The sequence below is a fragment of the Danio rerio genome, chromosome 1 (assembly GCF_049306965.1).
Source record: "Danio rerio strain Tuebingen ecotype United States chromosome 1, GRCz12tu, whole genome shotgun sequence".
NCBI classification, from domain to species: Eukaryota; Metazoa; Chordata; class Actinopteri; order Cypriniformes; family Danionidae; genus Danio; species Danio rerio.
This window is the reverse complement of record NC_133176.1, coordinates 26,826,191-26,936,727: the sequence shown is the minus strand read 5'-3', so window position 1 is coordinate 26,936,727 and position 110,537 is coordinate 26,826,191. Positions and strand designations below refer to the sequence as shown.

General features: G+C 34.2%; 2 protein-coding genes and 1 long non-coding RNA gene across 7 annotated transcripts in view; 1 reads left to right on the top strand and 2 right to left on the bottom strand.

Annotated features, from left to right (window-relative positions):
• Positions 1-1,046: 1,046 nt before the first annotated feature.
• tmem131l (transmembrane 131 like) lies at positions 1,047-103,648 on the bottom strand. 4 transcript variants are annotated; one of them, XM_688724.10, is made up of 34 exons: positions 103,501-103,648; positions 102,732-102,802; positions 87,413-87,450; positions 59,702-59,773; positions 49,186-49,309; positions 47,614-47,730; positions 46,337-46,441; positions 42,536-42,613; positions 40,556-40,709; positions 33,886-33,944; positions 33,669-33,774; positions 33,475-33,577; positions 31,774-31,918; positions 31,051-31,224; positions 30,056-30,125; positions 28,485-28,605; positions 28,310-28,379; positions 27,015-27,124; positions 26,447-26,516; positions 26,206-26,321; positions 23,106-23,248; positions 22,716-22,902; positions 20,255-20,440; positions 20,017-20,163; positions 11,404-11,947; positions 10,630-10,760; positions 10,042-10,175; positions 8,364-8,540; positions 8,087-8,165; positions 6,237-6,346; positions 4,040-4,169; positions 3,859-3,935; positions 3,637-3,773; positions 1,047-1,558 (listed from the first exon to the last, which is right to left on the bottom strand). In XM_688724.10, exons 1-34 carry the CDS (start codon positions 103,607-103,609, stop codon positions 1,244-1,246), a joined length of 4,509 nt encoding a protein of 1,502 aa, XP_693816.9. In that variant the 5' UTR covers positions 103,610-103,648; the 3' UTR covers positions 1,047-1,243. The 4 variants fall into 4 exon arrangements, with proteins under 4 accessions (XP_693816.9, XP_005171010.5, XP_009289593.4 ...); XM_005170953.6 differs by having other exon boundaries at positions 30,056-30,122; XM_009291318.5 differs by having other exon boundaries at positions 33,886-33,941.
• LOC141385639 (uncharacterized) lies at positions 95,545-98,254 on the top strand. Its single transcript, XR_012406432.1, has 6 exons — positions 95,545-95,604; positions 95,923-96,035; positions 96,995-97,121; positions 97,296-97,381; positions 97,692-97,734; positions 97,832-98,254. It is a non-coding gene; the product is annotated as an uncharacterized lncRNA (long non-coding RNA).
• Positions 103,649-105,315: 1,667 nt separating the features above from the next.
• Positions 105,316-110,537, bottom strand: part of mnd1 (meiotic nuclear divisions 1 homolog (S. cerevisiae)) — a 35,867-nt gene continuing 30,645 nt past the window's right edge. Inside the window, exon 8 of one of the 2 annotated variants that reach the window (XM_005170917.6) lies at positions 105,316-106,125. In XM_005170917.6, the coding sequence (XP_005170974.1) occupies positions 106,019-106,125 (107 nt within the window). In that variant the 3' untranslated portion in view covers positions 105,316-106,018. 2 annotated transcript variants of the gene reach the window in all.

Here is a 110,537-nt window from a genome sequence, read left to right as displayed (position 1 = left end):
CACGCCAAACATTGAAGCGGATGTGCTACAGGAGCAGAAGACCACACCAGATGCCACTCCTGTTGGCTAAGAATGGGAAACTGAGGCTACAATTATTCACAAAGGTTCACCAAAACGATTGGAAAAGCGCTGCCTGGTCTGATGAGTCTCGATTTCTGCTATGACATTGGGATGGTATGTCGGATCCCTTTATTTCCACAGTCTACCCATCTTCTGAGTGCTACTTCCAGCAGGATACACCCCATGTCATAAAGCGCAAATCATCACCTGGTTTATTGAACATGACAATAAGTTCATTGTACTCAAATGGCCTTCACAGTCACCAGACTCGATACAATAGTGTGAATTAGCACATTGCTAGTATGTTTATAGTATGAAATAGCATGTTGCTAGTATGTTTATAGTAGCATGGTTTTAGCATGATTGTAGTATGACTTAGCATGTTGCTAATATGTTTACAGTATGAATTAGCATGTTGCTAGTATGTTTATAGTATGAATTAGCATGTTGCTATTATGTTTATAGTATAAACTAGCATGTTTTAGCATGATTTTAGTATGACTTGGCATGTTGCTAGTATATTTATAGTATAAATTATCATGTTGCTAGTATGTTTATAGTATGAATCAGCATGTTGCTAGTGTTTATAGTATGAATTAGCATGTTGCTAGTGTGTTTATAGTATGAATTAGCATGTTGCTAATATGATTAGTATATTTGTTAGTATGTTTTTAGTATAAATTAATATGTTGATATATGAGTCTGGTCCAATGTTAAGTCGATAGGACTTTTCCAAATAGTCCATGTCAGTTTTTGGAAAATCGTAAGACATATCAGTTGGAAAAGGTCTAGCAACTTAATTCAGTATAGTTTGGAGGTTTGGAGTTAGTTTGGTGTTTGTAGCTTGAACAGTCTAGGAGGAGATTAGTCTCAGAAGAAGAATAAGTCTATGTAGTATAACAGTATATTGGCTTCCTCCAGCCACCATACTAATTTAACTCACTGATGATTAAACCTTGCAGTAATTCACAACACAAGATCAAGTACAAAACTTTTTTTTTTTTAATTTTCAATGGTCAAACTTGCAAAACATCTAGAAAAATATACAACAAAATGCTGAACCTTACCACAACAACAAACATAAAAGAAAGAAGAATATTCACATTTTCCCCATTAGAGATAAAAGCACATTCTTTTTTGTTTTTTCTTCTTCTTCTCCTCGTTATGGAACAGCACCGTTAGCTCACATGTCACCGCAGTAGCCTGAATCATTGGAGAGCTGAGAGTTGGAGCTCCGGTTTGAAGAGGAGTTCCATATGTCCAAATTCATGTGTGGTCCGAAGGGGTTGAAGCTGGAGAAGTGCTTCCCGGGACAGGCGCCGCCGGGTTCACGGCTGAAGGGGGCGACCGGTGAGATGGGTGTATGGGGGGTGTGAGGTGAGACTGGTGCTGAACGCTCTGGGTGGAAGTGACTCTGGTAAGGCTCGCTTTGGGGTGTCCAGATTGAACCAAATAGACTGGACATGGGGGACAGACTTCTGGTTCCTGAAAAGTATGGCTGGAAAACAAAGACGAGAGGAAAATTGAAGTCATACAAGCACACTAATGAACTCCCATAAACAAGTTTACCGAAACAACCCATCGACCAAATTTACATGAAAACCAATGCAAGTAAACCATATTTACAAAACTACTTTATTTAGTGGTAGTGACATCAAAATGCAATCATTTGTTCATTTAACTTTGAATATTTATGTCGATTATCATTTTAAAGCAATAATAACTGAACGGCGCATGTATTGTTCTCTCAAGACGCCGAATTCTGACAGTAGCTCGTATTTCTGTGACACAAGATTTTCTTTATTACTGTTTGGATCAAGGTGGAGTCTGTGGCATATTTCCTTCTCATATTTTTTTACCAGATAGCACACACATTTGAAAGATATATTTTCAAGGTTGTTTAGTCTGTAAAAACAGCTGTGAATGTCAACCATTTGCCAAGTTTTAAATATCCAAGTGCACAATAAATTAATTAAATAAAATAGCTATTGCCTCAAAGAAAGAACAGACTAAGCAAAGATTGTTTAATGAAGATATTTTGTAAATGTCCTACTCAAAATATAGAAAAACTACATTTCTGATTAGTAATGTGCATTGCTAAGCACTTCATCAAGACAACTTTAAAAAGCCCCAATTATGCATTATAAAAGGTAGTTTTTTGGTTTTGGGGGTCTCCAACAACAGGTTGATATGCATGCAAGGTCAAAATACCCTTTCATTGTTTTATAACAGGGGTCTCAAACTGTCAGCCTGTGGGCTTTATGGGCTTTATTGGCCACCCTCCTCCTCACCCCGGCCTGCAACTGATGTCAAAAATATAACGAGAATCGGCCCAACAAAACATACTTTTGAACCACTGTCATTGCTGTACAGTCGCATCTAGACATTTGTGGGTTTGACCCACCACCTAGTCAACATTTAAAGTATTGCATTCAGATTAGTTTAACTTTCATTTTCCCTCAGTGTGCAGGCGAGAGTAACGCACATGTGTTTAATTTCTGTGGCTGACTTAAACGTTAAAATATATGTTCATATGAGCTCTGTTATGAGCTCCTCCTTAGCACAATGCTAATCTGCACTGATTGGTCCGATGTCCCAGTCTGTTGTGATTGATCGACTGCATTCAGTGCAAGACAGAGAGAAATGTCCACTAGATCCTTTCAGAGATGCATCCAGCTCTGTGAGCTCATAAACTCCTCCAGAAACTTAACCTGGATGGAGGCTTTCAAGCTCCTGATTAATTAACGCGGCGAAAAATGTCAGTTCAGATTTTTGAACTCGAGCGATTCGAGCGTATCGTGCCATTTGTGTCATTTGCGCTGGACCATTTGTGCGTATTGCGCCACAGGATGTCTATTCGCGAGTTTGCATTGACTTAACATGGAAATTACTCACGCTTGACTCACGCAAGAAATGAAGGAAAAACTAGTGGAAATTTAGCAGGAGCCCCCATGTCTGTTGAACATGTCATGTAAACAATATCACAACCGGGTTGAAAAAAAAAAGGTGGAGGAGAAATTGCTAAAGTCAAACCCAGGTGAGCAAATATGTACATTTTCTACCCCAATAAAGGCTTCTTTCTCATTGCATTGTTAATAACAATACATATATTACATGTTTTTGGTTGTGAGACACAGTTTGGACAAAGTGTTCATCGATTCTTCCTATTTTAAAGTCATGCAGTGCGAAACTCCCTGTCGCCGATCCATAATAGGGGCTCTTTAAATGCGATTTTCTCAGTTGTATTTATTATGTTCAATGCTCATATTTCAGGTTTTCAAATTGTTGTGTCACCAAGTATTAACCTAGTTAAACAAAGTATACATAAATGGAAATCAAATTTATTCAGGCATCAAGTGACATATAATCTCAATTTAGAAAGGCATACAATTATGCCAATTATGTAATTAATCACCTTTAGCACTGGAAAAATCGATGTTACATTTTTACCCAGTGTTTTGCTTCAAATATTCTTTTCAAGATATTGCAGAATTTGTCAAATTGTCTCAATAAATATAACTCGCAAATATTACTTTAAAAGAGTTATACGAATAGAAACACAGATATACAGCTCACCTTGCTGCCCACACAGCTGCCAGTGTCCCATGTAGAGTTGATATCATGGGCTCCATTCTCACCCCACACCGGCTGATGGCTGTGGCTTATGGTTTGGCTTTCAGGGCATGAGAATGCATTTTGGTAATTGCCGTTACCTTCATGGACAAAACAAATAAAAATCTGTCATTCTTCACATTCTGAAAGAGGGCAAACTTGAGCTGCTTTCAGCAAACTCCTGACCTGTTGGCATGTAGTTGCTGCGGTCACTGTAGGGATACTGACTGCTACACTGACTGCTCATGTTGTTCCAAGGGAAGCTGCACAATAATAACACCTAATCATTGGAATCTGATAGTGGATGGGCATCAATTATGTGAAGAAAAAAAAATGCTAGATAAGTAGAAAGAAGCTGGAGACGTACCCATCATATCTGGATGAGGGATTCTGAGGGACAAACGGGAGAGATTCACTCATGTTGTACCTGAATTCATTGGTCAGAGGAACAGAGTTGACTGACCACGTCTCTTCCATCATGCTGGAGCCAATTACGTCTGGGGAAAGCAAATTGCACATTAAAACAGTCATATAAATCTGACATATTTAAGGCTGAATTTACTGGATGAAAAATATAGTAAAAAAACAGCAATACTGTGAAATACTATCACAATTCAAAGGAACTGCTGCCTATTAAAAACATTTCAATATGCGAATGAGATTATTTATTGCTGTGATTTTCTCATTGAAACACTGAAGTTTACGCATCTTTATTGTCATAGGTTTCTTTAGAAATGATTTTGATTATGTTTATTTGCAGGGGCAAGACAATTTGATCACCATTGAAAAAAAAACTGAAAAAAAAAATGTCTAGCTTCATATTTTTTGTGGAAATCATAATACATTTAAATAATTGATATTAAATAGAAGCTTTTTAGAGGCCACAATATAAATCTGCTTGCTGTTACTTTTTGTGACTAGTTTGATGGACACTTGTGTCGTCGTTCTGCCACCAGGACTCTTACATTTACTGCACTTTTTTTGCAATTAAAACCTAATCTAATCATGACAAACTATATTAGTGTATATAGGGTATCTTTGCATACAGTTTAAGAACTCATCGCCACATTAGATTTCAACAGGGAACATTGGTGGCATTTTAACTTACATTATATTTACTAAAGTTTGATTGAAGGAAACATTATTCATACAGTATAATAAATAAAACTGCTAATCCAGCAGGTGGCACGTATAGACACTTTAGAATACACATCACTTGTATAATACAGTTTTGAATTGGGAAAAGTGTACCATCAAGATGGCGAATGAAGCCCCACCTTCTAGTACCGGAGCCAATCATTGATCGCTTTTAGAATAATGATTTTAATAATGATGACTAATAATTTAATGATGGCTCGGACTAGAAGAGAGTTGTGTGATTTAAGTGTTTAGACATGAAACTAAAGAGACAGTTGATGTTTAAATTTAATCGTGATTCTTAATATGAAATTTAATCATAAGCTTTTGGAGAATTTGATATTTTCCCATCAAACAAAATGCTTGAGCATACTGCCCAAGGCGTTTCAAAGATGGCCGCGTAAAGTGACTTGCCTTAAAGAGACTTTAGAATAGCAAGAACAACGCTGTTGTCTTACTTACTAGAGTAAACAAAGCAATGTGATGTTAAATCTAGCAGGATTTTATTGATTTCATCCACACAACATCCCAGAATTGACAGATTAAAGGCAAAATTTATCATACAACTAGACATTGTATAATCCAAAATTTAAGACTATGTAAATCAGCTTTTAAGACTTTTTAAGAGCCTAAAATTTCTCTGAAATGGTTTATCAATTTTAAATACTTTTTAGGACCCTGTGGACACCCTGTATATATTGCTGGAAAGGTTTAAAACTTCTGAATACATATTTTACCACAGTTTTTTGTAAATAGGAGGAGTAATATATCAAAACACATTCACTGTCACGCTATAACCTATATTATTTAAACCATAATACTGTAGTTTAAATAAAACAATCAGGCCAATTTTGGACTTTTATGTCTAGTTTATAAATATTGTCAAACGCATAAAAAACAAGACTTATATCCCTCAACACATAGGGGATGCCCTCATATGGTCACCAATGTAAACTGGATGGGGCAAGCTGATGTAAGCTACACCTTTCATTTACAGGGTATACGGTGGAATAATTTTCACAGCATTATGCTCACTCACTACTCTGGAGTACATTTAGAAAAACTACTTTCTCATACTTTAGGTAGCATATAGAAAATATATATTTACTCTACTTGCACTAAATTTTTTGCAAGTATTGCTACTTTTACTTGCGTGTAACTTTTTCAGCACTCTTCTCATCATTGCTGTGCTTCAAATCATACCCAACTCATGAAATATGCTTAAAAATGTCTCTTTTACATCTGTTTGGCTATTTTTTAACAGAACTAAGCAGTAACCTTAAAGATTAATTGCAGGTTGTTCTCCAATTTAAAAATAAATAGTATGTGGGAAGCTTATAATAGGCGTGATATTGCACATCCAACTGACTGACATCATATAACTTGATGCTGCTGTCTGTGATAATAATGCATTAAAATGCCCTTACCGATGTTTTTGTCCACACCTGCAGCTACATCAGCGAAGGTGTGATGAAGTGCTGGGACAGGACCCATTTCTGAGCTTTGGTATGGTTCTCTGTCATAAAGATTGTTCATGCTGTGGATAAATTCATAATCATACAATCAATTTCCAATTTCTATTTTAGAATATATCTGTATTTTCTGTATTTTGTGATTCATGTTTTTTCTTCTTCACTTATTTAGGCTTTTGAATTGCATTATGGGATCTTGATCTTTCTTCTAACAACTTTTAACCTTGAAAATGTGACTTTTATGAACATTTTTAATAGTTTGAAGTGATAGATTGTCTGGATTAGTGTTGTACATTACAGTGGTTCCCAAATGGCAGCGGGGTCACTTGGTGATTTCCAAAAATCAAATACATTTTATTCAACTATTAGAATGACCATATTTCAGCCATAACCAACAGAAGATAAAAATAGTCGTTTTTAATAGTAAAAAACAAAAACATTTACAAATGAAACAAATGAAGAGCCATCAGCCTTTAAATGACTTTTTTCATATGATTGGTGTGTTTATATTAGATTAACAACACAGCAATAGCTTCAGCTGTAGCAGATTGACTTTATAGCACAATCAAGTACATTAAAATAAATACAGTCCACAACTGCACAATGAGGATGATCTGTGAGTGGCTGTCTACAAAATAAACCAAGAATAGACTTCCGCCAGTCTCATAAGTTGTGGTAAATAGTAAATTAAACAAATTAATAAATGACTGTAAAATATTATGTTTGTTAGACTGTTGCTTTTTTGTGTTGTCAATAAGCTCATGTTTATATAGGCCTACTGTTGTGTGTGCAACGTTTGTATATTTATAACCGCCAATGAGAAATTTGGGAGTCGTGAGTAACTGGCACTGTTATTTTAGGGGTTGCGGGCTGAAAAGTTTGGTTACCCCTGGTATATTATCCTACAAAATCCTGGTAATAAGCTGCCAGTACATTTTCATTTATTTTAAAAACTCAGTTCTCTTTATATTATTTCTTAAACAACATCTTGTCTCAAACTACTAAAATGATAATAAAAGTCAAGTTACTTTGTTAAACTGCTGAGCTGAATTTTCAACATCAAAAGTTGACAAAAAATCAACATCCCATAATGCAATACGCAACCATAGATAAAGAGAAAACAATTAGGTATAAAAGAAAAATTACATAAAAGAATATATATATATATATATATATATATATATATATATATATATATATATGTAATATGTAATATATATACATACACACACAGTTGAATATTAGCCCCCCAGAATTAATAGTACACCGGTTTACTTTATCCCCATTTTCTGTTTAATGGAGAGCACTTTTTTTTCCAACACATTTCTAAACATAATAGTTTTAATAACTCATCTCTAACAACTGATTTATTTTATCTTTAACATGATGACAGTAAATAATATTTTACTAGATATGTTTCAAGACACTTCTGTACAGCTTAAAGTGACATTTAAAGGCTTAAATAGGTTAATTAGGTTATCTAGGCAGGTAAGGGTAATCAGGCAAGTTATTGTATAATGGTGGTTTGTTCTGTAGACTATCGGGAAAAATATAGCTTAAAGGGGCTAAAAATTTTGTCCTTAAAATGGCTTTTAAAAAATTAAAAACTGCTTTTATTCTAGCCGAAATAAAACAACTAGGACTGCCTCCAGAAGAAAAAATATTATCAGACATACGTTGTAAATTTACTTGCTCTGCTAAACATCATTTGGGAAACATTTTAAAAATAAAAATAAAATTCAAAGGGGGCTAATAATTCTGTATATTCACAAAATAAAACAGAAATTAAAATGTTGTGCTTTTACCTTGGATTTTTGCAGGTATAGTTCATGTTCAGGTAACATTCCTGGTCTTTTAAATATGGATTGTATTGAATGTTGTCTCCTAAAAAAAATGCAACAAAAATTATCAATTAAAATGTTACTGATACTGCTTGAAACTTTAGTGGATAAAGTTTTCCCTTCATTTTAGAATGTATTTGATCGATATTAAGTCCAACCATTTCAAAACTAAATTATTAAGAGAAAGATAAATAAAATCAACAACAAACGTGTGTTTTAAGCATGCATAGGGATGTCTTACTCCTGCAGGGGTGTCTGTTTGGATCTCTTTCCCCCTCTATGCTGCTGGCACTGCTCCAGCTGCCCCAGGACCCTCGGCTGGCTCGCACACTGCCTGATGAACTGCTGGAGTCAGAGCCAGATTCCCACTGCAGACGCCGCTCTGGACACTTACGCCTAGGTCTGCCCAAACACGTGCCTGAGTGTGTGCAAAAACAAATATTTAAAAAGGCCCTGGGCATTTAACTGAAACATTAGTTATATTTAAGACTATTCACAGACGGAAAATACCATAAACAAAAAATTCAGCCAAACAGGTTTCTGTTTACGAAGGGTGTGTTTGATAAAAAAAAAAAATCAGTAATGTTGTGAAACATTATTACAATTCAAAATACCCTATTTTTAAATTATTTATTAAATTGAAGTTTTTGCAGTCATTACTCCAGTTCTTATTGTCACAAAAAAGATTTAATTCTTATCAATACAAAAAAAAACTGTGATGTCATTTAAAAACATGGGGTACATTTATAATATCTATATTATTATGATTAAATAATTCTTTAACAAAGTTAACAAAATAACTATATTCTAATCAAGATTTCTATATCAAATAAAGTACTTTTTTATTCAAAGAAACCTCCAAAAATGTAATCATAGTTTCCAGCAAACAATTATGCAGCAGCATGATTCTTTTCAATTGTAAGAAATGTTTCTTGAGCAACATCAACAACTAGAGAATGAAGGATGCTATGATTGGAGCTTGAGACTCTACTTTGGTGTATCAGCTGTTATGATTTATGTTTTTTTTTTCTGTTTTTTTTTTCACCCTCCTCTCCGTTTGCTCAACCCTAGGTTTCTTATTGGTTTATTATTCTGTCCATCATCATTATGACGCTCTCCGGTTCCACCAATCCCAGGACGAGCCGCAAGTATTTAAAGCCCTGTCAGTCCAGTGTGTGGTGTGGTGTGCGCCCTGCCTCGGCGTACCCTTTGTGCTCCACGCAATTTGTTTGTGCAAATGCTTCGTCTATTTTGTGATCTCTCAGTTACTGTGATAATTCGAGTTGCTTGTTGAACTTTGTTGGCTTTAAGTAACATATGATGATGGTTGTGTGATTCTAAACTAAGATTTAACGGACTTATCCGGTTTGTTTTGTTTTAGTTTAGATTGATGTTTTGTTAGAATAGTTTGAGTGTTTTGCCACCCGTGTATTTTTGAGTTTTGTAGTTTGATTAGTTTAGTTCGGGTGTCGTACACACTGAAGATCTCGGTTTTTATTTGTGTTTCTTTTTGACGCCTAGTTTAGACATTAGATTTAAGGATTGTTTTGTTTTGTTAATTTCTTTGATTTGGCTTACACTCGTTGTTCTTGTTTAAAGATAATAATTATAAATGTTAGTTTGTTTTTTTTCTCCCCCATTTATTATTGTTTCATGTTTCAATTCAATTATTGAGTAAAAGCTTTAAATGAGAGTAACTGAACCTTGCCTCATTATTGATCTGTCGCACACATTACACCTGTCTCACTTAAATGTTACAGCATCCCACTTTAACATCATAAAACACGTAACACAGCTAATTTAATTCTCTCAAAAGCTGTTCCTATTGTAACTAAAATAAAGTGGTGTGAACATGACAAAAAGGGATGCTTCGCTGAGAAACTTCCCTGAATAGAAGAGGTAATGCTGTACGTCCTCACCGCTGTGTTTGAGAGGACTATCTGTGTTTGCTCCTGTTTTAGGAAGTTCGGGTTTGGCGTTTCGTGTTCGAGCAGCAGCACGTGATGGTTCTCTCTCACTCTCTGTCACCATAACAACACTGTTTTCAGGAAGCCTGTTGGAATACAAACAAAACAAAATTAAAAATATGAAGAAAAAACAGCAGTTTTGTTTCCATTCAGCATGATTTTTTTGCATATTTGTCACACTTTGATGTTTTAGAGCAAACAAATATATTTGAATTAATTAGTAAATGCATCATGCAGTTTTTAAATGAAGATTTTTATAATTAAAGCACACCAAAAACATTTTTAATCATTGCATCAGAAATCAGATTTTGTTTCTGGAAATGTGTGTACAAAAAAATTAATGATATCTAAACAAATTTTAAGAGCAGGAAATGTAAATGAGGCAATTTTAGTAAAAGTTCATAATTGGGAGGCTTGAAAGTTTTATTGAAGATCTGTTATGTACATTTAAAGAAGAGTGACGGGTAAAATTTACACCACTGTGTTTATAGAGAAAAAAACTAAATTATTCATTTTTATGCCTTGATGACTGATACTCACCCAGGGATGAGCTCTGGTGCCTTCTTGCGACTCCTGCCTGCGTTTTTCTTCGTTTTGTTGATAGGAGCAGAAACCCCAAGTTCTGCATCTTTCTCTGCTCTTTTCTTTTGACTGCTGCCTCTTTCTGTTTTCTGAGACACAAATAATTCAAATGTCAAAGTGAGGTAAAACTCTTTTATAAAACATAAGCAGATTGTATTCGTGTTACAGGTGCAGTGCGTAGGATTGACTAATGGTTGAATTAGGTATTGCAGTCCAAATTCAAAATATAAGTTTTTTCCTCTCTAAAACATGCAGTTTGCCAGATTGGCAAATGTGCCTGACGATTGAGCCTTACAACGCTACAAGCTGCTCAGCTAATGTTTAACTTTGTAATATTTATATATTTGCTAATTAAAAACCACCTTATGTGGATTTTTATAACTGTGAACCTGCCTCTCATTTTAAAGGCTGCTAACATCCTGCAGAGGTCATATTTTAATCGGTTTTCTACCAATGCAACCCAAGGTGTGAAATATAATTAGGTAAACTGTAGTTACACAAACCAAAGGCAAAAGACACATTCTGATGTGAAAATGTACATTTTCAAAGGAGAATAACTGACTTGAGCATTAGATTTTCAGATAAACAATTATGTTCACGTAATATGTTTGCAGATTCTGCAAACAAATCTGTATTTTTTTTTGAAATCATCATATTTTTATGCTTTAGTAAAGTCCAAAACGTCCACACAGCACCTTTAAATAAAATATTCTCTTGCTTTATGGATCTTACCTGTTCATCAAGATGATCCCTTTTATCTGCATTGGTTTTTCTTTTACATTCTTCATTTTCCATCACTTCGCCTGCAGGCTGAGGGACTCTGTTTGCTGTGATGTTTTCAGGTAATCCAAGAAGTGTTTCCATGGGAAACATAACAGCTGGCAAGACCTTCTCTTCCTTGGATTCTCTAAAGTGCTCTTTCTTCTCGACAGGGAGAAGGGCTTCGTCTAATATATCATTATTGTTGTTGTTGTTATTACAAATTTCTGGGTCTAATTCAAAGGTGTGATCTTTATCTTCATTGGTGGGCGAACCACAGAAGTCAGTGGTAGCAGAAACACTAGCAGCCAGAGTCGCAGGGCTGTTTTTGTATCTGCTGTATAGTAATGAAACCTTAGTTTGCTTCTTTGGAGGCTGAGAAGAACCTCCAGAGCTCTTCTTGGATGAAGGCTGCAACCGAACTGATCCATTGGCTACAGCTGGAGATCCTCTGCCTTTGCCTTTATCAGACGGGTGGCTTGTGTCAGTGTAGTTCTTACAACTGCCTTTTCCTCGACTGAAAAATAAATTACAGAAAAAAACTTTCCAATTAAGACCCAATTAAAAACTGAAAAAAATAAGAAAATGAACAAATAAACAATAAATACAATGTTGTCATCTATTTTTATCTGAATACTGATGTATTCAATGTGACCTAGATTTCATGGTTTAACAATAATCATAGAAATAAAATATCTAACATCTTACATATTAACATATTCATAAGTACAGTAATAATATTATTTTTTATGACGGATTATAATCTAATTTATTGAATTGTATACCTTTGCTTTACAGCACTAATAGTACTAGGAGTAGTAGCATTAGTAGTAGTAGTAGTAGTGATCAGAGGTGGGACCAAGTCATTGTTTGGCAAGTCACAAGTAAGTCTCAATTCATTGCCCTCAAGTCCCGAGTCAAGACAGGCAAGTCCCGAGTCAAGTCCCGAGTCAAAGGCAACAAGTCTCAAGTCAAGTCCAAAGTCCTGCAGTTTGATTTTAGAGTCTTTTCGAATCTTTTTAACAGAAAAATAAAATATATACAGATTAGGTATGGTTGTAAGATCTGTATTAATTAAACAAACCTTTTTTATGAAAGAACATTGCTCAGATATATAAAAATACAAATGCAATTTTCTGAAAAAGTACTGAACAGTGCTGCGTCTCGTCTCCACAGCATAATGCACAAGAACGAGTTCCACCAAAAAAAGACTCCATTTTGCCTCACATCACACAGAAATTGCAGGTCTACTGCTGTCTAATTCATTAAGTTTAGTTGTGCTATGTTATGTCTTCGGTGATCAACTTGTGATTAATCAAAATTACATAACCTCAATGTGGTAGCAGTAGACCAACTCCTGTATATGCTGCAAAGTTAAATTGAGTGAAATTGGAATATTGCCAATTGAATCTCGTGTGTGCTAAAGAGATGGAGTTGCAAATCCGTCTAGCAGCAATGTAAAATGGTAGCACATATTGTTAATGAAGTAGGCTACTTACTTTATACAAACAATAACGTTGTTTTCTTCACATAGCGTTGAAGAGCTTTGCTCTCTACCTTGTGTGATGCTCGTGCATGGATTTCCTCTGTTTGTGGACAAAACTGATTGCGACTTCTCAAAATATACGCTGCTCACGCGCAAATTTTCTCTCGCTCTCAAATATGCACTGCTCACACACAAATTTTCTTGAGCGCTCTCAGAGATTATATGCAGACTCACAATTTGTGTCGTGTTCCCTCTTCCTTTCATGCTTTTTGATATGATTCATATTGCTGCACTGTTTAATAACAATACCCAAAATACTAAAATAGACTTACATATTAAATGTTTAATCTAATAAGCCAAAACATTTTTGGTTGTTTTATATGATGAGATATTTTCAGTTTCAAACACTTAAAGACAGAGAATAGACCAGTGATGCCCCCCTGAAAATTTGCTTAAGGGGGGCCAGAAGAGGCCAGCTACATCAGTGGCACCAATCAATCCACAATAATTTAGTGGCTGCTATTTATTTATTGAAATATTGCATTGTATTGCATTTATGTAAGTAGATTTAAATAAATAATGTCAACAGCAAAATCATATCGGGGTGGCCACAGGGGTGGCTAGAGTTTACACAGGGGTAACACCCCTTGTAAAGGGGTTTACACCACTATAAGGCACCTCTGGAATAGATGTTGGATGTAAAGAATACATTTTATTTTAAAAGCATTTAAACAAAAACTAATGCAAGCGGAAATGTAACTGTGATAAAAATAAGGAAACACTTGATAAGGTATTATAGCCTACTGTACTATTCACTCTTCAAATAAATCTCACTATCAATCTCATTTTATCATGGCAGCTAAAATAAAGTAAACTAGTGTCTGCTGGCTTCCACTTTACCGATGAGATTGTGGAGGACATTTTCCATGTCATCCTCTTCATTTTGAGGAAAGCTGTTCCACAGGGCCCCTAAACACGTATATTGGCATGTACTGTGTTTTGAACAGTAGCCTACTACAGTAAAGAACTTCAATTGATCAGTTGTGGTAATACTATAGTTGCTATGGTAACACAAGTGTAATATAAACAAATTACCCAGTGCTGTATTATTTTACAATATAGGGTATTTTATACTACAAATCACTACACTTTACTGTAGTAAAACTACACTTTGTATTTTATCTGTTCACTATTGTTAATACTACTATAATAAGTATAATACAAGTATACAACAAGTATAATACTCAAAAACACTAGAATTTATTAAAGAATTTACCTTAACCTTTTAGTTTTTTGTGTATTGTAAATAAATAGTAAAGCAAGAAAGAAACCATATCAACATTCTTGGAATAACCCTTCGCTAAGCCTCGCCCTCCTTAGTTACTGTTGCTACGCCTGTCAAGCTTTCATGCCTGGCACATCTATTACAGTGTGTATGCGCTGGTGTCAGACATTCCCAAGGATTTATTAGTCATTTTTGACAAACAGGTGAGATATCTGAGAAAGCCAGACAAAAGAGGACTGCAGTATACATTACAGGGGTATATTCACAACATAATAGCAACTGATTAGAGAATAATTTGATCAAAATTGAAGCAAGGTTAGCCTAGCAACCTCATACGCTGAACATTCAACAGCATAGTTCATGCACAGCAGGAGAGGTGAAATTATAAAATAATCTAATAACCTAAGAAACTGATAGATTTGTGCCGAATATTAGCATCATTGACCCATAACAGTGTACAGTACCTATTACTGTCAGCATGTTTGTGTGCTCTTTATCCAGTTTTTATTCAAATTTGCAGTTAAGTGGAAGAAAAAAAATTGAAATGCAAATCAAAGTATAAATAACAGAAGTGAACAAATAGATATTTCCTACCAGCAAATATTAGTGTATGTATTTATATGCGTTACAATAGCGAGGATTTAAACTAAGCAGTGCTCATAATATCGAGTGGAAAAAAAGAAAAAGACCGCTGGGAAACATAACCTGCTTTTTTTTTTTTTTTATAAGAACACAGTTTAGATCTGTTTAGGATAAGAGGAGTGTGAGTTATTGCCACCTATCACTGAATGTGAATATCGAAAACAAAATCAACTTAGCTGTTAACTCCTTTACCGCCCCTCACACAGCTTGATCCACGCTGGCATTTCGTCTTGGGCTTTAGGTTTTGAAAAGGGAAAAATCCCACCACCCAGTCCAAACTTTTAGGATAGCGGGTGTCAGATTTGCACAATCCAATAATTGCGCAACGATTTGGCTTGTTTCCCTCGCTCGAAAGCTTGACAGAGCCCCTGTCCGTAGCCACGATTGGTAAGCCGCGATTGGTGGGTGGCGGTTTTTGGGCGTGGCTTAGCGAAGGGTCAGTTTAAAAGGAGGATCCCGTGAGAGCAAAAGCACTAAAGGTATGAGACGCCATCGTAAACAAAAGTCAAGCGAACGCAAAGAGACTGAATGCACGAGCGAGAGAGAGAGAGAGAGAGAGAGAGAGGTGTATGTTGTATGTGAGAGAGAGAGAGACAGAGTATTGGCACGCGAGTATTGGCTCGATCTCAAATTCAAATTCTCTCTGCGTTCGCTTGACTTTTGTCCACTCCGGCGCCTCATAGTAGTCACGTTGGATACTGTCGAATCAAAACAATCTACCGTGCTTTGATTGGATGTCATGCCGAAAGCGCGCATGCTGTCACACACACACACACACGCGCGCGCATGCTGTCACACACACAAGCACACATAAACGGGGAGAGAGAGAGAGCGGTCCATGTCAACATACTTTTTTATCTTTGGGCTTTTCATGGGAAGCAGCAAGTCTTTACAAGTCAATAGGGGCAAGTCCTAGTCAAAGTCCGAGTCATTTATGTTCAAGTCCAAGTCGAGTTGCAAGTCTTTTTATATTTTGTCAAGTCGAGTCTAAAGTCATCAAATTCATGACTCGAGTCTGACTCGAGTCCAAGTCACATGACTCGAGTCCACACCTCTGGTAGTGATAATAGCAGAACTTATTTTTAAACTTTTAAAAATAATAATAAAAACTTGTTTTTGTAAATGTATTCATTATTTGCTTTAATATTAAATATTTGCTTGAATGTACTCATAATAAAAATTTGTGGCAGTAATTATACTGATAATTACTAAATAAGCACTTTTTTTAAAACAATAATATTAATATTTGCTTTTGCATATAACAGATTTTGTATTAAATAACAGCTTTACATTACAAACTAGTGGTGGAAATATAATATAATTTAATATCATGTAATATAGGGGCGACGCGGTGGCACAGTGGGGAGTACGTTTGCCTCACAGCAAGGTCGCTGGTTCGAGCCTCGGCTTGGTCAGTTGGCATTTCTGTGTGGAGTTTGCATGTTCTCCCCGTGTTCGCGTGAGTTTCCTCTGGGTGCTCTGGTTTTATGTGGTACACAGTGAATTGGGTATGCTAAAAAAAATTTACCATAGTGTATGAGTGTGTACAAATGAGTGTGTATGGATGTTCCCCAGTGATGGGTTGCGGCTGTAAAGGCATGCGTAAATGCGTAATGCGTAAAAAACATGCTGGAAAAGTTGGCGGTGCATTCCGCTGTGGTGACCCCAGATTAATAAAGGGACTAAGCCAAAAGAAAATGAATGAATGAATGAATGAATAATATAATATAATATAATCAGGCATGTGTCAGCTGAAAACAATAAAAGGAAGACGAGATCCCCCCACACACCCCCCCTTCAAAATATAATAATAAAACATAAATAAATAAATAATAAATAATATATGTGCGATTGTGTGAGAGAGAGAGAGAGAGTGTGTGAGTGTGTCTATGGGTTTGTTTAAATTTTAAAAACAATACTTCGAAAGATAACAAAAAATAATATTCTTAAAATAAATACTTGATATTGGCAACACAATATGTTTATTTTTTTTGTTTCATCAGTTTAAATGTTTGGCTGTTTAATAGTCACCCAAGTAATATTTAATAGTTTATACCAGTGGTCACCAAACTTGGCTGGTGTCCTGCTGATTTTAGCTCCAACCCTAATCAAACACACCTGAACAAGCTAATCAAGGTCTTACTAGGTATACTTGAAACATCCAGGCAGGTGTGTTGAGGCAAGTTGGAGCTAAACCCTGCAGGGACACCGACCCTACAGGACCGAGATTGGTGACTCCTGGTTTATATAATACTTTGTACTTCAATGTCAGGACAGAGCCACACACCTCCACAAGATGGTGCAACTAGCTCACTTTAGTGCTCTTGTGTTCAAGGAATATAAATTTACCTGTAATTTACTGACTCTTTTCCACGTTATAAATAAACTACTAGTCAGTCAACAATTTGAACTGTTAAGTCATTAAATCGTTTAAAGACCCAAAAAGATTAAGTCCAGTTGAATTTAGTAGCTTAAAATACTTTAATATTTCACCCTTAAAACAATATCATACATCGCTAAAAAGAGTTTATCACTTTCCTTTTTCTTAAGCGTAGTTAATAGTTTAAATTAATTATAAAATATTTTTTTTATAAATTAGTACTACCCTATCATGGCGAAGCAGTGGCGCAGTACGTAGTGCTGTCGCCTCACAGCAAGAAGGTCGCTGGTTCGAGCCTCGGCTCAGTTGGCGTTTCTGTGTGGAGTTTGCATGTTCTCCCTGCATTCACGTTTCCTCCGGGTGCTCCGGTTTCCCCCACAGTCCTAAGACATGCGGTACAGATGAATTGGGTAGGCTAAATTGTGCGTAGTGTATGAGTGTCTGTGTGAATGTGTGTGTGGATGTTTCTCAGAGATGGGTTGTAGCTGGAAGGGCATCCGCTGCATAAAATCTTGCTGGAAAAGTTGGCGGTTCATTTTGCTGTGGCGACCCCAGATTAATAAAGGGACTAAGCCGACAAGAAAATGAATGAATGAATAGCCTATCATCGAAACTTTCAGGTATTAAATTTGAGGTGCCTGATTGTGGCACTAAATAAATGACACAAGAACAGAATATTTGCAGAGGATAATAACAAACATGCGCCCTGGCTTTATTTATAATGTACATAGAGTGCACGTTGTCATGACATGCAATTGTGAGAGCGGAAAAAGTGCACAGCCACGCACAAATTTAAAATTATTTAATGATCAGCGGCTTCCTCATACGCGCAGGACTACACAAAATCATTATACACAATAGCCTAGATAGGTCCACAATTACATCCCTGAAAGATGTTCGGAATGAAGCGTTTACTGCTCCTCCTAGTGCACAATGTTGAACACTGAAGGGCCAAATCTGCTTTGATGACGATGAACCTCACGATGACCCCACTCCTGTATAATATAATATAATATAATATAATATAATATAATATAATATAATATAATATAATATAATATAATATATAATATAATAGTGCTGTCAATATTAGTGTGTTAACGAATGCGATTAATTTGAAATATTTAACATGTTAAAAAAAATTTGCGCAGTTGCAGTTTTTTTATTTCCTCTTGTGGCCGACGTGTGTTCAACATGCAAGGAAATATGGATTAGACCAAGGAAGCACTTTCTGAAGGCAAGTTTCAGGATAAAAACAATTAATTTCGCATCACCAGGCTCTCTAGCGTTTTCTCCAGTTTCATGTAATTTCGGGTGTTTCATTTTTAACTTTCGACTTTTGTTTTAATGAAATTTAATACTGCATGGCGAATGGAAAGAAAAACCTCAGCATTTCGTGGCTCGGTGGTCCTTAAAGGTAATCAAAAAATAAAAAAATAAAATAAATAAAATAAAAATAAAAATCGCTGCTTACATGGTAGACTCTTAATAAGAGTATTATATTAGTCATATAAAAATTGGAGTATTGGTGTCCATGTAAATATATCAGTGAAAGTGCCGTATGAAGTAGTGAGCTGTCAGACAGCGCATTTCTCTGCCTTTCAGCATGCGCCCTCCATTGTTTCATTAAGTTTGCCGTGTTTCCCCCTTAAACGCAACTTTTGTATAGCGTCCGCTTCAAGTTGTTGAGTCAGAATCCTTACGTCAGAAATAGTCAAACATTAGTTTAAGCAAATTTGATGAACGCTATCATGCGTGTTTAATCTGAAGAAAGTCGCTCCAGCTGCCCTGTTCTGTGCGCGTTGTGTGTGTGTCTGTGTGTGTGTCTGTGTGTGTGTTTCCTAGGAACAAACCTGCCTAAACGTCGTTTTCAGTATCCCTCAAAGTTGTTTAAATGTTTAGAGATGGTGTTACCAAAGTCCCTGTAAGAATTAGGCTTTGGTGTGACACAACGTGTGCATGCCTTGATGTACCGCTTGATGCTTCTTACGCAGCACCAGTGGCAACAAAATTAGGCATCAAAATGCATATGCTGATTCAGTTGTCCTGATTGTGATCCTACCTGTTCTCACTCTCAGCTCACATCATTCAAAAGAAAAGGTACACATTGTCCCCCTATAATGTCAAAAGACTGGACTGTTTTAGCAACTGGAAAAATGTTCTCAACTATCAGCAATACAACTTTACAATGAGTGCTATTGTTTGTATTCAATACTTTAAACATTTTTTTTGCAGTCCACTTAGAATGTAACATGGAAATATTTTTTACTTTATTGGCATCGATTGTTTTGAAATTCAAATGGCATTAATATGCCTGTGTTTTTATTTTTGTAATATATATGGCTGTCAAGCCAGGATCTTCATGGTTTATTGTGGGTATGTTGACATGAAGAAATCTGTGCTACAAGTTAAAAATTCTAATAAACAATTATATTTTGAATTTAAATAGTTTTGTCTTGCGTTTACATTAATTTTACATTTGAATAGCCAAAATTACAAGTTTCAGTCTTTTAAATGTGATTAATTGCGATTAATTGTAAAAAAAAAAGTGTGATTAATTAGTAAAATAATTTATTGATTGACAGCAATAATAATATAATATAATATAATATAATATAATATAATATAATATAATATAATATAATATAATATGAACAGCATTTACAGTAAAAAAAAAATCAAATAAAAAAATATTGAAAACTTTTAGTGTCTAAAATTTGGATCATTTGTACTATATTACTATTGTTATTATTACTTTAGCAGTCATAATACTAAAGAGTGATGCAGTCTCACCTGACACCATTAGAAGAGCTGTGGTTAACACTGCTATTTTCTCGAGGTACCGAGTTGTGATTGCTACGTGGATTTGGCATGGAGAACTCACTCAGAATGTGTTGAGCTTGATGAAAAGCCATCAGACACACAACAGCCAGAGAGAAGCTGCAGGGAGAGCAGAATTTCAATTAAATGCACAGGTTGCACGTGTGGTAAAGCTGTTGATGCGGTAACAGTCAGAATACTGTGTGCTAACCAGGTAAAGGCCAGTGTGATGATCCAGAAAGACTCCTCCCAGCTGGGTCCCGGGACCACCTGAGCACACAGCGGCAGCATGTGATGAGGAAGAGTCACATTAAGGGTGAAATGGAAAAAGGAGCCTCGCTCTGTCACCAGCGTCAGGTCTCTAATAACCCATGAGGAAGTGAAGTCTGGAGTAAATCTAGAGAGATAAAGAGTGAAAGGTTGAGACAGAGCCAAAAATAACTACACAAAAAATCCTCCACAAATCTCTCTTTTAAATTAATAAATTGTATAGGATTCTTTGCAATATTATATTTTTGCATACACATTAGACTAATCTACTTAGTTTATTCAGTACTTAAGCCAAATCTGAATCTAATCTAACAAAATGACTTACAATAATGGCCCAAAAACTAGTACACCCAAGTTTATGTTATAGAAAAATATTAAATAATTTTTAAAAATAGCAAAAACCAAGAGAAACTAAAAAATATATATACAATTTAGTTGACATTTTGTAGTGTTTTTTTTTTTATTTAACCAAAGTAAAACAAAAACCCAACAGACTTGGAATGCCAAGATGATGAGTAAATAATGCCAACATTATTTAGGGTCTACTATCACTGAAAAATCTAACAAAAAAACAATATCAATTAGGGATGTCCCGATCAGGTTTTTTTGCTCTTGAGTCCAAGTCAGAGTCATTTGATTTTAAGTACCTACTAATATCAAAACCTCACCCAATACTTCTATAATACTTAAAAAATAAATGAATACAGAAAAGAGCGAAGAGCAAAGAAACAGATGCAGGATTTTCATATTTTATTTATTGTTTTTGAGGTGCCTTATCAGGTTTGTTGTGTAAATGTAACCTTTTCCTTTCCATCTCTTGCAATACCAAGTTTACAATTTGCTATGGCAATGTTGTTATCAACTTTATTATAGCTCCAGACAGTGTTTCTGCAACAAAGTGATGTCACATCGCACAGGTTGCGATTTCTGTATGAAGTCAAAAAAGAGGTCTAACCTCTGCATCACCGCATAACTATAGATGTGTTAAAAAATGAAAAGATACAGATGAAGTCAGAATTATTAGCCACCATTTTTTTTTCTTTTTTAAATATTACCCAAATGATGTTTAACAGAGCAAGGAAATTTCACAGTGTCTGATAATATTTTTTTCTTCAGGAGAAAGTCCTAATTGTTTTATTTCGGCTAGAATAAAAGCAGTTTTTATTTTTTTAAAAGCCATTTTAAGGTCAGAATTATTAGCCCCTTTAAGCTATATTTTTTCAGTATTCTACAGAGCAAACCATCATTATACAATAACTTGCCTAATTACCCTTTCCTGCCTAGTTAACCTAATTAACCTAGTTAAGCCTTTAAATGTCACTTTAAGCTGTATAGAAGTGTCTTGAAAAATATCTAGTAAAATATTATTTACTGTCATCATGACAAAGATCAAATAAATCAGTTACTAGAAATGAGTTATTAAAACTATTATGTTTAGAAATGTGTTGAAAAAAAAACTTTGCTCTTTTAAACAGAAACTGGGGAAAAAATAAATGGGGGCTAATAATTCTGAATTCAACTATATATATATATATATATATATATATATATATATATATATATATATATATATATATATATATACATATACATATACATATATTTATATATATATTTTATTATTATTTTTTTTTCCTTCCACGTACTGATCTGGAGGTAACGTCTGATTCTGATCCAATTTGAAACCGTGTGATCGGGTCTGATTTCAGATCACGTGATCGGATCTGGACATCCCTAATATAAATATAATAATTTAGTTTTAAAAAATAAGCAAGGAGATTTCACATAACATAATAATAAACAACAGCTAAATTCTGAGTGTATCTAAGGAGGAATCTACACTGACACAACTGACATAGTGAATCATAAAAGTTGTAAAATATATATCCATCATTAGAACCAGATGATGTAGATGTGTTAGCATGGGCTAAATTAAGCATGTCTCAAGACTGGAAAAGAGAGGCCAAAACCTTTCCATTGTAGCCCTCTTGTGGCTGGATGCAGTAAAAGCCATAAAATCCCACCTTTTTCATGTAAACCAATGGGACACGAGTCAATCTAAAAAATTGGGAATGGTCATAATTGTGTGCCACAACAAATTGTGTGGGATTTTGTTTGAAGAAAACAATTTGCTATTCACTTTGGTGACATATTTGCCACAAACACCTGTTAATTTTCTACCCTGAGCTACAAACTGTCATGTTACACCATCCTTAATCTGAAGTTACAGGTAAAACTGACTTTATATCATCTCAAATCCCCTTTACATTTAATAAAGCGACAGTACAAGAGTTGCACTCTGCTTTACCCACTGCTAATACACAATATTTAAAGTCAGCATGCACACACACACACACACACACACACACACACACACACACAGCAGCACTTTTAAAACTTACGCAATAGTGATTTCTGAGGAGGAGTTGTAGTCCACTCTGAAGGATCCACAGTGCTGCACTTCAAAACCATAACCCTGACATTTATATCCATTAATGTTCATGGACACTACAGTCAGCGGCAACTCGCCTGCATTCTCCACTTTAAAGCTTTTCTGGATGGCAAATAAGGGCTTACTTGATCGTAAGCCTGTGGAAAACAATAGAATTCAAACGATACTGTCAATGAACAATGAACAAAACATTGTTTCCTCTTTCAATATTAGTTATATTCTTTTAGCACAAATGAACTATTTTCTACATTGTGAATATTTCATTGCTGTATGTTTACAGAATGCCTAGGAGAAAATGTTTGTTCTCTAATTAACAGTGATGTATCAACATGTCTCTCACCATCTCTGCACTCCATGAGGGTGGACTGAGGCACATTGAAGCGCAGAGAGGCTGCAGGTCCAGGAAGCTTCCCTCCCACCCTCAACATCTCCTTTGCTCCTAATCCTTTAACCAGAACCATGTCAAACACGGTCAGGTTGTTCCTGTTAAAGAACAGATTACAGACAACATTACTGTGTGCTATCAACTAGCAAAAACACTAAAAGAAAATAAAAAGCATTAAAAGACATTGTCAAACAAACAAAGGCTCATTATCAACATTCCGGGGGTCAATGCAGGGAGTTTGTTCATAACATCTAAACCTGAATCAAATGTTTTACCTGTACACACAATTCTAGATGTGTATTCTAATTAAAATAATCAGATTTTGCCAGCATAATTTTACAGAATAACGTTAATCGCATTTTGAAGAAAAGCAGACTTTTATTTTGTTTAACGTTGGTTCACTTTAACAGCACATTATATTCTTCGTCCCAGTTTGCACAATTAATGCGTACAATTGCACTCAATCAGCTCCGGCCATTATATTGTTGTTTGCACATAAGCCAATTGCACTAGGCACTTTTTGCATAATAAGCACAATTTTAAACAACTACTATACATTGTTTACATCTGTTTGCATTACTCCACAGTCAGTATTATATATTGTTTACATTCATGGATATTTATATATACACATTTCATAGTTCATATTGACACTTCTGCGTATATATGTATACATACGTGTATGACATGTATATTATGTGTATGACTGTGGATTGCAAAGGAAGAATTTTATTGTACAGGGAAACTTGTTTCCTTACTGATGTGTATTCTAATTAAATCTAATTGACAATAAACAAATTTAATTAAACTGAATTAACCCTTTAACTGCCCAACCAAGAAAACAAAATTTGGATTGCATTTCTTAACTCCTAATGTCACTAGTTAACAAACTCAATGCACTTTTTTTCCACCACATCCCATAATTTCTAAAATATCAGCCTCTACTAAATGGTAGATTTGTAGGTTTATGATAAAAGTACTGGAATTAATACATATACTATGAAAAAAATCGGAAAATATGAAGTGTAAGACCAATTTATTTAAAAACAATCAAAATAAAAAAAAATTGAATCCGAATTCATCTTTATTTTTCAAAGTATGCCATAAAATAATTCAGATTCTTTTTTAACATGATTTTGGTTTTATTGTAAAACAAACAAGAAAGCAAGTGTAGTGCAACAGATTATGTTTGTTTGATTTTTTTTTTTTTTGTAAACCAGCAATGCTGTGTGTGTGCACCATTATTTAAAACAGTCATCCTTAAAATTATTTTAACAGTCAATAATTAAAACAGTCAAAATACGGTCAAACATTTGGTAGAACAGGCATTTAGGTCAAAAATTTTCATTGACTTTTCCTGTGACTTACATTAGTATGATTAGACACCTAAACAAAATACCAATACATTTTATTTATTTTTTTTTAAAATATAATCGCTGCATTTAGTTTAAAAATATTTAACTAATAAGAAAATTATTACAGAACGAGTCAGCATTTTTGAACAAATCTCTTTAATAAAGGATTCAGAAACATGCTTATTTTAAGTAATAAAAAAACAATACTTTTTGCCACGGACTGGTCGATCAATGAGACTGATACAGTACAATCTTCATTTGAAGTCACTGGGATTTAGTTTATGCTGATCACTATCATTGAGACCACTGCTTATATCCAAATTATGAAATGTCTCTTTAAGGACTATTGTGATTACTAAACTGGGGGTAATGCATTGCATACATGAGGGGTAATGTGTTACTGTACATAATAATATTTCTTTTCTAAGTAATGAGTAAAGTAACAAAACGTCACTTTAAAAAATTAAGTAATAATATTTGATTTACATTTTTTTTTTAAATGTAACTCGAGTTACTATTTAGAATCATTTTTACGCTTTAAAAAAGCAATCTCTTTTAAGGACACTTAATGTAAAAATAAGCTCCTCACGGGAACAGACAAACACCAAGATGGCAGAGCCCTACATTTCTGTGATGGAATTATTTTGAACACATGGAAGAAAATGGGAGAGTCAATGGACAGTGATTTTACTGAACTAATATGACAAAAATGTAAAAGTAGCAAACACATTGCTTTCAACTTTCATCAATCTGTATATACCGCATGTATGGCATCAGGAAGTTTTTTTAGGTTAATGAGGGTGTAGGTTGTACGTGTGTTGTTAAAAGCAGAGCTCCTCTATTTAAAAAAAAGAAAAACTCTGCAAGTTATGAAAGAGATCAAGCCTCAGGCAGGTATGAAAAAGTAATTCAAAAGTAACTACTAACGCAACTACTTAATTTTTTGGCTAGTAACTCAAAATTGTAATGCATTACTTTCAGCATAACTTTCCCCAACAATGACTAATGATGCTACGTTAATAAAAATACTAAAGCTGATTCAAAACTATATATGGCAACTGCCCTCTGCAGGTCAGCAGCATCATAAACACGAATCGCAATGTTTGCTGTGATTATACTTGCAAACTTTTAAAGTCCACATAAACCAGAAGTTGCTTTTATTTCAGAACGATGACATATTCCCAACAGAAATGGAAAATTGAGTAGGGGTGGGATTTTATTTTTGCACTCTACCTCAGCTTTTAGTAGCAGCAAATTAAGTGGAAGGGGTGTGGCTAAGCATATTCCCCTCCTAAGCTGTCAAACTGAAAAGAACTATCATCAGAAGATATCATCAGAAAAGAACTGTTATTTCAGTGGCAGCAAATGGTCAGATTATGATAAAAGATTACCAAAACATTTTTTTTCATTGGGTTAACAGCTCACTTTAAGACTAAGAATATGAGCTAACAAAATAAACCTTTGAATTATTTAATTGATTACAAGCAAACTTTATATAATATATATTAATAATATATTAATAATATATATTAATAATATATTAATAATATAATAATTATATATATATATATATATATATATATATAGCTTAAATATTGTAATTTAGTAAAAAAAAAATCTAATCGTTTTAAAGATTAGTTGCAAATGCTAAAACCAAAAGCAAATATGAGAGCTAATTGAATTTTAGTGTTGTGCAGTACCTGATCAAGAGCAGTGAGGTAACAGGCTTGTGTTCTGTGGGTTGATACGCCACAGACACAGTCCTCGACTCCCACGGCTGAAGGAGGAATCTCAGCACACTACCTCTCTTGTTTTCCTGATGGTAAAAATGAGCAAACTATAACCAAAATGGTCACAAGAAACAATTACAGTACAATGGCTACTTAATAGTAGTGATTAGTACTTAAATTTAGTGATGCTATTAAATGGTCATGAACTCACCTTATGGTTAGCAGCCAACAGCAGAAACTCTGTTGTAGTGATATTCACAGAGAGGGGGCTAATATTAAACCTAGAACAAACATATATATTATATCATTTCAGGTTTCATAAAAAGTCAAATAAAGCAGACACACTCTCTTTTAGTATGTGCAGGATCCAAACAAGACATACAGGACACAAAACATCCACACACTGCTTTAACTATTACCTCTATTTAGAAAACAAAACAACATTTCACATGTGCATTCAATAAAGATCTTTGTTTATCAGAATGTTGTAGTTTCATTTAGTACATACTGGGGATAAGGAAATAAAACTAAATCAAATGCATATATGTTGAAAAAAAAATGTGACAGGAAACAATAGTGAAGTTTTAACTAAAATAAAATATTAAATTTAATACAATGAAGATTTTGTTATTGTTTAAAACAATATACAAATTATTAGTCCATAACAACAAAAAAGTCATTTTATACAGTATTTTCAGATCTAAAATTTTCTACAAAATGTTGTAATTTTTGGCAAACAGAATTGAAGGCATATGAGTGCATGTGTTTACAGTATGTACCATTTGGTAAGCATGTCGAGTGCTTCAAGTGGAACTGGGTATGAGGAGAGGGTTCGTATCTCCACAGAAATCACTGAACCCGTCGGGTTCTTCAGAGTGAAATTTTTTACCTGGAGGAAAAAAACAACTATATGATTTACATAATAGTCTTACAAGAGGGGAGTCAACATCAGTTCCTGGAGGGCCGCAGACCTGCACAGTTTATTTCCAACTGTTTCAATACACTTACCTGAAGGTTTAAAACAAGCCTGAACGACTCGATTAGTTTGATCAGATGTGTTTAATTAATATTAAAACTAAACTGTGCAGAGTTGCGGTCCTCCAGGATTTGAGTTTGACACCTGTGTCTTACACAAATTTAATGCAGAAATGTACAAATTTTTAATTGACGAGTAATCTATGTGAAGCATCAAAAGGTGACATTTGACAGCCATTTGAAGATTCTTACAGTACTTAAGAGCAAGTGTTTTTTGTGCTGTAGAAATGAGAGTGATACTCTAAAAGCGCTCAACTGTGAGCGCTTCTCCAACTGTCAAAGCTTTTTTAAAACATGCTGAGTGCTCAGAGCACAAACACACGTTTAGTGCCTAGCTACGCAGCAGGGGTATTAAAACACACTTCCATTGATAACAGCAGAAAGAAAAAAACAACTCTCATTTCGCATTTCTGCAGTGCAAAAAAATGCTTGACACATGCCATAAAATGAGTTCATCCAAAAATTTTAATTACCCCATAGTAATAATAGTACATATGACTTTCTACTGTCAGATGAAAACAGTCAGTATAGTTTTAAATTTATCCTGTCTCTTCCTTGCTTTATAACGGCTTTGGTTTTTTAAAGCTTTCAAAAGCAAAAATCCATTGTAAAAAAACAACCCATATGCTACCAGGGGCTTAATGCATGTCATATGTAGTGGATTGATTTGTTTTTGTAAAATAAACAAATATTTTTTTTTAAATTATAAATTAAATCACTTATTACATATGTGCAGAATGCAACTTGTTTTACGTTTCTGGAGGCTTCAAATATGGACTTACAAATAGCACACTTATTTTATATTAAATATATTATATTAAATTAAAACAAATAGCACACATTTCTGATTGACAGAGAAAAGTCATACACACTGTTGATGGCTAGAGGGTAAATAATTTATGGGGTCATTTTTATTGTTGGGTGAACTGTTCCATTAAAAACATTCCTTTTTAAAAAAAATTCTAAAGCTTTACACAGAAGTTTAAAAATGTAATCGTGTGAAGCTCAGTTCAAAGAAGGTCTTTTTTTATTTGCATACCTTACTATCATTGACAGGTGTGGCACCAAAGTCTAGGGGTGTGGAGTGATCTTCAGGAAGTCTGGGCCACCTGAGGGCAGAGAAACATTAATGTAAAGAAACTGTATTTACATGCACAGTGTATGCGAATATGTTTGAATAGCACACAAAATGGCAAGCCTATAGAGTTGTTCACCTGCAGGAGAGCTCTTTGCTACAGTGCCAACGACTGCACAGGGCAGAGGCCAGACTGCTGTCTACTCTCCATAGTGAAGAGGATGATTCTGGGAGAAGCGATTGCTGCCACTCCACACGTCCTGCACACAAGAACATTAAATATTTATTCATTTATTATTTTTATTAAGAGAACATCTAAATAGTTATTCAGGTTCTAGAGGGCCACTATTCTGCAGAGTTTAGCTCCATTTTGCCCCAACACACCTGTCTAGAAGTTTCAAGTATGCCTAGAGAAGAAGTTAAAACATGAAAGACCATATTTCTCCAGGACCATCCTGACTTTATATGACAAGGTTACTACTATGACAAGGTTACTAAGTGACTACAGTCTGTAGAACAACAGTTCACTACCAATGGTTTCTTACACACCCATGTAAGTTTGTGCAGGAAGTGATGAGATTAGAAGATGAGAATCCCTAATGATTTGTTTCAGGAAGGTCAAAACTGTTTTTTGTTTTACAATTACTTCATTATTTGAAACTTTTCATCTTAAAATTGTGATTTCTATATCTGTAAAATGTCAATTCATAAAATCTTAACACATTAAGATCTCAAATATTTTATCGTGAAGGAACTGTGAGCAAAAACAATATTTTTAAAGCCCTTATTCTTAATAATCACCCAATAAATGATGATTGACTAGTCAGGCTTTACACAGTCATGGGATATTTTAGAATATTATGGAATTTTATATTTGTTTTGTCCAAGTCATGAACAATCAGGGACTTTTTGTTTGTCATTTTAAATTTTTACTTTCCATTAATTAAATTGTATGTTTTTCTGTATCATGCTGTTTCCTGTTGTTATGGTTAGGTTATTTTTTCACTGACATTTTATTCCACTAGGCAGCCAGCAATCAAATGCAATACTTGGTAAAATACTGTCTAAAATACTGTTTAAATTCATGGTGAGTTTTCTAAAATTTTGTGGCAATATTTAAAACCTTTCTTGTGTACTTTAGCTGTGAAAATATACACAAAATTACACATCATAGTTTTTAATTTATATATTATTTTACCCTCAAGAACCACTGGTTTCTCTATGACAACACAACATATCATTCACCAATTAAGCATTTTTTATTTGCAGTTCAAAAGCATAAACAATTAAGGAAAAATATGAATCAAAAAATACAAAAAAAAAAAGTTTATGGATATTTAAGTGTGGTCAAAATTAGCAAGAAATCTGCATGAATAAAATTAAATTCCAAGCTCCTTTAAATGTTTAAACAAATCATTAAAAGACATTGAGATTCAGCATTTTAGTCAGTGAAAGTCAGGAAAAATCATGGAACTTCTCAGTTGGCTTAGAGTGAGATCCCCGCTAGTGCTAGTCTTGTTATTCACTGAAAACAATGGTATAGAGACCTTAAAAGAAGTTCAAAATTCTCAACATTTTTTTTTAAATGTTGAAAACAAAACTAGGTCTGAGTCAATAAACAAGTCAAACTGAATGGTAAGCATATTGGGGAGTCAAAAACGTTGCAAATCTAGAAAAATTCTGAAATACGTCATGCTGTGTTTGTCTCACCTGCCCTGGACATACGGAGTGGACAGAGCCGTTCACACTCCTCAGAAGACTCAACAATAACAACTCCCTGCTGAGGAAAAAAACATTCATTCAGGAAAAAAGGGTAGCAAAGTTTAGCAGATTAAATAAATCAACTGAAGTGAGACCATGCAGTAAAAAAACATTATTCTCTATGTATTCTCTTTTTAAAGCATTCTGCCTGAAGCCCTATTCAGACGGTAATTGTTTCTTAAAGGGACGTAAGGGATTTTCACCACTTATAAGGCTAGTTGGTGTTTTATAGCTGTCTGAATCCAAATTGTCTGTTTTTCTCTCAAGAACACGAAAATCCCTACACGAATTACCTACGGTTTTTTGACAAACATAAAGGTTGTGCGGTGATTTAATTGCTGGCCTAAACCACATCTCTGAGATCAGTTCAAATGATTTATAAATGCTTTTTTGGCCCCTGAAATCCAATGTACAGCTGCAATTTGCAGTAATTTGCATCAAAGTAGTGGCATCTCATATATACAGACAATTTATCATTGACTAGCTGTCAAAAGTCATCCAATGTCTGCTGCGATCTGTTGTTATAATGGTCACACATGACTTTGACACACTGTGTGAATTTAGCCTGAGAAGTACGATCAGGGATTCTCTCTCTACTCTGCAGAAAAATGGATGTCACCGGCCAGATTTGATGATATTTATATTCTCATCTGACTAAACAAATGAATGATCATGTGAGACAGTTACGGGTTCAAAGAATTACAAACACAAAAGTCCACTACAAATTTATTTTTAACCTGAAATCATGCATTTAATCACTGAAAATCTATGGATATTTTTTTATTCACAGACGTCCCCATGAGAAACAACTGGCCTCTGAATATAGCTTTAAAGTGAATACATTTAAACATCACCAGAAAGTAGGAGTGAATCTCATCTCTCTGTTTGGATGCATGATTAGTCTTATTGAAGTTTGTGTTTATGTTGACATAGTCGAGCTTTACCTTTGAAGAAGAAGAAGAATATGTTTGCAGGTGAAGCTCTAGTGGGAGCCCAACACTGGTTGCCAGGATAATTGTGGTTCTGTGGTTGATGGGTAAAGATTTACTGAGTAGCTGAAGAGAGAGAAGCTTCCAGCACCCCGAGCTCACTACCACAGATGTTGTAAAATTTACACTCTGAAAGATGGAAAAATGTTCATAAAAGAAAGAATATAAGGTAAACTTTGTAGTCAATTTTTGAACTTTTACCCAAAAAAGCCAAAACACCAGCAAATAAACTCAACACAGTGGTACATAGAAACCCCACTGCCTATAATAATTTCGGAAGTGTTGCAGTGCAACACACAAAGAAAGCAGAAGTATAAATACTCACAACTGCATTGGCTACGTGCCATATATGTGCAGGGGTGTAAGTGATCATTCAGTGTAGAAGTATAAATCAGACTTTTTATGTTGGCTGCACTGTAACTTAAAGTGTAACTGTACATTTAAGTATTGAGTAATAATGTACAACATGTACTTACTATAAAGCTAGGGATAGTGTTGGGATTAGGGTTACTGCATGTAATGTAAAACTATTTACTATTCTTACTGAAACTTAGAATGGAGGACACTGTATAAAGTGTTACGATTTTTAAAAATCTGCTAAATGTTCTCAGGGTTTCTACAATTCCCTCATTTGTGTCATTGGGTCTCTGCACATTCAGGGACTGCGTTGATCATTACCTTAAAGAGTTTCTGCTGGGACAGGGAGATGTTAGTGATTCTGAAGGAGAAGGGGAAAGGGTTTGTTAGCCAGAGCTCCACATGCTCTGAGCCCCTCTGCTTCTGTCTGATCTGAATTAAAGGACTCAGCTCAGAGTCTGACCATCTGAAACACACACAGAGAAAAACATTACTGTACAAAGAACACTAAAAACTCAAAGGAACCGTGCAATTACTTTCTCACACCACTTCCTAAACAGACCCGATTCAATGACAGTTTCTCTTTTTCAAGTTTAATCAATTTTGCTGCTTACAAAGCAGCTGATTTTTTTATTAATTTGTCTTGTGATTTGAAGTTGTGTGAAGTTACAGACATGTTACTTGTTGTAAAGTATTTTTGCATTGTACAGTAAATGGTTAACAGACAGTGCTACTTATTCAGATAGTGCTGAATACATAAGGCAAGCCATTTTGACATTTAATTTAAAGGCCGTACTAGTATCTATTTTCATGTTACCACTTATTTTATTACCACTTATTATATTTTATTTGCTTATTTTTAGATACTAGCATCTTTTCCATTAAGTACTAGAATTTATTTATTAGATACTAGTACTTATTTTAATAGTGATTAGTAACTGTTCTGTTGTTGCTAGTAACAAAATATTTTTTTCCATTGATTTCTTTGGGATCTGTCATTGAGATATCACCTACTCAGTTTTGACTAGTATGTATTCCAGCTGGGACTAGTACATATTTTTATGTACTAGTAAATAATCATTAAGTACTAGTACTTTTTAATTAGATACTAGTTCCTACATAATAGATACTAGTACTTATGTATTAGATACTAGTCCTTATTCATTAGGTACTACTACTTATTCATTAGATACTAGTATTTATTTAATAGATACTAGTACTTATTAAATAAATATTAGTACTTATTAAATAGATATTTATAACTTTTTTTAAAGGATACTAGTACACATTTATTAAAGAATAGTACTTGTTTGAAATGTCACTAGTAAAACATTTTATTTTACTAGTAAAATGTTTAATTGAACTACTCTTCAATTTGGACTAGTCATAACAAAACGAGTTGAAAAGCAGAACTGACATAAGGCGAGTAAAAAAGCAGAACTGACTAGTAAAATAAGCATTTTTACTAGTAGTAGTTATAAAATATACTAGTGTCTAATAAATAAATACTACTAATAATGAATAACTGCTAGTATCTATTTAATAGTTACTAGTATCCAGGGGCGTAGTGGAGATTTTAAAGGTGGGGGGAACAGCTGTATGAAATCCAAAGGTTTACTTTCTTAATCACCTGTTTCTAAATGGTCTGTCTCTAAAAGTGAAGGGGACATATCCCCCCGGTTGCTACACCCCAGCTAGGATCTAATGAATTGGTACCAGTATCTATTTAAAAAACTAGTCACTATTAAAGTAAGTATCTAATAAATAAGACCTAGTTTCTAATGAATGAGTACTAGTATCCAATATATCAGTACTAGTATCCAATATATCAGTACTAGTAAAGAATTTGAAAGAAAACAGCAATTAATGTTGGAACAATTTAATTCTTTGGCATAAAGTATGTATACTTGCCGCATGGCAGATATATTTCAATACAGATAATACTAACACTGAACACACAGTTAATTTACAATAAATTCAATACATCAATTTACTCATATACGTTAACACAGAATTCCTTACCTGTGTGTTCTTTGCAGCAGTGGATATAAATTCACTGTTCTGTTTGCTAAAATGTGTAGGCCGAACTGACTTGAACACCTTTTACTTTTAGCCGTCAAAGAATCTGAAACCAAAAACAAAGGCAATTAAATAAACATGGCTAACATTGTAGCATGTACAATGTCAAAATTAAATGTGGAGAGTAAAATACTGACGTCTACAGAAGAGTGAAGCCACTTGAGTGAAGTTAGTAGCAGAAGGCTTGAGCAAGACTTCAGTGAGTTCAACATTGCTGTCTGTTCTCGACAAAAGCTGGATCTCCTTTAACACACAAGACGAGTCGTGCATTGTGACCCACTATATTAAATGTCATCTAATTATATACATACATAATTAAAAACGTTAAAACAATGTCAATGTACGTGCACATACCTTAACAAAGAGCTTTTTAACACCTGAGTTCAACATGAACACTCCTATTTTGGGATCTGCTGTGAATTAGAAACAAATTTACATTACAAAACATATTTTATAAAATTATCTTTTTAACATGTGGCTGTACTTCATTTGGAGAAGAAACTATAAAGGCCACTAAATCCACAAGGTGGTGCTGTGTTATCAGAGGAAGTTGCGTATAGGGCGTTGGTGGCTATGCTGTCAACAAAAAGTTAGAAATACAGGTAGGTGTAACCCATGTACAGTACTAGGAAGTTATGGTTCACTTTTGTTATATATATTTGCATGGATTACCTTTCAATTCCGTTTACAGATGTATTTTACTTGAAAAATGTATATGCTTATGTCAAATCATTCAAAAATGATTCCGTAACTGGCTATAAATTATATTTATTTATTCTGAAAAAAATTCAATTCAACAATTATGTATCAAATCTAAGGATTATCCTAATATAGCATAAAAGATAGGTGAAAAGAGGGTTATGCTCATGTTGAAAACATTTCTTAAGATATTTAAGTCAGTGTGAAACAAAAATTTCGTATTCCTAAGTTGACCATTGACAAGATCAATTTAAGGTAAGAGTTTACTAGTTTAGTTGATACTGTTACTTTGAACCCTTTTTACTTCCCTCCTTGTGAACATTTAAAGACACAAGTTGTATGTGTTTCTTTTCTTAGTGTTGCTAGAAGTTCACAGAGGTGTTGCTTGCATTTTTAAGGAGTATTTTTACTAGAAAGCTTTGAGAATTTAGTAAGTCAGGTTAGGCGATTGACTACTTAAAAAAAAAAGATGCTTTCCTCCTTGATGTCCCCCAGTGTAAGTAGGTTTACTGATCACTGGTCGAGTAAACAAGGGTTTCTGTCATTGGTACATTTAATTAGCCAAGTTATAGGCTAACAGGCTATACTGTAAACTTGCCTCAGGACATGTTATTGAATAGTCCCTTCGTGTTTGAATTTGCAAATTGCGTGTATATATTCTCTACTGTGATGTCCCTGCTATGCATCTGTGTCAGAATAACACATAAATGTATTTGCATTTATTTTGATGAACACTCTGTATTGTCATGCTAGCTGTGCTACTGTACATGTGAAATAATTCATGGGTATGTGAATAATTCATATGAAATAGTTTAATGCATGTGAAATACCAACTCAACCACAGATTTTTCTGTAAACAACATAAAATACTCTGTCATGGTTGTAAAAACAGGACAAAGACATCATCAAAACCAGGGGTGCACAATTTTTTTTCATATGAAGGGCCAAAACCCAAGCTTGATTGAGAACTATGGGCCGAAAGTAAAGCAAACTGTGTTACACTGAAGTTGCAATAGGTAATTTCTTAATTTATTTCATAAAATGTATATACACTGAAAAAGTTACTTCAGCCGTATTTACTAACGCATTCAAATTTGTAAAAAATGTACATCATTTTAACAAACTTACTACAATAAAACCCTAAAAAAAACTTTTTTTTTAAAATCCAAACAATAAAGTTCAATGCCAAATACACTAGTCATGCTGAACCAGCTTTGCCTCAATCTGCACGCTGATATCTTTTGCTTTGTCCCCTATTTGTTAAGTGACATTATGTACAGTAAAAAAAAATCTGATTAATTTACAACATTTAATTTAAACATTTAATTTCAATTAGCTTTTTTGTAGCTCAACAAACAAACAAACAAAAGGTTACATTGAAATAGAAATAAGAATCTCTGTTAAAGGCATTCTCCAACCCATCCCAACCATTTTCCCTCTGGCGGGCCAAATAAAAGGATAGAAAGGGTCAACTTTGACTTTAAACTTTCCTGAACTAAGTGCATGAAAAAATGAGCACATTTATGATTATGTTCATTATTTAAGGAAGTTGACCTCCAGTGTATATAGTCAGATACTAAAAAGTTAATAAAATGTACTAAAAATCCATTTACTAGGAATATTATAGCAGTTTTGTTTGACGCTCTTACTTATTCAGGTGAATTTACACAACTCTCATGTTTCTCACCAGTTTTTGGGAATATTTCACCCTGGCAGAGCCAAACCAGGTTTTGAATTTTGGTCAATTTTAAGGTATTAGCATGGTGTCTGACCTCTATGATAAAGAAAAATTTGTTAAGAAAAAAATGTTTTTAAAAATTCTGAATTCTAAAAGAACACTTTTCAAATTATTTGCAATCGCATACTTTTATTCTGTTAAAACAAGGTCACATTTGGCTGAACCCCCCTTTCTATTTTGGAAAATATTACACTTAACGGTCTAAAAGGTAGAGGCTAGGTATGTTTTATATAAACAGTTGACGGACAAATCAAAAGACTTTAGAGCTTGGCGGTTTGACCTGCAGGCTGATATAACTGAAGAAGAGTGGCAAGAAGCTTGTCTAAAAGCCCAAACTCAGGCAACAAACACTTATTTTAGATTGCTTTAATAAAAATGACTAAGTAGACAGTATTAAACTTCAGTTAAGTTGCACCTTTTTAACCCAAATATATCCCTGATACATGTTATAAATGTAAACAAGAGAAAGGAACTTAAAAACTAGAAAAACTAGGAGAAAGTCAGTTGTTTTTGGATTAAAATACTGAATATTGTAAGTCAAATCATTGGTAAAGTAATTCCTCTTGATCCCAGCTTGTGTCTATTGCATATTTGTCCATTGAACTTTAATGTGACCATCACATAAAAGATTGCTGTTAATTTTATGTTTGCTAAAGGTTAAACGTGTCATTTCGTATTCTTGCGGAAAAAAAAGAAGACAGTCCTTGTGTATCTCAGTGTATAAAGGCTATGTCCTCTTGCCCTGTCTTAGAAGAGATAACCTATTTTTTTAATAAACAAATCCATATATTTTGGTCTATTTGGAAAATAGGGTGGTGACTCTTTTCTTGAACTGATGGACATTGAAAGAATATAGATAACAAATACGTTATTGCCATATTATTTAATCTCATTATTATTGCCATATTATTTAATCTTACTATTGTTGGGTTTTTTCAAATTGTATGAAGTTATTTTGAATTTATACTATTTTTGTTGCACTTTTGTTTCTGCATTTGTTTTTTCACTTAACTGAAAAATGAAACCTGTCAATTTGTATGGCAAGGTTTAAAATAAAAAAATAAAAATTTAAATTTGAAGTTTTCATTTGCTGTTGTTTTTTTTATAAGAAAAATACCTTCTACTGCTATTGTTCCTATTCCCGTTTATACTGTATGTCATGAGACTTTTATGACCTCATCTAAAATCCCAAAAGCCTAAAGGTGCAATCCAGAGGTCCAGCATAAAAATAAAAAAAAGAGTGTAAAAATATTACTAATGGTGACAACCACACATGAAGAGCATGAAAACGGTGGCCAAACCATAATATGTCCAGTCACACCATAAATGTATTCAAACTGAGACCAATAATTTCCATTTTAATGTGTGGTATGAGAATCATAGCAAAACACAAACAACTGCTGATGACCATTTAAAAAGTCAAAGACCACTGGGATAAATAATAAAGCAGAAAAACACATTAAGCCAGTAAAACACATTAAAAAATGACTGCCCAACAAGGAATGCCTCCAATATTCAGACAGCGCTTTCAGTGTTGTACTTTTGATTGGTTGGTTATCGACCTGATGAGACCGATCCAAATCTGATATTGCATTTACTACAGTGTGATATTGTTAAGCACCACAAAAGCCATAAAGGCAGAATGGGGCTCAATTCTGTTTTCATCACCTAGACCACTGAAGTGTTCTGAAGCCATCCAATATTTTAATGTGTGAAGTACATATGAATATGTAGGCAGTTAAATACAAGTCCATGCCAGCGCTTCGCTTCTTTGTGCCTCTCAATCATTCTCCATTCACTGTTTAAACTGCATTCGCTTACGATGGGCAACAATCAAACTCTCTCCAAGACTTAATGTTCCTGTTATTATATTTGATCAGTAGATAAATGCCCGTGGATTTGCATAAAAGGACTTCTTATCTTGCTACAGTTAATTGCTAGTTCTAAATAATGTCGCATTCTCTCAGGTGTTTGCTAGTCTCCTACACACTAGTGCTGACTAAAAATTAGAAAGAAAAGGCTCAATAAGCTGTTTTACAGATACACAATGCACTGATATCTTCATTTTGTGCTATGAAGTTTTGAAAGTACTGGAGAACGGCATGCTGTGTTGCTTTAAGCACATCATTTATGCACTCGATGCACTTTGGCCGCATTCACACTGCATGGTTCAATTGACTCAATTACAATTTTTTTTTCCCCATGCGGCACCGATCGGATATGCCCCATGTACGTGTAAGCAGAAAAAAAAAAATAAAATAAAAAAATCACATGGATTCCGATTTACTTAAATCAGATTCAGGCCTTGTTTATATGTGGAAATTTACCTGGTATGAATCAGATCTGTGCCCTCGTGTCTGTAGTGTAAGCAGGAAGATCGGACTTTCACCTGTCAATGCGTGTTGTGTCATTAAAAACCATAGCGAATGACGTCATGTCTGACGCTTTCATTTCAGAACAGACTTCAGCAGAATCTCAAACCCGAGGACTGATCTGATTTTATAATGCTGTATAGCACACGTATTTAAGCATGTTAACGAGAGAGAGAGAGAGAGAGAGAGAGAGAGAGAGAGAAAGAGAGAGAGAAAGTGTGAGAGAGAGAGAGAGAGAAAGAGAGAGAGAGAGAGAGAGAGAGAGAGAGAGAGAGTAACATCTGCCATGTAACCAATAAACTAATATAAAACTGTGACATACATCACATCCATTAATCACGCCATGGACATTACATTAAGATGCTTACTGGTTTGATGGTCATAGATTAAAAGAAAACGGCCAAATTAGAACGTTTCTGTCTTAAACTATAGATAAATGATAAAACAACTTGTCAAAAAGAATTTTAATAAGTTAAAGCCAGTGAAAAAATTAAATACAGGAACGATAAAAGAGCGCTTTTATTATCTGATGTTAGTCAGCGCCTGCTTTTTTTCATGGTCATCGCGCCTTTGCTGTGTGCTGTGTAAATGAAGACAATCGTATAACGAGTCATTTTTAAAAGATGATGCAAGCAGCTCAGCAAAAAAAAATCTGATACAATCACAAAATGGGAATTGACCATCAAGATCTGCAGTGTAATTGCAGCCTTAGTATCACATTGTGTTTAACATTATAATAGCATTTGTGCAATGAAACTATTAATCTACCTTTTCTGTTCTGTTCTATCCATCCTAAGCCCTTTCCAGAGATGAATACTGGTAAACACCTGTCAAATTACCAAAACGATTTACTGGTAATACAAAAATGCGATCCATAGGGACGGGATTCTTTAGGGTCTTCACAATCTGATTAAATTACGATTTACGAATCTGTATCAATTCCAAAATGAGTCTTAAACAACATTTTTGGCTCTATTTCTTTGACTGTGCAAATACTGTATATATTTCAACTTTACATTTAAAGTCCCCAAGAAATCAAAACTAACCATATGATTTTGATAGCTCACATTCTTATCTTCTAATCTTTAACTGAAATCTGAAAATGCACTTCCTGTTTGTTTTTTAGTTTACCTATCAGATTACATGATTTTGAGGTAATGGGCATGGTATACATACTATACCATGCTGGTTCAACTGTCAGTTTTAACAACAAACAGAAATGGTGAGCAGGAGGTGTCTGTTAGGTTGTAATAACTCTTCTAATACCCATTTCCCAATCTTTCTGAATGAAATGCCTACTTTACTACATCCATTCAGCCCGCGGAAGAAAAAACAAGTTACGCCCACTGTTTGCTCATTAAAAATTCAGTTTCTCTAGGAACTGCTTCACATAAAAAATTATGATTGGAGATCTTGTTCATGGAGACTTTAAGCAGATTTGACATTCCCATGCTTTTGTTTATGATTAGAATCTATGGAAGACAGTATTGCCATCTTAAATATTATTTATTTTATTAACCAAGTTAAATTCAGCATGAAAAAGCTCTGAACGGAACATTGAAATGTCATATCACAAAGAGCAAATGCAAAAAACAAACAGTTCTTATTCTAAAAATAGAGCATTACATTGTAATGTTGCAATATGTATTTGAATGATGGTTGGTTCCTTTACTTGAAAGCTCAGATTTGATTATGATCACTTGTTTTGTTTACAGAGTTTGAGGTTTACTGTATCATTATTATTGATACTTTACAGATGTTGATCTACCTTAAAGTTTGCTTTTATTGTTTGTTTTTTACACTTTACCAATGCACACACTTTATAACATTTTATTTATCAAGTAAAAGAGTCTCTTTAACACTTATGTTTAATTTAATATATTTTTGTTTTGACTAATAAAACAGTTTGGCTTAAAAGTGTTGGTAAATTAAAATAAAGTGGTAAAAAAAATCCTAATAATCCTAAATGTGTTGTTAAAAATATTCAATAATTATTAATATTGAATAATATGAAACATGATATCGTGATACTATACGCCCAGCCCTAGTTGCAATGTTTTTGACAGAAAAATGTGAGACGCTCCCTATTTGCGCATGCAAGCCATGTTGAAAAAAAAAAAAAATTGACTGGACCCCTAAAACCGGCCCCCTGAACTGTCCCTAAAATTATAAATTCAAGGACACATATGGAGAACAAAAGTACAAAATGACATACAGACAGCATCTTCTGGTGGTGGGAGGACCAGCAGCACCACAATATTCTCCAGCACGTATGGCTTGAGTTTGTCCAGGTGGGTCGGCCTTTCCCCTCTTTCAGAAAGACTGATCTGAAGAGCAATTCTGCCCTCCTCTGATACTAAACACCAACCCTGAGAGAAAACAGAATAAAATGTAAAGGCTGCAGGCACATACTTTATAAACATGCTACACACCCATCAACATAAATCACAGGAATGCAAAGCACTCCAACTAAACAAGACCTACCCTGTCTCAGCATTTAGACACCAGATAACTTGTAAACTAATGCAACCAAAGCTGTCGACTTACTTAATGATTATAGGTGTAAGCTTCCAATAAAAAGAATTAGATGTCAGCGTGCATGATCGCTGGGTAGAGAGTTGTTAACAGATCCATCAACTCCCTACTGAGTTATTAGCTTGCATTCTGACATCTAATTCCAGGACTATCCAACAGGACTACACACTTAAAGGGATAGTTCACCTCAAAATTCAAATGTACTCACTATTTACTCACCCTTAAGTGGTTCCAAACCTTTATGAGATTCTTTTATCTGTTGAAGCCATGAGAAGCTATTTTGAAGAAAGCTTAAAAGCTGTAAACATTGATTTGCATAGTAGGCAAAACAACTACCATGAAAGTCAATGGTTACAGCTTTCCAACTTTCTTCAAAATATTTTCTTTTGTGTTTAACAGAAGAAAAAACCCTCAAAGTTTTGAAACAAGTAAAGGGTGAATGATGTCATATTTTCAACTTCGTATCTTTGAATTAAATATACTTTAAATCAACTATAAATATAATTAAAGTTAAACATTTAATAGTGTCCCATTTATGTTATTTTAAAGGTTTCTTAGAAGTAAAATAAAATGTTTCTTGAATGCAGGCCCAGGCCTCTCTAAAGTCCTCCTTTTGGTCAAATGGCCTGGTTGTGCTGCATTTGCCTCTTTTAACATAATAAAAAGCAAACACCCATTACTGATGACTAATTTTGGAGAGTTGAAAATCAATTATTTGATGGGAGTTACCAATACATGTCATTTACTGTGTGTTCTCTGACTTGGATTTGATTTTCTTTGATATGCAACTAGCATTAAAGGAGGACCTTCAAATAGATTTTTTCCTTCTTGCATTTACACATACAATTGTAAACTCTAAAGCGCAATTTTTTTTCTTATAAAGAGTCAAAAGCCAAACTTGATTGAGGGCTGTGAGCCGAAAGTAAATTTACTAAACATATTACATTAAATTTGCCTAATTTATTTTCTTATATTCAAAAATAACTAGTAAACATTGCTTTAAATCATATTAACTAATGCAGTATCATTTTTAACATTTTATAATGAACTTATTAAAATAAAAACATAAACAATGCCATTTATAACACCATGGAGTTCAATGCTGAATACACTAGTCGAGCTGCTTCTGCCTTTGCTTGCCGAGGTCTTGTGCATGGTCCTCTATCTGTCAAGTGGTAGTATTTACATTTTAGAAGTCTGATTAATTAACAAATTTAATTTAATTGCTTAGTTGGCTTTTTAGCTCAGCAATAAAACAAAGAAACAAAACATTACGTTAGATTTAAAATGAAAATTTCTGTCAAAGGCATTCAAAAAAACCACCTCCCCGTTATTCTCCCTCTTATTTAGATTGGATGGTGGGCCGAATCAAAGGTTGTCACGAGCCAACTTTGGGCATCTTTGCTTTAGAGCAATCTAGGTTATGTAATGAACCATGTAGAAATAAAGTTTATTTTTTTATATGCAATTGACAAGCTGCAGAACCTTATATAATTTCACAGCCATAAAAAGAACACCCAAATAAAAATTATATAAAAAAAAATAATCAGCAAAGCTTCTCAAGAAAGAGGGAGACAGAGGACTTGATGACAAAGTAAGACTTACATCTAAATTCAACTTATACATAATTCCAAGGGTTAATAAAATGTAATATTCATACCTGGGGCTGATTGTAGAAGATTTTTGGTAAACTGCAGTCAAGCAGCAGACCTAAAATTGTTATATTAGAAGCATCTTCCTGCAGATGGAATGAAAAAAACAAAACAAAATCAGTGCTTTTAAAATGAAACATTCACAAAATGTTTATATTTGTATATTATTTAGCAGACACTTCAAATTACAGCAATGTTTGATACACAATAATATATCTACTGTTGCCCGAAATACATAATTGTGTGCTAATTTTTAACACATAGGACAAAGAGTCTTAAATATGAGATTATTTTAAGTAATTGAATCTTCAGGCACCCAGTAGGCTTTTTGTTCAATCTTTACTGTATATGATCTTCATAAAACAGGTTAACTTTTCTTCTCTTCAGGCAACATGAATAATTTAGTACATTCCCTCTGAAAAACAGGTAGTCACCTGCACCTAAACAAGTGCCAGAGAATGTACATTTAAAGCTAGCAGCATACTATTTGTATTGTTTGTATATAAATTCGATTGTTATTTTAATTTACCTTTAAAAATAAAAGTAGGTGTATGTGATCATAACTATTAATAATAACAAAACCATCACAGTTACAAAAATGTTTCATTAGTTCATCATTTATTCACAGTCATGTAATTCCAAACCAGTATGACATTCACAAAAGAAGCTGCAGAATGTTAAATACACTTTTTTTGCCCATATTATGAAAGCAGATGGTGATTGGGCTAGTGAAGCTCCACATAGAGCAACAAAGCACTAATAAACCAATATAGTGGATATTCATATTGCCGTGCTATAATCCTGGGTTTATGAAGAACGAAATTTATGCTCATATTAAATTTAAATGTCATCTGTGCATCTGCATATTCCAATATGCTGTGCTGGTTACAGGAGAATGACACCGTGTCTAGCACAAACAATTCTTCATTACCACATTTTCCAGAGAACAAGAAAGATATAAATATAAAACAAACAGTTATTATAATATCAAAGCCTATAAAAAATTATTTAAATTTAAGATTAAACTACTTGTGTGTAAAACACATTTCTCAGCTAAGGATAAGAGTAAATTATATATAAAGATTCTTTTGTCTTTTTTATTTTTTTCCCCAAATGTAGCCACTGGTCTCCATTCTCTTTATGGAAATGAGCACCTTGAAGATTCTGTTAAAATTCTACTTTTGCATTACATGGAAGAAAGAAATGTATGTGTGTTTGGAATAGGGATGCAAACATTTACTCAATAATCGATTAAATGTTGATAAACCTTTTCAACTTTAAAGTCAATTTAGCACAAACATCATGTGAAAGAGGAAAAGAGGTGGAAAAAACGATTGGCCAGTTAAATAAAAAAAGGATGACATGACATGGAACCAATTTAACTGTGTTAATCTACTTTTAATGTACTTCCTCACATTTTGCGAGTGTGTAGATTTGAGACATTTGAGATGGCACAACTGTACAATAGTCATTACATTTAATCAATAAATTATAATATTATTAAAGTTATACCTAAATTATATTATATTATATTATATTATATTATATTACATTATATTATATTATTCACTTTTTATGGATAAACTTTTGCAAATAATCCACAAATTACATCTGTTGTGAACTATGATGAATGGTCAACCATAATCCCAACTCGACATTAAACATCCTGTCATGTACTACTGCGAATGCGCACATTGCAATTTTGATACTTATAGGATAAATTGTGCAGCCCTACAGCAAATTGCTGCAAAATGCAAGAGTAACTGAGTTAATTGAGCATAAGATCAAGATTTCAGCAACTATTGTTAGCAAGCTGTTTTGAGGTGGTATGTTTCACATACACTAGAGAATTCTAACACATCAGCCGCACAACACTTGTTCAACTTACAGCAAGTAAACAGTTGGGTTTCATCGTCATTCCTAAGGGATCTGGTCAATAATATTATTGCAATCGCATTTATCTAATTAGGTAGAACCAATGGTTTAGTCACAGTACAGATAATCACCCCAAGCACCAAATTAGGCTGAAATTTGTGAAGAGAAGCAGCTTGAATACACTTTTATTGTCTATGTATCAAGGTAAGGATGGGTCATCTAGTCCAAATAAAAGGAATAGATTATATTGTTCTGTCATGCAGTGTCTAACTCAGAACTCATTTTGAATGTGGCCACTATAGCAGAAGCGTGTCTAAATTTAAACTTGTTTATGAGAGACAAACACCAGCCGAACAGAGATACGAGATAAAACAGACTGCATCATCTACCTCTGTCAAACCATTACCATTGAGAAGAAACAGAAGGTGATCTTATTATGCTGGCTTGAGGGTGCTTTTGTGAAAGTCCATCAGTAATTATGGCAATATTTCTAAAATAATACACATATATTTTTTTCAATGATTTGACATGATATTTTAGAAAGAGTTGCAGCATAGGGCAGTTTTATGATTTAATTCATAATGTAAAAGAAGCTTTTTTCTTGACACATTACTCTTTTCTTGTCACAATATCTTTTGTATAATTATTGTTAGTTTTGCTAGTCTTTTTTGTTGTTGTTCCTACTTTCACATATTTTATGTTATTGTTTTAGTTTAACATTTTATCATATTTGTAAATGTAATTTATCTGTGCATCATTTGAGGACATTATTGTTTTTATTTATTATTACAATCAACCATTTGTAGTAACTTTACATGACATCAAAATGACGGATGGATCTGTCAGGTTTGTTTTTTTTTTTTTTCTATCTTGCTAATTGTTAAAATAAAAGTCATGATACTCTTTGTATTCCTACATTTTACATAATGTTATGTATATTGTCAATAAACATACTTATACAAAAGTGTAAAAGAAAAATGAATACCACATTGTCTTTTATAACAAGTGGTTGATGGAAGACAAAGATTTAACAATTTAATTCATTTTAAATGATGACAATACTTTTTTGTCTTGTGTGATGATAAAAATGCAACACATTACATCAACAACACTTATATATGTTCACTTAAGTCCCTGATATTGTTATGCAGTTTCAAAATGCTAAATTGTATTGATTTAAATTTAACTAAGACGGGGCAGGAAATTCAGTAGCTTTTGCTAGTAGTCAATCTTCTCCTTTTAAAAAATAGCCAATAGTAATTTGTTACTATCACAGCTCTACTAACGGCAGTGGTTGAGATTTGAAAGAGGCAGGACATATCAGAAACTATAGAGCATAAAATAAAATCCTTATTTTTTGAAGTATGCCATAAAATGTTTCAGATTCACATTTAACATGGTTTCTTGTTTGTTTTACAACAGAAGCAAAATAGTAATAGAGCAACAGGATTATGTTTGTTTGATTTTATTTTTTTTTTGTAAACCAACAAAGCTGTGTGTGTAAACCATTATGTAAAACAGTCATTCTTTAAAATAGTCAAAACATGGTCAGCCATTTGGTAGAGCAGGCAGGTAAAGGGTTAAGACTAACATACTGATACTAACATGTAAATTGTACTTTAATTTCATCTTAAAAATGTGAAATTAAGTTGTGATTATTCATGAGTTTATATAGAAAAATATGATCAACTCTCACTTGAGTTTGTATTGACTACAGAGAGAGAGTGAGAGAGTGTGTGTGTGTGTGTGTGTGTGTGTGTGTGTGTGTGTGTGTGTGTGCGTTTTATTGGCTATGACAGTAATAGAAGACAGAAGCACCAGCTGTCACTGGACCTCATATGTCATCCAGTAAAAATAATAGTAAACATAAAAGAACATCTGCGTGTGTTAGTGCACAACTAAGCAAATATCAAAACCGCATGCATGAATCTCACCTGAGATTGTGTTAGATTAATGCTCTGTATGTGGGGGAATATCAGAACGCTATCTTTTCTGTGGGCGTCCTTAACTGATTCCCCATGGACGCCGACCCCAAAAACCTGTGACAGAGAGAAACAGAGAGAGATTTAAATAATTTAAAAACTATATAATATACAAATAAATATACTGTAGCTACAACAGTGTAGATTTGTGTTATTTAATAAAATGTTTTTTGAACTGTTTAAATTAACTTTTAATTTGGCCATTGTAATTAAAGCTTATGTTAATAGATTGCATTTTATTTTAATAAACCATATAAAAAAACGAGTCATTAATTGCTAGGAAAAACCTTTCTGACCTGTGTTTTATTAGACTATATGCTCATTTAAAAAAATTTATTCAAAAATTCATGTCGTCCTTTTGAATTTAGTTTTAATTAAGAAATGCAGAAATAAAACCATTTTAAAAGGTTAAATTAATAAAAATGTTAAATTAATAAATGTTTGAGTACCAAATTAACATACATTATAGATGAATATAAAAGTGTTATACTAAATTAGCTTTAGTATAGTTAGTCTGTTTGGACTTAAATAATTTAATCAAATCTGTCATTTTAGAGGGGCACTAGTGAGCATTTTATATTATATTTAAGGCATTATCATTAACAATAGTTCATAGCTCAACATCACACAAGATGGCTTGTTCCTTTTTTATTCCTAGTGGTGAGCAACCTACATAAATATAAGCACTAGGAAAACTGCTAACACACCTAGCATGATGTCAGAGACGTCATCTATCAAAATAGAAAAATGTTTTTTTGTTTTGTTTTGTTTTGAACATGTTAAACTTGAACTAAATCATTATGAAATAATGTAAAATTCACTTATATTGATAATAAATTACTAATTCAAAATAAAGTTCTATTGTGCCACCATTGCCCTGTGCATGGGGATCAAGAACTAAGATGGGTTTCACTTCAAGGTTCATTGTTTATTGAACAGAATCATGAAATGAGTGTACCATCACATCCACTTACTCGCATCAGGTCATTTTACTTTAACAGCAAAGCCTAAAACTTTCTTGAACGTACACTTATTGTGGATACATAACTCACCCATGCCATTTTATGCCACCGGATGCATTTGCTTCTGTACCACTGCCAAACTAAATACACTTTTTCTTTTTTTTTCCTTTTTTTTTAAATATGCCCCCGAGTAAAACTAGGCTACATATGTGAAAGCTCTTAAATGGGAAAAGTGACTGCATAATAGTATAGTTCCTTAAAACTTGCCTGGTATGATAACAACCCATGGGTTGATGTATTAATAAATAAAGAGATTTCTTCATTGCCCTCCACTGTGGGGAGGAAAATGATTTTAAAAGATGTTCTCCCTCTGGGTGGAATCACCTGTAATGTAAAGGGAAAAAATACTGTAATGAAGTTGAACGACAGGAAACATTGTATGTGCATTATGGAATATAGCATTAAAAGCACTGGGTGGAAATGAAAAGATCTGCACAAAATCTTCCAATTTGGATAAAAAGACACATGTACTCGTTTAAGGTGCACATTTTAAGATAAACATTTACCAAATGTTAATACCATGCAAAAAATGGCTAAAGCTTTTTTTCTATCAGTGAATACAAGCAATCAAACAAATCTTGTGCTTAAATTATTTGAGATCTTTCTTATTTCATCTTTCATTTCTTTTCATCTTCATTTTTTTCAAGAATTCATGCAAAATGACAGTTACAATCATAATCCATGTAATTTAGCACAACTCAATGAAGAATGAATAACTTATTTTGGTAAACTTTTTACGTCTATAGAGAGGATTTTGTAACAATTTGACCACATGACAAATAGTACAAGTGCGTTCACACCAGATGCGGATAAAGCATCAAGCGCAAGTGATTTACATGTTAGGTCAATGTAAAGACTTGAATAGACATGCTGCAGCACGATATGCGCAAATGATTCAATTCGAGCAAATTTATGTGGTGCAAGTTGAGCGTTTTAAGCGCTTAACAGGTAAATTGCTCGAGTTGGAAACCTTGAACTTTAGCGGATATTTGCGCTGTGTTAACCAATCAGGAGCTTGCTCTTGTTGGGGCATGATAATGACATGGAGCCTGTTGTTAGTGTCCCTAAGAGAAAACCGCTTGCTGGCACTGGACAATAGTTCATCAAACTGGGCTCAGCTTAGTCTGAAGCACTGCTGAAAGCCTTCATCATCAAGGTAGAGTTTCTGGAGGAGTGCGTCCACCAGATCCTACAGCCTCTGAAAGAATCTAAAGAACTCAGACATGACCCCCAACGAGTCTATTCCTAAAGCACATAAAGGACAGCTACTGTCTTAATAAAATTCATGCTATCCATTTAGCAATGAAGCTAGAGTCACCGGGCAGACAGAAGCTCTGCCCATGACACAAATCCATGTCTACTGTGAAGTGAATTTGACGGGCGAATGAAGCAAGTAATTGCAAAATGTTCACGTGTCTATTTATCCGCGAATATCCCGATTTATTCGAGCATGCTGCATCTGGTGTGAACACAGCATAAAGGGGAGATCTGACTCAACAGAAAACAAGTAAAAACTGAAACAACTAGCAGATCTTTTTTAGGACCACCAAATTGTCATCAAAATGGCTAATCTGCCCCTCAAGATAGTATACAGTAACTTTTCTTTTCTTGAAAACATGGGATGAATAATTCTCAAATTACTGATGCTATATTTAACTTTTTATTTTTCAATTTTGATTTTAAACATGCAACTTGAATGGAAACAGCTTCAGAGAGAGACTTCTATGACGCAGAGGAAGCGAGAGAGCAGGCTAAATGTGAAATGGGGTGCATATTTACCCTTCTGTGGAAGGAAGGCATGTGAAAATGTCTGCTGGATGTAAACACAGAAAGCAGAGAGACTGGGAGCTCTGGGCTGGGATTGTGGATATATACGGTTTCAGCTCTTGGCAGCCCCACCGGCCTGCAGAATGACAGATCAGTATGTTAGACTGAAATACAGCATAAAACAATTAAAAAAAAGACATCCATCAAAATATTCCTATTAATGCATTTCACTATGAACAAAAACACTGTAAAATGAGAAAAAAATAAAAAAATAAAAAAAGTGACTGATATGCCAGGGAATGATATGCTTATATGTACTTTCTTGTCTTGCTTCATAATAGTGTGCAAGAGAGATCATTTATTTATGTCTCCAGACTGATTCTACCAACGCACACTTCTTCAAAGCACCACAATGAGAATGGTTCAGTGTTACAACACTTTCTGCAAAGATGAAAGTAAATGTCACTCAAAGCCACATATGTCTATTAAAAGACTTGAGTTGACCTTTCAAAGCCGATTCTAACCACAGAAAGCTTAGCAGCTCAGCTCTTTATGTAGTGATGTTCCTGTGGTCAAAGGCCAGCGGCATTAATATCAGCATGTGAAATTGTGCATTATTTAAAAAAACATTAATAATGAAAATCTCCAGATGCTTAGCATTAGCACTAGAAGATACTGAATATTAAATGATTGTATGTGTCTGACACAAAAATGCAACTTTAAACCTCCAAATTTATGTATTTTTTCAATTTTTTGCTTATGATTAAAAAAAAAACTCAAAAGCACCTTTTCAGCAATAAATCTGATCCCACAAAGCTCACAGACAACTATGGAATCTCAAGAACAAAATAAACAACAAAAAGCAGCACTGATAAAAGAAAAAAAAAAAAACAGTGGTTAAAAGTATTAGTTTTCACAAAAAAAAAGTTACTATTAATTTTTCACTAGTCAGATTTAAATCCCCTGAGACTTTTGTTCATGTTCGGAACACAAATTAAGATGTTTTATGTGAAATCCGAGAGCTCTCTTATCCTCCAAAGAAAGCAATGATTTCAAGATGTTTAAAGCCCAAAAATATATACAGTTGAAGTCGGAATTATTAGCCCATATTTAAATCTTTTTTTTTTCTTTTTTAAATATTTCCCAAATTATGTTTAACGGAGCAAAGAAATTGTTCCAGTATGTCCGATAATATTTTTTTCTTCTGGAGAAAGTCTTATTTGTTTTATTTTTGGCTAGAATTATAAAATTTTTAAAAACATTAAGGCCAAAATTATTAGCCCCTTTAAGCTATACATTTTTTCGATAGTCTACAGAACAAACCATCATTATACAATAACTTGCCTAATTACCCTAACCTGCCCGGTTAACCTAATTAACCTAGTTAAGCCTTTAAATGTCACTTTAAGCTGTATAGAAGTGTCTTGAAAAATATCTAGTAAAATATTATTTACTGTGATCATGACAAAGATAAAAGAAATCAGCTTTTAGAAATGAGTTTTTAAATCTATTATGTTTAGAAATGTGATGAAAAAAAAATCTCTTACGATAAACAGAAATTGGGGAAAAAATAAACAGGGGGCTAATAATTCAGGGGGCCTAATAATTCTGACTTCAACAGTATATATTGTGAAATCATTTTATGTCACTTGAGTGCTTCACCTTTAACTAAACAAGTCTCCAAGCGGTTCACCTTTTGTGGCCTTGCAGTTTTATAGATTTCTTTTAGTGCAATTTGCCATGCTTTCTTTTTACAACATCGCGTTGTGTTTTGCATCCTGATCAGCTGAGACCAGTCAATCAATCTTCCCCTTATCTCCTGTACAGTACAGCATGCGTTCAGCTTGCCAAATTATCATAAATCTTCACTAGCAATGTGAGTTCCAACAAGGATGCAAAAAGGGTTGTAACTGTTCGCAACAAGACCACCGTAAAGCGGGGTCGCACAAGGGATGCACTGCACCACAACACGTCATGCATTTTAGAATAGTAAACAGGGTATACACACCAGCGCCGCAAGTCGGCAGCTGCCTATGCTGCCCAAGTACGACTCAGGATGGTTCGTATTTCTGCCACATTTTCATTTTAAATAACATGCAAATGTGCGTGTCTGGTTTGTGTGTTACTTCCAACAGTCATATGTGCAGTGCATCAGGTGTGCAACCCCCTTAAGGATGGAGTCGGCTTTAGTTTTGTGGATCAGTAACTGCAGGAAAGAGAACATTACATTGGATTCATTCCATAATACTGGACTTATTTTTCCACAAAAGTTTGAACTTAGAGAGTGTTTCTGTTTAAACAAGTGAAAAAAGTGTGAAAACTTTAATGCCTGTCTGAGAAAAAGGTATAAAGTTTGTGAGAGGTTTTACAGCCTTAAAAAATAAAATAATTGTAAAGAATAAAGCTGACTACTTTGCGGATTTCACCTATTGCAGGTTATTTTTAGAATGTAACTCCCACGAATAACAAGGGAACACTGTACAATAAAAATATTGTAAATATGACTGTTCACCTATATATATTCTCTCCCGTGTCAGGGGTCTCATTTATAAACTTGGCGTACTGAGAAAACAGGGATGGAAACATGCCACGTATGCCACTTCCCATGCAAAGTTGTAATTTATGGGATGCTATTTGATGATATTTGTATGCATGTCTAACTTAAATATTGACCTAATAAAAGCACTTTAAATATTTATAAGCCAAAATTCGTAAAACATTAATTAAAATGTATTCTGCCATACGTTCACTTTAAGGAAGATTTCTATGCAAAGTTTTTATAAATGAGACAGCAGGTCAGAAAGCACATTAGAAGCACACTAGAGGAAGCAGCATAACACGCAATTGCTGTAGTGCCTGTAGTAAATGCGCACCCTGATCTGATGAGGAAGACATAGGCGAACATATTTGTATGATTACAGTTGAACCACTGAGGTCAGGTGAAATGTTTTGACAATGATCTATTCTTGGTTCCTTTTCTGAACGTATCAGAACAGATGATCTATATGGAGGAATGGATGAATGATCTCTTGGGTTTCATCTAAAACATCTTAACTTGTGTACTGAAGATAAACTAAGGTCCCCCGCTATTGGAAGAAATGACATAAGAAATAATGTCAACGTAACAGAATGTGACCTAATACTTTAAGAAAGCATCTAATTATAGTAATGTGGAAATGATACATCTGCACTTCATTCAAGCCACATAAAAATGTCTTTATATTTACCTTTACATGATTTTATATTATATATATTATATTATAAAATTGTGTATTCATTTTATTTGCAACTTCAATTTCAACCAAGAAAAAAAAACAGTTCTCCAGAGTGTTCATGTTATTACTTGCATCTGACCTGAACGGATTAAAAAAATGTTTTCCATGTCAAGGAAGGCAGAGACCCAGAGACACACACACTTTACACATAATCACAAATGGGAGTTCAAAGGCATTTAGTGACAAGAATGTAAATTTCCAGAAAAACTTGATTTGGTAAGCTGTTTCAGAATTTAAATGAAATGAAAGAATGGTCTAGTTCTGGAGTCTGAAGAGGCATTAGTGATAAAAACTTAATACTGCTAAAGTGGATTATTTTCAGTTGTTATTATCATTAAAAAAAAAAAACAGTTTTACTATTCTGTACATCCTTAATTTCAAATATAAATAAATCAAGTCAATGAAGAAATACATAGCAATTAGAATGATGTGACAAAATGACATTTGCATTCACAGTTATGTAAAATGGCAGTAAAGATTAACACTGAAAAAGTAAATAACAATTAAAAAAGTAAATTACTTCATTTTAAGGTCTGCATCTAAGGATCCTGCCATCATTACTTCAGTATTGTAATATAATTCCTAAAGAAATTGAGTATTTAATAGTGGGGGTGAGGATTTTATTGTAGTGCTCCTTATATTTATGATTTCATACAGACTTTTAAATCGCATTTTTCAGCTAGGAGAAACTTTAACTTCAGTTATCTTCTATACAATGTTAGGGGTAATGCATTGCAAACAACGCGAGTTACAAAATAATATTACTTTTAAATACAACAAGTACAGTAATTAGGTTTATTTTTGTAATAAAGTAATAATATTTAAGTAACTTTTTTCCAAATGTAATGAGACTTAATTAATTTTTTTATTTGCTTACTATAAATAAATTGCTGAATTAAAATGAACAATGAACAATCAAAAAGAGAATGCAATTATTATTTTAAATACTTGGAGGAACGGAAAAGAGTGTTGTTTCAATGGACAGTGATTTTTACGTAACCAATAAGACAAAAAGAAGTAGTAAACTCATTGATTAAAACTTTTAATAATTTGTTTGTAAAGCTCTGGGGCCAGGATATTCTCAGAAAATAACAATATCCTAAATTATAATTGTTTGTTTAAAGGTTAATGAAGATGTAGGTTATACATATAATTACAGAGCTCCTCCGTTTAAAAAAAATAGGGGGAAAAAACCCTGCAAGTTTTGAGTAACTCAAAAGTAGGAAGTAACTCAACGTTGTAATGCATTACTTTCAAAAGTAACTTTCCTCAACACAACTTGTATATTATAAAAAAATCCTTTCAGTGCATTGCTAGAGAAAGAATTTCAGTTCACCTTGCAATAGCATTACACAGTTAATGCTATTAATATAACAACAAATATAACACTATCTAGTGTAATTGTAAAAAGGTTGTCATGTTACTACAAATTCAATCAGAAATATTAATGAAAATTGAAAGAAAATGGATGTGTATGCATGGGTCTTAATAAAAGGCAGAAATATGCAAATGTCTAGTTTTTATAAGAGGCCCAAAATGGCAAATATATATTAATAACTTACAATTATGTACAACTATCTAAGTAATGCCATTCCATGTCCAAGCATTTTTCAACCTCTTTGTGTCCTAATGGAAGTAATAGTGAGGGTGTGTATGAGTGTGTCCAGGGCAGATAACAGCATGTGGATGGTGGCACTGATGAAATTACTGTAGCAGCAAGACAAGAGTCTGTTTGTTTCTCTCTCTCCAGCAGAAATGTTAAGCACCAGTTAATCTATCGGGAAAAAAAAGGTGCAGATAATCCCTTACCTGTGTATACACCAGCAAAGAGACTTTATTATGCAATACACTGTGTAGCAGCGGGTGTCAAAATATAACTAGGTTTGGTAATGGGAAATTTGTGTATTAATATACTAAATGATGCTATAGAACTTCTAAATTACAATTTACAAATTATATCTAATATTTTACATTTTATAATGCATGGAAGAAAAAAACAATATTATAAATCTTTACTTTTTGATACAGAAAACACAAAGTCATCTTGTTTACATTATTTTCCAAGGTTACTAATCAAATATTAAAAATACATATATTTCCCATCTCATGTCACTCCATTTTACAATGTTTGCTTTGCACTTGAAAACCAAAGAATGATACGTCAAATGGACTGACTGTCAACAAAGATTTACAGCCTAACTAAACACACAGCACTGACAAGTTTTAAAGCCCTTTCAAAAACAATGAAGACACTATCCACCTTATGTTTTTTTACACAGATGCATGCTGTTGCTATATATTAGCTGCTATTAGGAAATAACACTGAAGACTAAAATGCAGTAAATGGTAAAACAGTTTGCTCTTCAAACCAATGTGTTAACAATAAAGACAGTACATAAAAATAGAATAGGAAATAACAGTTTGCAGTTTGTTCTGTACAGCAAAAAAAACTAGAAGCTTTAAAAGCCCTAATATCAACTATTTTCATTGTACTTTGCCCCCTGGTTTTTAATAATTGATTAATTTGTATATTACTAGTGATAATAATTATATTCACTACAAATTTTTTTTAATATTTTTCTTACTCAGATTTGTTTTGTCTTTTTTTTCTAGTCCAAAATATCTAAAATTCAAAAATTAGGAAGCATTTTATAGCAAAAACAAACAAAAAAATATAACTGTTGTAACGAAAAAAGTAAGAAATAATGATTCAAAATTAAGGGAGTTTTTTCTTAAAATAATCTGTCAATGGAGTAAGCAAAATAATTTCCTTTTGACATAATATAATTTTGCTGACCCCATTGGAAGATTATTTAGCTTGTTTTATTTAAAAAAAACTAACTTATATTAGGGTATATTTTCCCAAACCAAGACAGTATGTTTTGCTTGTCTACAAAATGCTCTGAAATGTAAGAATTAGTAGATATCTGGATTAGAAACAAGACAAAACAATTACATAAGAAAAGCATTTTTTGCAGTGCAAATAAATAACATTAAAATAAAACAATATATATTATTTATACCTTGGAAGGCTCTGAAATGAAAACAAGCTAAATGTTGTGAATCATCTCTTACATCAGCAATATGCAGACGCAGACTCACACTTTTGTATTGTGAGATCTCAATATAATGTATTGTTATGCACATGCTCCAAGTATTTCAGGTTTAACAACAGTACTAATATTTAAATTCTTTTTGGGGAGAGTCATTTTAAAATGTAACCATAAAACTGACATTATTTATATTTTGGCAAAGATCACATGTACAGTTTTTTTTTTGTATTCGAAGAAAAATTTTTTAAAAACCTGCATTTGAAAAGTGTGTTTACATACAAGTACATTTATTTGCTAATGAAATGCCTCAAGTACATTGTTTTTGTCAGTACGCTTGTAATAATGTGATTACACCTTGTGACCATTCAAAAACAATGTTCCTTTCCTCCAAATGGTCAGTTTGGCAGATTATTTTGAGCTTCGCAGACAAATTTATTTACTAATAATGCTAAAAAAAATTAGAGTATAAAACCATAAAAGCTGTAATGGGAGTCTAAAGTGCAGGTGACTCCAAAGACAATGTGCCAATTTAAAATGTAGCAACTCATTAACCAACACAACTGACCAGCAGCAGTGCAATGTGTATTGCATTTGGTTAAAGACATCTCTATCTCCTAGCATTATAATGGCACAAATACCAGTAAAGGAATTTCAATCCTTATCAAAGTCAAACTGTAGTATTAATTTAAAGCCTCTCATAAATTTAGTGTCTGAAAACGCAAAAGATGCAGAAGATGCAAAACTAATATTTAATTCCCAAAAGTGTGTTTGGTAAATCTAAACTGAATTCTTTTTAAAGCAAAATAGGGTTTTGGTGCAATCCTGGTCATAAACATTTATATAATAAATCTCTATTGTGCCCTGTATTATAAAAAGGCACTTTCATTAATAATACCCATCCATTCTAGCAGTTGCTGCAGGCTTAAAGGTCCCAGGAAGTGGTTTGAAATGTCCATTGTTATTCAATATATGGTGGAATCTTAACAAAAAAAATAAAAATGAAGAGAGGGTGGTATAGAGTAGCTCCTCCCCATTTAAAAAAGCAGCCAATAGTTTTTTCATTTTTATCACAGTTCTGCCAGTGAGAGTGGTTTCGATCAAACACATCAACCTAAAAGCAAATGAAAAGCATCTTAATCAGATACTAGAAAGGATCAAGATTTAATGAGAAACTGAAGTATGAGGTGACATTTTTTAAAAAAGTTGATCGATTTAGGCAGGAGTCAAGCTTAGCAAGTTTATATCAGTTTTATATGTTCTAAACGCAAATTCTGTCACTGTGTTGGAGAACACTAGCATATAGATGTACTTAAAACTTACAAGGCTCGTACTGACATTAAAAAAAAAAAAAAAGAAAAAATTGCAAAGAAAACAGAGATCTGGCTCTGCTCTAATGCTTCCTTCACTAATACTTCCTCCAAGCTGGGACTATTAGCGCTGGAACAGACATGTACAACATTCCAGCTCAAATCATTTCTTAAGGTCAACATGAAATCAACACAGTAGACTCCAAACTCTGCAACTGTTCTTACAACAGTAGAAAAGAGAACCCTGCCATATTTGGTCATGCTGTCTGCAGAGGAAGCCAACTTCTTTAAAACAGAGGAGACCTTAAAATACCAGGTACTCTTGATAGACAACATCTGTCACCCATGATGACATGTTGTTGCATGTTGTTGCTTAAATAAAATTATTTCAAACCTTATTTCTATACTAAAAATAGCATTATTAACAATGCACTTACAATGTTGCTCTAGCAGGCAAGTGCAACAGCAACTTGTGTGGCTATAACCACATTTCAAAATTGTTATTGCTATATATAAAAATACTTCAACACATTATACACTTCCTATTTTGTTATTTTGTGTTTTAAACCTTAAGAATAACAATGTAAGCTAGCAAAATACTAGAAAGTATTACAGTAGTAGTGATGTTAATATAGTTATACCCTTTACAGTTCTTAATTGTACAGTTGTAACCAGCTCTTGGAGGGCAGCGATAATGCAAAAGTGTCCTTCAGTAAAAATGAATTTGACACCACTGCATTATGCTAATGGAAAGTCTTACTAAACCACCAACACAAACAAGTGTGTATGAGTGTCACATATTATTAAAAGGACAAGCTGTCAATTGGAGTGGGTCAGATCCACCATGGCCCTTATGGAGGATGCCACTGCCAAACACCAATATTGAAGGGGACAAAAGCACTCTACATCGGAAAATAAACAGCAAAACAAAGAGTAAAAACAGCTAATTTTCAAGATACATGAAACTTTTCTTTGTTTGAGACACACTTTCATTATTCATACATTTAAACTGTTTCTATTTCATCATGTAACTACTTTTAAATTCTTTTAAAACTAATTTTGACATATCATATACAGACCCCTACATAACATAATGGCAGTTGTTTGCATGTGCCAATACAATGAAAAAATGGTTCATTGGACTGACTACATTTTTTAAGGTAAGTGAATGAAAACAATTTACATACAGTGGGGGGAAAAAGTATTCAACACGTCATGTTTTTTTTTTTTCTTTTTTCTGGCAATAATATTTCCAAAGCAGCTGTTGACATGGAATTGAACCAGGTTTTGGTAAAAACCCAAACAATACAAACATAAAAAAAATAAATAAAATAAAAAAAAAATAAAAATCAGAAAAGATTTGTGAATAACAACAAAATGACACAAGGAGAAAGTACTGAACTATTAAAATTTAAGTGTAATAAAGTGTACGTAAAACTATGTAAAAGTTCTTTTGGTGATGGCAGAATGAAGTCACATGCATTGCTCAGCTGTGAGTTTTTCGCAGAGTTCAACAGTGTAAAAATCTTGATGGCTCTGTGGGTCTATCAAATCTGATCTTTATGTTATATTTTCTATTGGACTTAGGTCAGGCGATTGGCTGGGCCATTCTACAGCTTGATTTTGTTTCTCTGAGTTTCCTTGACTGTGTTTTGGATCATTAGCCCCTTTCACACATACAGACCTTTCTGGAAAGTGACCGGCAATTTTCCAGAAAGGGATCATGTGTGAACGAGCACTTTTTTAAATTAGCAATAAACTCGTTCCAGCAATTTTTCGGAAAGAGAGGTTGTGACATTACCAGTAATTTGCAGGAATGCTGCTCTGTGTGTAGGCAGAAGGAAGATTGCCGGAAAGAGTGTGTTCATGTTTAAAACGTGCTGACGTGAGTCGACTACTCCAGCCAATCAGAACACTCAGACACATTCACATTGTTTATGAAAATAAAAGCCTTTGAATTTTTTTTTACAGACACTTAAGCTGCTAGATGTTAGTCAGAAACGTTTTTATGTTCCTTCTTAATGTCAACTGTGTAAAGAATTATCAATAAAATGATTATGATAAGCCGCTGTTTGCTTACCGTCAAGCTCTGCTTCATTTGCTTGACGCACATGCATGTGAAGGACTGCTCCGGTAAGCTTAGCTGCTTTAAGCTTTAAAAAAAAGTGAAACCATCAACAAAAGCCTGACCCCTTCTATGTTTACAAATACAAGCGCAGCCATTTAAAGGTAATTTCTGGGTAATGATGTCAGAATTTACCGTTATTTTGAAATGGATATGTGAATGGTCTTTCCTGGGAAAATTCTGGAACGTCCTTGGCTGTGTGAACAGCACTTTTTGTTCCGGAAATTCTCTGGACATTTACTAGTATAACTGTGTGAAAAGAGCTATCGTCCTGCTGAAATGTCCACCCTGGTTTCATCTACATCATTCTGACAATGTAGACCTTGGACTAAAGCAGCTGATACTAATTTACAATGATGTAGGGCAGACGCTTGCTAAATAACTTCTGAGAGATTTCAGCTTCCTCTCAACACCTCTTTTTCTTAATGTGTTCAATATTTTTTTCCTGTCTCATTTCATTTTATGACACATAACTTCATTTGTAAACTAATTAATATTGTTTTCTTCACATATATGGATTTCTTTGGTTGTTGTCAATATCTGGTAAAAATTTTAAGTCTAAAAATATGTTTTCTGAGAAAAATTTTGGCGTGTTAAATACTAATTTCTCCCACCATACATGAGCTGAATTCAAACAAAGTTGAACATTACTACATTGAATTTGTTTGTTTGAATTTAACACATAACTTGCTTGCAATTCCAATGAATCGTTTTTTTACGGTAGTTGAGGATATAAATGTATAAAAATGTAAAAAAAAAAACTCTTACTGTGGTCCAAAATCCAGTGTGGGCGGCTGAAACAGGAGCTGTCTCCCACTCTCCTGCACATAAAACGAGGAGCTGAGGAGAAAACGCATAAAGATATGTCAACGTCAGGCAGATTGATGCTTTTTACATGAAAAAGTGGTTTGAAAAAAATATACTGAACAAGACCACCAGAAAAGGCTTAAGTGCTCTTCTCTGGGGAACGAGGGAAAGTTTTTTTTGTGCTATACTGAATAGTGGATACATATGAAGAAATCAAAACAATATGCCTGCGCAGCCCATGCAGCATTACATAGTAGTATGCAACCAAGCACTTTAGACTCCATTAGAGTTAACTGCAGGCCTCACCATGAACGTTAGGAAATATTTCTGTTGCTTTTTTTGTCTGGACTTTGCTCTGTGACAAACATCTCAAAGGTTTAAAACCGGAATCAAATGTATCATACAATGCCATCGCTTCCAATGCATGAATGCTAATAAACCACAAACAGAGCTAGGTTTGTTGGCATTCTGAAAGAATGACTTCATTCCTCTCGAGAGAATGAACATACGAGAAAGATGTAGAAAACAAAATGAACTGCAGCAGTTAGATAAAGATAAAACAGAAACTTAATAAAACTACAAAATAAGTGTGCTTAGATGACAGGAAACTACAAAAACAGGAAGCTAAAGTGGGCAGTAGGGCAAAGCAGACCAAATCATCAACACTTCTCTTTATAAACTTTTCATCTCTAAAATTTTTAGTCTAATACTAGCCAAGCTTGAGTTCTGGAAAAGTGTGACAATTCATTTTGAGACTAAATGTGATGTAAATTCTTAAAATGCTATTTATAAACTAAAAAAACTATATATTATTAACTTTGCTGCTTATTATTATACAATAAAGTATGCAAGAAATCTAAATTAGTTTATTTTGCTAACGCTGTAATTGCACATTGTTATTCTTAAGGTGAACAATTCATCTGTGCAAGTTACTCCACTGAATAACATCAGCCTGTTTGTTTTGGTAACCTTTAATCAGAATCTGACCATTTGCTTCCGCTCTGAAATGACAGTTCTTTTCTGATGATGCCAGTAGACGGCTTTGGATAAATACGCTTAGCCACGCCCCTCCAACTGTGAGTTTGAAGCGAGTGAAAGATGACAGGAGAAGCACAAAATTAAAAGACTGCAGCAATTTCTCCATTGTGTGGACTTTAAACTTAAGACATTTCCTGCAGACTAACAGCAGATGTCATTGAATCCCTGTTCCAATAAAATAGCATTTAATATTACAATTTTCTCTAAATGCCAAAGGTTTGCCAACTGCTTTTAATATATTGTGCAAAAGACAAAAAAAAAATTGTAAAATGCTGACTTTAAATATCTTATTATTAGTTGTCCAAGAGGACTGCACGCAATAATATCAGTGAACTGCGATTCATAAAGAAATGACTCATGAGTGAAATCTGACTCTAGAAAATACTTTTTTGATGAATCCTTCAGATGAAACATTGATGACACATCACTATGAATCAAAGCAAATAAGGGTAATAAACTAACATACAGTATCATATATTTTTGGGGTGTTGCCTATAATGTAATGTATGGAGTGTAAATTGTAGCTGTTTGTAGATGTAAGGTTGCTATGCAGGATAAAGAGTTATTGCCTTCCTACAGAACAGACTGTGAGCTGAGTGAAATTGGTATTAGTAATCATTAGGGATGTAACGGTATCAGAATTTCACGGTACGGTAATACCTCGGTATGAATGTCACGGTACGGTATTTATTGAATCATTTACAGGAAAAACAAAACTTTTGAAAATACTCCAAAAAAGTGCCAAAAGTGTCAATGACATACAAATTAGCCATCTATCTGTAAGCTTTGAAACAGGAACTTCAATTTTAATAACAAAAAATTATTAAACCATGTAAAAAAATTAAGTTTCAATTTAGTATTGTTGAAAACTCATCACATTCAACATTTAATCACTCACTCACTTACTTAGATAGAGATGGGTTTAAAGGAAAATTATCATATAACTATAATCTGGTAAAAGCTGGTATCTCTGGGTATTTACAATGTCCCCTGCAACAGAAAAAACCCTCTCATTTGGGACTGAGGATTCTGGGACAGAGATATGACTTGGCCCATGTTAACAGCAGTGGGTAACGTTGTGCCAGGCCCGGCGCTACGGGGGGGCAAAGGGTGGCATTGCCCCCTCAGACAGAGTTTGTGCCCCCCCAGTTTTTATAAAGGATTGTTCACTCAAACTGAAAATTCTTTCTGTCATTAATTATTAACACTCCCGTCCTTCCAACCTTCAGAACACACATTTAAATATTTTAAAATATATGACATAGCAATTAAATTATGAAAATGGTGAGGTTAAAGCTAGTCCTATAGTCCAGAGATCCGGTCCCCGCGTCAGGTCTGGTGCGCCCGTAAATAGCCTTTAAAACGCGCACACGGCGATGGAGGCGCACTCAACTCACAAGGGAGAAAATGGGTGACATGATAGGAGCAGCTTAATTCATTACATGTTTTGGTTAACTAATTATTTAAACACAACTCTCTTGAGCTCTAAAAGGAAAAAACACATAAGAAATTTGCTGTTAAATTAATTTTAGCAGAGACGCAACTGCCAGTCATTTATTAGTTATTCGGGAAGATGTAGCCTAATAAAAATGTTATAATAAAAATAAATAGTTTACTGCACAGTCCCACAGTAGGCTACACTATAAATAATATTTTAATTTATTTATTAATATTATTATTAATATTATTACAATTAAGCTAAAATTGACAAAACGCAGAACCCTTTGAATGTTTGCTTTCATTTTGCTGAAAAGTGCACTTTTATAGTTGCGTAGAGAAACATCCCATTATGCAACTGCAGTCAAGGTATACACATAATAAATGCATTTTGCGTTTAAAGATGATCGGCCTGCGAAGTCAAGTTTGCAGTGTTATAAATGGAATAGGTATAGTGCTTAAGTGGATTTACCGCGGATCAACCGAGAAATCTCGTGCGCTGCAGGTAGGCAGAATGATAATCTTTTAAAAGTATGTAACTTAGGCTATACTGCTATTTGCTCATGCAAAATTAAACAACATAAAATATATTGTAGATCTGTTTTAAGAGCTAAAATACAACATATCGAGTTTGTTTTGACTTAGATCATGGCCCTAAAATGAAAATAACCTGAAAACAAGCTATTAAAAAAGGCCTAATAAATAAAATAATTAATAAATAAAATGACGGGTAGGCCTAGAAACTATGGTACATATGGTTTATGATGGTTTACAATATCACGAAAAAAGCACATTTATAATAGCCTTAGACAAATCTTTGTTTTTACATTTAAAATGATGAAAAAAAAGTTATATAGCATATAAAAATTTAACCAATTTTCACGGTAATAACTGTGAATTTTTGTATCTTTTTTAGGTATTTTCCTGGCTACACTAATGCCTTAAAATGTAACTAAGTAATTGTTTTGAATGACATTAGATTGTCACATTTAGCTTTTTCCCAACACTGATGTTGGTTGTGAAGCGTGATGACTCGGTTAAGCTGATTTCACTATATTTATTTACCGGTTAAATGAATTGTCTGATCGTGGGTCAGCTTGCATGTGTGGGCATAATTTGACGTCTTTACCTAAAACTTTAAACATTCATAGGGCTGTTATTTGAAATAAAACGGAAATAAGGAGAATAACATATGATTTAAAGCACTCGTTTGGCACTGAAGCCATCATCCGTCTGCATTAATAAGCGGTATGCATTACCATCGTTAATAAAATTCGTAATAGCGAAACTGCGTATTGTTATTACTATTAAAACGTAGCCTATATTACTGCCTTAGGTCAGTAACTTAGGCAGTAATGCAAAGTAATAATAAATGCGAATAAATAGCCTAAATGAAAGAAACAAGAGACCAAAATCAGTCACCAGGTCTAGTGCCCCCCTATGGATTTAAAGTGCCCCCTCAGTTTTGACTTCCTGGCGCCGGGCCTGCGTTGTGCATTGTCTTTCCCCCACTTGAGAAGACAAACCATGAGTGAGATAGAGGTCTCTTTGCGGTACAAGTCAATGTCTGCATCAATCTAAACAGTGTGCTGTGTTTCTGCAGTCCCCATGACTGTTATTAGTCGTATTCCCCAACTTGCAGGCACGTGCACACATAGGGCTCAACCTGTGCAGTGCACATGCCCTTTTTAGTCTTGGATAGAAAATGCCTTTCCAAATCGATCAAAAGTGCCCCCGCGACGCGACACAACCTCCGTACAGCCCTTCAGTAGACAACACCGCTCTTGAATATGCGCGCTCAACCCCCCCTCGGCGCGAGACAACACGCGCGAGACAACACAGCTGATCAGAACGCGCGCGACAACACTGCTATTCAGTAAGCGCGCGGCGACAACACCCGCTTTAGGTTCGATCATTTCCATCTTTTTTTCATCTCCGCTACTAGCAGCACACTCCATTTCCGCATTACTGGATCTGTAGCGACAACAGACCGCAAAGGATTATGGCCACGCCGGGGCTTATGGGAAATGTAGTTTAAGCTATCTCCCGTTCGCTTCATTCGCCTGAGCAAATTTTCTCAGAAGACCTATAGTTTTACCGAGTCATGCGACTTCGGTAATATCGAAAAAAATTAATATTGCGGTATGACGGTATTTACAATACCGTTACATCCCTAGTAATCATAGTTTTGCATTTAGCATGAACCAGAATGGGTTAGGTTTATAACGATAAATAAATAATATATAATACAACCCCATATTGTCTTCAATGGCTGCACAAAAACAATGACCATGAGAAGTGTTTGTCTTTGTTTTGGTCCCTTTAACCCACCATTTTAAATTTCAGGACCCCGGGTAACAATACAATTTATTTCGTCGTAAAGACTCTTAAAGTATGCGCCTGCAACCGAAAATGAAACCTCCAGTGGACTGTTGCAGCGTCCGAAATTGGATGCAGATTCAGAGTTTTACATGAGGTGGTTTTTGATTGTCAACTTATATTAATATTACAAATGTAAACATTAGGTGAGCAGGTTATATTGTAACACTGTGTACTGACAACAACAACAATATGCAAAGTGACAAGATTTTCCATGATAAGCAATTTGGCTGTTGACACAAAAACAATGTTTAAATACAGCCCTTCATAAGCACAAAATAGTGCACACACTGCACTTCAAATAATTAGTAAGGTTACAATCTAATTAATACAGGTTAAACATTATTAAATGTATATACTGAATGACTGATAGTTGTTGGCTTGCATTGAGTTACAGTTCTAATGATAACTTTCAAACCATGTTTATCTTATTTTAAAAATCTGAGGTAAACTTTCTGCTGCTGCTTTCATTATGGCAATAGATGTCACTCAAACTCGCATTATTAGTATTTAACACCGAATGATGCACATGAGATGTACCGGTGATGGTTATGGTTATAAGGTATCCTATTGTTCAGCTGCGAGAAATAGAAGCCGTTTCTAAAATAGTACTTTCAGGTGAAGTTTAGGACAAAAACTGCTTTTAACATGGAAAATATTCCTTCTGTTATGTGTCGTTAATGTTAGCTAGGACATGGTCTAGGCTCGATGGTCAGGCACGCTCCTGTTCTTGTCGTCAACCTGCACCTCAGACAGCGGAAGGGTCGAAAAAGTGTTTTGAACTAGGAGTGCAACATCTAGTTCAACCACTGGGTGTCATTCTTACATACTGTACCTTTACGCCACATTCACACGGGGCGTCAGAGCTTGCAATTCACATTGAATGGGTGGCATCAAGCGTTGCCGAACTGAATAGTGGATTCTGCTCGCTGCAGAAGTTTGGGATTTCTCACCTTTTCAAGCGTCAATGGAAGCATCAGCCAATAAGATCGCTTCATGCAAATACCCCAGGTCAGACAATAGCTCATTGTGGACTATTTTCATTGGCTGACGCTGCTTTGACAATCACGTCAGCCACAACTTCAGACACACCCTCAGTCAAGTGTTGACACTAAAGCCCCGTGTGAATGCCCGGTTAAGGTACCAATGTGGACTTTTAACGAAGTGTACCTTGGACAAAAAAGGTACTACCATAGATAATGGTTTTCTATCTTTCACAGACAAAATAATAAAATGTTGTTTTTTACTTTGGATGAATATCAACCCTAATGCATGGGGACATCAAAACAACATTAAAAACCTTTGAAAATAGAATAAAACAGTGTAAAACAGAAACTCTTCAAGCAAACACCTTGAAATGCTGTGAAATTATCTACAATAAACAGCTAAAATTGATAAGACTGCACACTTCATCATCATGAACATAATTTTTAACATTTTAAGTTTTGTAAGCAATTATTGTTTTCAATGGTCAAAAAACAGCTTCTCTATGGGGTTTTAAGTCATGGGGAATCCTTCCTCTCCACACTGTCAAGTAGCTTGTCCTGGCTTTCAACAGCTGGGATGACACGCATATCAGTGGCCTTCACAACCGAGGAGAGCTTGAGGTATGAAACCGTCTTCTTCCAAAATAGAACATATGGAACCAGCAACACTTTTATGTAGCATCTGCCATAAAAGATAACATGTTTATATCTTTCAACGGCTTTCAAAGTTCCCTAAAAGGAAAATGAACAAAGTAAACAGATCCTTGAGAAGTATGAAATATGGACTGACTTCAAATAAAAAAAATGCGAGTTGTTTCTGGGCCTCGTATCATCCTCAGTCTGGTCATTATCACATCAGTAAAACTAAGCATTTACATTGTTAACCTTCACGACACTCATCTAAATCTGAACACTAGACTGCAGAGATTTAAAGTCCCTTGGCCAACTATCGCTGAGTGAGTGTATAAAAAGACACGGGGTAGATTTGATACGGAGTCTAAAGTTCAACAGCAGGCTGTGTTATCAAATGGCAGCTGGCGGGTGGTGAAAGCAGCTATAGAACTCGTCAAGACGTACTACAATCCTGTCCAGAAACGTCAAAAAAGCCAAAAAGTGCCTCTGACTTGCTGTAAGAAATAGGGCTGGCAGAACATCTTGTACAGTATGCCTGAAGATAATGTATAAAGAAAAAATGATACAAATTGTATACCTTGGAAGACAGCATTTAATCTAAATTGCTTTATCAACTTTGATTAATTTTAAGACCCTACGGACATAGTTTAATCAGAAACACTTTGTAATAGCTCCAAGAGTGAGTTAATAACCGAAAAATCACAGCACAGCAATAATACATTTGCAAAATCCTGTATCAAGTTTAAAAAAAAAAAATGTTTTATCCTGTCAATTTTGAAACAGGAACTAAGTGTTAGAGTTTTGGTGAGTTTATTTCTGGATAAACTAATGGCACTTTGCTATTTGAAATGTTGTCACTTTATAACTTATAAAAAACACATCAATTTCCTTAATCCTATATTTATTTTTTTTAACTGTTCTCATACAATCCTAGTGAGAATGTGTATGTGTACTGACTGATTGATCATACAACATCATGAAGTTAAAGATGCTACCCCATTAAAGTTTAAGGCTGCACGATTAATCGAAAAAAGATCACGATTTCGATTTGACCCTCCACACAATCTTAATTCAGCTTTTCTACAATTCAGCCAATTATATTTTCAAGGTCAGGGGAGAAGCATAAAGACAGTCGCACAAGTCTTCACATCGTTTTATATACGTGGCTCAGCAACATGGACACCTCCAAATGGTGTTAAAAGTGTCACATACTGTATTTGCATATAATACTATATAATAATAATAATATAATTTACCCCAAAAATGTCATTTCTGTCTTAATCTAATGATGTATTTGCTATGTTTACTAACCAAAGGACACATGTGAGCCCATCAATAATGTCTACTTTAGTGAACAGAACCTTCATATGCTGTGGATAACAGTTAATAAAATTGTAAATAAAGTTCAATTTGTTGCACAGAGCAATTGTCTGGGAGCCGTGCGTTAAGCATTATTTTCATTAATGTTATTTTCTCAAAGTGATGGCAGCCATGACATAAACCAGGCAGTGAATCCGGCAGTGAAAGTAAAACTGAAATCGCATACATCATTTAAATTTCTTTCATAACTAACACAGAGTTGTGCATGAAAATAAATGTGTACTGGGTCAGTATAACTACTCTAGCCCATTTAATGTTGAATATAATGCAAGAGGGAATCTCATGATAACAAATGTTTTGTTTTACCAGTGAAATAAAATGGAATATCATGTTGACAAATGACAAGCATACGTCTCAAACATAATTCAACTTCAGAATTATGAATAGTTGTATTCTGATGTCATCACTTTACTGTTAATCAACAACCAGGACAAATTTAAAGTCTGTTCAAGTCCTCCATTCCAAGCCTATACAAAATCTAGCATTTTAACCAATAGTACAACTACACATAGGCCTAATATTATTATTGTTGTTTTACCATATGTTTGAGAAACAACAATAATAACAGCCTACTCATAAAAAAATAAATAAATCATGGATCTCATTTTAGCCAAAATCATGCAGCCCTTCTACAGTTAGGGATCCACAATATTTTCTAAATCTTTTTTAAATATCTTATGCTCAACAAAGGCTGCATTTATGTGATCAAATATATGGCATATATATTTATAGTATATATATACACAGGACTAAATTAAAGTTTTAATGTAAAAAAAGTACAGTGATGACAAAGCTAAATTTTCAGCATCAATACAACAGTCCTTTACTGTCACATAAATCTTTTTAAATCATTCTACTATGCTAACATGATGCTTAAAAAACATTTTACTAAAAAAACATAAATAAATAAATAAAACAGTGCACATTTTTTATGATTTCCTCAATAAAAAAAAAGCTTGAAATTAAACATCTTTTTTAAAATGTCTTTATTTATTTTTTCAATTAAATATGCCACTGCCAAATAAATAAATGTTAAATGTAGTTTTGTCACAACTATTATTAAAAACAATACACGAGTTTTAGGATTTTGGTTCTGGTATTGAACTTACACATTAAACTAAAAACTGACATTTCATCAAAGACTACTTGCTGGCAGCAGCATCACTTCCCATCACAGAAAAAGAAAAAAAATGTTGATGTTTGAAATAGTGTACTGCTCATTTCCTGTGTGCTGAAACAGGAAGTTGTAGTTCATTTCAATAATGCAGTGGGTAGAAGAGTAGACAAGAGACTTCAGTAGATGATTTGAGATCAGAAACGTTGAAACGCAAAGCTGATGTTTGTACGGTAGGTTAGGGTACATAATGTGCTCTTCTTGAGCAGTCTGATGAAGTATGAAAAGGGAAGTGTCAAAACCATCCCCACATCTAAAGACTACGAAACGCTACATCAAACGAGTAAATTATTCAAACACAAACGGGAAGCAGTGTCATTGTTATTTAATTCATTAAAAGACTTAATGAAGATTTACAACTTTTCCATTGTTTTACGATAAATGAAATCTCATTATAATGCCTTGTAAAAAACTAAACAAACAAACAACATTTCCATTTATACTTTGAACAAACATAAAAGACTATAGTAGTAAACATTTGAAGTTGAACAAAACCTTTTATCAAAGTTGACCTTAAACTATTAAACAACTAGGCATAGGCAGTTATAAGATTCTGATGGTATGATAACCTTGGATAAAAATATCCCGGTTTCATGGTACCACAGTATTGTGATTACCAAAATAAGTTCTTTTTTAATGTTTGGGTAAAAACAACTTTTCCCCCCATTGAACACACTATATTTTAAATTAAGAAAACATTTAAAATATTTTTGACCAGTACCTATTGATGTCGACGTCCCTTTTCTGCTGGAGATACTGTTGCCCTTAAACCTAACTATAATAGTTGTGAAAAACATGTTAAAAAAAAATAAATTCAACATACAAATGGCTAGGGATGCACTGATACTGTTTTGTTTAATACATAGTACAGCATTCTGTAGCATAATACAGTTACTATAGCACTAGTGCAAAACTCAAATAATATATCTTATTTAGTAAAAATAACAGTCTTATAGGCCTATACATGACAGACAGCGCAATCTAACTTTAAACATGATGCATTAGAGACACATCGCGCAGCCCTCCGCTATCTGCAGTCACTTCCAAAACAGCTGCTCAAAGGGAAGAAATCAGTGCATTGAGGATCTGTCCAATGTATTATTAAGCCTTTTCTAATTAAATATTTCGGGTAGGCTTACTTTGTTAGACCTACTTTATTGCTTATGTTCTATACAAATTATTTAAATTAACAGGAACAAATAGCCTTGGAAAAATTTTTTACGTGTTGTCATGAATGCCATATGCAGTTTGAATTGTGAATGAATGGAGAATGACTGACAGGCGCAGCGGCGGGAAGCGCTGAAGTGAACATGAATTTAAGCACGTGAATTTTCTTCTGTACTTCACAATAAAATGTAGGATGGCTTCAGAACATTAAGGATTTAGTAGGCCGACATGACAACTTTCTAGTGCTTTACAATAGGCTACCTTCATATCTTAGTTGGCTTATAACACAGAATATAGCACACGCGCAAGATCGGGTTTGGATTGGTACCAGCTGGCCGATAAAATCCAGCAAAAATATGCAGTATAGAACCGATATCCGATCCAAGTGTCGGTATCTGTGGATCCCTACATATACCTAAGGAACGGTATAACAGAAAACTTTGCCGGTTTTAAAACCTTGACTTTATTCCAACCATGGTAAATTTTGAAACCAGTTATCTTTCCATTACTCTAAACAACATCTATTCCCATCTCAGAACAATTTAAAAAACCTTTTATTTATTAACTTCTAATGTTGACTACTGTGTATATACCATTTTGTAGCAAGAATAACAAGATTATGTCGCTGGTGACTATCTAGCCATTCCAAACTGGAGTTTGTTTTGGATGTTTTGCAAGTAAAATCCATGTGCAATTGGATTCTGGTCTTTTTTTCTTAATGCGTAGGCAGTATCTTTGGTTATTCAGTGACACATGAAGTGCAAATGTGTATTTTTATGTAAATTTTTAGTCAAGATACCTGGAAATTTCTAGGAAATATTCTGGGCTAGATGGACCAAAGTATGATTAATTTTTATACTAATGGAATTTGCATAGAAAGATATTATGAGCGATGAGAATACGTTCATGCAGCCTGCCTTCAATTTGTTGCTATTGTTGCTGCTGTTTCAAAAATTAGATTCCTGCTTGTCTTGCTAATCATGGTTAAACCCGTCCTCTGCCCTTGATGCAAGCGGTTCATACTTAAACCCCAGCAATGTTTTGGTGACACCCAAGTACCACTTTTCTAACAGAGAGATCTAATGTTGTAGAACTGACAAAAATTCTGTCAAATGTTGTGCTTCAAAAAGCATCGATCGATTTAATTTTCTTTATACCTTGGCAAATGATTATGGAATAAACAGGATGATCAACAACTTCCTGTGTGTTAAAAGATTTTAAATGCATGACGTAGAGGCAAAGAAACCCCAACGCAAATTAAAGGGCAAACCGTTGATTATCCAAAACTCATGAGCATTAAAATGTCTTTAAACTCTTTTTAAACTATATTTTACTATCCCCACACAGCTCTGCTGTCATGTTGTTTTACAGAAGCTTGTAAGTCCAGTCCCATAAGGCATAGTTTATGGATATTTGCAGTCTTGGCCATTTGTACATGTCCACTAAGCTTACAAAACATAAAACGTATCACATTTATCATAAACTTTGAGATGAGCACATACTTTATGGCCACTACACATCCACAATGTGCACTAGTGATTCACAAATCACAACAGACCTCTGCCCATGTGGAAGACGGCAAGGGTGCCATTCAGGATTGAGCAATTTCTGTTTTTTTCTGTTTCTGATTGCAAGTTGAATAGCTCGGTTCAGTGTTGCCACTCCTTCCAGAACCTAATTATTGTATAAAAAAAAAAATAAAAAAATAAAAAAAAACATCTTAAGTGCATATGCATGATTTAAAAAAAAAAAAAAGTGTTAGATGTAACATCTATTCCAATGATAAAATTGGCTTCCAGCATATTTGTTTAACCTTGTGTGCAGCTGTATAATGTATAATTAAGTCTTACTATACATTCCAAACTTAGAAAGTTTATAAGTTAATAAAATAAATAAATAACATGAAAATAAATAAATAAATACTAATAAAAATAAATAAATAATAAATATAATAATAATAAATAATAAAAATCTAAGACAAACACGTAAACAAAAGTATAAATAAACACCAGACATTGGTCAGTTAGTAAACATTATCAAAGTGAATAATAATAATAATCAAGCATAAATCTAATATTTGTATACCCTTGTGTGCACCTGAATGGTATAGTCTTTAGTCTTACTATACATCCCAACTTAAAGAAAGTTTATATTATAATTGAAGTCATAAAATAAATAACATAAAAATAAATAAATAATATTAAAGAATAATAATAATAAATATCATAAAATAAATTATAAAAATGCAATACAAAAACAAACAAAAGTATAAATACATATTAGACGATGATCATTTAGTAAATATTATCAAAGTGAATAATAATAAATAATGATAATGCATCAATATAATATTTGTATACGCTTGTGTGCAACTGGATCACGTATACTTTAGTCATATTCATGTCAAACTTAGAAAGTTAATATTATACTTAAATTTATAAAAACAAATAAATAATATAAATATAAATAAATAAATAACGAAAGAAAAACACAAACATAAAAGTACAAATAAACATCAGACATTGGTCATTTAATAAACATTATCAAAGTAAATACTACTACTTCTACTACTACTACCACCAATAAAAAAAATTATTAATTAAAATTAAATAAAATAACAACAATAAATCAATCTAACAAATTATTAATAAAAAAATATTAGAAAACAAAGTGCAAAACTCACAAACGACTGAACAAAAAGTACATTATCTGCTCTATTTTCAAGCGTACAGTTTTGTGATAAATTACTATGGTTACTAGTTACTACACAACAGCGGGTCACATGACAGAAGCAATAAACGCACAAGCAATAAATGTGCTGCCACTAACTGGTGGTAACACGACAAATTGTGGTTGCCAAAACAAATGCTCCAATTCAATCATGAAAAAAACAAATGCACGGTGACTATTACCATGGTGAAAAGGGGCCTGTTTGTTCTAACATTTTTCTGTTTTTCCTTTGCCCTGGGAAACATGCGTCTACTCTAGATCCAATATCAAAAGTACACTGCCCTAAATATTAGTGTGCCTGATCCTGAGAAGAAACATTGTGGAATGGTTTGGGCTTAATGGAATGTGGTTGATGCCAGCGCTGAAGCTATTTGTGGTGTTGGCAGAGGGCAGAGGAAGAGATGAGAGGGCGTAGCACAGCAGGAGGTGTGAAAATTAGCACTAGCAACCAAAGAGAGAGAGAGAGAGAGAGAGAGAGAGAGAGAAATGAGAGGGAGAGCTAGAACACTCGCCACTACACTATCGTCACATCGCCGCTTCAGGAGACTATTATGCCACATTTACAGATAAGAGTTAGTCAGATGCACTGCTTTATATGGGGCACACAGTGCACAGAATCTCTTATTATTGACCCAACTCAATTGAGTTTTTTTGGGGTGAAATTTAGGGTGCTTTCATATCTGTAGTTCGATCCATTTGGTCTGGACCAAGGGCAATAAATGATACATTGTTGCATTTTCTGCTGTCTTTGGGTTGTTTTCACACCACACTGATGGCTTTGGTCCCAACCAGCTGAAACAAACCAAAATGCAGTCATCTGACAAAATCCACATCTCTCATTGGCCAGATGTTGTTAAACATATTTCCAAAACTGCTTATTGATAGGTTAGAATTCAAATATGGGAAAATGCCAATGAACTCCCGAAAGTAAACAAAACAAAATGTTGTTTCTACTCTGGAGGGATGACTGCGCTGACGGATTGTATGCCTGCTTTAGACAAACTATACATTTCGAGAATGAAGCGTGGCTGTGGCTGGAAAACAGTGTTTTAATGCATCGCACATCACTTCAGGAGGAGGCATGAATTAATTTAGCTAAACTGCAACATGGTCATCTTGCGGAAATATTACCAACGATCCATCAGGTAATGTTTTCCCCCCTCTCTGCTATCCCATAATGCACAGCGCATCGGCCTACGGCAGCTGGATTAGTGCAAAAGGCCCCTTTTTTTTATTATTTAATTCAACCACATTTGAAGATAGATGGAAATCAGATTTTGAAAATTTTTTTTATAGGTGTGTTTTCAGGTTTCAAATAGGATTTTGCATTAATCTTAAGGCTGATTCATACTTCTGCAGGCAACCACATGTGTATTGTAACCAAGGTTACTAGTGGGTAGTACACAGCAATAGAGCAAATAGAAATACCATTATAAATATAAAAAAAACACTGCCAGAATACTTGATTAAATAATATATATTAAAACTATTTATTTATATAAATAATTAGTAAGAGTATTATACAGCATCCAAGTAAATAGCGCTTTTGAATGACATTATCGTTCCTTCCGCCAAAGAGCATAGAATCACCAAGAGGCGACACTGTAGTGTGATTTGGGAAACAGCCACTAGATGGTGCGAATGAAAATTCCAGAAGAACAACAGCATATTATAAGTCTGTAAAATAAACTATTAAAACTGCTGATGATTGTGATAGTAAGTGTTGTATTGTCGTCTTTCAGGTTGTCTCTCAGCTTTACTGTGCACTGCAGTTACTGAGACATAATTTCTCCTAACCACAAGAGTTTTAAGCAAGAACAAATGTTTTCACAGTAGCATGGTGTAACATTCTAAAAGCACTGCAGGAAGTGCTAAAAACTTGTTGAAGATTTGAAATAGCAGACAAACAGAGCAGACGCAATCAAAAAGGGCCAACAATTAAGCAAGAGCACTAACATCACATCAGTTAGATTACACAAAATTCAAAAACAACAAACCCTGTCTATACTTTGTTTGAACGCAAAAAACAACCATCAATGTGTGTGTATGTGTATCTGTTTCCACCAATCAGATTCCAGAACATTTTTCTCAGCAATTTTTGAATTATTAAAACTTAAAATAGACTGTATTTTCCTGTGGGTGTTAGATCGTGTTATCCCATATGCTTTCTTACGCACTATTTTGTCAACCTGTACTAAATCTCATGACCTCTGTTGGCAATCCACTTACTGGCTTCTGCAATCAAATTTGTGTACAAGTCTGTGAAAGAGATTGACTGAAATTAAAATGAATGAATAAATGTCTATATGCTTAGTTCAGCTTTATTATTTGCATAATACTATTTCATGAGAAATCCTTAAACTGATAATACAGATTTGTATCTGATTTACTGTCAAATTTACGCACCGAACAATACTCATACCAAGAACTCACAAACAACAAAACTTTTATTTTTCCATCTAGCAATGTTTGCACCATCCAATTTCTAAAACTCATATAAAAACAAACAAACATTGTGCATTTCTGAGGTGTGCTTTACACAGGTGAGTGGGCTTGACAAACCACCTATAGAAATGCTCTACTCTCTCTATATGCACCAAACACTTAAACTCCATTTTACAAGGACTGCACTACTTGTTTTATTCAACCTTAAAATACCTATTTTGCACAATATTGTTCCGTCTTATGTACTTGTATAATCTGTCTTAGGTTATGTGCGTAGTTCAAGTATTTATAGCATATGTATAATTAGTAAAGTTGATTACTGCTCCGGTATGTTACTTATGTATAGGTTTAAAATAGCTCTTATGTCTAGTGTTGTGCACATATTTATGAGTTTTTTTTCATGTAGCACCATGGTCATGCAAGAACCAACATTTCGTTCCACTGCATATGCACACATGCAATGGAATGACAAAAAGCTTTCTGCTGTTCTGACCAGTTTAAATAACATCAGTTAAAACAACACTCAGTATGTTTACGTTAACACCAAGCGGCAACCTCCCGATCTCCCTCAGGAAGCCAATACGGAAGTAACTAAAACTGCAATTCATCCGAAATTCCGCTAGTCCTGGCCGCTCCTGGCTCCAAAATAGAGCAAATTTCAATTGAGCCCACTGTTAGAATGGCCAACTTTACAGCAGAAAAAAAGGTGTTTACAGCCTGGTACAAAAAAAGATTTTGCTTAATACAGCTAATATTACCCTTCATGACAACTGTGAGGGGGGAGAATTTTTTTTTTAACTCATCCGTTTTCTTTATATTAGGTTATATTAAGTTTGCATAATTAAGGGCATGGCCACTTGAGTGACAGCTAAGTCTCATTGGTCGCCGTCACGTCACCTCAGCTGAATCCTGCAGATTAGCCACTGAACTCGGCATATTTATCGTATTTCTGTGTTGTTTTATGTGGCTTTACACAGTCAACTGCCTTTTGGACTTGTTTCCTACAATTATTAGATGGCATGGCATGCTGAGTGCACTTAATTGTGCTTACAAACCATTCACGTGGCCTCCGTTTCCCATGTGAGTAAAGTTATATACTTATATACCATCTCTATACATGTATTTGTTTTATTTAAGATCATTTATCATTTATATTTATATTTGTGCTGGATTTCCTCAATAGTCTTACATTAACTAACACACACTATATCTGAAGTGTTTGGAAGTAATTTGCGTTTTCCTCCTGTTGAAAAACGTCATGAGAACAATGTTTAGTGGCTCTTTGTATTACTACAGTGTTTTTACAAGTCTAAACACTTTATTGATATAGTATACAACCAAGCACATGTGGTCAGAATACAAACGAGTCACAGGTGATAAAGTATTGAGCGTTCTCCCAAAGTAAAGTGTGTCTGAACCAGGTCCAAGCAAACTGTCAGCAGGTGTCTGTAGCTCCGCTCACTCTCCGCCTCTTTGCCCTTGTTTGGTATCCCGCCGTGGGTGTGATGACGCGCGAACAAAATGGCAACGGTTGGCCGCGCCTACTTGTGGCTTCTTTTGCGCTCTTTAGAAACCTATGGGTGACGTCACGGATACTACGTCCATATATTTTACAGTCTATGGTTAACACCGATAATCCAATTTTAATGAAATTAAGGCAACATTCTGATTAAGAGTTTACCATGTAAACAATTTTTTTTTAATTAATTTAATTAGATTAAGCTTATATTTGAACTAAACAGAAATCGAATTAAGACATGTGAAGTATGCCGATTTTAGTCGCATTATGAAAGTGCAGTACTGACATGTAAATGCTGCATTTAAACTATTACCATCATGTAGGACTTTTCACCACATTTTGCGACAGGATATTCAATACACACATGGCTGTGCACCTACCGAGTCAGTGAAGGACCACAGACACCTGCATCACAAAATGAAGAGACTTTTTTATTTCCATTCAGCATGCACTATCAAATTCTATTAAAACAACCTTCTTAAAACAGTCCGTGCATCCAATACTTCTGTTTGTCATGCTGGGTCAGTCTTGAATGATTTGTTCATTTTGAATGAAACTTTAATGTGATTCGAAAAGGAGGAGTCCTCTTAGAGAGCAATTTGTTCATTCGTGCATGCATACATTTGTGCAGGTTGAGTAGAAGATTAGTTAACTTTTTGAGTATTCTATCATATGCATTTAGAGCATTTTGATCCTTTCATTTCTCATGACCTCGATTTTTGAGTAATTTTTTTTTTTTTACATACTGTCACATGATGAACGAACGACTCACAAACCGAAGACTCGAAAGGTGAACTAATCATGGGTGTTTTCGGCTCAGACTGGAAGCATTAGTTAAGCTTTTTATACAATTTTTTACATTTATTTATTTAATTTATTTTTTATTAGTTTCAAAAACAGTTAGCAGTAGATCGCAGAAACTTAGAACATTAGAAAAAATGAAGATGTCAATACAATCTGCATAATACATTTTAGAAGAGAGAAAGAAGAGAAAAAAATGAAACAAATTTAATAAAGTTATAAAGAATTGGAAATTATATAAGGTTAAACATTGAAAGTCATTTTTATTTTTTATTTATTAAGCTCATATGGAACTGTCAGTGTCAAGTGAACGAACAACTCAAATTTGAAAACATGCCAGATAAGGTGAGCATGCAAAGCTAATCATAGATAAAACACCAAGTAAACAAGTATTGTTTTCTATTTCTTAGTAGCATAGCATTGTACGGTAGTGTTCTAGTTATGACTTGTATGTAGTAGTGTGATCAACGTTTGGGCTAGTTGTAGATGTGTTTGGAAGCATCTCGTAACATTTTAATGTTATTTTGGCAAATTGAATGAAATGACTCGAAAAAAAAAGATTCATTCATCTTAATGACCGAGACTCAAAGGTCTGAGTCAGTAAAATGATCTGAACTACCTATCACTACACGGGGGCATGAATGAAATGTTCCTAAATGAAAGTGAAACTGTGAAACAGCAGTTAAGGTCAAAAAATAAAAAATGAAATGCCCGAAATTACATGAAACAGCAATGACGTTAATCGAATTATTAGCTATAAAACGTAAAACAGGATCATGGAAGGAACTTTCAAAAAGTAACTAATATATACACCCTAATCAAATTATTGTCTTAATCAGCTTAAGGCAAATAATTTGATTACTGATGTCCATGTAAATATAGTCAATGTGGGCATCGTTAGCAGCAGAATGACATACTTTAGCACTTTCTGAAAACAGAACAGTGATGTATCTACATTTAGAGCTAATTATGTGCCTTACAAGCATGCATATGCAAGTTCATATAAACTTTTTTCTTCTTAAAGATACATTTTTGCAATAACACTTTCTTAGAAGATAAAACAATGCGTAAATTGGCATCGATAGTCTCATGGCTAGGGCAACCATATGTAAAACCAATGTTTTTTGAGCAACCAGAATTCCTGTCCAAGCACAAGCTTTCCTGTGGCCTACTGTCCTACCAAAATCCATGTGTCCATTATTGACATCTGACAACTATTTAAAACAGTTCCTTCCTTTAATACCAAAACTGTTATCGAGAACAGTGTATTCATTGATTACTGAAATATTGGTACCGTGACAACCATAATATGTAATACAGGGTCAGATACAGTAACAGCCACCCTGCAAATAGATACACAAATGCACAGCCAAAGTTCAAAGAGCAAACTCCAAACAGCAGTAGTATTAGTAATAGTACTTTGCACTCTTCTCCACACACATAATACGATTGTTAATCTAATATTTTCATATAATTAATCAAATATATGAATAAATAAGTTTATATTTACACAATTATATACATAACTTATCTAATATTCACACCAATTAATCCACATACTGGATGCAATGCTTGTAAAAGAACTTCTCAGACCCTTTTATCCTGAATGCACTACACTTTTCTTTCCCCATCTATGCGCTTTATGTTGCTTAGCACTGCAATAATGCAATCATAAGTCTACAGCCCTGACAAGCTCAACGTCTGCTGATGTAAAAAAAAAAATCCCATGAGCCAATTGCCAAAGAGCTGTATATCACTAAATAGCCTCAACATGACCTCTGTGTTCAAGGATCCTTTTTGGACTGATCAATGCAAAAGTTTTACAAAATGAAGTAGAGTAACCTTATGTTTTTTTCCAGTCCACAGTGTTTGACTTTTTTTCCCAAGCCACAAGCTTTGTGGTTAAATGGTCAGGCTTTCATTTCACTTTTCTAGAGCCCTAGACAACCCACAGTGCTACTGTTCAGCTTGCCTACAAAAGACTGTTAAAATGCCTTCATGAGTTCACCAAAAATATGACATATATACAGTAACGTCATGTGTACAACAGGTAAATAAAAATTCAGATTTCAAATTTGTATTTATTTTCCTATTCAACTTATTTATTTAACCAGACTAACCTGGTAATACTGAAAAAGGTTGAGAATAGCAGTACTACTTCCATTCTATTTAACGCAAACAACCGTTTAACCAAAGCAACTTTAAAGCAATTCTGCAATGTGTAGGGAAATATGGAAGCCATTTCTTTCTGTTGAATGAATGCAAAGATATTTACATTAGATGTCGCCTATGCTGTTGTTGTTTAGTACAGGGTGGCACTCCTTTGAAATGAATGTGGGACCAAGGTGCGATGGAAGACCGGCCATCCGGAGCCTTAGATGTATACACATATATACATATATCTATGATCGGGAGTTATCCTGGTGGTCAGTATGCAAATATTTTTTAAATTAAGAAAATTATAATTTTTTTCTATCGTATGTGTTTGTGTGCATGGAAATGTATTATTCTTCCCCCCTGTTAAATTTAATCTAATCCATGTGCCGAAACACACCCCCTCTCCTGCTTTAACTTCTAATAGGGCTTGGCAACCATTGATATTCCTGTGTGCATATCCACCTTTTTGATCTAAATGGCATTTGTAATATCCAATAATTTAGGGTGGACAGTATGCACACTGAAGTGCAGGCCCTGTTATGTTATCAGGCACCCTTATAAGTTACATAAAAAATTTACGTTTGTAAACTTAGCTGGCAATAACACAAGTTTCTGGCGTTTTATCATATTTAATTTTTTTTGTTTGCTGATTTTGTTCATCAAAACTAGCATAAGCCTACAATTTAGTTCAAGTTACTGCTAATTTGTCTTATGGCTAATGCAGTAAGTTACTGCATTATCATCGATATGTAAGCACAAAAATTCGTAACATACAAAAATGTAAAAAAATGAAACGTTACCTATGAAATGTTCTGCCTTTATAGACCTTTTTCTTGGAACGCAAAATTACCCATTATGCTTTGCGTGTATGTGCAAGGAGAATGCGAAAAACTTCCGGTCGGCAGCTGATGCGTGTAAACAGTCACATTTGGACACCTTTGAAACTATAGTTTTAATCTATTTTACCTGCTTTTATCTTCTTTGAACTAATTCTGTTGTCCATCAGCACCATCTGCTGGACTGATCATTTAAAGAAATGCGATCTAATAGGATAGAAAACAGCTGCTGTGAGGCGTTTTCCCCTCGTTGTCAGACGGCATCTTCTGCCGTTTAAATGAAGCCTTGTCATCGCTAGTCAACATTTTCTTTTTATTTCAAATATATAACCAGCCTAAACAAATGTAATTCACCAAAATGTTTCACACACAAACGTAGCCTGTATTGTGCCACTGACACACTGATTTAATAGCTGTGACAAAGTGAAAATATAGGCTAGTGTCATTTCGAAATGACAGAAAAACACAAACTGTGGTAAAAACAACACACGAAATAAAACACAAACGGCTTGCGATTAGAATGAACAGTAAATCAGCCAGCAGAGTATAAATAACAGACTTCTATTGGTCATTTTTGTAAATTGCACGACTTTCATACCTGTTAAGTTTCATGCCAGTACTCTGGTTTGCTCTCTCTCTATCTCTCTCTCTCTCTCTGTGTGTGTGTGTGTGTGTGTGTGTGTGTGTGTGTGTGTGTGTGTGTGTGTGTGTGTGTGTGTGTGTGTGTGTGTGTGTGTTAAAGAGCCGCTGAGCTAACAGCTGACAGGCCGGGAACGCACACACAATGTATTTCTAGGAGAAAGTTTCTAGGAGAAAGTTTTTCTCGTATTTCTGATGCGCTTGAACCACGTGACAGATTATAACAGCTTTAACAGACACATTTCTAAGTTGTGTGTCACAAAAACACTCTGTTATTCATTAAAAACGTCATTGAAACCCATTTTGTGAGGGCAAATTACCAGTTGTACACGCTGTAAACGGAAGTTTTTAGCATTCTACCGGAAGACGCTAGTCGCTATGGCGCCCTCCATGCAGCAGCCATGAAAAAGGTCTATACTTTTGCTCGTTACTACCTCCGTACGCATCGCAAAATTCCAGCATCTTCAGAGTGGCTTTAGTCTTGACTAAGTGTGGTTGAATGACTTTTGTCCTGGGAGCACTGTACAAATGTGGTGGCAGTATTGACACACGCTCATGGTCTGTATACGATATCTAGTGTATATATATATCTATGGGTTGAATGTGCATTGGAGACCATCTTTACTGCACTAATTGAACTGCATTTGTGGGGGAAAAATCTATTAACTAATCTATCTACAAGCTACTCTTTAGCAGATATAAATTACGCTATATAGTGTGGTTTATATCTGTTAAGCAAAGACACATTTATCTGGTCAAATGTAAATGGTACCATTTTTTATAAATCAGATTTTATCTGTTAAAAAAAAAATACATGCAGAGACAGGTATAAACAGTCTTAATGAGACTAAACTTACTGTTAATTTACTCACAGGTCATCCAAAATGTAGGTGATTTTTTTTCTTCAATAGAACATTAAAGAAGATTTTGAGTTAAACCTGTGGTCCTTAGTCATTCATATAATGGCAGTGAATGATTATAAGTGTTTTAGATTAAAAATAAACCTACAAACGAGTCCAAATCAATAACCTATGGCCCCTGATGTCATGCTGAGGTCTTGTGAGGCAAAATGATCACAGCACCTGTGCAACTGTAGTTCAATTGTAGTCCGGACGCTTTTAATGACAAAAGTGAGAGTGTGTGCTTGGACAGGAGATTAGGTGATGCGGTTTATTGATAAATATTGGTAATTGTGTCACCAAATCTCTCATTTTTATCAATCTTCTTTAACGTTCTACTGGAGAAAAAAAAGTCACCTATATGGTGACACTGGATGACCTGTGGGTGAGTAAATTAACAGGAAAGTTTCATTTTTTTAATGAACAATAACTTTAAATACCAATGTTTCTATGCATCAGCAAGTAATGGCAGCTGAAAAGTCTTGTCCAAGCGCACATAAATAATGCACAGAAAAGCCCTCTAAACTAGTTTATATTAATAATTTCTTACATTTATATGGCTTTTCTGGACACTCAAATCGTTTTACGTATGGGGGGAATCTCCTTATCAAGCACCAGTGTGCAGCATCCACCTGGATGACGCGATGGCAGCCATATTACGCCAGACTACACACCACACACCAGCTGATTGGTGGAGAGGAGACAAACTGATGTAGCCAATTATGATATGGGGATGGTTAGGGGGCCATGATGGACAAAGGCCAGTAGGCAAATTTGGCCCAGGTGCTGGGATTAAACCCCTACGACCCCCATTCACAGGTCAACTCTTAACAGAGGATGTGTCTGAAGTTGGGGCAAATGAAGTTAGCCAGCAATCGGCTACTTTCTGAGCAGGTGTATCAGCATACAGCGATCTGATTGGCTGACGCTCCTGTCGGTGCTTGAAAAGTTGAGAAAACCCAAACTTCTGCAGCAAGCAATGCCATTAAAGCGCCGCCGACATTCCCACAATGCAGTTCGGCAAAGCCTGACATCACCCATTCAAAGTGAATGGAAAGCGTTGAAGCTGATGCCCCGTGTGAATGGGGCGCTACTCGTTTCGAAGGACATCATGGGATTTTTTTAACAACCACAGAGAGTCAGGACCTCAGTTTAATGTTTTATTCGAAAGACGGCACTCACTTCACTATACTGGGGCATTAGGACTCACACAGACCCCAGGTTGAGCGCCCACTGCTGGCCTCACTTACACCACTTTTGACAGCAACCTAGCTTTCCCATGTGGTCTCCCATCCAGGTCCTGACCAGGCGCAGCCCTGCTTAGCTTCAGTGGGCGACCATGTGAGAGTTGCAGAGCTAGCTGCCGGTAAAAAACATACTGTATTTTAAAAATAATTTGATACTGATCTGAGAGTTACTGAATGCATATAATTTTAGGTTATAGTGCTATATATTAGTCTAAAATAATGAAATTAATATTACTGTAATCAATAAAGTTTTATTTTGTCATTTATGGGCATCCAATAACTCTTAGATTAGTTTCAGATTTTTTTAAGTATATTTTTAAAAGTATATTTCTTAAAATAAAATACATTTTCTGCTCTGAATGTTTGAGGGGTGAGCATTCATATTATAGCAAAGGATATGTAACTGTTCAGGAAGTGAGTTGTTGAGACGGCTGTGTTAAAGGCAGTCATTGTGCTTGGTGATAGTCGCTGATTAAGATTTAACCACAGTGCATGCTGCGACCAAGTCATGTCAAAACAATAAAACAACAATGCAAACTATGAGGCATCTGCTACAGGCAGATAGCAGAATGAGATCTACAGAGTTAGGGACGGGTAGCGTGAGAGGATGTGGCAAAGAGACTATGAACAGGGGGAAAATGTGAGAGAGTATGAACAAAAGTGGTATGCACATACACAGATGCTTTTGATTTTTATGAATATGATCAAAAACATCTTTTCTACATCACGATGACAATAAATCTCTCCAAACACACATCACTTACTTGGCTTGCAGTAAACTTTTTTTTTCATTTCATATTTGTAACAAATAATAAACTCATCACCAATATATGAATCACTCAACAGCTTTTAGTAACCAAGTCAATCATCAAGCGAGGGAAAGAAACCCTATCCTCCACACTAGCTGGACTTTCATACATGTTTTTATGCATGTTGAAAACATTCCAATGAACCGGAAGTTGCAATTGCTATTTTTTTTTTTTTTTCGTACTGTGACGCAGTTCCTAGAGAAACTTTAAATTTTAAATGAGCAAACAGTGAACGTGGCTTGTTTTTTTTAAAGCCGCTGAATGGATGTAGTAAAGTAGGCATTTAGTTCAGAAAGATCAGGAAAGGGTTTTAGAAGAGTTATTACAACCTAACACACTCCTCCTCACCCTTTCTGTTTGTTGTCAAAACTGACAGTTGAACCAGCGTGGTAAAGTATGTTAGCCATGCTCATTACCTCAAAATTACGTAATCTGATCATTTAACTGAAAACAAACAGGAAGTGCATTTTCAGATTTCAATTAAAGATTAGAAACCTTTTTTTTTTTTGCGCACGGATGAATTGTTCACCACAAAACTGGCAATGAGCTAACAAAATCATTTTGAATTCTTAGAGACTTTAAGATGCAAATACAAAGTACTCACAAAGCAAAAACTTAATGCTCCAATTCAATTCTTAAATTCAATTTGATTACGAAATAATTCAACAATTTTTTTTTTACTATTTCTTCAGCTGTACAAATACATCTTTGCAAATAGGCTTGTCAAAAGAATCGAGTTCTGTCGGTGCCAAAAGCCTAGAGGTTAAGTGCGCTGACATACAGCACCATGGTGCTCATGGCGACCAGAGTTTGATTTTTGGCTCAAGGTCCTTTGCCGACCCTTACTCTCTCTCTACTCCCAACTATTTCCTGTCAACTTTCTGCACTATTCGATCCAATAAAGGTTAAAAACCCCAAAAGAATCTTTTTTTTTTTTTTTTAAAGAATCGAGTTTGGTTTCAATCGGTACTAAAAAAATTTTAAAACGTCTATTTCATGCTAACATTTGAGAACTGTTGAGCACATTCTTAAACACCCCTGATTGGCCATTGTGTTTCCAAAACTGTCAGACTCCCACAAATGTGGTATACAACTTTTATTTTATTTAATCTGGTATAAGGGAAGTGAGCAATTCCATGCAAATGTCAACCTTGCCATGAAAAAAAAACTTTTAAAGTTTTTTGTGTAGGCTTGTATTTTACAGGACTGTAAAATACTCAAATATGTCTCTGTCAATGTTCTCAAACTATTATATTTGATTTACCAAAGTCACACAAAAGACAATTTCACATCTGCCACATCCACAACGGAGGGATGTCACATCTATAACAAAGACTTTTTCCTCATAAATACAAAAATGTCAAATATATTCAAATCAATCATTTTAATTCTATAGTAAGTTCACTCTTATCCTATTGATTAGCATCGTTTCTTTTGGGTTGTGCAGTTTCATTCACAGAATTTCTACAAAGTATGTTGTATACTGTAGACTCGCAGACTTTTTTTGGTCACATTCATAACATATGTTAATTTTCCTTATTTAAAATATAGAAATGTTTACAGATTTATATTTTTCTGATCCCATAAATCTGTGGTTAGTCATTTTGAAAAATATAAACAGATGTTTCAATATAATGTTAACATATACTTTCTCTTTGAATTAATATTTTGACTGTTTTTACTGCAAATGACACATCCATAATGCTGGAATTGCTTAAATATAGAGCTCATCAACATGACAATGATAGCTAATTATGTTTCCTGAGTATATGTAGTGTCTTCTCAGAGTGAGCATTTACAAGAAAAACAACAAAGGACCCATTACAAAATCTCCACACCACACTTGCAATAAATTTGAGATTTCCTCACCAACACAAAGGAAGAAAGACATATATTTTTTTAAGATATATATATATATATATATATATATATATATATATATATATATATATATATATATATATATATATATATTTGCCATCTATACCGCTATTATAATGGGTATAGAAATGCACTGATTAGAAAAAAAGAACAGGACTTGAAAATTCCAAATTGTTTCCCCCAAGGTGATATCTAACTCCAAAGGGTAAGCATTTAAAGGTAAAAAAAAATCATGCAAATCACTTTGACAAACTTTCATTCATTAATTTTCCTTCAGCTTAATCCCTTTATTTATCAGGGGTCACCACAGCGAAATGAACCACTAACTTATTCAGCATATGTTTTACACAGTGCATACATACACTATGGCCAATTTAGTTTATTCAATTCACCTGTACCATGTCTTTGGACTGTGGGGGAAACCGGAGCACCTGGAGACAACCCAAGCCACGGGGAGAACATGCAAACTCTACACAGAAATGCCAACTGGCCCAGCCAGGACTTGAATCAGCGACTTTCTTACTGTGAGGAAACAGTGCTAACCACTAAGCCACCGTGTCACCCACTTTGAAAAACAGCGTTAGCTAAATGACAACATGTAAACGCACGTCCACAAAAGTCAACATAAATTTCTAATGTCATGAGAATGACAATGTTGTGATCTACTGTCTCAAAGGCAACGCTAAGATTCAATTATAACAGTGGACTGATGCAAGCATTGCAAAATGTTAGAAGACATTTGTTTTTCTGTCCACAGTAGCTTGACCATTAGCCACTATTTTCTACTTTTCCCTGTCCATACAGTAACCATGTAAAAAGGTAAAAGGCATGAAATACTTCATTTACAAACTGTTGTTAAAAATACTACATTTACAACTAAGAACAGCAACGGTTACTAAAGGTTTGTGTTGAATTCAAAATGATTAAGAAGCAAGCCACACAACAATAATTACTTGTATAACTTGCACAGCAACCAAAACCACTTGCTTCAATTATGTGTGAAGTTGTACCTTCATCTGTCTATCATTTGTTTATCTTTATCTTTCATGCTACTCTTTTTCTTCTGAAACACATCTGTATACCATACATCACGTTGCAGACAAAATTTGTATTTTTCTTTCATAGAACTCATTGGCACTTTGTTTACATACTGTTATTCATATCTCGCTACTGATGTGTAGTTAATAAAACAGTGTGTGTTGTTATAAGGTCACATGAATGCAAATGTAGAGTAAACAGAAGGCTGGTGTCCTCAGGAGGCTTAGTTATCCATTCACTGCTGAAACAACCCATCCCTGACTTCAGACAAAATGTTTAGGGAACCAGAAAGGTACGTGCGATACTAATGAAGTAAAATCTTTGTGTTTCATGTTTTGAACATCACAGCTTAATAAAGCTGCACATCTATAGCAAAGTATCTGTATTATCAATACCTAAAGCAACGGCATCAAACAAAACCTGCAAAAGAAACGCAAATAGATAGTTTTTTCAATAATAAAAAAAAAAAATTCTTACCTCTCCTCTCGAACATTTTCACTGTGTTGCTCCTCTGCCTGAAAATAAAATAAATGCATGTTTATATTCAGTAGGTGCAATAACTGCATATTACATAGGTACAGTAAAGTTTTAGAAAGAAATTTTGTAAAAACATTACGTTTGAAGGTCTTTTTAAAGAAAAAAAAATCTGTTAAAAATGAATTTTAAAGGATCAAGTAACATTAGAGATTGTTGAAAATATATAGCTGCTTAAAAATCCATACTGCCCATCACAGGAATAAATTACATTTAAAAATGCACTAAAATAAAAAAAAATCTTATTTTAAATTGTAGCAATTATAAAAACATTAGCAAATTTCTAAATTGTAGTCAAATGTTCTTATTGTATTTTTTGATCATTTGGCATAACACTTCTTTTAATAAAATAAATTTTGAATATATGAATCTAATTCATATATTTAGGTAATTTTCTACATTCCTTCACTTACATGCAAATTCAGACTAATAAACATTAGGTCATTTCTGTTGCATTCTTTAACTTAACGTCACATGCAAACTCAGAATGAACAAGCAATGCAAATTAGGCATGATTACAGTACTTTTTAAAATATGCCTCCATTAACGTGTGAGGCAAGCCATAACAATAACATACAAAATACTTATAATTAAACTTGCTCCATGACCAAACTTCAATTACACCAAATGTTGCTTTATTTCTCCAATAGGTCAACCATGCACAACCAATTACAGATTAAAATAAATGTTTTGATTAAAAACTTTCCTTAAAATAAAAGATGACAGAGCAATAGCTATGTTTACATCCAAAATTGCGAATTAATTTTATGCGCAAAACTGGAATATTGTATAAAAGATGTGTGAATAAAGCAGCGTTTCCATCCAACAAGTCAAAGAGAACAAAATAGTCACTTCCTGAATAACTGGCAGCAAATATCAACAGTGAAAATAAAATTTTCTGGAGGAAAAGCTGCATGAATCTTTTCCTTTTCCGCCTCAGAAGAGGAACTATTATATGGAGGCAAATAATAATATAATAACACTAATACTGAAATGGTTAAGGCATTTTAGAATGACCATAACAACATTTCAGATGTTTTACAATGTGCTCATCCTGCTGGTTTGTTTATTCACACACTTGTGAATCTCATCACATGATCTCTTATAACAACAATCACATGACTTTTTTTAATGCGCATACTGGAATTTGTTTGGTAAAAGTGTTTCCATCTTAGTTCGTGCGCATGGTTTTTTCTTATCGAATAACAAGTTTCTTACTCAGTTAAGCATATAAGTTTTTATGCGCATTTTCAAAATTTATGCGCATCTAGATATTTCCATCAACCAATTTTTTTATGAACATATCCAAAATGAACTCAAAAATAGGTGGATGGAAACATAGTTTTTCATTGTTTGGGTGAGACTTCTTTCAAACACAAAACATATTTAGCCCAAACTTCTGAATGGTATTCTAAGTAGTAAATATAATCAGACCCCTTACGCCCTATTCACACGGGGCGTCAGCGCCAACTCTTTCCATTCACTTTGAATGGGTGACGTCAGGCGTTGCTGAACTGCATTGTGGATCCATCTGTGCCGCTTCAGAGGTGTTGCTCGCTACAGAAGTTGGGAACAGCTCAACTTTTCAAGCACCGACGGAAGCGTCAGCCAATCAGATCGCGGTATGCAAATACACCAGTTAGACAGTGGCCTATTGCTGACTGAATTTCATTGGCTGACGCTTCTATGACGATCACTTCAACCCCAACTTCAGACACGCCTTCAGTCAAGCGTTGACGCTGAAGCCCCATGTGAATAGGGCGTTAGTTTTTCGCGATTCTGCAATTGCTGAATTAAACGCAGAAATCAACAAAAAGTCGCAAAATTCTTAATTTAAACACAAGATAATCACAAAAAAAATTCAACAATCCAAAACATTCAATTCCAAACCATATAATCAATTAATATTTATTTGAGTTTGCAATTAATTGTTTTACATGACCTATAGATGTTGCATAAGCAGTGCACGTAATATATTTGAGTGTCTCTAGAAAAATGACGTCTCACCTGTGCCCACACAATCATTACATGGAAGGTGAGGGGAAATTGTTTCGCAGCGTGTGCAGTAAGCAGAAGCGGGTGAAGCGCGAGTGATTTACACGTGACGGCAATGTAAAGATGGGATTGGATTGGACATCCTGTGGCATGTATTGGGCGCTTTGTGCATTTGACGCACTTTGTACTGCAAAACAAAGTTGGAGCAATCATCTAAAAAACGGAGTAGTCTAACAGACAGAATAGCAAGCAACTTACAATGATGGAGATTGGTTTAAGGATGATGGCTGCTGGAATTGAAGGACATTATGTATGGCTGTTATTATGACGTGTAAATGATTTCGTTTAACACATTCCCTGCAGTAAATGAGAGAAAACGCTTCACTGCCGAGATTTACTGCAATCCGTGTTTTAGGTGTGTTACAGTAGAGGAAGCCCTAACGCATTTCCTGAGTGAGGTAAATGATGTCAGATGACATCTCCGAAGAGTAAATAGACGTGTGAACATTTTGAGTTTACTCACTTTATTCACGCATCAAATAAACTAAGCATAGACGCAGATTCGCGCCATGGGCGGGGCTTCTGTTTGCCTGGTAACTGTAGCTTCATTGCTAAATGACTAACATGGATTTTATTGAGAGAATAGCTTTGTTTATGTGCTTTAGAGCCATGTTTGGAATCACCACCACAAAATTTGTCATTCTTAAAGCGCAAAAAAATTAAAATCACATACTAGGGGTGCTGTATAATAATGCGAAATGTAAGAATTGCATGCAAGCAGGCATAACCTAAAAAAATGAATAAAAATCACTGCTAACATAATCCAGTAAACTCAAAGTGCAAGTAGCTTTCAAAAGCAACACGACTGAAGGGAAATGCTGTACCTTTCTGCAACACACACACACACACACACACACACACACACACACACACACACTACACTACAGAATAAACTGCCTGTAGCACATCAGAAGCAATTTACTAAAATAGCCACCTCACTGAGAACATTGAAACCATGATTACCTGAAGAGTGTCTCTGCGCACTGTTAAAAGTGGGTTTCCATAGGAACTAACTATAGCCCTCCAGGCATACAATGAATGTATATAGAGAGCACTTGGTTGCCTGGTGTCAAATGACATTCAAGTTCACATTTAACAACGGTTGGATGTACACGCAGACCTTCTGACAAGGGGTTTCAATTAAGAGTCTTGCTCAAACTAGAAAACACGCTGCGAATCTGCAGATTTTCAGCGTGGCAAATAGAACGCATCGAGTAAACGCAGCCTCCATCCATCATGGAGGGAGGGAGGTTCTGTTTAAATGGAATGCTGCAGGTCTACTCAATCACTCTTGACATCTATATTGACTACAAATGAATCAAAGTCTATTTATGGGTCTGCTTTTAGCTGCTTGTCAAGCTGGTAATGTGATTTTTAAATAGAAAGCTTGACCTCGAATTTAGTAATTCATTTGCATCTTGCTTGTTTTGCTCATGGCCCAATCATATTTATTTAACACACTACTAAAAGGTCAAGCTAGAACACATCCATATTTATTAGAGAACATACACTTCAGTATTTTTAGCGTCTGCGTGAAAGGGAAGTTGATAAGACTTCTATTTCAGTATGTTAATGCAATTTAAATGGAATATCGAGTAGGAGTGGGGTTTTTTTTGCACAAAATTCCCTCATAGCAAACTGATGGTAAAAGAGGCATTAGGAGTGATTAGGAATATTCTGGCTAAAAAACATAACAGAAGCAAAAAGGTTAGACATTAAGGATTACCCAAACAAACATTTTTATTTCAATAGATTAACTTAAACAGATTTATTGTTAATTTAAATAACAATGAGCACTAGCAAAATAAACATTGTAAACTGAAGTCTAATTTGTACCCCTACTTCTTGGGGAAGGGCTTTAAGATCGTAACTGTACTGTGTATTTACACCGCAGCCATATTCATCTATGTAACCACCAGAAAACAACATTAAAGTTATACCAGACACTGTAAAATGCTCATTCCCAGCCACTAGACTTTTCTGACAGAGTATCTGAGCGTTAGATGTGAAAGTATGTTGTGGGACTGCTGTACAGAATTTAAGATTATAGCTTAAAGATAGCAAAACCTTTTGTTTTTTTATTTTTGCGTTTTTTTTTTTAAGCATGACAGTAAAACACGGACACTGTTATGAATGTATTAAAACATGTGCTTGTTTGTTGTAAAAATGTTGTAATAATGACAAAAAAAATACTAAATTGTGCATCCCCTGACTACCATGTGGAGTTATGTTGCTGTTGTAGATGGTGTATTCTGGGAAATTTTTGCACCCCTTGGTTTTGAGTGTGGTCCTAAAAAATCTCATTTCAAGGGATATCTAGCCTGTCCCCTTAGCCCTATGCCTTGAAGCTAAAAAGAATTGAGACACCCCCACCTCTTCACATGAGAATGCAAAACGATGGGTAGGGGTAAGGGAAAGCGCTAAGAGGTAGAATTGGGATTGGGCCTGAATCTCAATACAACATATGCAACTTTTCCCACTTTATTAGGCCAGTTGGTTCCAATCCAGGCCAGTCTGAACAAATATGGTTTTATTTTCTACAGTGATGCAGTTTATGTAGCGCTCCAGACTAGGGATGAGATATTTCGATTTTAGGGACTCCTAAACCTTTTTCTCATACTTACTATGTTAAATAACAAAAATTCATACAAAAACAAAACAAAATTTATAAATAGCGCACTTTTGCTAAGCAGACAACTGGCAACGTCATGCACAAACATAAATGTGTCAAATGTGGCTATAACATTGAATGGTGCGCCATACCATGTTAGGGTGAAAACAACTGGAACCATACCTAACAGTTCTTCGAATTGTTCAGCACAATAATGGGAAGAGGCTATTGTTAAAATACATAAACTAAAATAAAAAGTGATAGCTAGCTACAAACAAAAAATGACAGCAGTCAAACAAACACCTATTTTTTAAGTTACATTTTTGACATGAAAGCAAAGCATAAGCTATTGCTGTTATTTTATTAGGCTATATAGGTACACACTCTATGTATTAATGATTCAATTTAATTTCTGTCATCAAATCTTTGTCTAGTTATTTGAAATTATTTAATAATCCATTTTACAATTAGATTTAAACAATTTAACAACTTACACAATTGCACATTTTTTAGGATCTTCAGACTTCAAGCTTTTTTTTCCCAGCTGAGCGTTTTTAGAAAAACACTGCCATTTTCAGAGCTTCAGTGGACATGAACCATCAGGGCAAGATTTTGGGGAAAAAAAAAAGTTTGTAATAGAGCAATTCCATGCAGATGCTATGAAAAGGAATTAAGTTTTCACCAAATAAGCAAAAACCCCTCTAAGTTTTTTGTGTAGGCTTGAATTTCACAGTACTTTACAAATAATCTAAAAAATGTGTTTCTTATCCATTTGATTAGTATTATTTCTTTTGGGTTGGGCAGTTTAATTAACAGAATTTCAACAAATTTTGTTGTTGACAGTAAATATGCATACTCTTTTGGTCACATCTGTAATGCATGTTTATTTCTCACATTTAAAGCATAAAACATGTTTATCGATTGATAATTTTGATCTCTTAAATCTGATTATTTAAAAATATATAAACAGATGTTTTAATATACTGTTAATATATTATAATTATATATTGTATTATATTATACGAGTAATTATATGTGAATATAATTCTCTAGGAATCTAAGTTTTTACCGCAAAAGACAAATCCTTAATGCTGGATTTGCTCAATTGCTGTAATATTACTATTACTGGTTAATATTATTAATTCAGGAAGTACATTTTTGTATTACTACCAATATGCCTGTGATAATATCTTGAGCTTAAACAAGGCATTTATTTTGAAATGTGTAAAATCACTTTTAAGTTTATGTGCTCATACAGCAAGACAAAAAAGCAATGCCATTCAATCACCTTGACATGTTCAACATGATGATGCATTACTTAAATATTATCAGTAGTCGATATTGCAATTTAATAGTGTAAATACCACTCAATCTTTCCACTTTAAATTTGCCAAATCCCATTACATTTTGCATTATACAGTAAAATCCAATTTTAATAATGGACTTGTCATGTGGCTCCTTAAATAAACATGAGTGTTTTAGAAATAGTTATATGACTGCAACTACACAGAATCTGTCAGATACTAGGAAATAATCTGCCCTACTCAACTTTCAAATAACTGAGTTACAATGTAGAGAAGTGCAACTCACTTTCTTATGACTTCCCTGTGCTGTAACTTTGCTGTTACATAATGAAACACAGCAGCACATTCTGACAGCCATTGAACAACAAGGACATTTAAACATTCCCCTGATGCTGACTAGAAAAAAAAACCTACTCAGATCTGATAGTGATTTTTTTGTTCTATTAATAGTTAATTCATATGCTGCATTCAATGTACAACTGCAGACTATACTATCATAACCAGAAAAATCATACAACCGTGTTCTGAACACAGTTGTATTTCAAAATTTGTGAAATACTGCTACAGTGTGTGTGTGCGCCTTGAATTCTTTACATTGTGGGTACCAAATGTCCCCACATGTGTAGCAATACCAGTATTTGACTTTGTGGAGCTCCTAAATCACACAGAATGTGTTTGTATTTTTTTTTTACATTTTTATTTCAATTTAGTTTTATGTTACTGTTCTTTTAAATAGTATATATACAGTATTTATCTACATTTTTAATGGATCTCTTTATACATAATAAAACATATCTACATAGTCTTTTATTTAAGCTTTGTATTACTACATCAAGTTCCACAAAATTAAAAAAAGGAATGCTGTTATGAACACTAGCTGAAATACAATATGGGTTTTTTTTTTCTGGTTAAAGCATACATACAGTAAATGAAGCAGGAAGTGAAAACATTTAAATGTCATGAGCGTAAATCCACTATTGCGAGGGTGGGAGTCAAAGTGACAATTTTTACCTGAGATTTAAAGCTTAATTACATAGTGGAAAAAATACTTTATTTTTACAGAGATTGGTAAGTCTATCCAGCACTTTTTGTGTGTTTCCATGCCAATAATTAAATGCATATAAATAAATGCAAATGCAGTAAAGTTTGCATTGTTTACTCAAACTTGGCTTGTTCCAAACAAGTTTTGGCAGAATGTTGGAAATCAGTAACCATTGACTAGATTTCCATTTGTATTTCCTACTATGGATGTCAATGATTACCAGTTTCCGACATTGTTCTAAATATCTTCTTTTGTGTTTTAACCAAAAACTCAACCTTGCTTGGAATTTGAAACAAGTTGAGTAATTAAGCCCATTCTTTGTGTGAACCATATCTTCTTTTTTTTTTTTTTTTACATTAGAATCTTTTCTATGAATCTTTTTTTAGGTTAAATGAAACTTTTACCAAAGGAAATGCAAGAATTCCAAATATGATTTTTCACTGTAAATCTAGAACAGGGGTGCCCAAACTTTTTTTATAAAGGGTCAAAAACCAAACTTGATTTAAGGGCTATGGGCCGAAGTTAAATTTGCCAAACTGTATTACATTAAATTTGCCATGGGTAATTTATTTGTTAATATTTTTTAATTACCTAGAAAACATTGCTTTAAAACATTAATTAATGATGCAGTATGACTTTCACGTTTTATAATGAACCTATTATAATAAAAACATTGACAATCCTATTAATAAAAATGGAGTTCAATGCTGAATACACTAGTCGAGCTGCTTCTGTTTTTGCCTTGATTTGCTCACTGATGTCTTGTGCATTGTCCTCTGCCTGTCAACTGACAGTATTTACACTTTAAGTCTGATTCATTTGCAACATTTATTTGAAACATTTAATTTTTTGTAGCTACTCAATTAAACAGATACACAGCAAATTCACCAGAGTTAAATTCTCGGTGTTGAAGCATTTGAGAGTAAAGTGTTGACGTTAAAGAGTTAGATTTTGATAAATGAATATAATAAGAGTTAGAATTGTTTTTATTCAGTGCGAAATCAAGGAGTTATCTTTTCAACACTTGGTGGTGTTATTTCCAACATCCGGGAATTCATGCAGCCCCAGTCACTGAAGAATTTTCCAGATGCCATTTTCCATCTGAGGTTTAGAACAGCAACTGGTGAGTCAAACTACCTAAATGTTGGTATTTTACTGACTTTCTTTAAGGAAATACAGTTGTAAACATGTTGTTAAGTTAATAACTTTAGAATGGAGTTACAATTTTAAACTTCTGCGGTTCATTCATGGTCGTTTGTGTATCTAGCTTAACTGCATTACTATCGACTTCTTTTCAAGAATGTTTTTATATGCTCACGCATACATAGTGCATAAAAACATCAAATGTACATGTTCAACACATTTCTGTCACGCTTAATGCCATTTTGTGCGTTGTTACCCATCTGTAAAATAAAATCGACACTTCTCCTTTAATTCCAAGCAAACTAGCGAGGGAATCCCCGGAGCCGCCTAACGTTAGCCTACTCTGCCCGGATGCTAACGGCAACACAGGACGGTTTCCATAAGCTCTGGAGAGTTTCTAAAACATATCTGGTGAGTAAATGAACATATGCTTACTTGTAAAAGGCTTTCTGACTGAAACAAATGATTGTTTGTTATTCGTGTACGTTAATTTGGTTATTTTAAACACCGCGGCCCTTTTAAACTGGTTCATTCGTGGCCGTCCATATACCGTTAACGTTAGTCCATAACTTAGACTCGTGTGATAACGTACGCTTAAATTATATTAAGTGTTGACAACCATTAAAGTCGGAATGTTAACATTAATGTCTTTAAATGACCGCGTTTGCACTTTATCAGACATTTAACGTTACAGAAGTCTCCCGGAAGTTGCGGGACTAACGTTAACGTTATCCCGCAAATGCACAGAGACTCCCAGATGCCCAAGTAGATGCCCGCAAATGAATGATCATCTCCCGGATATCGCGCGTCTCCCGCCCGGTCATTAAACACTTTGCACGCCCCTCTCCACCGCATCCCTCCCAGTTCTTCAGGTACGTCGCGCGCAAGTCACCCCCACCGCTCTTCAGGTACGTCGCGCGCAACTCATCCCATTGCTCTTTAGGTACTCATCTCTCCCGCTACCTCCCGCAAATCAACTCTGTATCCCCCGAAAATGACTTTTCCCAACTCGGGATGTCTGACGTTAGTAAGTTAGGCTATTTCTGTTGTCAGGAACATCTTAGTCAAGCTTTTTCTCCCGCATGATATTGTGCTTAAAACTAGGCTAAACTTAGCATGTACTGTACACAACATTTCCGTTTTATTAGTGCGTTGTAAACAGCCACCTGTCTGTAAATTAATCAACTGATTCATATTTGAGCAGCCTAATGATGATACAGTTTGATTTGTAGATTTATTATCAATAATCAACATCTGAATCAAAAGATATGTGAAAATGTTTGAGGCATACTTTGTGATGTTCATCTCTCTTTTTTATCTGAAGGTTATGCATATGTGTTAGATACTAATGTGTTGTTGTTTTTTAACAGCCACAGTTCTCTGTACAATAACACAAGACCCTGTGACGGTGGCTGATTAGAGACGGATGGTGTATTTCCAGAGTTGGTGAAATGACCAAGCACACCTTCTTGGTCATATGTGGTGATAATAATGAAGGTATGTTGTATAAAGTTCTGTATTTGTTTTACAATAAGCTGAGAGGGTATTAGAGCATTAGAGAATAACAAATGACATGAAGGTGATAAGTTTTGTATTGTGGGTGAACTGTTACTTAAATAATGTTTTGCTCTGCTTTGCACTTTTTCTCTTCTGCTTATCCTAATAGTTAAGATTATATTTGGACCTGAAACATCTGCTAGACTCCAGGAAAGGTGGCGTCAATACTGGACCTGAAAGGGCCTAACAAGTTGAATCTGGTAAAGAAACACGCACACACACACACAAACACACACACACACACACACACGCACACGCTTACAGAAAACTGTAAGTTTATGAATATTTTTTACACTGTGGCCAATATTTTGGGGAAGTCAGCATCACTAAATGATATAAAAGATTTTAAGCTCCTCTAAATTTTGCTCCAAGTGTGTTAAATTCAGGATTGTGGACAGACAGCTGCCTGTTTTCCAGTTCTAGTCATAGTGGTTAACCTAATTGTTTTTGGAGATCCAACAGTGATGTATGTGTTTTTTCTACTTTTCCATATCCTGTCACCTCAACCAGCTGGGAGAGTCAAGTTGTGGATCATCATGTGGATTTTCAAAAGGTGAGTTTAGATTTCTTGAATGTTTTATTTACTTTAAATGTTATTTTAAATATATCATAGAATTTGATTGCAATTTGTTTTCAAACATTTTTCTTAGTCATGCTGGAGTCTTGAAGAGTTCTTAGATGAGCATCACCCTACAGTATATCTGTGCATCAGGAACCACCAGACGAGCGATCAGCAGCTACTACTGTACATCGTCATGGATAAAAAGGTCATCCTGTGGCTGGGAAGCACATCTTTCACAGGACATGCTTGATGAGATTTCCTAGCTCCAGTTTGTTTTCACACAAGTTTACAGCATTTATACCTTCATTTAAACTGCTGTGTTTGATATGGAGGACCAAGGAAACACCAGAAGTGAAAGATTTGCACGCCAAGTTGTTTAAAATGTAATTTCAGAAGAAAACTATGAGTGACGATATATTGAACTTTCAAATTGCTCTGATGAAACATCAAGTTTGGACATCATATTTTGTTGATACTGTCTTTACTAATAAAACATTTAAAGCAAATTTGACATTGTTGCATTTTAAAAATTGAATGAATTGTTGAAGTTGTGAATGTTTTCAAATAAAATGTTTTTATTTTGTAATTTACAGTCTATTTGACCTTTTTACCATATTTACACTCAAGAGAGTTGAATAAAATAATATATTACACCAGGCGGTGTTAAATATAGTTACATTTTTTAACTCTGCCCTGAGTTAAAATTAACCCTTACTTCGGTGTCAATGTGCCAACCCTTTTGAAAGTGTTGATTTAAGTCTGTTTTGAGTGGACCCCATGAGACACTTTCAAAGTGTTGAAATTAACACCCATAGAGTTGTTTTGGGTCCCCATATTTTGCTGTGTACAAAAGGTTACGTTAAATTTGAAATGATGAACCCTGTCATAAGCATTTGCCTCATCCAAATCATTCTCCCTCTCGTTTCAAATGTGATGGTGGGCCAAACCAATGGTGGGCCAACATTGGCCTGCAGGCCCTACTTTAAGCACTGCTGCTCTAGAAGTATTGAAAATTTCTTAATATATTGACTTTAGTAACTGTTTATGTTTGTCTTTCAAAACAAAAATGTATTAAAACAAATATATTAAAACCAAACCTCAAGCGAGGTTTCTGAAATTTGGATGTTTGCCATAGAATGACCAAGTAGTCTTTTTTTTTTTTAAATAATCAATTCCCACGCCACATTTCATTATTGTTTTTAAATGTGTCACCAATGTTTCAGTTTCAGTGTGACATTTCCATGTGACACAAAACATCTGTAACTATATAAAACTATTAAGTAGGATTAGATCAAACAACATTTTACCACCTCCTCTGCAGTGAACATTACGAATTAAGCCCCTTTAAGCAAATGGAAAACTATAAATGGAATTTCCCCATTTCTTTGATTGTGGCCATTTTTAAGCCACAAGACAGGTTGCTTTACATAGCTGTTAACCACTCAAATGGCAAACTGTGTATTGGTCTCTAAAACAGCAAATGTGTCTGCATGTTTGTGTGGCATTAAACTTCCTGTCCCAAATGAAAACATGACAAAAAATAATCTTTATCTAACTTTAAACTGTGCCTAATCACGATCAACAAAAACATCTACCAATATGAGAAACAGCACACCTTGTAAATGTGCCAGATGTTGGGTTCAAATGCCAATGACGTCATGTTTTGCATAGCTCTATGTGCAATATGTTAATTCAGATGAATTATTAATCAAATATACATAAACGTTACCTCTTCTCTATTTTTCCATGAATATTTTGCTATTCTAAATGGTACACTTTCATTGCTTTGTAGACTGAAAAAAATCTTATAGCACAGAAAAATTCCTTGTGTGTGAGATCATACTTGGCTATAAAGATTCAATAACTTTTCTGTAGTGAAAGCCAAAGGAAAGGAAATATGGTGTTTTATTGTAACTACAGTAACTATTTTAGCCTTGCCACTGGAAACATGTATCAGCAATCTGAAATATTTGTAATTGTTTTAAGTGTAAAAAGATATTAGTAATTATTTAGCAAATTTGTGTTTACCATTTCATTTTATTTTGTAATTTTTTTGTCTCATAATTTAATTTTACTTTGAATTAACTTTGAATTTTAAAGTTAAGCTAAATAAATATGTCACCTTCTGAAATGATGACATTTTTTTTTTTTTGTAAGTTTTATTAGTAATCCTGCCTAAAACTGTAAAATGACTTTAAATGGTAATTCAACTCATTCCCAGATAAAATATTCAATTTAGCTTTCCATGAGGTCAAAGAAAGGTCATGAAAACGCAACCGGAAAAACAAAAACTACTGACACAAAAGGATCATGAAAATGAAAACTTTTTCCTTATGTTGTTCCAAAACCATAATGGATTTCTTTTTATCTGTATAATACAACTGGTGAAGAAAAGCACAAAGTTTATTTTCAAAACATTTTACAAATCGATAAAATAGTTTGGGTACTAAGGCTCTATTCAAATTGCAAGCATTAATGCTATGTTGCAATTTATGATTGAGATCGTTTTTTGATATTATCTTTTATTGGGCTTTGCGGTTTACATTGTTTTTAATGTAGCCAATTTCAGATTTCAGTGTGAACTGATCAGTGTTGGTGGTCCCACATGTGCACACACAAACACATTTAAAAAAAACAACAACAACAAGACTGCATAAAGCATGCTGTCATATGCATGTAAATGTAGATGCCACTAAAGTCAGCATTTATCTATTTATTTACATAGACAAAAGTCAGTAAATTTATGTACAACTCGAAAAGTTAAGGTAATAAACCATGAGGAAACAGATTGCAAAAAACATTTAAATTTAAAACTAATCCTAAAAAGTACAGTGAACTTAATCCTTTTGAGTAAACGAAGCAATTTGAGCACAGTAAAACACAATAAATGAAGACAACTCAAACCAACTGAGTATTGTAAAACCCAATAAGTTAAGGCAACTCAACCTGTTTAAGGAAACTCATTGCTACAAACTATTTGTGTTAAAAAATGAATCTATAGACGTACTTTGAACTTACGCCATTTAAGTTGAAGTAATGATGTATTTAATTACTTTAACACTGAATTAAAAACTCTTTTCAAATGAGTTGAATTAACTTTCAGTAGATTTTAAGGTAACTACACTCATTTCATTTGATAAAGTTGACTGTTGGGTTTTACAGTGCACATATCTAAGAAGGAAATTAATGAAAAAAAGAAGGGAGCAATCTTTAAATAAATAGTGTGACATAGAGCTGGATGATATGACAAACAAATCTCATATCACAATAACGATATATATCATGATATAGTACCTTTTCTGTAAATTCAATCAATTAATAATTTATATTCATTGACCACACGAAAAGGACTATTTCTTTTATTTATTTATTTATTTTTTGTTTTACATTTTAAAAAGAATTTACTCTAATATATACTCATGTGATCGTATGTCTCACTTTATATAAAACATGAGGGCAAATGTTTGATTAAGAATGTATAAATAAAAAATAATCATTAATAAAATATAAAATACTTTTCAAAAACTAATTAGTTTTTGCATAAAATGCAAAAATGAATCATTGTATTTTCAAGATTGCAATGAACTCAGGCATAAATTGGAACATTCGATTAAGGCTTGCAATTTGAATGGAGCCTTAGTAAGTAACTATTGTATCACGAAGGTTAATTGTTTTCTTTCTGCAACCCCCATATTGGCTTATAATGTTGCACTTATATAAATTATTAAAAGGTATTATCATGACAAATGTAAACAAACTGCAATTTAAAGGTGTTCTTTATTTTAAATTAATAAGATTTTGTTGGTATCATCAGTAGGGGGGTAAATAATTAAACATTTTGTTAGAGACTTGTAACTTTTTTTAATTGAGGCACAAGGCTCAAGAATGCAAATAAATAATGACTAATCCGTCTATCCATATATATATATATATATATATATATATATATATATATATATATATATATATATATATATATATATATATATATATATATATATATATTTAAACTATATATATACACTATACACACACATATATATATATATATATATATATATATATATATATATATATATATGTGTGTGTGTGTGTGTGTGTGTGTGTATGTATGTATATATATATATATATATATATATATATATATATATATATATATATATATATATATATATATATATACTTATTTACACACACACACATATATATATATATATATACTGTATGTGTGTATGTATATATATATATATATATATATATATATATATTCAATTTGCTCCGTTTTGAATTATATAAACAAGTATTAAAACTAATAATCAACTAAAATAGGAATCCTTTGTAAAACTGTAATTCCTCTGTATTTACTCTAATATATTCCATGTTATGACTCTATGTGCATGCTGCTTCAAAATATTATTGTATTACTTTAATCCTTATTTTGGTATTTTGGAGATATTTAATAAAACAGCCTTAAAAAAATGTGGAGTGGAATCATAACGTGTTACCCTATGATATATAAACTAATAACGTCTGAGGCACGCACTAATAGCCTTAAAAAGTATATTAACCGTTCTTAAAGTCTTAAAAGGTTTTTAAGATGTTCCTCTTTTAAAGTCACACATAATTAGATAATTACGTAGTAATACGATGTAAAAAATGAAATGACTGCCCGGGTTCATTCAGGTTCCCACATCCTCAGAAAGATGCCTCCCTGTTCCCGCCTCCACATGCAAATACACTTCACCAAGCTAAATAAACACTCAAACACTCTCCCTCCTCATGGAAGACCTGCATGAATCAATAATACGAACCGAATCATACCTGAAAACTTCAACTGAAATAAATGCCTTCCATTTCGCCACCATCGCAAATGTAACAATAGCACACACTGCACCATGTCCCGCACGTGCTCACGCCTCACAATGAAGTAGCACTGTAATAAAAACGTCCAGTTTATGACGTCATTCTTTAAAAAGCAGCTCACATACCTGAGATGGCACGAAGAAGTCTGCGTCCTCAGCCTGCCAAACTTCGACCACGCTGGACATCTGAGTCAGAGCTTTAAAAGGAAAGAACAACATAAACACATTGGGAAAAATCATGCGGGCAGAGCAACAACAAAACGCCAGGCCAATTCCTGTCTCCAAACAAACACACGGGAAATCCGAAAATGACACTGTGGTTTGGGGAATCTCACACGCGTTTACTAACGTTTGTGTATTTGTTTTGCAGTAGTTAACGTTAGACAGTAAGCTCCAGATGAACTGGCGTGAATGACAAAGGCGTGAAATTGAACGAACAGGCTATTTTAGTCCAGACTCGCACCATGTCAACAATCCACACACAAGCAACTGGAAACGCGTTTAAATGTGCGTTTACGCCGCTCTTAAGTCGCGTTAAACGTTGCGACAACGCAAATGCGCTTAGTTCCTATAGACTGCAGTGAAAAACAGCTGTATGAGGCGATGTGAGCTTTGTAGCATATTGCATTGACACAGGAAATCGAACAAAACCAGCAGCTGTCCAAAACAGCTTAAACCGTCTTTCTTGCGATTTAAATCTAAACACGAATCCCTATGCAGATATGCGAAAAGCCGCCTCGAATAGATCGATACGGTGAACATTGTGGCCGTTTAGCATTGCGAGCGCACTTGAATACTTGTCAAATCAGCTCTCGACAGTTCAGTTCCTCCGACATTTTTCACACTCGCGCTGCATTCGTCAACTCAAAAAACAAGACGCATCGGTCCGTCGCACCTTGAAACTGAGCTCCTCCGTGCTGAATGTAAAGCAATAAGAGCTGTAAGAGTCGCAGGAGAACATTAATCCATGTTTTTCTGTGTGTGAAGTCCCTTTGGCTCGCCATGCTGGCTGTGTTGAGCTCCCTGGCTTCACTTCTTTCTCTTTCTCTCTCTCTCACCCTCCCTCCTCTGTCTCTGTCTGTCTCTCTTTCGGCAGAACCTCTGCGAGTGTGTGCGCCCACTAGAGCCCGACAATACATCTACACCCGAGAGCAAACATCTTCTGTCCTGCAAGCTTCACGGTAAGGGGGGAATGAAAAGGTAATGTACCTATACTTGTTTGGTTAGAAAACTGGTGGATATTTTTTTGTCATTTATATAAATGGAATTGTAAACATATTTTAAAATGCACATTTTTTAATGATACCAAGTTTTTTGGTTTTGAGACAGAATCTGTCAGTCATATAACAATTTTTTACATGCCACTCCACACTCACATGCCACTTTATTAGGTACACCTGACCAAATGCTCGTCAATGCAAATTTCTAATCAGCCAATCACATGGCAGCAATTCAATGCATTTAGACATGGTCAAGAGGATCTGCTGCAGTTTTAACCGAGCATCAGAATGAGGAAGCAGTGTGATTTAAATGACTGAACGTGACATGGTTGTTAGTGCTAGAAGGGCTGGTCTGAGTATTTCAAAAACTGCTGATCTACTTGAATTTTCATGCACAACCATCTTTAAAGTTTACAGAATCTAAAAAAAAGAAAATATCTACTAAGTGGCAGTTCTGTGGCTACAAATACCTTGTTGATGCCAGAGGAGAATGGCCAGACTAGTTCAAGCTGATAGAAAGGCAAGAGTAACTTGAATAACCAGTCGTTACAACCGAGGTACGAAGAAAAAGCATCTCTGAATGCACATGTCCAACCTTGAGGCGGATGGGCTACAGCAGCAGAAGACATCACTGAGTGCCACTTCTCTCAGCTAAGAACAGGAAACTGAGGATATAGTTTGCACAGGCTCACCAAAATTGGACATTAGAAGATTGGAAAAACGTCTGGTTTGATAAGTCTCGTTTTCTGCTGTGACATTCGGATGGTAGGGTCAGAATTTGGCATCAGCAATATGAAAGCATGGATACATCATGCCTTAAATTAATGGTTCAGGCTGGTGGTAGTGTAATGGTGTGGGGAGATTTTCTTGGCACATTTTGGGCGCATTAGTACCAATTGAGCATCGTGTCAACGCCACAGCCTACCACAGCCTAGCCTAAGTATTGTTGCTGACCATGTCCATTCCTTTATGACCACAGTGTACCCATCTTCTGATGGCTGCTTCCAGCAAGATAACGCACCATGTAATAAAGCATAAAACATCTCAGACTGGTTTCTTGATCATGACAATAAGTTCTCTGTAATCAAATAGCCTCCACAGTCACCAAATCTCAATCCAATAGAGCACCTTTGGGATGTGGTGGAACAGGAGATTTTTCATTATGGATGTGCAGCTAACAAATTTGCAGCAATTGTGTGATGATATCATGTCAATATACACCAAAATCTCTGAGGAATATTTCCAGTACCTTGTTGAATTGATGCCACAAAAAATTAAGGCAGTTCTGAAGACAAAAAGGGGTCCAACTCAGAACTAGTGAGGTGTACCTACTAAAGTGGCCGGTGAGTGTATGTATGTATCTTTAAAAAGTTATTTTGAGGGTAGCTATTTTTTTGGCATCTAAAATGCAGTATACAATATCTAAAAATGCAGTTACAATGTTTTAAATCAATAGGACAATCAATTTAATGTATACTTAAATACAAATATGCTTGATAACACAACATTTATTAACCCATATTAGATCATTAGTCATTGACTACTTTTTACATAGAGAAGATACACAAAAATGTACACTGTGGAGGGGGAAAGGGTGCACTAATGAAACCAAACATGCAAATAAAAAAACTTGAACCAACAGAAGCATATAAACATTTGAAATGACTCTATCTCTTTAGCACATTCCTATTTTATACAAACACAAATCCATACTTTTGTCAACATATTTTTTTTCCTCCATCAACAATTATGTACACCTTCCATTCTCTACCATGTGATTAATTTCCTTGAAGTGAACTTCGACATGCCGCTCAATTCATTATCCCAGCGGTATCTGGAAATCTCAGTTTTCTCTCAACAGGTGGCCTAAGAGTAAGTCTGGGCATATAGTGCGTCTCTGAGTAGCCAAGGGTTAACACAACACCTTCTCCACTTACACACCAGGAGCGTTTTCACCATCGTTTACCCTTTTATGCTGACAAATCAATCTTGAAGTTTGCCTTGTACTAGACCAGGTTAAAATTTCAAGGGTGGGGCACTCCTTAGAATTTACACCATGCACAACAGTGTAAAATTGTTTACAGCTTTGTCTCGAACAAGCAGAACTGATACAAACTGATGCAAAAGAATAAAGCTTATTGATTGTGCAGTGCTGAACACAATCAGAAGGTCCATCAGGCTGTGAATTGTTGGTTAGTTGATGTAGTCAAAGTCCTCTGGTATTCCAAAAGCTTTGTCCAATCGACTGTTCTCGAAACCAAACTTCCTCTTTGCCCAGGATTTGATTGCAAAAACATTATCTGGGGAGAAAAATGTGAAACAAAAAACACACAAAATATGTATAGAGGTATATAGGATGCACAAAAAAAGTCATACAGATGTTGCATTTGAAAAGTTGTTTAATTATTAAACCATGCTCATTATCACATAATAAACTTTTAAAATCAGCAAATTTCTCAAAGAATTATTTGATGAATGGTTCTTCTTAAACCCCCCTACTCTGGTCTGATTGGTTAGATTGCTCGGTCTGTTGTGATTGGCCTACAGCTGACACTGTGTGCTAAAGATGAAACTCATTAACATATCTGACAGGAGGCTTTCTTCCCTCAGCGACTGCAAACTGTGTGTAGTAAGGAGTGTCTTGATCTAACTATGACAATTAATCCTGCTTTTCAATGAACAAACTAAAATAAAAAGTTAATTAACCACAACCTCCATCGCAAGCACAACATGAACAGAATGTTTCTACTGGTTGTTTTGTGGTTTGTTATGAGATCTTAGTGACTTCCTCAAATAAAAAGCTGGAAGAATTTAGGTTTTTGCTAATTTACTTCTGTTTCTGACAAGATTTAGCCAGCCACAACCGAGCTTTGCATTTGTCCTCTTAACATACTCAAATTAAACAACTTTTTCATCTCAATTTATGTCTGAAGAACTAGGTTAATGCTTAGTCTGAATATTTCAATATTCTGAAATTTTTTTTTCACATTCTAATTATTAACTACATAATTTTGATGATGTTAAATTAACCTCAGAAAACTTAAGACAACTACACAATTGCATTTTCTAGATGGTCATATATGTTTATTATGCATTTATTTAATTGCAATAAATACAGAAAAATAAATTACACTAATTAATTTCAGGGTAAGATAAACAGTAATTAACCTTTCAGTTTCTAACTAAAAGTACACCCCTTTTGAAATTAATATTTCTATCCATTTCTCAGTGAATATAGCTTATAATGTTGGTGCATTTAAACAAATAGTTTTATTAACAATTATATCAATTAAAATAAGAGAAAATAAAACTTTTAAACGTTTCAATTTTTTTATTAATTATATATATATTTTTATTTTTATTAAATTGAGTTTTTGCAGGGGAAAATGGTTAAACATTACAGTTGGAAACACATTACAATTTAACTTCACACACTTTCACAGCTAACATGTCAAAAATCAAATCAAACACTTTGGATGAGATGCTTAAAAAACTAGCCCCACACACTATCAGTTTGAGTGTCTTGAAATACAACATCTGAACAATCTTTGAAGGTGTCTACTAGTAACATTAGTGGAATAATTGAAATATTAAAAACAAAAAACACATTGTTAGTTTTGTGGCTGGATCAACAACAACCTTGGCTGTGCTATATTTTGTAATAATTCAATGGCCCATCAATCCCTACATTTACATTCATGTACCAAGAAATCGCATGACACCATAATATAAGACTAGTGTTGGGCCGATAAACGATATCATATCAAATCATAATAAAATTCATGTCGATGACTATGATAAGCTCTGGATATTTTTACTTAATGTTGATCTAAGAGCCAATCAAGGATGATTTATACTTTCGCCTGTTGCCACACAGCAGACAAGGCTTTTAGACTTGACACGTTTGCCGTTGTAATATACTTTAAAATTACAGGGGGCGGTCAAAAGAAACTGACCGTTAAATAAGACGGATAACCAGAAAAGTAGAAAGTTTCCAGAACTATGTCATATCATTAATATTATTGAAGATTTCTTAACTAATTATTTTAATTAGTATATTGAGTTTACACTAGGATATAGCTTGCTGATAATAATAGCAGGTTTGGCATGCTGTCCCAGGAGAGAACCCTGAGCTTGGAGATAAATGATGAGCCCAGGGCTCCTGCCTGGTCAATGAGCATGTAAGGAGGTATGAGATCAGGTAGTTCCCAAAAGTTCCCCCTGGTAAAGGAAGAAAAGGGGAGATGGGGTGAATGGAGGGAATTTTCGAAAAAAGAAGATGAGAGAGTTATGTTAGTCAGGCTATTTATAATGAGTTTGGAATGATCCGATTGGCTTACTAATGATTATAGATGAGAGACCAGCCACAATCAATCATATCACATGCTTCTCTCAAAATCAGTTTGTGAAATTTCACTTTTAAATTATTTGAATGATTATAAAGATTTTTATAACCATTCAAGATTTATTTTAAACTTAGATGCATCACTTGCTTTTGTTCATATCTCGGACAGTTTTACCTATTAAGGTTTATTAAAATTTTAATGACAAGGCAACATGGGTTTCTCTACAAACTTTTTTTTATTATTATGGCAAGAATAAAAAAAGCAAAACAATGTACACTCACTTAACAATATCGATATTTTTGTGATTTTGCCCGGTTCACAATTGACACATTACTGTCTGGTTAGTTTCTGTTTCTCTACTTATATGCTAAAAAGGCAATACTGGTCTGACATTCCTGACCATCACCACCAATAAAGCCTAGAAAAACAGGGCATCAGTGTATTGTAAAGCGATAGGTTCAAATATTGCTTTCCAGTTATCAAAGAAATTTGTTCCTTAATTATAGGTTTGAAAATTTGTTTTAAATTCAAAACTGTAATACATACGTCAGCGTTAAACCTATAAATGGTAGAAAAACATATTTCTGTAATTGTTTACCTAAGTCTCCACTTTTGCCATGGCATCTTTTGGCTTTAACATACTTTTTAACAAAAACTTTCCTCCTTTCCCACTGTCGCAATTTCTAGCCAAGAATTATTGGTTATCTGGTTATCTCTGTTCACGCATGGATGGATCAAAAAGATGTCTGTACAAGCGTACCTGTTTCAGACAAAATCTCTTCAAAGTGATTCATATTTAACTCAAATGAGACGGTTTGCTTGAGTCTCAAAAATTTTGTTTGCTCCGCCATCTGAAATCATGTTACGCGCACCCAAAGCAAACCTGCGCAAACATCTCGATGACATCACATTCTTTCGATGCACACTCAAGTGAACTAATGAACGTGTCGAGTATAAACCAGGAAAAACATATATGGCAACAGGAATCTGTAATTGTGTTGATATTAGAGATATGCTACTGTATATGAGCTGTCAGTTACAGTTTTTCAGAATATTATATTTTATATTGTGTTTTACAGAATAATATATTATAAGTATATTACAGAAAATCGAAATCTCTAAAAAATTATATGGATAATATGTACGCTGTTTTGTTAACAAACAATACTATAAAATGTTTTTTAATGAAGTGTCTAGTCTTTGTGGCTTCAGTCATTGTTGTGATACATTGTCATTGCTATTGTTGATACATTGTCATTGTTGTGATACATTACATACATTGTTGTGGAAGCATTAACATCTTGCATCGAAATATATATCCTTATCGTTCAATATGGAAAAGAATTATCGAGATTGCATTTTTGCCATATCGCCCAGCCCAGCCCTAGGTCAGATCACACGATTTTTATTGTCTGTCAAGAAAGTCAATTTGTCAGATCATGCCTTTTTTTTTTTTAATAAAATCTTGACTTGTCGTGGGTAGCAAATGTGCCAGATTACACGTTCCTTCATGATCAGTCATTCTGTGACATCTATGACGAACATTTGCAGTCACAAATGTTGCTATAACAATATTTTTTTTTATCTCAATTTCAATTTTTTTTTTTTTTTTTTTATAAATACTGATGCCTGCAGAGTACTAATTACATAAATTAAGGGCATTCGTTAGGATAGGATCAAACTTATGATTCCTTTTTTAGCAGGGAAGTAGCCACGATAGATGCAGAATTATATATATATATATATATATATATATATATATATATATATATATATATAGATATAGATATATCCTATTCCGCGCTCAAGCGTGTGCATAAAAATAGCACCGGCAAAATAATGATTATGAATTTATTGATGCAAAAGCTGATTTAGGCCAATAGGCCTACTAAATGCAACATGCAATTTGAAATATATTTTTCCAGCAAGTTGTATGTTATAACTTATGACTTAATTGAATTCAAATTGGCAGAGTGTGTGTCGTGAATAAAGTGTTTATTAAATGAAGAGTCAGGTGTGTTTAAAGTTTTGGAAAATGGCTCATACAAAAGGACAAGGACTTAAATGCTATTTACAAGTCGCAATCAAAAATGAGATAAGTGGTGTATTGGAGTGTTGCTATAACAATATTTATTATCTCAGTTTAATTTAATTAACTTCAATCTCAATAAACACTGATGCTGGCTGACAACTAATATCTATTTACAAGGCATTCGTTATGACATTGATAGGATCAAACTTTTATGTTTCCTTTTTAATATCAATAATATTTTCTTTGAAATCTAAATGTATATTTTTCTGTCAATGTTGCTATTAAACACTCCCTTGACTGAACATGAAATGAAAGAACATCAGCAGCTGTGAAG

Excerpts from the sequence above, each read along its gene's own strand:
- tmem131l (XM_688724.10), bottom strand. The coding sequence starts at position 103,609 with ATGGCGAGCCAAAGGGACTTCACACACAGAAAAACATGGATTAATGTT. Across the intron at positions 46,442-47,613 it reads ATGGGTTGTTATCATACCAG|GTTTTTGGGGTCGGCGTCCA; the intron begins GCAAGTTTTAAG and ends TCTCTGTCACAG. Across the intron at positions 28,380-28,484 it reads AGCAAAGAGCTCTCCTGCAG|GTGGCCCAGACTTCCTGAAG; the intron begins GTGAACAACTCT and ends CTCTGCCCTCAG.